General features: G+C 36.9%; 1 protein-coding gene across 2 annotated transcripts; it reads right to left on the reverse strand.

The window, feature by feature from the left end:
* Window positions 1-1,297: 1,297 nt before the first annotated feature.
* Window positions 1,298-66,693, reverse strand: LOC131077488 (dolichol kinase EVAN). Of its 2 annotated transcripts, XR_009113590.2 has the most exons (16): window positions 66,114-66,693; window positions 60,985-61,097; window positions 41,683-41,892; window positions 41,365-41,469; window positions 41,110-41,180; window positions 40,924-41,004; window positions 40,572-40,801; window positions 33,359-33,548; window positions 33,137-33,202; window positions 32,216-32,304; window positions 31,973-32,087; window positions 28,970-29,021; window positions 28,685-28,785; window positions 28,453-28,567; window positions 18,404-18,606; window positions 1,298-1,731 (listed from the first exon to the last, which is right to left on the reverse strand). XR_009113590.2 is itself a non-coding variant. In XM_058014984.2 (15 exons), the coding sequence occupies exons 1-14, from the start codon at window positions 66,293-66,295 to the stop codon at window positions 28,454-28,456; spliced, it is 1,719 nt and encodes a 572-aa protein (XP_057870967.1). In that variant the 5' UTR covers window positions 66,296-66,692; the 3' UTR covers window positions 1,298-1,731; window position 28,453. The 2 variants fall into 2 exon arrangements, 1 of the variants encoding a protein (XP_057870967.1); XM_058014984.2 differs by lacking the exon at window positions 18,404-18,606 and having other exon boundaries at window positions 66,114-66,692.
* Between the last annotated feature and the right edge of the window lie 77,486 nt (window positions 66,694-144,179).

Consider the following 144,179-nt stretch of genomic DNA (forward strand, 5'->3'; position numbering starts at 1 on the left):
CTCCTCACTCTTTAGTCAAGTCCTTTAGGGTTGTTACTAATTTGGCATGCCTTTAATTGTGGTTTTGACTTGTTAATGGCTTGTCTAACCTGAGTTTGTCTAGGGTAAGCACCCTTGTTTGTTGTCTTTCTTTTTTTCTACCTACAGGTTGTTTGTATATAGCGCCAACACCCTTGTTTTTCTTCTTATTTAATCAAAAAGAAAGTCATTTATCTTGGGCTAAGGGTCTTTTTTTTTGTTGTATCTTCTTGTAAGCACTCCTACTTTTGTAGCATCAAGGATGTTTTGCAAGAAACATTTATGCTTGGAGGTTTTGGGATATACTGAGTGTTTTGCTTATATGTGAGGGTAACAAAAAAAAATCTCTCATTTATCGAAAAATATAAAACTAGTTTTATTTTTAAAAAAGTAAAATTATTTTGTATAATCCTTGGAGGTCTTGGTGTGTATTAATTTTTTTCTTATGGGTGATGGTAACAAAGAAATCTCTCTGTTATTAAATAAAATAATTAAAAAACTAGTTTTCTTTCAAAAGTTGTAATGATTTTTTATTTTTATTTTTAAATGTTTTGGGCTTGACTCGTCTATAAATTGGAAAGTTCAGTATCTAAATAATCTCTTAATTGAATTAAGCCACAATATTGTTGACTTGGTGGTCAGCACCTCCTTGGGGACGCGCAACATGGCTTAACCACCTCGCGTGGATCGGGTTAAGTCTGTTGTTTGTATCAAGCATTGATGGTTCGAGCTTTTGACGCAATAGCAAACAATTCCAACAATTGGTATTAGAGCCTTGGGTCATGGGTTCAAGTCTCCCTTCACTGGGTGTTGAAGACTCGATCGATGCTGAGGGGGAGATTGTTGACTTGGTGGTCAGCGCCTCCTTGGGGGCTCGTGACATGGCTTAACTGCCTCCCGTGGGTTGGGTTAAATCTAGCGTTTGTATTGGGCATTGACAGTTCAATCTTGTGACACAACAGCAAACGATTCCAACAAATATCATGTCAATTGTATAGTATTATTTAAATAAGAATATAACTATAGATGTCAATTACACTATTTAGATCATTTTTATATTAGCATTGTGTAAACACAACTATTGTTAGCACATCGATTATAAGAAAATGTCAACAATAATAATTATTGTTATTACTTATCACAAGAGTAATGATGTAATCATAAATGAGTAAATTGATAAGTAATTTGTTATGAATTCAAATCCCCTTCAGTAATATAGCTTGAAACACAATGTTTTCAACCCCAAAACCTCATATATATAACACTTACAATATTATATTTAAAATAACATAATATAATTTATTTATTGAAAAAATGTTTATAAAAAATTAAATACTGCATAAAAATGAATAGGTGAAAGGAAAGGGTTACTAATATAAATACAAAGGCATTAAATGCAGACTCCTTATAATTTGCAGTTTTTAGGAGGTGATGCTCCTTAAGGAAACTAACATTTCTATTTCAGAATATCTTATCACAATCCAAGAGCATATAGTTACATGGTCTAACCAAAAATTCAATTTGTTTGAGCTTTCCAGATTGGAACTTCTTGTATATAGTTACACGGTCATCTAGCAAAAAATTCAACTTGTTTGAACTGTCCAAATCGGAAGTTAATCCACATGGACCATAACAATGTAGAGTGCAAACTCCTTAAATAAACTCTTCTAAGTTACACTGGTGGTTGTCCCGAACAGTCAATATGATAAAATTCTGTCACAAAAATTCAATCATCAATAAAAATATACAAACATACAAACAGAAAGACGTGCCAGCAAATGCTATTCAATAAGCATGGAAAGATTTACACAACAATTTGTCGTAATATAATTAGTAAAGCATGATTAGACTATTGCAAAAAAACTTGCATTAAAGACCTTCTTAATCATTTCTAATTGTGTTGTTCCTTTACAGTAAAGAAGATTAGTTGTGAAGAGGTTGAGCTACTAAAAGACAATTCTTTACAGAACAAATTTGAAAAGTTCAAATTTCTTTTAATACAGAAGTTAACAATGAGTGTAGAAAGTGCATTAAGGTAATTATCATAAATGAATATTAAAATTGAAGGTTTTGTATCCAATCTTGATCAGAAATATCATTTATAAAACTCAAAACATATTTAGTGTGTTATGCATGATCATATAAGATCATTGTCATAATATAACCCAGTTAACTATCTAGTATATTATGTCTTTCGATTTAATAAACATATTTAAATTATATAATATGTTTTTAAAATGGCGCTCAAGTTATCCCTCTGGTCAATATTTAAATAAATTTAAAAATTAAAAATTGACCTTTTTCCTCTAAGGCCTTCTAATCTGAACTTTCTCTAACGATAATGTAAGTTTAATATGACATGCTTTCTACTTTTTAGGCCTAGTAATTTATAGTAATTTATCTGTCATATTATCAAAAGAGACTTTGAAAGGATATGAGAATTGTAGTATTTAATGCAATGTTATTCAACAAGGGTCTTCATTTATGTGCTCTAATAGCGGTGTAGGAATTATTAGTAGTAATGTAATTTTTTTATTATCATAGTAGATACTTTGTCAGTGTATTTCTTTAAATTGTATATCTAAGATTTTATCATGCGCCGTGTGTTCAAATTCTTAGGAGATATGCTATTTAAAACAGGTAACTAACACATCCAATTCTAGATGTGTCATACCCAATGGACAGGAAAGTGTAAACCTTGCATAAATTTGATGGAAGGGGTATTGGCATGTAACTCTCCATAAGAGGAATATACTAAGAAAAAAAGATGTACACCAACTAAAACTCTAAGTAGCAAGAATCACAGAACTATTTTCATTTCATTTTCTGAAATTTTGAATTTGAAAAACTGCTTTAGGGTCTACTTATTGCAAATGCTCATCAATCCTGATGTCCAAAGCTCAAAAGGCTTGTTCAAGTCATAAGGGCACATGATCGGCTTACAAACTAAGTGCTTTCTTCATTTTCAAAGAATTAAACATCTCCACTTCTAGATCTCTCTTTTTTCTAATAGAATATTCTTGTACATGTGCACTTTCTGCTCATTTGTTGCAGGTGCAAGCATTATTTTGATTGTTAAAATCCTTGCAATTGGACCAAATTTCTCTATATAGTTTATGCCAGCAATAAATTTTTTATCCTCTGTTACTGATCTTGTATTGTGCTTATCTACCATTACATCAACCTTAAATTTGCTGCATAATACCCACTTGCTACCTAAGGTACCAGTTCAGGTCCAGGTTTTGATCTAGGTAGGAGTTTAAAGTTTCAGTATGTAATATAACAGATTTTTTCCAAAGTTACGGTACAGTTTTGTATATATATAATCACAATATAAATATACTAAATAAAGCATAATAAGTTAGCCAGCCTGTCATGGGTTTCATTATTTAGCCATGTTTTAACAAATGAAAAAAATTTACCAACTTGGAAAGAATGTTCTTTACAATTTTATCATTTAAGTTTTTAACACTATAGGTTAAAACTGAATACTTGAGAATGCAAAGAGTAAAATAAGCAAGCCATGAACCCAAGTGCTATGATGGGTCATGATTATGTCTGGTTTCAAAAGGTTAAAAAATGAATAAATATATAGCAGAACTGATACTAATACTAAAATCACTTTTGGTAGGGCAAAAATGTGATCGGAGGACAAATTGTTATAAAAAGTCTTTGGGTTGCCAATATGATTTTGGGCTTGATAGAATTTATGAAATGAAATTTAAACACTTACCAAGACAAAAATTGGCTAAAGCCGGGAATACATAAAGTTTAAGCCATGCTGGTTCACAATCTAATGGGATCCCCTGCAAAGAGGAGTCAGTTGTGAATGCATTCATGTTTCAAAAAACTAACAATTAACAAGAAGAAAGAGTCATTAATAGTAAATACTATGGATCTAAGAGATACAAAATCTGGTAGGCCATGTCATTGGTCAAGCAAAGGAGAACAATATAGAGGTTCTTAAGACATTGACTTATGCATTGCACACAAACTTGTGTATTGTACATAAAGTTAAAATATGTCCATTCACTTAATGTTTAGAAAATTTTATAGTGGAATTTTTTTCTAGATGAGTCAAAAGGAGCATTGGAGGCTTTTACTTGTGATACATATTTTTCTTGTTAAATTCCTTTGATCAAACCACCTCCCAATAGTGCAGCAAGATTTTAACTCTTGCACTTAATGCAGAGGACTTTTTACTTTTTAGTTTTTCTCACCCTTCAGACATTATAGCCCTACTTAATGACACCCATTCCTCCTATTTTAGTCATTAATGCTGAAAAGGCTGATCTTGGAGCAAGCATAATCACACCACCCACAAAAAACCCAAGAAATTTGTTCCAAATCGTTCTAAAACTTCCCAAGATGTTATGCTTCCTATTATTGATTTTGATAATGCATGTAAATGGCTAGAACAATTTATGTTGATAGGGTGCTTTGTAGAAAGAATCCCTTCTAAAGGGATGCTCAAAAGTTGCATCAACAGTAATGGTGAGTCGGATCTATTGAAAATAGTAGAGCAACAAAACTAAAATTGCACAGAAACCCTCTTTGCCAAAGACTAAAAATTGTCTTTACATTGACATAACATGGTTGCGGAGCGGCAAGGAGAGCGGCGAGTGGGAATCCCAAATTTCAAATCTGGGAATGGCGGATTTCCTGGGGAAGGCAGTCTTTCTGGGGGTAGAACTGGCAATCAAGCTGGTTTCCAAGCATCCCAAGGTACAGAAGAGGACAAGGAGACAGTCAAATCGATGGAAGACAAAGATTCCAAAACTGGGGACCCACACAATAGAGGTAAGAAAATAAAATGGTCTTAGATTTTTGAAGTAAAGCCGCTGGTAAAATCAGGACTTCTAGAAGTTACAAACATCTCTGATCCAGTCTCAGGGTTGGTTGCTATTTCTGTTCCAGATAGCTGGTGGATCTCACTGTTGCTGGTTTGGCCATGACATTAATCGGTCGATTTGCTGGTTTTAGGCCTAACATTGATGTTGTTAGGAATTTTATGAGGAAATGGGCTCTCAAGGGTCAAGTGGATGTGGCGGTGTTGCCTAGGGGATTTTTTTCCTTTGCTTTTAACTCTGAAGAAGATATGAATAAGGCTCTATGTAAAGGCCCAAGGATGTTCGGCAAGTCAACTTTGGCTCTACAAAAATGGGCTCCTAACCTCTCTCTTGATGAGTCTTTTTTTGTATCGGCCCCTGTTTGGACGTGCCTCCCGGGCCTTCCTCTGAAATTCTGGAATGAAGAAGTCTTTAAGGGGATAGTGAGCTCTTTTGGAGAACTTCTCTCGATCGACCCAATGACTACAGCTAAATCAAGGTTAGTCTTTGCTTGCATCTGTATAAATCTTAATCAAATGACGGACATGCTCCAATCTATTGAGATTATTTCTAAATTAGGGAAATGGACCCAAGCGATTGAATATGAATCGCTCTCGTTTGCTTGTTTCCATTGCAAAAAATAGGGCCATTGGGCAAAATCTTGTCCGCTTAAGAAGGGTAAGGAAAGCAAGACTGATAGCAGTGTGCAGCATAAGCAGAAATAGCAAACTAAAGAGAAAAAAGGAGACCCATCAGTAGGGTGTGATCCTGATAAGGAAGTGATGGAGCCCGAAAAGGAGGCGAAGAAGGATGTGAATAGTAATAATGAAAAACTTGCTTGTGCTTATGTATGTTCTAATAATCAAATAGAAAGTACTAAAGAAGATGAGCAAAGAAGGGAGTTAAATAATATAAATGATCCAATGGACCAGGAGGTTGGATCAGTCAGTCAGGAGAAAGTAGAGGAAAGTCCCAATGATGATGTGTCTGCATCATCTTACGCAAAAGCAATTGAGGAAGACTTTAATGAAGCGCAGGATTTTAACCTTTCTGATGTTGAGCCTCCGTTGCTTCTAACCAATGGAAGTCCAAAGCCGTCCCAATGCAAAACCCCATCTCATAGTTTGGAAATGGAAATCTTGGAAGGAAATCTTAGGATTCTTGGCACAAAAGAGGGAAAATCGAATAAAGAGGGACCCAATGGAGGTATTGCAACTAGAAGCAAGAATAAGAAAAGGGTAGATGTTGGAAGCCAAAACAAAAAGCAGGGGAGACCATCTCTAAAACATCAGAGGGAACAAGAAAGTTGGAAGAACCGTGCTAATGGAACACAGTGTTCATTGAGTCAGCTCTATCTCCGGTTAAAGTATGAAGATAATTTCCTGGAATATAAGAGGGTTGAATGCCCCTCACAAGCAGGATGTGTTACGTAACATTATAAGAGATCATAAACCGTATGTGGTCCTTGTTCAAGAAACCAAGATGTGTAAGGATAAAATTGAAAAGATCAGAATATTCAAAAATAATGGAGTAATAGGATCTAGCTCGAAGTGGGCCTCTGGAGGAACTGCGATTTTTTGGAACCAAAAAACTATAAAAGGGAAGGAAATCATCTCTGAATTTAATAGGATCTCTGTGCAGTTTGAGCATATCAAGGATAACTGTCTGGGTTTAATCCAATGTCTATGCGCCTAATACCAAAACTGGGAGAGCTAAATATTGGAGAAGCCTTGCTGAAAACAGACTTAATTTTGCTGATCAAAGCTGGATTATAATGGGAGATTTCAATACTCCGCTTAAAGAGGATGAGAAGATGGGAGGCCTTCCCTTGCAGCTTGATGGTAAACAAGATCTTATTGATTTCATTAACGATCAAGCTCTTATGGATGTGGATCTCCAAGGGATTAACTATACCTGGACTAATAGAAGAACTGGAGTTGATCTTATTCAAGTTAAGTTAGATAGAACTTTGATTTCTCCTGAGTGGTTATCTAAGTATAGTTGTTCTCTTGCGTCTGTTATCAAGATTGGTTCTGATCATTATCATATTTCTTTTACTGCCAATTCTTTTTCTGCCAAGAGAAACTTCCCTTTTAGATTTGAAAAAGCTTCGTTATCCCATCCTTCCCTGGAAGCTTGTGTTGCTGATTGGTGGAATTCTGAGGTTGAGGGAATGGCTCTTTTCAGAATAGCTAAAAAGCTCAATATTATAAAGGCTAAAATCAAAATCTAGAACAAAGAGATTTTTGGGGACATCTTCAAGAGTAAAATTCAAATAAACTATGAAATAAAGGAAGTTCAAGATAAAATCCAAGAGGAGGGGCTTTCTGAAGAGATGAGATCTGTGGAAAATGGTTTGTTATCTAAATACCACACTATTATTTCCAATGAAGAGACATTCTGGAGACAAAGATCAAGAGCCTTGTACTTGAAGGAAGGTGATAAAAATACTTGGTTTTTCCACCTAACTGCTCTTAAGCATAGGGCAGCTAACAGGATATCCAGGTTATCCTGTAATAAAGGGATTTTAACGAAGGATAATGATATTAGAAAGGAAGCTCTGGATTATTTTGGTACCCTTTAAGGAGAAGTGGATAACCTTGATGCCAGTAACCAAAACCTCATGTTGCAAGCTATTCCTCCTACCTTGACTGAGGAAGACAATAAACATCTATCCGGAATTCCTAATAATCAGGAAATCAAAAAGGCGGTGTTCTCTTTTAAAGGAGATAAGTCTCCTGGTCCGGATGGTTTCCCTATGTTCTTTCTCCAATCTTTTTCCCATATTGTGGAAACTGATATTTGTAAAGGTGTTAAAGAATTCTTTGGCTCTAAAAGGCTTCTCAAAGAACTGAATGCTACCTTCATTGTCCTTATTCCGAAGATCCCTGGAGTTGATTCTCTTAATAAGTTTAGACCCATTAGTCTCTGCAACTCTGTTTACAAGATTTTGTCTAAGGTTCTTACCTCCAGACTGCTGGATATTCTTCCAAGAATTATCTCTGCCTAGCAGAATGGTTTTGTCCCCGGTAGAAAGATTCTGGATTCCATTATTTCAATTCATGAAAATATTCATTCTCTAAAGGCAGCTAACAATCAGGGTTTCTTTCTGAAGTTAGATATGGCAAAAGCTTATGATAGAGTGAACTGGCAATTTCTCTTAAGGATTATGAAAGCGTTTGGATTTGGAGAAAAAGTTATTCAGCTTTGCTCTCAATTGATGGAAACTTCCTCTTCTGCTATTATTGTCAATGGATCCCCTTCTAGTTTTTTCAAAAGTACCAGAGGTCTTAGACAGGGGGATCCCATTTCCCCTATCTTGTTTACCATTTTAGCTGAAAGTTTGGGTAGATTCATCTTAAAAAATGTGGAAGAAGGCAATCTCAGAGGACTGAAACCTTCCTCTGCCAATTTTCCCTGTACCCATGAACAATTTGTTGATGATTCAATTACTATGGGGGAAGCTTCCATTAGGGAAGCTAAAAATATGAAGAACGTTTTGAATATTTATGAATCTGCCTCTGGTCAAAAAATTAATTGGGATAAGAGCTCTTTGTTCTTCATCAATACCCTTGTTCAAAGACAATTAAGGATTGAAAGAATTCTTGGATGTAAAATTGATGAGCTTCCCTCTACTTATTTGGGGCTTCCCCTTTGTATCAAGCCTATGGATAATTTTTGGATTAAGTTGGTTGAAAGATTCAACTCCAAACTGGCTGGTTGGAAAGGGGTTGTCCTTAGCCAAGCGGACAAAGTTACTTTGCTCAAAGCTTCTCTCCAAAACCTGCCTGTTTATGGCCTCAGTTTGTTTAAAATTCCTAGAAAGTTTGCGGAAGCAATTGAAAGAATCCAAAAAAAAGTTTCTTTGGTCGGGAGTGGAAGTGAAGAACAGAATTCCCCTTATTGCCTGGAATAAATTATGTTCTCCTAAGGCCTCTGGAGGGCTGGGTTTAAGGAATATTAGTTCTATGAACAATGCCCTATTAGCTAAACAAATTTGGAGAATGAAAGGGGAGGAAAGAGAGTGGAATATAATCTGGAGAAATAAATATCTTCACATGCAACCCTCTGAGGAAGAATTCTTAGATAAGTCTTTTATTATTGAAGGCTCTGCAATATGAAATGCAGTTCAATCAGCAAAAAGTTTGGCTGTTGCTGGTAGAATGTGGAATCTGGGAAATGGTAGAAGTATAAGATTTTGGGAAGACAGATGGATAATGGATAAACCTCTGGAGGAAATTTCAATCCGTTATGATTGGAAAGATTGGTTCAAAAGCAGGTTTGGGGGTATGGTCAGAGATTACTAGAGAAATGGGAAATGGATTGATTTTAGCCAGCAGAGTCCGGAGTTAAAGTTTCTCGAGGTTGTGCTTTCTTCTAAAATTCTTAGAGACAACAAAGAGGATAGTTTGATATGGAAGGAAACCCTAGATGGGAAGTATTTTGTGTCCTCGGCCATGGCTATCCAAAATAAAATGGAAGAAACTCCTATTTGGGCTAAAGTGTGGAACAAAAAGTTAGTTCCTAAAGTTAATATTTTTTTTTGGATCTTTATCCAAAACAAGGTATTAACTTTGGACAACCTTCAAAAGCGAGGATTTGTTTTTCTTAACAGGTGTTCTCTTTGTTGCAGGGAAGAAGAGTATGCTTGCCATATCCTCCATCAATGTACCTTCAACCAGGAAATTTGGAAAATTATTTTAAGCAGGTGGAAGCTGAGTTGGGTCTTTCCAAACTCTCTTGGGGAATCTTGGCAACAATGGCAATGCCCTAATTCCAACCCAAAGATAGTTGAGCTTTGAAAACTTATCTTTCCGAATGTTATCTGGAATATCTGGAAAGAGCGTAATAACAGGATCTTTAAGGATAAAAGTGCCATCCCTGAAGTGGTGGTGGATAAAATTTACAGGAGTATCTTTGAATGCATCAATGGTACTGATGATGGACCAGTTGCTAAAGAAGACTTCAATGATAGGTGGAACCTCTCAATTACCAAACCTAGTAAGGAGAAGGGCAGAGAAGGTCTTGTTTGGTGTTTTCCTCCTCAGGGATGGCTAAAGGCCAACTTTGATGGGGCTTCTAAGGGGAATCCGAGTAAAACTGGTTATGGGGGCATTGTCAAGAATTTTGCTGGAAGTTGCCTAGTGGTGGTTGCTGGTCCTTTGGGGAGTCAAACCAGTCATTTTGCTGAAGCCTCAGCGGAGCTGAACACTCTTATTATAGCTAAGGACCTAAATCATGATAAATTATGGCTTGAGGGAGACTCACTTAATATCATTAAGTGTTTGAAGGGGGAAACTGAGCCATCGTGGTCTATTGAAAATGTTATTTTTAAAGCTAGGGAAATCATTGCTAGTTTTAAAGCTATTATCATTGAACATGCCTTTAGAGAGAAAAATATGGTGGCGGATTGTCTGGCGAACCTAGGCGTTAACTCCGATTCTCAACTTATTTGGCACGGGGAAGATACTAATATGAGTATTAAAGAGCTCCTCAAAAAGGATAGATTTATGGGGAAAGAAGGACCGCATAATCATAATAGCTTATATGAGTAATTTATGCTTTGATGGAAAGGTTATGATTACCTGGCAAAGTGGTAGAATCCCAATCAAATATAATATCACTTCGCACACTTTGTGGGTCATCTTTTTCAAAATCTTGAGCGACAACGGGAAGAAAGTTTTGAGTTTGCAGAAGAACAAAGGTGAAAGTCTGAAATTGAATATGGGTGGAGATTTAAGGAGGGAGGAACCGGACAACACATCCAGATGGAAGGACATGCCGAAAGTTTGGGCGAAGCTGGAAAAGGTTCCCTTACTAGTTTCATGGAGAAGCTAGTTGATTACGACAAAGGTAGGGTTAACCTCGTTGTCTCCAAAATCTCTGAAAATTGGTGTAATGGGTCCTTTAAAATCTATGGTGTTAGGTTCAAATTGGACGCGGGCCTCATCGCCACTGTGACAGGTATGCCCCACTCCGGGCTTAATTTCTTTAGAGATCTCAAGGTTTCCAATAATGCGGTGAATTTTTTCCCGCATAAGGAAAAGGAGAGGGCTAAAATTGGAAAAGCCACAGGGGGTTATTAAGGAGCCTCTAACATCAAGAAAATTTGGGGTTGAGTTTTGAATGCCATTATGGAATATATAACTGTTGAGGTCCGCTTTTCCAGGGCCCACACTTATCACTTTGTGTTACTAAACCACTTTAGACATGAGAAACGGGTATCCCTGCCCTACTATCTCTTCAGGTCCCTTTCTAGGTCTCTCAATAAACACAGTAAAAATCCCTCGAATCCGGTTCTCCATTGTGGGCTTTTGCTGCTCATTTATGAGCACTGTAAAACCCTTGCCATGCTGGAAAACAATAGGTTATCCGCTTCTCCAGGGAAAGGTAAGAGAATGCTGAAGGAAGGGGAACCTAGCAAGGAGGAGGCTACCTCCAGGAAAAAAAGCAAGAGTGCCATTGGGATGAAAGCCCATGAAGATAAGAATGACATAGAGGAAATTGGAAAAGAGGGCAGTGAAATGGAAACGGACGAGTCAGAGGGTGAGGAAAACTGAAAGGATGAGGAAACTGGAGCTGACCATGAAGAAGGTGAGAACGAGTCCGACAATGACAGCCCTATTCACAGTGCTAGCCCTGGCAATGACAACAGCCAACCCATGGTGGATGTGGATGACAAGGATAATGAGGAAAAAGATTTGAATTATGCGAGGGAGAAGAACAAGGAACCTGAGAAGGATATGGCAAAGGATAGTTTGAGTGAGGAAAAGGAAAGCGCTGGAGAAGGGTTATTCTTGGATAACCTTAAGAAACTTACTGAGGCCAGATTGGGTTATGACAGATGGACTTATGAACTATTGAAGAACCTGGAGAAAAATGGGAAACAGATGGATGACAAAGGAAGGAAGATGACAGGGATCAGAAGCAGTGGAAGAAGGAAATGGAGGAGAAAGTTAATAAAATGGCTACTCAGATTAACTTGCTGGAAGAAGGGAAAGTGGCGATAAAAAAACTGTTGGGTATTATCCCGAATATCTTGTCTGTTGTCACTAAAAACCTTGAGGATATCTCGAAGGTCCTTGATAATTCCAATTCTCCCAAACCGGTGGTGGACCTTGACATGGATGAAGATGCCATCGAGATTGGAAGTGATGAAGCTACTCCAAGTGGAGCTGGAAAGAGAACCAGAGCGAGTGTTAAAAAAGCTGCTGCTGCGTCTACTAAGGAGATCCCTAATCTTAGGGAAAATATCAAAGACCTGTATGGGATTAGAAATAACTTGGCTAATGTCCTGAAAAATATTAATTAGTTTCTTCTGTCGGGTCTGGCCGGATTTTGCTGGTTTTTTGGGGCTTTAGCTGGTTGTCACTAGTTTTTTCGCTGGCTTTTCTTGGGTTTGTTCCTCCTGTTGCTTAATGATTTTATCTTGTAAGGTTCTTTTGTAAAGGGTTTCGGGGTCCCTTCAAAAACAGTTTTTACCTTAATCAAAAACAGCTATAAAGGTGGTCACAATGGACCCAATAGAGTGTCCCATGCAGGTTCCAATAATGGAGTATTCAGGCCATAAGAGTGCTTGCTAAAAAATTAGCAAATGTCACAGATGCATGTCCATTTGAAAACAAAGGCCAAGCAAGTGGCTATGAGTCTGCCAAAACCCACTCAAGGACCCTCAAGGAGGTTGGTAAGCCTCAGCACTCTCAAACGCCACTCCTTACTAGTGTGTTGTCTACATAGGCTTTAAGTAATTTGTCTATTTTTAATTCCTCTTATCCCAAGAGTAATGGGTGCTTCCACAACCCTACTAATTTGGTGAGTTTTCTTCAAAAACTACAGTAGATTTTCAAGTAATAGTTATTCTACTTTTAAGGGTTGGACTCTAAGCAGAAATCCTTAGATTTAATGTCCCCAGCCAAAACAATGATGCGAATCTAACTCTTAACCTTCCACAAACACTTATTAGTTGAATAAGAAAACTATCAAGCCCTATTATGTAATCAAATCTTATATTAATCAGATTTAAATTACTATTAATACATCAACAATTTCATTAGACTCCAATCAAGAATGAGAACATAACTCTAGATCTTCTTAGTATAATGAACAGCAAATAGAAATGTAATTCAACTCTCTATCCTATTACAATAAAGAATGTATTACATTCAAATGATTGAACAACAACAGCAATTCATACCAACAGTAATGGTGAGTCGGATCTATTGAAAATAGTAGAGCAACAAAACTAAAATTGCACAGAAACTAAACCATGATTGTTGGAAATAATAAAGTGAAATAGAGTATTATGATTTCTGAGTTATTTTACAACGTAGGCTACAAATGCTAATAAAGCATTGAATCCCCATGTTCAACCATCCACAACTTCCTTATGGAAATAACTTCCCTACTAACTATTATTTGATTTACTAATAATTAACTAACCTTTATTTATAATCTACTAACATTCTAAGTTATTTATTTATTTAATTTAAACTACAAACTAATGATGTAATACTAACTGCAACATTCCCCCCCTTATTACATCAATCTGAACAAAGGGTGGAACATTGCAAATTTGCAAGTGTTGAACACAACCACCTTTTTGGAGACTTTGATGGAGCTCCTTCATCAAATCTCCTCGCTCACCCAAGAAACACCAAACTAACTCCATCAATGGATCTTCTGACTGTAAAACCGACAAAACATTTGAAAACATGAGAGAACATAAAATGTCCCCATCCTCCTTGCACAATGAGAGAACAACATTCCTCTAAAAGTTCACATCCCCTCCAAGTGCATCAAAATCCCTCCTCAAATGTTGCACATGAGAGAACAACTCTCCTCCAAGTGTGTCAATATCCCTCCACTGTTGTGTAAACCAATCCCTCCTCTACTATACAAAAGAACCTCAACCTATGTATAGATACATTAATTGCACCCACAAGATCTTCCAAGATGCATTCCCATGTTCAACCATCCACAACTTCCTTACAGAAATAACTTCCCAACTAACCATTATTTTATTTACTGATTATTAACCAACCTTTATTTATAAATTTACTACTAACATTCTAATTTCTTTGTTTATTTTATATTCAATCTAAACTACAAACTAATGATGTAACACTAACTCCAACAAGATCAATATAATGTGGCTGGAATATATGTCCAATGAAGATCAAATGCAAACGCTGTATGAGATCACCCTTCAAAACCACTAGGTTTTTACTTTTTCGTCCTAGGATTCCCACACTCGAACCTAAGTGTTCCAAATGGATTCTAAAATGAATTTGGTTAAGTATAGATGATGGCCCCTCAATGCACATGTTCACCCCTTTATATCTGTCACAACCAAACTTGCATGGACATAGATATGGATACAAATATATATACAGTATCGGATATGGATATGGTCATTTTTGAAGAACCCTAATACGGATGACTGGATATGACATTCATAAAAAACAAATACACATATTTAACACAATTTTCTAAGTAAATAGAGGAGATTTTCATTACTTAAAAAGCAACATAGACACATAATTGCTGCATAAATAATTATACGTTGATTTAACAATTTGCAATATACAAACTGTGAGGCCTCACCTCGACTCAGTCTGACATTCAGTGGATTTTATATTTAGACTATTATGGATACTTTATTTTGATGCATTTTGAGACTTAGAACTTATATGATTTCAGGATTTGGATAACATTGCTATGTTTTGATGATTTACTTATATGCTTTATGAGATAGAACACTGCATGATTGTTAGATAGGATGATATTGCAATGATAGATGTCGTTATTTAATTTGCAAGACTTTGCTATGATAATAGAACTATGATGTATGGTTAAGTTTATGTGAATTGGGATGAAATTGTTTATGAGAATTTTACTTGATAAAAGATGTATTTAATCTGTGCTGATGAAAATTGTATGCAAGTGATTATGTGTATTGTTATTCCTTTGAATTATATTATATGTGGATATTTGAAAGTACTAATGTGTTAAATGAGATGCGCAGGAAATTTACCATGTGACCATGGAAAATTACGGAGAACCAAACCTAGACTTATGTATGTTCGTAAGTCAGGGTTTGTCTATTTGGAGAGACAACACCCCGTTTGTGTTGTATTTTATTCATAATAGTATATGCTGCATGAGTGTTAAGTGTTATTTAAATTTAATGTGTAAAAAAACCACAAGAGACAATTCCATGTTTTAATTTGTAAAAGTGTTTTATTTGTGTCACTTGACACATGTGTGGATTTAAATTTAAATGTTTTATTTGTGTCTCTTGGTGGGAAAGTGTTTAACTATAGTTTTTCTTAAATAATATAATGTGTTGTCATAAATACTTTGGGAATATAATCTTTGGAGTGGTCAACATATGTTTGACCCGAAAATAAACTTCAGAGGGGTTTAAAATGGGTTAAATGAACACCTAGGGGTAGTTTAATAGGGTTTCCTAAAGCCCATAAGGTATACCTAGGGGTTAGGGGTAATTTTAGGCAAGTTTCTACTTTTTAATGATCTTTTTAACGCTTTAAAAATTGTTTTTTTTGAGTTGTGCGAAAATTGAAAATTAGAAGTTTTAATCTAGTTGAGATTTTTCCTTTTGGAATGAGAGTCTTTTTGCATTCTGCTTTTCTTTCCTTTTTGGTTTTTAGAAACTTGTGAGAACTCAGAGAATGAGCTTCTTAAGCAAGATTTTTGAGAATTGGAGGGTAATCACCCACTCTCCATTTTTGGAGACAAGAGAAATTTTGAAAAAGAAAATAATAGTTTGGAATAGAAAAATTGACTAAGGGTAGAAGAAAGAAGAATTGTGGATTGGGCAGCTCTTCCTCAAATTTCAAAACTACCATTGGGCAGATTAAGGTTGGTTTGATCATTCTTTAAAATGGTTATTTTCTTGCATGTGTTTGAGTGTATGATTTGGTGAAAGAAATCTGTGTTTTTTTATATGTCTTGTTTTAAAATTTCATTTGAAAATCTTGCATTATGCTTTGTTGTGTTTTGGGAGTTTTCTCAAGACCTCTTACTCTTGGGAGAGAAGAGGATCTTGTGGGTGGTAGCAGTGACAACCCTCGAGTGAGAGACTCTCGTTTGAGAGCGATCACAAGGGATCTTTGTGTGACCCTTGCTGCATGGCCTGTTTGTGCAATGGGGGTCATAAGGAGGGATATAAGGCTAGAATGCCTTTGGGGGGCATAAGGAATAAGGGGTTGAGATTCTTGATATATTTATTGTGCCATGAGGTGGCTACTTGTTTATTTCATACTTGCAGTTCTCCTCAGGGTATTGGTCCACTACCACCCTTAAAAAAAAATCATCACCAAAGTGTGGTGCTGTGAAGCCAAGTTGGGAGTGTGTCTGAAAATCTGTATATATTTTGCCTTCTATGTGTTTGACCGTTTGTTACCCGTCTTGGAATTGGTTCTCCGAGCTCGGGGGTGGCTACCGGTTAGCCTAGGCTGGGAGGTGAGCACTCCGTGGTCATATTGTGTTTTATTATGCAGGAAAAGTCAGGAGAAGAGAATAGGAACAGTGAAAAGATGCAGAAGACTACTGTTGAAGATACTTAAATCCATTTGCAGTTATTTGTTTAAATTTGTTAGTAGAAAAATACCTCGTTCATTGAATGAGAGGCAAGTTGTAATTCTGAGATAGGACATGTGATTTAATATTGTAGTTAAATAAAGAAGTATCTTGTAATATTTGCAGAATATTGAAAGAGTTGTAAAAAGCCAGATATGTTTCTATTTCTATTTTGAAAAGTAAAGGGATTGCTTTGATTTGCATGCAAAAGCTTCTTTTGTAATATAAAAAAAAAAAAAAACAGTTTTATTTAAATCTGAGTTCTTCTTTTTAGCTGAGAATCTCTCTTCATTTTAATTGCAGAAAATCATGATTTGTATTAGCTGTTAACATGTAAATAAATTAGTTGTTTAAATAATTGAGAAATCAATAAATGTATTTGCTTCAAAAAAGTATAAAGTTTTCCTAAAATAGTATTTCTTAAGTATTTTCTTTTAAAAAAAAAACATAAGTCTTAGAAATTTTGTTTCCTACATACCCATAGATTTCAATATTTAGTTTTCGATATAGTTCTGGAAACAAATATTTATCCATTAAAACAAGCAAAATCCATATACCTTTTCCTACAATGGTTTATCAAAATCTTTCATGATTATGATGTTAGTTTAAGAAAAAAAAGAAATTAAATCTATTAGTCATAAATATATATTTATATATATCAATATACATGTAAAAATTCATATATATAAATATATATATGTTTTTATACAAGCATGCCATATAAAGACCCTGCAAAAAGAATGAAAATGGAAGCCTAAGTTCAATCACCATATATATATATATATATATAATATATATATATATAATATATATATATATATATATATATATATATTTAGCATAATGAGATTACTTTGTTATTTCTTTTGTTCCTGTTTATAAAAAAAATTAGCCTTGAGAAATATATTTAAATGTATTTATTTAAATATATATATTTATATTTATATATATATATATATATATATATATATATTATAAAAAAAAAAAAAAAAAAATTTAGCAAAAGAATAAGGGGGCCGAAGCCACTGTGCATCGCACAGTGAACGGCGGAGCCGCGCACTGTGCAAGGCACAGTGGGCGGCGATGCCGCACACTGTGCAGTGCACAGTGAATGGCAGGGCCGCGCACTGCACAGTGCGCGGCACGGGCCGAACACTGTGCAGTGCACAGTGGGCGGCCATGGCCGTGCCGCCACCGGTTACCCCCGCTCTTCCATGCGTTCACCCTTCGCCGCGCTATCTCTCCCTCAGTTCGGCCCTGCAATGCGGGGTTCAAACAAAACAAAAAATATATATATATCAAACCCTAGCCCGGGTAGGGCTAGGGTAATAAAAATAATAATAATAAAATAGACTGTTAAATTCTTGTTTATCAATAAAAAAAATAAAAATAAAAAGATCCTAAATAAGAATTACATGAAAATTTGTTTTTAAGTTGAGGAAAAATCCAAATTTTAGATTAGATAGGGATTTCAATTTAGTTGGACTTGGGAATTTAAATCCCAATTAATTATTTTATCCAAATTAACTATTTGTGAAGCCTTGAATTATAAAACAAAAAAAAAAGGAAAGAATATTAATTCCTTGGAAACTAAATTGATTATTGGAAAGACAATTTTTCCTCAGCGTATAATGTCATTTAGGAAATTAATTTGACACTTTAACCCATTTATTTAATTAATGATTTCAAAAGAAATTTAGTCAATTTGTTTTTATGGGGGATCGATTCTTATCTTCATCCACCCATTTAAATGAATTTTAATAAATTAGACTATCGACTTTAATTGATGAGGAAACAAATTAAAACATTTAGTTCCCGCAAATGATTTGTAATTAAGTTTCGATACGTAGTTAGTATCAAGAAATTGTTTGAACTTTATTAATTAACTAGTTGTTTTTAAAAAAAAAAATCGTTCCGTTTTTGCCCTAAATTTTGGGCATGACACAAACCAGGACCTATAATTAAATTAACAATAATGTTGGGCTGGGGGCCTAGCTCAATAAGCGAGAGCTTCTTGTGGTAGGCACGAGGTCGCAAGGTCCAATTCCCTCCTAGCCCATGGGATACTGGAGGGCATGTCGCCCCGTCATCACTGGTCACGTTAAAAAGTTTACCCAATGCATTGCAATTTATAAGAGGGATACCCAAAACCTGTAGTCTAAAAAAGAAATTAACAATAATGTCATTTAAATCTAAATTAAGATAATCTGATAATATATAGTAAAACTTAAATATTAATTAAAAAATAATGTAAACTCAATATTTAAAAAAAAAATTATATAAAAAACTAGATAAACAATTATAATCTAAACTTCAAAAATAAAATTTCACAAAATAAAATTTGCATGAAGTTTTTAAAATTAAGTTTAGGAAGTTTCATGTCAAACTTTTTAAAAAACAAATCACATAGTATACGACAAGGTTGGAAAATTAGTGTTTTTTGGGCATGTGTGGATATGGTATCCGACGCAAACTTGTGAGAAGTGTCATCTACATGGGAACCTCATACATGCTCCAGCAAGGGATCTAATACCTTTTATCACACATTGGCCTTTTCTGCAATGGGCATTTGACCTCATTGGCCAAATCTATCCTGCATCATCTAACGGACACAAGTTTATCATAACTGCTTCTAGAAATCTACTATGGGATTAAGAGCAGGCTCAACTGTGTTAACTGCTCTAGATCTCGATTTAGTTCTAGTAATGTTGGATCTCGAGGAACTAGGTTGATTAGTTTTACTAGATGCGGTCATGTTATCTGAAATCCTAATTGGCAGTCTTATATGTGCAAACGTATGTGGCGTCTGGACGACAACAGTGGCAGCTCATTGACAACAACTGTGGCGGGATCATTCGATTGGCCTTGCTTGGGTGTTTGCCTCCCAACCTCGTATAGCTAGTTTGAACCTTGCCTAGCCAGAGTTGTATTTGTATCAAATTGAGGAGGGGCATGGGTGTATCCGACTACTTTGGTCACAACAATAATGGTTAGGCCACAATGTAAATCCACAACTCCAAGTTTGAACACTAATTATGGGTAGAAAAAAGTCCCTTTTTTTAAAGTTATAGCACCAAAACCAACCATTGATGGCATTACAACACGTGTTGGGTCCTTGTGCAGTGACTAGAAACAAGTTAAAAATATTAAGGATTGGGGGTCAGATACACCACATGATGGAATTGGGGTCAAGCAACAAGCATGCCAATAAAGACAAGTTTGAGAGTCCGACAAATACAAAGCAAGAGTGAAGGAAGGTTGGAAGGCATGACAAAATGAAGAAATCTGAAAGTTTAACAAGGACCAATGAAAGGTTGAACTAAGATGAGAAACCATGCTTGGACAAGGAACTTCAAAACTCCAATTACTACAAACTCTTAGAAGACTGAGCCTTCCTTCAAACTCAAAGACTTTGGGGACCTTATACAAAGACTCGAGGATAGAAGAGGAAAAACACACACACAAAATGGGACCATATATAAAATAGGAAATGGGTGATTTGGTCCATAAAGTAGATTAATACAAAAAGGGGGCATGACATTAGACCTATGTTTTGTTTTTTCTATTTTGTCATGCCACTTGGCTAGATTTTTTGGCATCAATCAAGAGCAATGGGATGGGAATGTGGTGATATCTATGTCTACCAAGTGGCAGCCCCATCATATTGTGCATGGTAGTTTTGTGGGTCAATTTCAACCTTGACAACAAAAGCTTTTGCAATTGTTAATATTTAGGCCTCCAATGATGTGGTTGGAAGGACCATCTAGTGTTGGCTTTGATGAGTTACTCAAGGATTAGTGGGTGGTCTTTAATATGATTGAGATGGTGTCTAACAAACAAGGCCTCTCCTAATGAGATGGACATTAGGAGGATGGATAATTGGCAAGTAGAAAGTGTGGTGCTACATGCATAATAATTTGATCTTTATACCTCTAATCTTGGTTGCCAAACCCTCCTATTTTGTTTGTCTTCCAATTTGCATAGTGGATTAAAAGACATCTTATGCCATTATTTCATCACAATTGTACTTTTCCATTGCCAACCGCTTCACACTCCTAGTTCAATCGCTATCAAATATTGTACTTTCTAACTATTCTCAATTCATTCTGAGTTGAATGGGTTATTCATAAAACCCAAAATTGAAAAAATTTAATTTTTCTTGCACATGACACTTCTGCATCATACAACCACTATTTCATGTATCCAACATGTCTAGAATCTAGTGCCACATTTGAGAGGTGACACTAGTAGGATCTCTTAGTGGGTTGATGAAATGATGTGATAACACATATTGCTTTCTTTTTGTGTATCTTCCACTGCCAACTAGCATGCATCCAACACAAATCCTAGGTGACCATGACCTTAGAGCTAACTAATGCCTCCACTTATCTCAAGGTGATGCCATAACACAGATATTTGCGACTCCAAGTGGCCAAGTTTCTCCACCAAGTGCAAGTGTCTAATGCCTACCTACCAAAGGGGCCCAAATTCATTGGTTGGAGGTTGTTAACAATGCCCTCCAAAGTGTTTTCAAGCTCTTAAGGTCATCATGTTGTCCACAAATTTAAGGTAATTCAAGTGAATTCTTGCCTTTAAGAACTTTTTAAGGTGAGATATCAGTGCTTCTGGATAAGATTGTGTGAAATTTTTTTGCATCAAAAGAACTTCACACAATCTTATCCAGAAGCACTAATATCTCAACATATGGATTTTGAGGTCCCCTCATCTCCTGAGGTCCCCTCTTCTGCTTCTCCAGTTTTGCAGCCACGATCCCCTACTACTAGATCTGCTTCTGTTGTTGTTGTTTCGTCACAGCTTGTTGCCGCTCTACAACAGCCCTCTGCTGTTATGTTGCAGCACTCTATTGACACCTCTGTTTGTAACCCTGCGGGGTCCCTTCCAGTTGATCTCTCTTTTGATGGACCTATTGACCGCATTGCCTGGACTGTGGTTGCTCGCAGGCGGAAGGAGAAGTCTTCACCCCTACCCCTAACCCCCCCTTGTTGGGGTTCAGGTGGCTCTCCCCCCCCCCCCTGAGTGGGGTCCTTTTGTCCTCCGATTGGATAGGATTCCTTGCCTGTCTGACTGTGTTTGTTTGTCACCACCTTTGGGTTGTTGTTCTTTTTGCCAACATCATCTCTCTTGATGTTGCTTGTTTTCTTTTGACATTTTTTTACTATGTTAAGGGTCAGCGCCCTAGTTAACGCTGCTTTACTAATCAAAAACATATGGTTTTTGAAAACTTAATGTCTGTTAACTTTTTAAGGTTTCAAATGCTTTCCTCCAACATTATAAAAATGTTACCAAAGTTCAAGAACCATCTCGAGGTCATAATTCATATCTTCAACAATGCCTAGATGTCATCTTGGTGCCTTTCTGCTACCCAAACTATGGCTTGCAACAAGCTTCTCACCCAAGATCTCCATGCAATTGTTGCTAGCATGGCCAATGACAAAGGTCCAAGATATGATGGATTCGCTTGCAAATTTTATAATCCTTTGGGATATAGTTGGACCTGACTTGCATTGAGTTTATCTTGATACATTTCGATTGACTTAGGGAATATCATAAGCAAAGGCAACATTAAATTCACACCTACGGCTATGCATCTAGAGCTAATTTACAACTAGAGACCCATCACTTTGAACAATGTATCCTACAAGATAAGGTCCCTTCTCTTTAAATTCACCACCTTCCACTACTTGTCTACTCTAAGAAAACCAAGTTTATCAAGAGTAAATTTATTCTCAATAATATTATTATAGTTTGGGATGGCATGGAAGGGTATCAAAATTCCAACATTTTGAGAAGCTTTATGACTAAAATGAATGGCCTTTCATTCTTGTCATGCTTCATACCTTTGATGTTTCCAAAGAACTCCTTTAGTTAGTGTACATGTCGTTCATCTATGCTTCTAGTTTCCTCATTATCAATAGCATCCAACTTAAGCAGTTTAAGGTTTATAGAACCATCTAACTGAAATGGTAATTGCTTTATTCAATTATGAAAACGATAGTGGACATATAGGCAATTACAAGACGATGTTTATAAATGAAACCATCATAAAATGACAGTAAAATAAAAACTAACTAAATAAACTAAACTGTTCTAAATGACCATTAAATAATATAATATTACCTTTGTACCCACACTTAATAGTCATTCTATCAGCTACACAAATTTGTCCCCTAAATTTTACAAACTTGTCCAAGCTCAAATACTTGGTGAGGATCTCTACAATCTAATCCTCAATTGGAACGTACTGCAACTAAACAAATCCATCTTCTACAAGTTGTCGAATAAAGTGACAATGAAGCTCAACATGTTTGGTGCGCTCGTGGAAGACTGGATTATTGGCAAGTTTCAACACCCCTTAATTGTCACAAAACAAGGGAAAAGGACTTACTTGAGACATTTGCATGTCAAAAAGCATTCTTCGAAGCCAAATTGCCTCACATGTTGCTTTGATAATTCCTCGATATTCACTTCAGTCAAGAAAATAGCTACCGCCTGCTATTTATTACTGGACCATGTGACTACACCCATGCCCAAACTGAAGACATACCCACAAGTAGACTTCTAGTCATCAACAAAACCTGCCCAATCTAAGTCTATAAAACCAATCAGCCAAGGATCTTTGCTTTTTCTATATAGAATGCCAAAGTCAGGAATACCCTACACATATCTCAATACACACTTCACTGCAACCCAATGTTTCTGCCTTAGGTGTTGTCATGAAGTGAGATATGTAGCTCACAACATAACTAAGATCAAGTCTAGTGGGGGTTAGGTAGATGAGACTACCAACTAGTTGCCTGAAAGCTTATTCATTCACCACAAGTGAGTTGATTTGGCTGATAGTTTCACCCCTTTCTCCATAGGTGTAAATGAAGGTTTGCAATCATTCATCCTCAACTTATCCAGCAAACTCCAGGCATACTTCAACTGAGAAATAAAGATACTACCACTAGTCTACCAAACCTCTACCTCCACTAGTCCCAAATCTGTCATATCAAAAGACTAGTACAAATTTTGTTTGATTTGCTCAATCAAATGTGTCACACTACCAATAATGATCAGGCCATCGACATAGATGACAAGAAGGATCTCACTACCAGTATTCTTGACATACAAGTTGGGATCCGAAGGATTCCTCTGAAAGCCTTGTCCAACCAAATACTGATCAATTTTTATGTACCATGCCTGAAGAGCCTGTTTGAGGCCATTTTGTGATTTAACCAATCTGCATACCTAGTGTTCTTTATCGGCAACCTTGAAACCTTGAGGCTGCATCATGTAGACTTCTTCCTCCAAATCACCATTGAGGAAGGCACTCTTGACGTCCATTTGATGGACCTTCCAACCACTCTATGCTGCAATGGCTAGAACAAGCCGGATGGTGCTCATCTTGGCTATGGGAGCAAATGTCTCCTCCTAGTCGATGCCCTCTCTCTGTGAAAACCCTTTGGCCACCAACCAAGCCTTGAACTTATCAAGAGTTCAATCAGCCTTATACTTGACTTTATAGAACCATTTGCAACCAATGGGATTCTTTCCAGGTGGAAGATTAGATAGAACCCATGTGTTATTTTTTAGAAGACTATGATGTTCAGCTTCCATGACCTTCTCCAATTTAGGCTTTCCCTGTGCTTCGGACTAAGCCAAAGGCTCATAAATACTCTAAAAATTTGCCATGAGAAAAAAAATTCACTATGTTCTTTTTGCTCTTGCCTCTAGAAGATCTCCCCTCAACAAGTTCATCATCACGAACAGCACCAACGGTCTTTTCCCACCATTTAGGTCAATGAGTAGAAGCACATGTATCTAACTCAAGATGCTCAACATGTGGAGTGTCTAGAATAAACTCATCTAGATGCTAATCTAGGTTTTCCTAGGGAAAATTTGGTGGAACAAGATCCTGTCGAGGAGAATCAACAATCTCTGTGTCAAAATCAGCAAAATCCCTCCCTTCAAGTGGAGCTAAGGGAAGTCAAACACCCAAATCCTTAGCCTTCAGAGGCTGATCTTGAGAATTGAAAACAAGAGAAGAGAGTTGAAAAAGCCCTCCTTCAAACACAACATCTCGACTAAATATGAGACGATCAGTGTCTACATCAATCAGCCAATAAGCCTTGTGATTATCATTGTAGCTCATGAACATCAATTACTGGCTCTTTGAATCTAGTTTTGATCTCTTTGCATCTGGAATCCAAACATAAGCAGTAGAGCCAAAAACCTTCAAGTGGCTGATTTTGGGCTTCCTCTTAGACCAAGCTTCTTCTAGTATCATCTTCATAACAGCCTGTGTGGGAGACGAGTTCATAAGATACACAGGAGCATAGACTGCTTCAATCCAAAATTTCTTAGGAACATTCATATGTTCCACCATAGACCGGGCCATTTCGATCATTGTGCAGTTTCTCTGCTCAACAACACCGTTCTATTGAGGGGTGTAGGGTGTGGTAAGTTGGGGCTTGATACCGTGTTTTGCACAAAAGTTGGAGAAATCAATAGAACAAAATTCTCCCCCATTATCTAACATAAGAGTTTTAATGGGACATCCTAACTCTTTTTTAACTAAGGCCTTAAACTTCTAAAATTCAGCAAACACTTATAATTTGTTTTTATGAACACCCACATTTTTCTAATGAAGTCATCAACAAATAACAAAAAAAACCTAGCGCTAGTGACTGATACAGTGTTCATTAGTCCACAAACATCTACAACACCTTGGAGGCTCTCCAAGCGTCACCATCTGAGAAAGGAATTTGATGCTATTTTCCTGCCTGGCAAGCTCCACAAACACAATGACTCTGTGACGGAATCTCAAATAACCCAACAACCAGACCCTCCAGAGCGAACCAAGAGAGAGATAATGCTTATGGAAGAACTCTTTGTTGCCATGACATGCTCCTGAGAATCACCAGTGTCAACAAGTCTGTAAAGACCATGATCCTCAAGGCCAACAACAACTCTAGTGCAATGGCGCAAAATCTAACAAAGAGAAGATTCAGTTCAATGCCTAGAACATAGTATAAATTGAGAAATAACAATTCTCTCCCTCTAGATTGAATCTGAACATTGCCCTTGCCGACAACACTAAACTCTTCTCCTCCAAAAATCACAAAATCATTGAAAGCAATGTACTCTGCAAACCAATCCTGTTGATTCGTGAAATGTCAAGAAGCTCTGGAATCTATATACCAAGCAAATGATCTAACATGATCTGTTGGTCATTTGTCTATAAAAGCATAAAAGGCAGATTCCTTCTACTCAGTATGATCTGCAACATGGGCTTTCTGCTGAGACCCTTCCTGTTTCGATTGCTCAAATGCCTATCATTTCCTGCAATCCTTCTTCATATGACAAACTTGTGACAAAAGTTACATGAATATTCTTCTTGGAGTTCTGAGATTTGCCTTGTCCTTTCTACTGGAAGGACTTGCCTTTCCCTTTGTCCTTATCCAAGGCTTTCGCAGTGAACACCTGTTTAGTGGAGGGTGTGCTAGTGCTACTGCCAAATTGTTGTTTCCATCTATCCTGCTGCAAAAGCTTGTTGCAAAGGTCTGGAAACTTGAGATCAACACTAGTGGAAATAATATTGATTGTCTCAATAAAATGCTCATACGAGCAGGGCAACCTTTTCAGCATAATCACCACATCTTCTTCGTCCATTTTGCAACCAATAGCTTCCAACTAGTCACATACATCCTTGAAGATGCTCTTGCAGAGGCATCTTACTGTCCATCATTAAGGAAAACATGTTCTTCAAAAAGAGCACTCAGCTATTGTTGGACGTTTCATGAAGGTCCTTCAAATGTTGCCAAGTCTTCAAAGCGGTCTTACCAGACAAGACTTGAGGGAGCTAATCATCAGTGACAAATAATTTGAGGAGCATGATTGCTTCCCGATTGCACTCATCATACTTATCTTGATCTTTTCCTACTGTTGAAGGTCGAGTCACAATACCCAGAATGACCTCATCAAGACACCAATATTTGGAGATAGTTAGCATGCATTGTTTGCACGAGTTATAATTGTGGCCATTGAACTTCTTACTACTCTCCAGTATGATGTTCATCAAAGACGCCATGTCGCCAATTGTCCAATGCACAAAAAACAAAAAGTTGCTGCAAAAGACTGATTGAAAGGTCAAAAAACAAGCAACCAAATAGCACTTGCACAAATCCCAAGGTGCATGAACCCCAAGGACCAATGAAGAAAATAAAACACTGATTGTTCAAAATTACTCAAACTTTGTGGTACAGATCCCAAGGCTCTAATGGTTGCATAAAATATCCCTGATTTTATTTGCAGAAAAAAAAAACCAGTCAAAAAACTGTCAACAAAACCCTAGGCGAAGAAAACCCTAGGTGGCAACTGATAAAAAACAGTGTTTTGTAAAACTGAACTATGAACTGTGAAAACCCTAGCTGCAGGAAAAGATCACAACCAGATCGTGGTTCTCAACCAAAGACGAATGTAGCAGAGATAGATCACGAACTCAAACACAGACCCACGAAAATGCTATCATGAGCAAATAGAAGCCCGCCGTAAAAAATACAGACCACACGTGCAACAAAAAACCAAAAATACTCGTGTCGTAGAAGATTTGGAAAACAAACGACGCGAGGGCAAAATGGTCATCATGAAAAGGAAACCCTCTCACGTCGCAGAGAACACGAGCCCAACGAGAAAAATTGAAGAACCATCGCAAAAAAAAAGAATAGGTCGCGTTGAACACAGCAAAAAATGCATAGCACAAACCCAGGCACGATTTTTAGAAAGAAAAAATGCGCACTCAGAAATCTAACGCGATTAAATTTGTTGATCACGACCTAAAAAAAATCGAAAATACTGCAATTTCAGCTATAGAAAAACCCTCGAAATTCCAAGAAAAAATATACAAAACTTTTGAAAACTACGTTTCAGTATACCCACGAATTTTTTTTTGTTAAAAAATTCACCAAAAAATTCTAAATGGCTCTGATACATGAGATACAGACCACTCGGAAGTTTAAATTTTGTTTGTGTGGCTTTGGTATGCGATCCCACTCTGTCCACCTTATTGTGTGGATAGGCTGTAGTTATTATTTATAAGTAACTAATAGATCCATTTCATCAAAGTAAAAAATACATCCATTCCAAGCTTACTTTTAGAGTGGAGCTCCTATATATTCAACACATGCATTTTCAGTTTGGTTGTTCTAGATTAGGACCTGGAAGCAAAATTGGGGATGTAAACAAGTCCCTGCCAAACAGTAGATCTGACTGTAAAGGCTATGATTGGGTGTGCATCTCACAAGAGTATCCTATGCACCAGGTGGATAAATTACAAACCTTCAAGCTGGCAAGACCATTCTTGTGCATTGAAGGCATGTTGCAGGTTGAATTGTTAATTAGGGTTCAGAAATAGGAAACAAATAAATTGTATTATATGAATATTTGTGTTATGTGCATGTGAATGGAAAAACTCCATTAATTTGGAGAATCAAGTTCAACCAAGGCATTAGGATGGAAGATATTCTCTGTAGTTGCATTTTAAAGCAATATATTTGGTTGGTTAATTAAGCAACAAATTTGAACAAAAAAATTGAGTTGATATTTTGGCAGTCTAAAGTTTAAACATTGGGATAGTCATGGAAAATCTTCAATCACCATAAGAAGCATAGCTGTCTCTAGGCACATTAAACACATAAGACAAGCAACTAAAAGCCTTAACCAAGCTATAATGAATCTAAATAGAATCAAAGAGGATATGAATTTAGTTATAACTCTTCAATAGCCTAGTTTGAATTTATAGACGAAATCATGTTTCATGATTTGAAAATCTGAACTGTGATACCAGCGCATACTACATATGACATTTTGATGTGCTCTATTGCAAATTTTATTCAAGAGATTCATGAAGCCTGAAATTTTCACAACAAACAAAAGGAAGAGCTCTAGAGCCTTTTTTCTGAGTCATAAAAATTACTCTAAAGAACTTGAGTTGCATGTTTACCTTATAAACAGAGAAGACTGTAGAAAATAAGTGGAATGAATGCATTGTCTAATTGTGTTGTGTATGCCTCCAGTAAACCAGCAAAAATCACTGCAATAAGCAATGATAACCAATCCTGAAAAGGGGAATCAATACACAAATCTTAGTCAAACTCCCATGCAAAGTAGATAAATCACAAACATAGACAACATCAATAGCAACTGAATGCAGATATCATTTTTTTTAATATCACCTGAGATGAAGAAAAGCTTGTCCATGTTAGCCAAGGAATAAGCACCAAACATGCAAACAGAACAGACGTTATACCAGCTGCTGTTCCTTCTATTGTTTTCTCTGCAAAGCAATAAACACACAACAAAGCTTTAAGGTAATACATAGAATCTAATTGTTTGCCAGTAGAAATTAAATTTGTATGTATAAGCATGAAGCTTGAAATACACACAATAAATATTTAAGCTCATCAAGAATCTTGTTGGTTGAATCACATATCAAATTGATAGCAAAAATATTCACATACTTCCAGACTTGCTCCATCTCAAAACTCCATATTTATGCCCAACCATCGATGCCTATTAGAATACCAAAATCAATTATTAGATAGAATGAAAAACAGGCAAAGCAACACAATAGAGCTGAAGTATCTGTAAGAGCTATCCACATAAAATAATATAAAAAAGACCAAAAGGTTACTAAATATTATCCAAGCAGGAAAGAAATATGCAAAACAAGAACTTCTTTAGGAGGAAAGTATTGAATTGCTACTTCTCCAGCAGAGCGTCCCTGTCAAGGCAATACTATCTACAAGTTTCAGATGTTGCTTATGTTGTATTAGCAAGAAGCTACAGTGTTATATATCTTTTGCAATGTAAAACAGAGTTTTTTTCTGCAGTGCATTCCTGCAGAATACGTCACATGTTTTGTATGCCTCGCTGCCAGCGAGCGTCCATAGCCCCGGTGAGGTTATCTCTATAATCTCATGGAGATTTCTCTACTTCCGGCGATTTATTTTCTTTCTTATTGAGGGTACACCTGTAGAGATTTCCACACTCCCAAAGCCAAGTGTTCTGATTTTTTTTCTTTATTCTCATTTTTGATATTCCTTTCTTTTCACATATTTCCACACTTTGGCTCGTAAGCAATGAAGCTCACATGGGCTTGAGCATTATAGTGGCGCTGAAGTAAGACCTTTGATGATTTTATGTTTTTAGCCATTACTTCACCTAAGAGACCACAATGACTCAGAGAATTTTTTAGTGTTTAAAATATAATAATTGCAAGACTCAGTGTCAAGATACAATAGATGATTCCCTTTCTAGTCAAGTACTAATCTTAACCTTTAAGATACTTTAGAGACAATTAATTTAGAACTATCAGAGGAATATTTCGGACATAATATAGTAGTGTACACCAAAGTTTAGCGTGTAATCAACATTGCCTTTCTCACAAATGGGAATCCCTTTTATTCAAAACTAACCTAGAGCAAACAAAAGAAAGAGCAAATGAATCTAAGAAAGAAAACGAAAAAAAAACTAAACTAAAGCAAAAGCGAGCGAAATAAGCAAAACTACTCTAACTATGTACAATCCAGTCCTATCAAGGAATTCAGGGCAATGGGATGTCTTCTCCTGTCAAAGTCTTTAACTTAAAAGCATTTTCTCTGACTATCTCAGAAATCTAGTATGATCCTGTCCACAGGTTATCAAATTCATCATCATCTCCTCTTCTCTCGTGAGCTTTGTACCAAAAAAGGACTAAATCAGAGATCCTGAAGGACTTCACTGTAGCACGTCTGTCAAACCATCGTTTGACAACCCCTTGTAGTTTGGCAAAAATTTTGAGAGCTTGATCTCTTTGTTCTTCTAAAAGTAACACTTGTGACAAACGGATTTGAACCCTCACTTCTGGATCCAAGTATTCTTGCATGAATTTCAATGTCGAGATCCTCAGTTGAATAGGAAAGACCGGATCTTATCCTTAAACTAAGTGATATTGGGAGGTTCCCAGTGACTTCTTAGCTCTTGTTCTGTCTGCCCATAGTGCAAACCTAAGATGAGTATGCCAATCTCTTGGATTCTTTTCTAACAACTTCTTGATCACATTGAGTAGATTTTTATTTGTTGACTCTGCCAATCCATTACCCTGGGGGTAATAATTTGATGAAAGCTTCTAAGTGGTCCCATAGTCAAATGCCCAGTTGGAAAATTTAAAAGAAGTGAAAGCAGAACCATTATCACACACTAGAGCATTAGGACAACTGAACCTAGTGATAATGTGCTCCTCTAAGAACTTGATCACTGAATCTGTCGTGCAATTCTTTAATGCCTGGGCTTCGGACCATCGAGTGCAGTAGTCAGTTGAGGTCAAAATGTATTTATGTTGTACTGATGATGGTGGATTTATCATACCGATGAAATCAAGTCCCCATATTGCAAATGGCTTCACTTCCGTGATTGGTTGGAGTGGCATGGCAGGATTCTTTTCATGAATTGCAGTAACTTGGCAGGTGTGGCTAGTTTTAACATATTCATATGCATCTTTAAAAACCCCATGTCCTGTTCCAAATTTGGTAAGTTGTTGCTTGACTACCTCCATGTCCTGTTCCAAATTTGGTAAGTTGTTGCTTGACTACCCCCATGTCCTGTTCCAAATTTGGAGTGGAAATGTTCCATAATTCTTTTAGCTTCATCATTACCAACACACCTTAGGTAGATCCCTTCATGATTCTTTCTGTAGAGTACTGACCCTTGGAGCATATAATGTTGGCATTTGAACCTGAAGGCTCGCTTCTGTGTTGGGTTCATCTGTGTAGGATACTTGTGATTTATCAAATATGAGGTAATGTCATAATACCACTCCTCTGGGGAGGTGTCGATCAATACATATGTCTATTGTACTAGGCTTAGCCCTTCAATGGTCATAGTCTGAGTTAAAGCTTGCCCACGAACTAGCTTCATTGGCTGTAAAATTCCCTCCGAGTATTTAAAAAATATTTTAATTAATTTTTATTTTATTTTACTTATTTAAAAATATTTAAATTTTATAGTGTTTAAAACCACCTTTTCATTTTAACTAATAATAGTATTATTAAGTTACCCTTAAATTAGAAATTATCAGGCCCAGCTTAAATAAAATTATTAATTTAGTTTAATCAAAAAAAGGGGACATGACATTGCCAACGAATTCTCATTCCAATTGAGGTTGTGGAAAGGTCACTATATGCTACCCTTGAGTATGATTGATGTCATTGGTCGTTCATGAAAACTCCAATGCAGGCTAAGCAAGAGTTAGCTGACAAACAAAAGCAGAGATAGCTGACAACTGCAATAAAGTTGACTGGATTTGAAAAGCTAACCGATTAATAAGATGAAAAGCAGATAATAATTAAGGAAGAGCATTACAAAAATCTCTCAACAAATAACTCATACAAACAAACATTACATGAATAGAAATTGAAAAACTGAATTCTGGATATTTTACCTTACACCATGTAAATTCCCCATATTCAGACAGTATAACATACCATTGTATCTCCAATGCCTAAACTCAAAATTCCAGCAAAGGGAGCTAAAGGACGATCGTTGAAGTGAGCAGACATCCATATAGGAATTGCACAACCAAGAAGAAGAGAAAAATGGCTGTCATAGAAAAAAGCTTGGTGTTAGCTTAGCCAGCACCCTATAATGAAGAGACAAAACTTGCATCATGTCACAGTATCATGTCTCAAAATCATCAGCCATATATGCATGCTATATAAGAGTCACACCTTATAATAATGATTTCTGAATCCCGATGATCTGTAAAAGCATTCATGAATTGATTAACGAGATCTCCCAATGGTAAAATTTGCCATACCTGTCCACGGTGACAATGTCCCCATTAGTTGAATTAGGGAGATAAACTAGACAACTTAAGATCTTTTTTGCTAGATATGCACTTCCATGTCAAAACATGGTCATCAAAGAAGTAGAGGATATGATAACTCAGAAATAAAAGGTTTCTATCAAGAAGAAAATGACTACCAATACAAGATAATGTATAAATATATTTATTACAGCATAGTCAATTTTAAAAGTTTACATTGGGCTTTTGCTTATCATGTTAAACTAACCACAGAAAATTGAACATGCAATATTTTAGGAACTTCTTAAGCTAGACAAGTGTAGCAAGCATATTAAAAATGAAACAACACTCATCTTTCACATAAATGTGGAATTGGAAAATGAGGTTATGCAACACAGAACAAAATAGAATACCAAAGCACACATACAGTAACATTTAACTCACACAGTCCTCATCACATCATGTAAGAACACAAAAGAATAGATAAAATGGAATGTCTTATTAACTGAAATAATCATAATGTAAATGGTCTTGAATATGTAAGTTTGAATCTCATTAGATATGACAACATTTCCAGTTTCTGAAAGTCAATGGATCATTGGGTCAAGCTCATTCAAGTGTAATATTCTAAGCCCTTACCTGTGTCATGAAATCCATGCCTAGATGCCCAAGATGTCACCAAGGTATGTACTTGACAATTGAATACAATTAAAATATCCTATTGGTTGCTTGTGAAATATAATTATAAAACAAACTAAAACATTTCCATTCATCCAACATTTGGTGATACCCTAATTATCCATTTATAAGGACAGGCTTTTAATAGAGAGAAAAACAGACATACTCTAATCATTTCCAAGATCAAAAACATTGCCAAAGCTGCTCCAAATGCAAGTTTCAAGAAGTCTGCCTGCAGGAATCATAAAATTGTTCAGTAATATATATATATAGACACACACACACACACAAGTAACCAACACCTACAGGTACAAGAAACTTACTCTTTGAAGATTTTTAGTATAACATACTTCAAAACATTAAAATAAATGGAATGTAATTAACTCACATCAAAGAGAAGAGCTGGAACAAACATTATGACAGCCAGCAAATGGTAATATTTTCGAAGAAGTATCCGCTCAATCTTACTGTCCTTTGAAATATTGTAAAAGCGCAGAACAGACACACAAATAACAGCCAACCAGTATATGCAGACTGCTAACCTTTCCATTGGTTTCTCCAATATAAAATCAATAACCCTGCCAATGGCAGCAAAAGAATTCAAAAATATGATAACAATGCATCTTTCATATTAAGTACCTCCAAGTAAAGGAAGGCAAGGTCTCACATAACTTCAGCGTACTTGCACAATCTAATAGAGACATCTGATTTATCCCATGAAAATAGTATTGTTTGAGAACCAACAAATTCAATTCTCTCGAATTTGGTCAAAATATCCTAGCTTCATAATTTACTAGCATCTAAAGGATTTAAGCAAAAAAATTGGGCATAATATGTACTGCAATATGATCCATTCTAAGAGATTTTTGGAGCTTAATGACTTCCCATCAACCACCACAGAATTCAAACGTAGAATTCTATCAATATCTGAGAGACTAAGTGTTTTGAGATGGTGGAAGAGATATTTGCATGTCTTAATTTTTTACATTAGTTCTCGGGGATTGGAAATAATTTTGGCTAGTTTTTTATTTTGGAACAGTTCGATCATTTTGTCACTTACAATTTTGCTGCATGCCGCGTCCTTTCTATGTAGTCAATGACTAAGACAACAAAAATTCAGTGGATGAAATGACCTTTTGTACATATCACTTTTCAAGTATTAATAAAACTCCATGATTGGATCTCTTTACTTTGAGAATAATTAGTGGTTGGCCAATTGGTATGGTTCCATCAGATTCAGATATTGGATCATAGTGGGGGGGGGGGGAAGAATCCCAATGCCTTTTGTGCTTCTAAGCCTCTATAGCTTTCCCACTATATCAATCACCACCTTTCACAATTTCCTACAAGAAGAATGGCTAAATTGGAAGAGACATGTAACATGAGAAAACAAGTCAAAAGAAGACTTTGGTTGTTTCCAAGAGAGCAACTGGAAATAAGGAGACAAATTCAAGGAAATAGGAAAAATCCAGTGTCATATGACCTTTTGTCTTTAGATCCTGCAAGGAACAATCAAAAGATGTCACAAAGCAAGAATAGTAAACAAGCAAAAACAAAATGATTGCTAACTAAGGTTGTAAGCCAATTGATCAATGAAGAAGATAAAAAAGCAGTTTTGTGCCCTCATGCCAATAAGGACTAGAAAACTTACTCAGACAAATAAGAGTTAAACCCACCACTGTATCACAGACTACTAAGTTTATGGTTATCCCAAGGCTTTGAAAACAAAGATGCAAGCACCACTAAGAGCTTTCTCGAATGTGGAGAGGATGATGTGGCTAGTCTTGACAAGAGGATTTCAATAATCACATATTATCAATGACCTTACAGGTGCGAAAAATAACTGCAGCCTGTTGACTGAAGAGAGGGAAGATTGATTCAATTGATGTTTAGAATGAAACTAAGATTTATCAAAAGGATAAGAAAAAGTTCTAATAAAATAGTGGGTAATAAGATGACAGCTGTCGTCTGCTGAGAGGGAAAAACAAGTGTGCACATTTAGGAGTAAACAGCAATATTGAATCATACAGACATTGTAGAATATTCTTAATGATCCTGGTTAAGGGGAAAACACTGCAGAATGTCACTCAAGGAGAAAGATGGTTTATTCAGATGATTTTTTTCCAGAGATAACTCAAATACTCTAATAAAATATTGAGTAATAAGATGACAAGCACTAGTTTGCTGAGAGAGGGAAAACACGTGTGCTTATTAGTGCAAAAGGAGATGACCCATACAATCATTACAGAAAATGGTCAATTAGAGGGGACATATTTAATCCAAATATTACCTGCTATTTTATGAGTCCTTGAGCAACTTACATGTACTAACCAATGTAGGAATTGGAAGGACCTTCAGAGCACTCAAGAATAAATTTGGATATATGAGAGATGATACTCAGATTATATATAAGATTTACAATTTGCAACAAGAATGAGGAGAAACAATATGTTTAATCAACAGAAGATCAAAGTCATATGGAATTTGAAGGTTTGGCTAGGAGATGCTTTCAAAAAGAGATGATTTTTTAAGGCATCTTGCCAATGGCCTAACTCACTACTTATAAAGAAGCAGTCACAAAGCTGTTAAGAACATAACATAGCATAGCATCAAGAAATAAGCCCACTTAACCTGATGATGATGATGATGATGATGGTGATGATGAACTGCATTCATATGTGAAAATATGATAATGATAAACATGTTCAAGGAGGATGTCAATAATACACAAAAGCATGTATAATGCATGAAAGCAGCAGACAATGACATATAAAGAAAAATTGGTCAATGAATGTCCTAAGCAAATTGTAGCTACATGGATGTTTATTGAGGTGTGCACATTTAATAGAGACGCCTTAAAAAAAAAGCATCACTAAACTGTTGCATGCAGGATTCAGGAAAAAACATTACAATTAACAGTGGATTCTAGGATGCCAGATCCGGGTTTGGTTTTGCTGCAGGTTCCAATCAGCAGTCAACAAAGCATATGCACATCAATTGCTTTTGCAATTGTGTGATACACAGCATGTGGGTGTGGCTCTTAACGTTCCAGATCGCATGATTTGAAGTCCTCATGGAAATATCAGTTTAAGTGGGAGCATTTTGTTGTGTGTCCTGTGAGTGGTCAAAGAAGGAGTTTTGCACATGCTTAAAACAATAACGATTGTGTTATATGCATGCTCTCAAAACTACAGATAGACCCCAATGTTTTAAATTTTAAAGTTTATTGATAACATATTGAAGTGAGCATTCGGTTTATTAATTTTAAAGTTTTTGTATAAATTCATTGATACATGTATATATTATAAAAATTATATTTTAATATTGATATAATGGTCATCTTAGTCATTTAGTTAGTATTTAGAAACGTTAGTTTATGCCTTTTGTCTTTAGTTAGTTTTAGGAAGTTTCCTTTCTGTCTTTCATGTTTCTATTCTCAATCGTTTCCTTTATGGAAAGATCGTTTTGTAATTTTATATATAAGGAGTATTCCTCTCCTTAATTAATTACAACATCAAATTAGCATGTCATGGTATCAAAGTGGTAAAAGTCTTTTTGATGAATATAAAAAAAAATATTGTGGGTACTTGCGTGGAATTTATTTCTATATGTTTTTACAATTTTTTATGAAAATTTGTGTTGGTGTTGTTACTTGAAAAGTTTTTCAAAAGTTTTAACAATTTTTTAAATAAAATCATGGTTTTTTCCTGAATTCTTCGTGAGATTTTCAAAAGGGTTTTTGATCGATTTTTTTCTAGAAAAAGAATTGAGGGTTTTGTTGAAGATTTTCGAAGGCGTTTCTTAAAGGATTTTTCCAAGTAAAAAAGTGGGTGATTTGTTTGCAAGGGTTGCAGCTAGTATTCTTTCGATTGCAAAATTGTGGGGCTCACACTGGGACGTTTCTATCTATTCTGTGCAAGGGTTTTTCCCGTATTTTGCGAGGTTTATGTTTTATTCTGTGATAGGCTGCAACATATCTGCAAATCTTTGTGGGTTTTAGCTCACGACAGCCCCATTTTTTTCTAGTTTTTTCAATGCCAACGAGTGTAGGTTTGATTCTGCTCAGGATTTGAGTTTTCCGCACTGATTCTTTTGTTTTTTTCCGCATCAGATCGTGTTTTTCCCACACGGTATTTTATCACACCAGGGTTTGTTCCGTGCAACATGTTTGTGTTTTACCGCGCAATGAAGGGTTTTTTGGCCATCTTTCTGTTCATGGATTCTTTCTCTGTCAGAGGGTTTTTTTTTTTTTTCCACAAAAAATCATTAAGGGTGGTGTAGTTTTTTGGGTTTTCTAATTTTTTCTCCACAAAAAATCATGGAAAGGTTTTTCATGATATTTTCCATAAAAATTAGGGAGGGTTTTGGATGATTTTTTCCTAAAAAATCATGGTCATGGATTTTTATCGGTTTTTTTACAAAATGAAGGTTTTTGCCGATTTTTTCATAAAATCGTATGTGATTTCAACATCGCATCAAGGTTTTGATGATTTTTTCCACAAAAACGTGGTTTCTTACAACTTGTTATGGTCACATCTAGGGTTTCTAGAGAGAATGGTGTTCTTCTATAAAAGATTTTGACAATTTTTTTTACAAAGTTGTGGGTGTTCCTTCTTTTGACGATTTTTGGAAAAATCATGTTCTTTTAGACCTGTGAAGTTTTTGAGCAACTAATCTCAATTTCCGTATCTCTAAATAGAAAGAGGGATAGCTTTGTTTCCCAACATTATGTTGGATGGATTGTGGTAAACTTGGTCATATCCAGAAATTCTGTAGAACCAGGAAGGGTCTCAGCAGCAGGCTCATGTCGCAAAGCATAATAAGGAGAAGGGGGCAGCCTTCTATGCATTTGTAGGCCAAATGACCTACAGATTATGTCACATCTTCTATAGGGCAGTTAGTAGGATGGCCATTAAGGGAGGGTATTAAAATAATATTGTAATATTGATATAATGGTCATCTTAGTCATTTAGTTAGTATTTACAAACTTTCGTTTATGCCTTTTGTCTTTCGTTACTTTTAGGAAGTTTCCTTTCTACCTTTCATGATTCTATTCTCGATCCTTTCCGTTATAGAAAGATTGTCTTGTAATTTTCTATATAAGGAGTATTCCTCTCCTTAATTAATTACAACATCAAATTATCATTTCAAATATATGTACATGTATACAATGTACATACATATACCATATCATATCATATCATATATATATATATATATATATATATATATGAAGCATGTTTTTTTTACAAAGCCAAACCCAAAAAAAATTTAGCCACACTGGTGAACCAGATCACCGAACCCGAACCCGAACCCAAACCAGCAACTTCAATAAAAACCAGACATGATCTTATTAAGATGAACCCAAATATGAGATCTGGGGACTAATTCACCTGTGAGTTCAGTATCAGCACTTTAAATCTGTGGAATGATGCTAAAAAATGCAGGAAGAGGATTATAAATTTCCTTGAATATGAGAATTACAAGATATATATTGTTGATGCCATGATTATTGTGGTTCTGTTTGGTGTGTGATGAAGACAATAATCAAGCAATGTAAGGTGTAAGTATGCCATGAGCGGACAAATTCTGCTGAGGATATCTAGATCAGAAGTATTAACAATCTCCAGTCTAAGACCCCAACATGTTCATGATAGATCAAAGGTCATTGTCTATGGTTGGAAAGATATCATTACCAGGCAGCAGATTTGTCAAAGTCCTAGACCTAGTTTATATTTTTGAAATTCAAAATTTTGAATTTATTGCTATTAATATAACAAGGCCCTGTAAAAACTATTGAAAGCGAAACATAAAATATTTGGTGAATGCCTGTTTATCAATGTAAATAACAGCTTATATTGTTTGGTTGATGTACAGGAGTTCTTTCCTTTTTTCACAGTGCATATTGTATAGTGGATGGTGAAGATAAAGGGACCATGTTTGTATTTTGCAGGTGCTTGTTTCTCTATTTGCGGAGCACAAAGAGAAGATGAGTTACAATTCCCTTGTTCCAGGGCCTGGGATGGTTCCCACTGTATAGACACACCTAGCAAGCTAAATGTGCCATGGCAAGAGCATAAACATGAATGACAGAGGCTGAAAATTATATCAGAGTGTAACATACCGGGGAAAGACAAAAAACAAACAAGTTAGACACTTCAATAAGAATTGTAATGCAGGATTTCACCATGCAATAGTCATGTACATGATCTGCGAGGTTGGATTTATTGAATACCTCAGCCATCCACCTATCTACTAGCCTAAACTGTGTGTTCATTATCCTGTGTTGTGTCTACAAAGATTGTTAGCATACAGTATATTACATAAGCAAGGTGAAGGAGCAATTAAATAATTGATTACAAGACAACCTCCAATGCTAATGAACATTGGCCTTCACTGATGAGATTCTTTGTGTCCCAATTATCCAAGAATGGCACTTCAATTGCCTGCCTGGAACTGAGTATGTCAGGACAGCCGCCACCATCTGTTTGTGGTATGATAGAAGAGGAGTTAGACTACAGTGTTACCACCACATGTTTTGCAAGTGATGATAAGGTTGATTAGAAAACCTCAAAAGCCACATGTAAGCTTTGACAAACATATGCACTCCTAAGTTGATCCAAAACCTCCTGAATAAATCAACCCTCTGTGAAAATCAATGGACCCATCCCAAGGCCACACAATCAACGGGATAGGAACACACAATGGGTTAAATTGTTTTTTGTCCTAATCCTTTGCTATCGTACCCATTGTGTGTTCCTGTCCCGTTGATTTATTTTTGGTTATTTGTGGACATTAATATATTTTATTTCTACAGTGTTGGTTGAGCATAACAAAGGTGGACAGTAGTGTTGTGGGAGTTCTGTGTTCAAAACAAGGTGCAGACCAAGGTAAGCTGGAGGATTGAGCTCAAAAGTGTAACTCCTACTTACTTGGTGGTGATGTACAGCCCATACAAAAGTAGACAAAAGATATGACAAGGTCAGTTTCCTTTTTACAAATGTAGCCAAACCCAATCAAAACCCTAAAATGTGTGAAGAAAGTGGTGTTTGTCATGACACTTGTACTTAGTTTCTACATACTAAAGGATGGATTGCACTTTTTTCTGTATGTGTTGAATCTAACCTAACGTAATGCATTGAATGTTGACAAATATTAGAAAATATGTGTCACCCTTTGGTCACAACAACCCTAATTTCATTTCAATGATTTTAAAATTGAACAGGAAGGTTAATGTCTCTGTGTCTAGCTATTCCAAAACATAGGTCCAAAAAATTGTGAACTGTTTCATTTCATTACAAAGTGAACCATTTAGACAATAAAAAGTTCATTGTCAAGGGTACACCGACCCCACAAGAAAGGAACTCCAGTCCCTGATTGAGAGGATTGATGTTTGCAGATTCACAAGAAGAAGAACTCCACAGGTAATCAGATAACTAGCAATAACTTCTCAATAAACAATATAACTCCCAAGTAAACAAGTTAATAAAAAACTGATACCCAATTACATACAGTTCAACAAATGCATGTTCATTCTCTCAAAATGCTTACTTCTCTGGAAAACTTTGAAATCTTAAAACCAGTAATGAGTTTTAGCTTACCACAACAAAGGGTGTGTTTCAAAATCTTTGATATAATATAACCACTGCGGTGTAAGCCCAATCAATGTTATCCCAAGAGCCACATAGAACATAATGGAAGTTTGAAATTTTTCTGAAGTTCTTTCATCATTTCTTGAAGCTAGAGCCTTGATTAGTTTTATGCAACAGATCCAAATATGGAGGAAAGAGTTGTAGGTCACTGACATCAGTAGAAGACTACCAAGAAATGCCTGCATATAGAAGAAACCTTGAAATTCATTCGCTGGCTTTAATAAGAAAATGAGTGACAAATTAAAAAATTAATAATTAAACCCAGATTCTTCCAGTTATTTAAAGAGTTATGGATGAAAACCTGTACGATCATACCAATCTCATCTCCTTTTACATTAAGTCCTCCAACAAATTGATTTGATAATGGAGCATACATCTTAACCTGTAAAAGGAATAGACTGCTTTCTTTTAGTCATTTTCAGAGTTTAGACTCCAACAAATATGCCATTGAGGAATACAACAAGCATCATATTACTGAAACACAAACCTTAGATAGGATACAAGCTAACACATCAGACAAATAAAGAACTAGCCCACTAGTAACCAGCAGGGTTTCACCTGGAAACAATGAGAATTCCATTTCACAATTGCATTTGATATATGAGTTTTAAAGCAAAAAATATATAAACTAAAAATGAGAATCATGATAGTCCTTTTATGCAGATCAAAGCCTCAGCATACATCTGACCTCCAAAAACCGAGATAAACATTAAAATTCATAAAAGTTAGCCACATTACAAACCTATGGAAGAACAGGAAGGGAATTTATGAATTATGTACTGCAGTACGATTCCAGACATCAATGCATGTAGCAGGAGCCATACCATTCCCATGGATATGAAAAGCCCTGAAAGGCAAATCTCATCCAGACCTCATTGTTAATTTATTGGCCCGACCAAAAGTATCAGGTCATCAAATTAAAAATAACATTTTCAAATTTGATTTCCCATGTATTATAAACTTAAAAAACACGGACAATTGAGTGAAGTCTTCAATGTGAAGAACAAGTAAACATTTAATATTTTTTCCCTAGCCAACGAGAGTTTACCAAGCTACTAACCTGATTCTGTGTTTCCCATCAATGAAAAGGAACATTGTATACCAAAAGCAACCATAAAAGCTATGCCAATAGCAGAAACTTGCATCCTCTTGGCTGAAGAATGGTGATTTCCTCCTTCCCTGGAATACCATAGAACAAACACAAGGAAAGAAAGCACACCCAAGCTGCATGCACAGGAAGCCCAAAAACACAGCCTCAAAGTTTCCAGTGCTGTCATAAACCAGAAAATTGTCAGTACTGCAAAATATAATTATGCAGTTAGATACTAACATCTTAGCTAGCATATCTCAGACTGTCCACTACAATAAAATTGGTCCCTTTTTAATTTTGATCAGATAAATCTCATAATTATCTTTAAGAACAATAAGCATATCCAGAGAATGCTTTTTGATAAAAAGATTAGATCCCTTTTTTAACTTTGACTAGTTAAAGCTCAGAGATTATCTTCGAGAAGAGCAAAAAGCATGCCCAGGAGGAAAAGCTGGAATGCAATAAACAATTATTTTCTGCAATGCAAAAAAGAGGTACTTGAAAAATAAAACCTAATAATTATTTCAGTGCTCTCGTTTTTGTGTGAATCTGCAGTATATAATTACGGTAGAATGCACTCATGTTTCACAATGAACATCTGAATAACTTCAAAGAAAGTGCACACAAAAAAGAAAGCAAATAGTGCATGCTATATGTGATTACTGATCATTATTCCCAAAATCCAGTAAAAGGAGAAATTGAAAATGAGAATGACAAACCATTTTAATGCTCTTCTTTGTCTAGATTTACAGTACATGAACAGAAGATGTTCTGAAGCTTCAGAAAAAATTCCACGTGAAAAATTGCTGTTGACCATCTATTTTAGAAATATTTCTGCTATCTCATTTCTTAGCACTGTCATCATCAGGACTACAATTAAGATTTCCTTTTAATAAACATGATTGAAGCCAAGAAGCCTTGGAAGTTTTATATGAAACAAAGTATAAATGTTGTTTCCATAAAAAAGCTAAGAACTTGTACAATCATTAAGAAATTGAGAGTACTAAAAAAGAGGATTACTGACATAAAAACATTCAAGTACGGAACAGGCATGATCTTAAAAATATATATATTAAAAAACATCCATAATATTTCATTTTTATTTCCATAATTTATCAAAGCCAAAGTCCAAGTGGAATTCAGTGTCATATCCCCCTTGTTCAAGAATATGCCTTATATTATGGGGCTAAAGCAAATAGCATAAGAGGCTTCCGAAACAATTTTAAATAATTTTGCCAAAAGGATGTATCTAAACATTAATCTATCTAGGTCAATGATCACTATTAATAACCAGTTTGTAGTTAATTTATTTTTCACGGATACTTAAGTATTCTTTGGCCCCAAAATGTTGCGAATGATAACTCAAAATAATTTTAAATTTAGCAAAGTTGGCAATATTCTTTTCTCCTGTGAAAACCTATTATGCAGTCATCCAAAATTAAGAATTTCCCAGCAAGTTTTTAGAGTTTTTTTCTGAGGGATATTCATTCAAAACTTAATCAAAAGATAAGTGTAAGAACCCTGCTGGTTCTAACTCTTCTACTGATGCAAATGCTCTCTTGTTTTTGTAATTTCAAAGGTTTTGAAGAATTTTAAGCAAAAAATAACAAGTGTGCCAGGCAAGAAATGCACATAAAACTGAATTGATAAGAAGTATAGAGCAACTGCAACTATATTAAGTATCAGGTAACTACTACAATTGAAACTAATACATAAAACATACCCAGAGGTTCTCAGATTATTAAAATAAGAAAATTTTGGAACTTGCCAGCCAAGACTGGGAAATTGACCAAAATAGGTGTACAAGTCCAGAATACAATTTCTCCAAGCCAGAAATGAGATGAAACCACCTGAATATGCTGGGCATTGGGAATGGTGCAACCAGATTACAAAATAGGAAGGCGTTTCAACCTCCCAAACAAAACATCCCTTTTCTGGACCCCATGTGCCAAGCAAGAATTGTACAGTCGGATCTTGTACGGCTGCTTATTGAAATGAAAGATGCTGCTAATTGGGGCAACTAAACCTGAATGCCTTTTTCTTATTGAAAAATCTGCAAATAACTAAAGAAAATAACCTCTGATGAAGCACAATAAGACTCCTGAATGAAGCCCTCACAGTTGCAATAATTCAGCTAATCTTTCACAGCCTCAAAATCACAGAACCATGAAGAATTATTGTTCTTCAATAGCAAACCCTCTGAAACCCTTGTCTCAGAAAATTCAAAGCACAAAACCAAGCAATTTCAAATCATTAATAATCAATTGAGGTTGAATTGCTTTTTTCCTCTTATAACCCCAAATGGCACGAATTCCCAAAAAGGTACACCCAATGTCATTTAAATACATTTAAATGTATTTAGTTCACTATTAATAGTCTAATTTGCTTTTGGGCGTCCAAATTCACTTTTTTAATATTTAAGTGGCTTTTAATTTTAATAAAGTCACTTTATGACTTTATAATATCCATATAAGTTAATTAAATAACTTAACCACTAAAATATTAATATCTCCCTCAATATTCAGTCTTTTGACTTGACGTCAGAAGTTGGGATCAACACTATATAACCCCCATGTGTCCAGGTGCCCTGACTAAAAATAGCTTCACTGTCAGATTAAATTACTATAAATAGTAAGTTCCTCAACTAAGCTCAAGCACTTATATACAAAGGTTGGGGTCAACACTGTATAACCCCCATGTGTCCAGGTGCCCTGACTAAAAATAGCTTCACTGCCAGATTGAATTACTATAAATAGTAAGTCCTCAACTAAGCTCAAGCACTAATATACAAAGGCCAGGAACTGAAACTAAGATTGAACTGAAGACAATGGAGTTACAACAATCTCCATTAACTGCCACTGAGACTCTCTATCCAAACATATTAGCTTACGAGAGTCCAAATAATAGGCTAATCCCTCGAACTCTGATGCTCACGAAAATGGGGACATTACAATAAGTAATTTTCTTGCACTCTCAAAGTAAAATTGGTACCAAGAATAATAAGGTTTATAGTTCTTCCCCTGAGATTAAGCGTGTCCAGCCACAGCAACATACAAAACTTCATTTTCTTGAGTGTTTTTCTCTTTCTTTGGCACTTATTAGGAGTAAAATCTAGTTTATGTCTACATCAGCATTTGGTCATCAACATCCATTGAAATATTTCAGCCTAGCATGTATGTTGAATGTTAATGTTGACTTACTTCTAATATCATCCAAATCATACAAATATTACATCAAGATATTAACGCTTATTGACATACTAGTGATATGATTATCTCAAGGTTGTGGATGTAGTTGAGTATCTAGGTGGTTCGACCACAGACACCCTTCTATACTATGTATGAGGCATATGATGAGATCGTCATTAAGAGTATCCAATTCTAAGCATACAGTGCAAGCTGTGATCTAGCCAAGCTAAACAATTACATTATTGCAGACTCACAATATTGAAGCTTGCAACAACATACCTAGATCTAACTAATCACAACTTTTAACTCAGTTACAGATCCACATTTGTCTCCCACTTATCAACATTACTTGTTTCTTGGCAATTTTTAATTAGTCAGCTAAACATTATATTCAAGTGTTCCATAAACTTTGGACCAAACCATGTATGAAGGGCAATGGAACATATATGATCCTAAAGTTTCACAGTATTTCTACAGGAAACTCATTCCGAAATAAAACACCTTCAGGCATACTAATCTCAGCTGTTCGAAGAGATGCTTCAATAGTCCACGGCCCAAGCAATAATGGAGATACAGCAACAAAGCCAGTTCATGTACAAGTAACTGTTAAACATTGCTACAGTACAATCAACTTATTATTCTTTCTCAACTTCTTCAACAGAATTTAAATTTTATGTCATCAAATCTTCAAAATTTCATACAAAGTCGGCATGATCCCAATGATTATTTTTCACATAAGAAGAATATTCAAGACAACCCTCAAATTCTAAGTGGTACAAGGCTAACATGACACTAATTTCTCAAAACAGGATCATTTTATCCATGGAGATGCAGGTGTCTAGGAATAATTCATGACACAATGATGTGGCCTCATGAAATGCCAAACAAGATAATTTTAAATTGGTGGGTGCTAATATTTAAATAAAGATATGCTTTATTTTTTCATGCTTCTTCCCTTTAGGTTACTTGGAAGAGACATACACCTTGAATTGGACATCCAAGTGTGCCAACCATATGAGATGTAAACTTGTGAAGCACTGTTTAAGCTACCTAAATGACCTCCTTTGTTACAAGTAATTCAAATTTGATTGATCTTTGGCCCGCCACTCCAAGTTCATCTAGGTACTATAAACTACAGCTTCCATCAGTTCCAAGATGCTCTAGACATTCTAATTCCTCTATGTAAATATCTAGCCCACTGAAATCATCAACCAAGTCTACAGCAGGTAATCCTACTTGGATGCCTCCCCTAACATAACTAGGTTGCCCTAGCCTGGCATCCACTTATGCCTCACTAAAACATCTTGTTGAAGCCCTTTCTAAGGTGTTACAATTATGTCTCAAAATTTATACTTATCAGCCTTCAATGGACATTCTGGCAAGATATATCCCTCTCTTCTACTTGGATTATCCAAGAAAAAAAATTCCTCTTCTAAATGATCCATATGGATGTCCTCACAAACAGCTCCAATTCCTTTAGCTTTCCTGCATGTACAACAATTGCTGAAAGTATCCTTATTTGTTGAGGTGACTATTTTATACTTAGAATCATCCACAGAAGGATGTATCTCTCTTAATCAATAAGTCACCCTAAGTAGACAACTTCATTACCCTAGGAAAAAGAAATTTTTAATAGGCTCTCTTCCATACATCCAGCACATCTCATGAAACCCTTTTCTCTGCTCTATGTAGCACAATGTTGATCAAAGTCCAGATTGGCCCCAATTGCAGTAGGAAATTATTGTGATTGTTAGTTTGAAAAAGTAAAAATTGTCTTATACTGATTCACCACCCCCCCCCCAAATATAAGCTTGTGCTCATCAATTGGCATTAGTGCATGACGAATATCCTAAAGCTAATCAAACTCTGTACATGTCCATGATTGGAAGTTTATTATATGTGACTACTACAAAACCTAATATTATGCAAATAGATGGTTTGGTAGCATAGTTTCAGGTAACACAAAAGGAAACTCGTGCAAGCAATCAAAAGAATATTAAATATCAGAAGAATATTCAAATATCTAAAGGGCACTATAGATTATGGATTGTGGTATCCAAGAAGTGAAGATTTCACCCTTACAACATATATGGATGCAGATCGGGCTGACAGTATTGATGACAAAAAAAAGTATTAGTAGAGGAGCATTCTTCCTTGCTAACAATCTTGTATCTTGTTTGAGTAAGAAACAAGCTTCAGTTTCTTTATCTACAGCAGAGGTAGAATACATCGCACAAGCAACTTTTTGCACACAAGTTCTCTACATGAAACAAACATTGAAGGACATTAAGGTTGAGTATGAGCGTCCCATCTCCATATTCTATGATGATACAAGTACAATCAACATCTCAAAGAATCCAATTATGCACTCCAAGACAAAGCACATTCCAATCAAATATCTTAAGCTTAAGAGCAGATGGTTGATCAGCAAGTGAAGTTGGAGTGCATTGCTATATAGGAACAGATTGCAGACATTTTCACGAAGCTCCCTTCGAAAAGAGAGTTGAGTACTGTTGGTGTCTGTTTTATCATCTACCAAACATTAGGATAGGATACCCGAAGGCATTCAATCCTCTCCTGAAAAATCACTACTGATTCCAAGGTCTATATGGGCGAACAAGCGACTTTAGTGGAATAGTTTCTTGGGTAGTGTATGCTGAAATTTCAAGGGGGACTTACGTTTAACAAGTATCTTGAACTGCTGGACTTAGATGGATTTAGCATTTTTAGGCTCTTCTTTTTTTCTTTTTTTTTCTGGGGATTTAGACTTTCAAAAGAAAGGGAAAAAGGGACAGGGTTTGAGAAGGCTAATCTAATCCTACAATTTTGGAGACGGTATCAACTGGGTGCTATCGAAAAACCAAACCTTGCTTCGCCACACTAGGGACAACTACACAAAGTCGGTGCAATCTTCGATGGGTTGTGCTTATGATCGTGATGTTGGGATGCACAGAGGACGGGCTCAGACTAACTTTGCACGATAAGATGGAAATCATCCATTTACCAAAAGTATGAGCGGAGATACACCATCAATTGACACTTATCAAATCCTTCATTCAAATTAACAACAATGAAAGCAAATCTAAATTAACTCTAACTAAGTGTTGAGGCAATTGAAACCATGCAAATCATTCAAATAATAGAGATTACAAAGCAGCGCACATGCAATATATTATCTGGAAATGACCTTAAGCAACAATACATCAAAAACCTCACACTCTCCAAATGAGAGGAGGCAACCTTATATAGTTTTTCAAAATGAATGAATGGCCGAGATCAAACAGCAATCAAGGACCACTTTAACCCTAATTAGGGTTTCCCAAAATACTATCAGCTCAAACAAATGAATGAGTGACATGTGGCGCAGTTGCCAATTTCACTGAGGTGAGTGGCCACTTTCTTCTTTCAAAGATTCAACGTATCTGGACGCAATGAGCTTGACCTCCTCCATGGTGACACTTGGCAAACCGCTAATCTAGAAGTCGATGAGGTCCACATCATCGATATATGTGGCAAGGATGCCTTCCCATTTGACTGCTTGGGTGAGGAAGTTCTCATCGATGGAGAGGAAGTTTGCAATCTTTGAAAGATTGCCTTTGTCAATCATCCTTGAATCCCGGAAGAAACTTGCCTAAATCCTGGCTCTCAGGTTCTCTGCTTGTAAATGCTTTTCCCTTAGGCTTTCTTTCTTCCAGATCTCTGACGCCACACGGAATACCTTGCCCAAGATCTTTCTAATACTTGCCTCTGTCTCAAAGCACTTGGTCTCGGATTTCTTCAAAACCTCAATCCAAGTGACTAGAATATAGTACCACGTGCTGAAGTCATACCTGTCTCCTATCTGTATGATGCCTATCCACTAAGCTTCTCTTCGACATGCCTCGGATAACCTTCAAATGAGGGAGTATTTCATTCTGAATTTTGTCCACCTCTTCCCAATTAGAGGCTAGATCCTGGATACGATCAATCAATAAAGAAGTTGCCTCGTGTGTCGATACTAAGTTTTCTACCAGTGTGTCAGCACGCACTGAAGCGTCTGAAATCCATTCCTTTTCTTGAGTGTACGAGCCCTTCATATCATCATAGTCCTTCATCGATCCCTGCTGAAGAGGCTGTGGTGGAGTAGCCGGGACTTCAAGGTTGAGTGGGCTGGTAAGATGGAGAACATACTTCTTCCACTGTTGGTTCTCTTCTTCAACCTTCTTCCTCTTTTCCTTTTCATGAGCCAGCCTCGTCTTTAGAACGTTGCAGGAATCATCAAAATATTGGATCTCTTGGTCCTAGGTGGGCTTACCCAGCTCTATGGCAGTAACCTTGTAATCATCTGCGGTGACATTGTCTCTAGTCTTCCCTTCTTTGGGCACCGCTATCTGGACTGTCCTGAATCCGGCACTGTCTCTCTGAATTAGGGAAAACTTCCTAGCGGGTTTGGGTGGTTTAGCTATAGCGGGTTCATTCACCTTCTCCAGGAATGTTGCGGTGACCTCCTCAGTTGAGTGGGCCTCTTTGGGAACCTTGGCCTTTATCCTTGCTCTCAGCCAATCCGGAATGGTTGATTGTTCTACATCTGCCTCTCCTGGGTTTGTTGGTATGCCATCCAAGAAGATTATAGGTGCTTCAATTTGCTCTCTATCTGGACTTTGGAAGACCTTTTCCACTACTTCCTCAACTGGCTGGGAAAGCACTCTTACTTCATCATCAATCACACAGATGTTCATCTCTTGCTCCCCAGTTGCACTCTGATCGGGCGCAATGGAAGCAGCACTGAGGATGGAGTGACTCTCGCTGGATTCTCTTCTCTCACCTACAACCCTTTCCCTGTGACCTTTGTGGAGCTTCCAACCAACTCCTTCCTCTTTTGAGACCCAACACTTTCTAGATTTCGAGCATCACCGACGGAGGTACAAGGATTGACGGATAGAGTATCATCTACTCCCATTAATTCATAAGTCAAGGTCACACCTTTGGCCTTCAACTGTTTTGTCTTTTCAAACGCCCACCACCTTGAATACTCAACCACCGACCTCATGAGGTCTGCTAGATCTGATTTCTCTCCCTCTGTCCAATCTATTAAGACTAAGGGTCCATTTTTCATCTTCTCAAAGCCCTGCTGCTGAAGTTCTAGGCTTTCTTCTACCTGATCGGCAACCCTGAATACTTCTGTTGCTCTCACCATACCCAATGGGATTCTTGACCAGAATCTCTGCCTGATCTCGAAGCTATCGACTGCATTAGCCCAGTAGTCTTCTAGATCCAGTCTGTGCTCAAACGTTGTTCCTTCAATCTTCTTTATCCTATGGAATGGATCGAAATCTTTTCTTGCCTTGTATTGATAGAAGGGATACCAGGCCTATGATGATGGACATGTTTCCAGCCCATTACCGATTGTAAGTGAGGACGTCCCTGCCTTCTTTTGCTTATCCCTTTGAATCACTATATACTCCTCCAATTGTCTCACAACCTCGAGCAACACCACTCGGTTGGTAGGGTAAGCTAGAAGCTTGTATGGAGGCCCGGAGAATCCCTGAATTCGGAGGTAAGTGAATTTTGGATATTGGATGTACCAACACCCGAACCGATCGATGAAGTCCATAGACTCTTGAGAGAGCCTCTGGTGCAGGCCACCTTGAAGTGTCCGGGTAATGTGCATCAGGAAGGTATCATTCACCCTTTTGAAATGGAATTTCTCCTCCATGTGGAGCTGGGGATAGCAATCGTATACTGGAAACTGGTTCTCCTTGTTCCCAACTTCTCCTCTACAAGTGAGACCTCTGTACCTGTAGGTCCTAGCCAAAGAATAAAACAAGTAAGAACTCATGAAGAAAGTCCTATTCGTCTCCAGGTTCCTTAGCTGGCTGTCTAGGTTGTCGCTGATCATCCAAGCCCAGTCTATCATTTTTACTCCATTGATTATTTCATTAATGAAATAATACATCCAAGGTTCGAATGGAGCTCCCTGAGGATTTCCTATTATTCTATTGAGCAGGACAATCATGTCCCCAATGTCCTCCTTGAAGTATGCTCGCACTAGGTTCTTTCTCTAGAGTTTAGAGGCGCCCTTCCTTGGCTTGTCTAGCCAGGAATGGTTAACTATGGCATCGTATTCCTCTAGGTGGTCATGGTACAGACTATCAGCTACGTCCTTTGTCATATACACTGTGTTGTGGTACTCTGGGATCCTGAAGGCCTCTCTGATGGCCTCATCGCTGACATTCACCAGCACTCTTCCATCAGGTGCAACAATGTCCTTACTGATGGGGTTGTAGTGTTTGGCACATTCGACTACTAGTTCATTGCACTGCATGGTGGGGAGGAAGCCAGCGGCATGCACGATACCACTCTTCATCATCTTTCGCGCAATGGTGGTAGGCACAAGGTTGTCCAAACCAAACATTCGCTTCTTAAATTCCCTCAGGTTGATGTGTCTGAGGTTGGTGTCGCTGATGTTCTTCCACTTTGAAGTCATTCTCGACTCTGGAGGAGCATCTTTGTCTACCTGGAATTTCATAATGTCTGGGGCCTGCAAGCAAATAATGAAATTTTAAAGTTAGAAAATGATTTGCAAAGTTTTGAAAATAACGGGGCTGCAAAATGGCTAAGTGTTGGAAAATTTTCCATTTTATTCTCATACTTAGCCATAAAAATCGAATTTCCACCTAAAAACCCTCAGTCTTAAGGCTGGTTGTGGTTACCACCAAGTGTCAAAACTTTCAAAAAAAAAATTCGTACTTAGCAAAAAAAAAAATGATTTTCTTCCTCCAAAATTTTCGAGAAAATCATTTATTAAATTCTGGAAAATATTCAGAAAATTCATAATTTTAATTTCACCTCTGACTTGGATAGAAGTAAGGCTAGAATTTTCTCCAGAATACTCAGAAAATTCAGAAAAGTTTAGATAATTCTTCCTCGTGCTAGTTGCCTTTCTCCAAAAATCTGTAAAACTTTTGCCAAAAAATATTATCCAACTTCCAGCAATATCTAGAATTTTCTCCAGATGATCTTCAAACTGACATACTTTACTAAGCTCTCCTTAGTAACTTTGAACTTCTTGGTGTAATATTGAAGTTGATAATGAAGTATTTGTAGACAAGGTTAAATCTTCAAGTAGAAACCCTTAAAATCATCCAACTCATACTTCTAATTTGAACTTCATGTTTCCCAGTTTTAAGACAATATCTCATAAAAAACATTCCATTTTGATTTAAGTTTGAAGATATTTATCAATTCTCCAATATTCCCTTTCAAAAAAACTTTCCATTTTGATTTAATATCTCAATAATCTTTCAATATTCTTCTCCTCCAAAAAAAACTTTCCATTTTGGATTTTTTTTGAAGATATTTTCTTCATTTTGGATTTTGAAATTTCTGTGGATTTTTTGACATCACGTTGACTTGGTTTGACCTTCCATGTCTAGGCGGACTCTTGGAAGTTTATCTTCATCTTCTCCAAGTTTTGGCGGACTTTGGAAGGTCTTCCCATGTGTATGGCGGACTTTGGAAGGTGTTGGTGGCATCACACACATGGCGGAGTTTAGACATAGCTATCTCCCATGGCTTAGGGCGGAGTTTAGAACACATCCCCTAGGGCAAACTTTAGACCTTACCCCTGGGCACCCTACACACATGGCGGACTTTGAGGGCCCTCTAGCTTAGGCGGACTTTGAAGACTCCTTCATGACCTCCCAACCTATGGCGGAGTTTAGACTTGGTGCTCTTGGGCGGACTTTGGTGGCTTCTCCACCTTGGGCGGACTTTGTAGGCTCTCCCTACCTTGGGCGGACTTTGGAGACCTCTCCTCATGACCCTCCTAGCCTATGGCGGACTTCAGGCTAGGCTCCTCATAGCTCTCTTACCTTGGGCGGACTTTGGAGGTTGCTCTTGGGCGGACTTTGTAGGCTCTCCCTACCTTGGGCGGACTTTGGAGACCTCTCCTCATGACCCTCCTAGCCTATGGCGGACTTCGGGCTAGGTTCCTCCATCACTTTGGGTTGTACCCCTATGCACCTTACACACATGGCGGACTTTGAAGGTGCCTCCTACATGGCCTCCAAGACAGTGGCGGACTTTGGGGAGTGCTCCCACATGACCTCCCAATGCATACATGGCGGACTTTGGTGGTTGCTCCATGCAAGGCGGTCTTCAACACATCCTCTCATGGGCGGACTTTAGAGTGTTGGCCATCATGGCCTCTTCAACACATGGCGGACTTCTGGATGGCCTCATTTGTACCTGCAAAAAAACCCTTTGTTAGCCAGACTTAGAGGATTTTTAGAAAAATTTCAAAATTTAACTGGATTAACTTGAAATTTGAAATCCATGCCTAGGTGGATCGTCTGAAGCAACAAAAGCCTAAAATCTAGGGATTTAGCTTTTTAGGTCGAAACTTGGAGTTTTCGAGTTCCAGTCGAAGCTGGTCAGTGGTGAAAGTGTAAACCCTAGGTTTGCATCCCAAAAAAGCAAAAAGCCTAAAATCTAGGGATTTAGCTTTTTTAGTTCAAAACTTGAAATTTTCGAGTTCCGGTCGAAGCTGGTCAGTGGTGAAAGTGTAAACCCTAGGTTTGCATCCCGAAAAAGCAAAAAGCAGACATCCCTAAAAAATAGGGAAAACTTTCTAAAAATAGTCATACCAAGGATTGGGCTAAAAATGCCAAAAACGAAACTTCCTAAAAAAATAGGAAAAAGCAAACTTTCTAAAAATAGAAAGTTGTCCAAATTCGTCCAAATCAATTGCGATCTTTGTCCTTTGGCCTTTCTAAGCACTCTGGTGGTGTTCACACTTCGGAATCACGTAACTTGCAAAAACTAACTTTCAATCATCAGGGCCTGAAATGCTCTAAACTGGACAAGGCTTGGTGAAACTGCAGCAAAAGGTCACAGGACACTAACAAAACCCTAGAAAGCAAGAAAAGAGAGGGTCCCCATTTGCAATGGGGCGATGTGTGAAAAAGGTCACAACAAGTACACAAAAGAGAAATTGGGAGCGATATCAATCTCATCCTATCACTAAGTTTTTTAGAAGTAGCATGTGTTAAAGGGTAGCTATTCATTTTCTTATCTTTTAACCAAAAGACCCTTTGCCATTGATGTGAAAGGGGGAGGAATAGAATTAGGGGGAATATTTTAGTCAAGGGGAGAAGTTTATTCCTGTTGCATTCACAAGATTTCTTTTGAGAGGTTGCCATGAATGACAAAGGGGGAGATTGTTGAAAATATTGTTGTCATTGATGTCAAATGGGAATAAATGTGAAGACGATTTATTATTGATGTCAAAGGAGGTTTGATTAGAAAATATTTATTGAGTTCCAAAGATAAATACTTGAATTCTAAGGGCTGGCCAACCTGTGTATTAATAATAAAAGAAATTTATCTATGTGCAAAAGCTGGCTGACAACATTAGTGAAATTAAATTAAAATTATTATTTTCATATGAGGTTGACTTCTTGGGTGAAAAGGCGTGATTGGGGTATAAATAAAAAGATGAAGTTGAGGTAAGGACATCAAGCAATTAACGAAATATATTGCAGAACTAAAAGCAGATTTAAGGCAGACCTTCAAGGTGATTTAAGGCAGATATAAGGCAGACCTTCAAAGTGATTTAAGGAAGATTCATTGAAGACCTTTCTAGGAGTTATATGGCAGATTTTCTGAGGGGATTTGTAGCACATTTGGAACAGGACTAAGAGCAGATTTGGAGCAGACTTAAGAGTGGTCTTATAGCACATTTATCAAGGTAATCTGTAGCAGATTTGGAGCAGATTGAGCAGACTTAAGAGCTGATTTATATCAGATATCAAGGAATATTTGAGCAGATTTGTTAGAGCAGTTTTTGAGCAGACAAAGACTTTCTTGTGATTGAGGTTGGTGCCTCATATTGGAGAGGTCGGTGCCTCATATTGGGGAGGTTGGTGCCTCCTATCAAAAGAGATTAATGTCTCTTGTTGAGTCAGTGCTCAGTTGTGATGATTGGTGTGGCCAATGGGTTGTTGCCTACGAAGTTTGTCAAAATAGTTTATATAAGAAAATCTATTTTGCTCCACATAAATCATGTGTTTTTCTCATTTTGCATAATTTTTAGACCTTACGTGAATGATGTTGTGCAATTGATATCATTGTGGTTGTCAGTTTGAAAAAGTAAAAATTGTCTTATACTGATTCACCCCTCCCCCCAACCTTAGTATAATCTTGTGCTCATCAAACTAGGGGAACTAGATATCCTAACGTATCCCTTAAACCTTCCAAAGTTCATTTATTTACACATACTGATATCAGTCCCTCTAAATGATATTCAAATCAATCCAATTGCCTACTAACTATACTTAAAGGACCAAATGTAGGATATAATATTCCTCAATTTTCAATACATCTCACCGAAGAAGCTTTTTCCCTTTTCATTAAATAAAAAAATGTGCTGAAAAGCTGACTTTGAGAGAATCGCATTCATCCTCCCTTGCCAAATCAAACTTTGTGGGGTTCTATCTAAATTTCTTGTCCCATTGTTTTCTTAAGTTGAATCTTAAGGACTTGTTTCATTTATTTATTTTAAGATTTTATTTTATCTAGCATCTGGCATTAATTATGCAAATATGAATTGTTTCCAACTTAATAAAATATGTTAATCATTAGACTTTCCTTTTTAACAGTGGGATCTTTCTCCATCTTCCTTCTGTGCTACTAATTGAATGCCAAACTGTGAAACTTCATGACATAGAAAGCATTATCTACCGGATGAAATGTCCAAGCGTTCATGGAGGGGAGGATGCTCTTCCATCCTGCTTGGAAAAAGTGCTTGTCTGATTCCTTTTAGGCTTCTTTGCTTCACCTCTTTTTACTGCTTAAACACTTGATCATAATTTTCAGGAACTCCTCTGCATTATCAATCATTATTAATTCTAAGGGTTCCATATCAATTATATGCTCATCAGTCTCCAGACACTCATGCAATCACTTTCGTACAGAGGTTGCATCTCACTTGACATGCTTGATTTTCTGCACCTAACATCATCATCATTTCATTAAGCATCCTGACATGTCCAGAATGTGTAAAATGTTTTCAGTTTCACCATCTTCTCTATTTGCAAACTTTCCTGATCAAGTGTCATCAGGGACCTTGTCCTTCACTTCTTTTTGAATACTTTTAATGCTCATCCTCTAGATGGCCTTTCTAAAAACCTCTTATGTATCTTTCTTCCCACTCATTACCTTCACTGGACTTCTTTGTTGGTGTGTTGAACCTTTTTCACTCAGCTTTCTTAGTTACAAGATCAGGAAATATGACCACCTACCTGCAGTTCTACTCTCACAAAATTCACTGATCTGTGGCAGGGTCCTCTTTATTATCGTGGTCCCCAGGACCACACCACCAGAATATTTTCTCAATATTTGATTCTTACTCCAACAATTCCTGCTAAAATGTCCCCCTTTTCACACTTGAAACATTTCGTCATAGGCCAACCCTGGCAATCACTCAGTAAGCCCAAATTTAATTCCTACTTTAAGGTTTTACCCTCACCTTCTTATTCTTTGCCAATTTACCCACAATTATAATTTCTTTTTCCATCTTATTCTTAATTCTGCCGCTATACCCCCACTTGAACATGTCATTATATAAAACTTTAAGATGCATAAGTAGTTTCTATCTCAGTTTCTTTAGCTACAGTGAGTGTGTCCTTGTCCACAATTACTGCACAACTCCATCATTTAACTTTATTAATCTGGCCATCTTTGACAAAGAACTCCACAACTACAAAGGGCTCATCATGATTTTCCCTATGCTGTATGGGCAATCTCACATGAATCCATGATAAATCTTGTTTGTATTGAACCTATATTACTGCTTCCAAATATATGGTCAGTCCAAAATGTGTTTAGTGTTGGCAATTTCATAATCATCTCTATTTGCAAAGTTTCCCAATCAAGTATCACGAGGAATCTTGTCCCTTCACTTCTTTTTAAGTACTTTTGATGTTCATCCTGTGGATACCCTTTTCTAAAGACTTGTCATATTTCCTTCTTCTCACTCATTCCCTTACTTAGAATTCCTTGGTGTGTTATATCCCTCTCAGCTTTCATAGTTTCCAGGTCAAGATTTATGACTTTCACTTAGCTGCAGTTCTCTCACAAAACTCATTGATGTGTGATGGAGACATCTTTATCCTCATGATCACGATGACCACAGCACTAGCATATTTCCTTCATGTTTAATTCTTGTTCCAACCATTCATGCTAAAATGTCCACCATTTTCCACACTTGAACCATTTCATCGTAGGCCAACCTTGGTGATCATTCTGTTAGCCTCTGATTTTAATTCCTAATTTTGATTTTTGTCCTATTCTTATTTTTGGCAATTTTACCCCCATTTATAATTTCATTTCCTATATTGTTCTTAATTGAACCATCATACCCACATTCTAATGTGCCATTAAATAAAACCTGAAAATGGAGAAGTAATTTCTATCTCAATTTAGTCAACTATAATAAATGTGTTTTTTGCCTACAAATACCACAAAATAACTCATTCCTCTCCCCTCATACACTGACTTCATTTTCTGGCCATTTTTGACAAAGTGCTCCAACCATTAAGGACTTGTCACAATTTTCCCTATGATGTATAGGAAATCTCACATAATCAATCTTGTTTGTATTAAACTTATATTTACCGAGTCCAAGTACATGATGTCAGTCCAGAATGTGTAAAGTGTTTCCAGTTTCACCATCACCTCTATTTGCAAACTTTCCTGATCATATATCATTAGGGATCTTGTCTCTTGACTTCTTAAATTGAATACTAACACATTTTCAAAGGTCATTCTCTCGATGGCCTTGCTGAAAACCTCTTATGTATCTTTCTTCTTACTCATACTTCCCTGGGCTTCCTCAAGGGTACGTTGACCCTCTTTCACCCTGCTTTCTTAGTTACTGGGTCGGGATCTACGATGACCTTACCTTCACTACACTTCTATTCTCACAAAATTCACCAGTATTTAGTGGGGAATCTTCATCATTATGATCCCAAAACTAAACCACTAGCATATTTTATTCAAGTTTGATTCTTGCTCCGACAAGTCATGCTAAAATGTCCCCCTTTTCCATGCTTAAACATTTTGGATCATTTAATTCCTAATCTTGACTTTTGCCCTTACTATTTAATTCTTTGCCACTTTACTTGCATTTTTTATTTCTCTTCGTATAGTATTCTTAATTCTGCTATCAATCTCACATTCTTAGATGTCGAGATATAAAACCTTTATGTAGAAGTAATTTCCATTTCAATGTGTGCATCCTTGTCTTCAACCATGGCACAAATTCCTCCCCTCCCATTCATTGATTCCATTAATCTGGCCATATTTGACAACATGCTCTAACCACTAAGGGCACATAATAATTTTCCTTATTTTATGTATAGGCAATCTCAGTAATCAATCTTGTCTGAATTAACAGCTAGAGCTTTATTTACTGCTTCCAAGTATATGGTGTGAGTCCAGAATGTGCAGAGTGTTTTCAATTTCACTGTCATCTCTATTGATCAAGTGGCTTCAAGAATCTTGTCCCTTAAGTTCTTTTTTGAATACTTTGAAAGTTTGTACCCTGGATGGCCTTGATAAAGACCTCTTCCATGATCTTTCCTCTCAATTATTCCCTTCCCTGGGCTTCTTCGATGGTGCATACAACCTCTTTCACTCGACTTTCTTACTTACCAGGTAATACTTTATGACTTTCTTCACTTAGTTGCAGTTCTACTCTCACAAAAGTCACTAGTGTATAGTGGGGCCCTTGTTATCATCATGATCCCCAGGACAACACCACTGTCATATTTTCTTCATGTTCAATTCTTGCTCCAACCATTTATGCCAACCTTTGATTCATGTTTTCAAGACATTCCTCGATTTGCCTAGGGAAGCCAACAGTCAGTAACTTTACAGTTTTACAGAATATTAAAAAACATTCAATTTTTTTTAAAAAGAATTTTTTAAAACAAAATAAACCCTAAAAGGATGCCACCAAGGCCCCCACCTCAAAATACTCTTAAATCCAATGCCTATAATTATTTTTGCATTCACCAAAAGCAGAGGAGGAAATTAGTTAAAGAGGAAGAGGACGTAGAAAGTCTTCTTGCAATCACAGGAAAAGACAAAACTAGGCATGTGCATGACTCAAAGCTTTTTTTTTCATTTTTTTGTAATTTCAAAGTTGTTTTTTGATTCAAGCATTCAAACACATTGACCCATTGGACAATGATTTTTTTCATTGTTCATTGGTTAATATGTTGAAAAATAAAAGGTTTTCTTTGTTGTTTAAATTTTAAATAAGAAGGAATCAAAGAAGTTATTTTTTGGTTTCTCTAATTTGCATCGTGTTTAAAATTGTTATTTTGTTTCTGGCACTTGCCCCAAGTGCTGTTCTTTTTTCTTTTGCAATTGAGGTTTGAAATGCATTTTAAAAGGGCTAAAAATATCGTTGCAATGTTATTGGCACTTGCCATAAGTATTGTTTTTTTCTTATTCTTTTTTTGCAATTGGACTTCAAAAATGCACTTTAAATGGGCCATGGTGCTGCTTTTGATTATATATTGATTTCTTGAGGTTTAGATTACTATTTTGTTTTTGTCACTGCAACATGAATTACAATAATGAGGATTACAACATAATCGAGAAATGGGCAGTGCAAATGAGGACTGGAAAAGAAAGAGGAGGCAATACAAACTAAATTCAGTTGCAGGCACAATGAAATGTAAATGCCCTTCTATGATGTTGGCTCAATGGACCAAGGTGTCATTTAGCAAGAAGAATCCTTTGTGACAGTTTCTCACCATCCGTGATACAAAGAAAGTACAAAAATTCAGTGAGGAATCGGCATTGGAAGTGCAATATTTGCTTTCTTAATTGGAAAGTGAATTTTCATATCACCGAGAAAGAGGTTTGGGTTTGTGGAAAGCTCATACTTGAGTGGAGGGCTAAATTTATGAGATCGTTTCATACGGATTTCTCCATTCCATCGACACAAACAACTTCCTCTAGGACTTCCAGGTTCATTCCTAGTCCTGCAACTCCTAGAGTTCAAGCTGCAACATAGAGATTGTTTTATCTTCCACAAAAGCATGCTATAAAGCAGCCATCAATACAGATTGTGAGGCAATGTGGTTGCATGAATATTGGTCAATTCAACTTGACCAGACAACACTAACCTCACTTTTGCTCAAGATGCTGAAGAATCCAAGCTAGCATGCCAAAACAAAGCATATTATAATTTATCAATTATCAACATTATTCTTGCCAGCTGATCAATAATGAAAACATGTCTGTATTATTGTTCTAAGAGAAGCAAATTGCTGACATAATAACTAAACCTCTAGAAAGAAATAAATTTACCAAATTTAGACATAAACTTGGGATTGTATCTGGTTTAGTCATTAAGAGAGGGTATTAGATATATTATTAGAATAGGCACAATGATTGTTTGAGGATTTTGTAATTAACAGACAGTGTGTGATGCCTACTAGAAGCTTCAAGATTGTTACAATCTTGTTACACAGGGGTTTGTCTGTATTAAGTGTCTGCAAGTTTGTATATTGTAGCATCATACAAAGTAATTTTACCTGCTTGTGCTCCATTTTCTATAGAAACAAGCAACATTCTTGAATACATAAATTTTGTGTCAATAACAAAACTACTAGAAAAAAAAATTGAATACATGATATGCACAAAGAACTAAATCTAATTTCTCCATTATCCATTACCCAGAGATATGTGGCCTAGCAGCAAGATTCTGAACTTATCAGCACAATGGCCTCAGTTCATATTCCAGCAGAGATTGGTAATGCAGCTCATTCTGAAAACGACAGTTGGCTTTTGGCAATTCCCCAATAAATAAGATAATTAAAAACAGACATAATTGGCACACAAGTTACAATCAATTCCATTCCCATAAGGAATTTTAGGCTTTTATGATAATAACATAAATTCATAGTCTAATAACTAAGTGGCTACTTTATGCATCAAAAGAATTTAAGCCACATCAATTAAGTCATTATTACAATTAATACCCATTTCCAATACATATGCTTATTCCATTACAAAAAAAACCTACCTGGACTCTCACTCCCGTATGCAAGAAGGCTCCGCTGTAGCTGAATCAATCGTGACAACATAACAGTAGGCAGTGTCACTGCTCCCAAGAAAATTCCTGATGAAGAACCTGGCCTGGAACAAGAGACACACAAAAAAAACATCAAGTCCAGAGACAGGAAAGAACTATGGATTACTTTTCTGGAAAGTGGATAAGTTGTTCACGGAAAATTTTAAAAATTAGATGCACCAACATGGTAAATGCTAAATAACAGAACTTTTTAGAAAATGAAGAACAACAGGAAAATCTTTCAATTTTAAAAAATTAAGTATACAAGCATTTTTGGGCTAATATTTCAGGAAAATCTCAGGTTTTTCAAATACAGCTTGTAAATTTTGGCTAATCTATTAGCTTTGTGGACATTTTAATAAAAACTTAGCTGATATTTTTTTAAACTCTTACAATGGCAAAATATAATTTTTGAAAACACGGATATTTTTGCTAATGGGCATAATATCTCCTATTTTCAAGTGGCAAATTTTTCAAAAATAAAAACATAACTCAACTTTTTGACACGTAAATTAACATATTAAAACTCTACCAAAATTTACAACCATTAGTAGTCAGGCTTTCATCCCATGGTTCAGAAACTAGCAAAATCTAGTTGTCTCCTATCAGGTTTTACCACTCGTTCTGAGATACCACAATTGTAATCTCACCTCCAACTCTTTCATAAATTGGTGCCTTGGATTAGTGGTATTACAGTTTTTTTTGCAAGTTCAAGAAGTAATGAAGTGCTACCTGAATATTGTCAAACAGAGATGTTGTATTGATGCATACTCATTTTAAGGATTTTTTTTTCCGCAAGGGTTTCTCCACATGAATACTGTCACTTGTATTTACTGCTCTTTGTTCTTTTGCAATCACATACTTAATAATATTGGGTAATCTTAGATTTCAGATATGCATACATATTGTGAAAGTTAATATTGCAATAGTTTCACCTTGATTTCCAACATTTGGTATCAAAGCCAATAGTTCTTTTGAAAACGGAACTTTCTCTTAAGTATTGGAGGCTTTTTGGTTGCAGTAGGAGTTTTTGCATTGTGTGGGTTTTGGAAATCAATGAGAAAGGATTGCATACCATGGCCTCTACCTCTCATCAGGATATTGAGAAGTTCAATATTTCTAGTTAACAGATGTGGAAGTTAAAGTGAAAGAAAGAGATCATTCTTTGTCAAATTCATAAGAATCGAAGCCAGCTACTATGTCTGATGAAGACTGGAAAAAGTTTGACAAGAAGGCATGAGGAATCATGCAGTTGTGTCTTGTAGATTTTGCCCTCTTGATGTTTCAAAGGAGACAACCACATATAAGTTTGAAAGATGATAGGTGATATTCACCAGACTAAAATATTTTGTAACAAGTTATAATCTATGTTACACCAAGTTTCTAGGACACAAGGACGAGGGGACACATTTCGGGGGATGGGATTTTTTGAGGCCATTTTTGGGGACAGCATGGGATGGCACAGGATGGCAGGGGATGGCTATATAAAAATATATATACATTACAAAATCATTCATCATATTGAAATATACATTATAGAATCCTTAAAACACAACAATCTTCATGTTTTCAAACGTTGGAGTGCATTCTTGTGGATAGTTAGTCTATAATATATATACTTTCATTGAAACCCCAATAATTTGTTCAAAGCATGTACTGTTTACAGTGGCAGACCTAAGGAAACTTCCCCGGGCTGTCCCCGTCCTCAAAATGTCCCAGTACGGGGACACCGGCAAAATCCTGGGGACACATCCCCATGTGTCATAGGTTAAAAACCGTTTATATTCTTTAAAATAAAGGATGGTGATTCTATTGCAGATAATATGAATGCTTTTAATTTGATTTTAAGTCGGCTTGCATCAGTAGATGTTAAGATAGAGGGAGAAAATTTATGCACCTTGTTGATCTCAATCTTGGAAAAATCTAATCTTTGCCATTACTGGTAGTGGAGCAGCTCCAAATATGGATAATCTCATTGTCACTCTTATCTCAAAAGAAATGAAAAGAAAATCGATGACTATTGGCTCCCAAGATGCTCTGCATGTCTAGAAAAGATCCAAAGTGAAAGAAGGGCCAAAAGGAGATAAGAATAATGACAAATCTAAGTCATAAGGGCACTCCAAAACCCCAGGGAAGAGCAACATGTTGGAATTGTGGTAAAAGAGGGCAAGTGAAGAATGAATATAAGAATAACTAAAAGAGTGCAGATTGCTCTAGAGAAGTCCTCTGATGATGCTGAAAATGATTCTTTATTCATTTTTGCTAACACTATTCCTGATGATGCTTTGTCTTATTGACTCAAGTTACTCCTACCAGATAACTCCTCATAAGGAGTGGTTCTCTACATACTCAAAATATGATGGAGAAGTTTTTCTTGGTGATAACAGCACTAAGCGGATTGTCAGTAAGGGAAATGTAAAGTTGTGTTTCGGTGATGAAAGAATTCAAACTCTTAATAATGTTTTGCATATTCCAAGACTTGCAAGAAACTTACTTTCCGTATACAAGTTGAATGATTCTAGAATGCATGTTACCTTTGAGAAGTCTAGTTGCAGGTTGGTAAAAAAGAATTTGGTGGTTACTAAAGGATCTCAGATAGGGAATTGTTTAGGCTTAACCCAAATGATTCTAGAATGCATGTGACCTTCAAGAAGTCAGAAAGTGAGCCTAACCCGAATCTTTCTGCTCTTGTATGCTCATTGATGTGTCGTAAGATTTCTCCAATACGCTTCAAACATTTGCTTAAAATGTCCCATAGATCTTGGGGATGGAAGGGTGCCATAATTACTAGATTGGCTCCTCCACAAAGATCCATTTGTTTATTCTCCCTTCTTCTCCTGCTTGGATGCTTTTAAGATCTTCCTCATCATGCCTCGTTTACCTACTTGGATTTCCTTTTGTTTCCCTGTCGAACATTGCCTCTAATTGGCTTTCTTCCTTTCTCTTTTGATAGCCCTTAAAGCTTGTTGACTTAATTCCATTAACTAATTTCCCTCAAGCTAGCAGGAACATGCTCTGATACCACTTGTAATGTCCCTTTTTGGGAGGACACTAAATCTTGCCCAATATACTTGTAGAATTATAGCAGGTTATGTATTTTCAGTCTGTTGTGGTAATTTGGACAGATTCAATTCGATGTTGTTTCCCTCTTTAAATGCACAAGTTTGCTGTTTATATTAATCTGATCTGCTGCCTATACTCCGATATATATATATAAGTGTGTATGAGAATCCTTTCTATTCCATCAAGTCTGATTCTCTGAATATTGATTTAATGTTTCCTCTTCTTTTCCTTCAATGCCTGCTTTATTATTGTTTGCAGATTTGTATTTGTGTTCTGATCTCTTTGAGAAATGTTCATATCATTCTTCCAGATTTTCTTATAATTCTGATTTAGGTCTGCTCCTAAATATACTTTTAATGCTTCAGATATTTTGTTCTATTCCATGGATCCTTCCTTCTCAAATGAAAACTTTTCTACTTTATATCCTCCAATGTGAGGGAGAGTCACACCTCTTCTTAATGGTCATAACCTTTCACAAAAACCACCCTTTGAAAGGGTCACAACCTTTCATCATTGCTGCTCCTTGGAAAGAGTTGCTTCCTTATCTTCTTCCCATTAATGCTTCCTTGATAACTTTGCTCCCCTCTTTCTTCCTTTTTTTTCCTTTTCCCCCAAATGGAGTTCTCTTTCCCTTTTATATCTCATGTTTGAGGGAGTCACAACTTTTCATTTCATGCCTTTTGACCATTCATTAAACTTAACTAAATTTTAATTATATTTTTTATTTTTATTCTGTTATATTTTAATTTATTATTATTATTTATTAATAAATCCTATTTCAACAAAGGGACATTACAATATTATGGGCTATTTTGAGCCAAACTGCTAGCTTTTCACAAGGTTTCCAAAGATTGCATTTACCAAATAGAAAATTTTCAATTTTTATATAAAATGTTAAAAAAGTTATTAAATTCACCCAAAAATTACAATATTTATTAAAATTGCCAAACAAGGCAACTTTATTTTAAAAAAACATCAGACAGGTTTTAATCTAAAATGTAAATAAAATTATTTAGATTTGCAAAAATTTACAAATTATGGACAGTACATTTGTCCATCCCCTATATATTCCCACCTGCAAAGAAATTTGTAGAAGGTTAGAGCTATAACATGTACAATGCCAACACAGCTCACGAACTTAATCATGTCCTAAAAGTACAATGTTACAATCACCTGTTTTTTAATTGAATTGCTTCGAAGCTTGAAAATTGAATTCAACATTTTGGGTTAAAAACACACCCAAAAACCACAGCAAAGCAAGGTAAATATTGTGGGCTATTTTGAGTAATATCGCTTGTTTTTCACAAAATTTTCAATGATTGTATTTGCCAATTATCAAATTTAAATTTTTATATAAAATGTAAATAAGATTATTAAATTCACCCAAAGTTACAAACTACTGAAAACAAATTTTTCATTACTTGTGGTCATTAGATAAACCTTGTTCAGAGATCTAACATAAATAAGGGAAACGCCGGGACTTCACCAATCTAATATACCCTGAAATTGCCAATTAAAACACCTAAAATGCAAATAAGGTTATTAGATTCGCCATAATATAGAAGTAATAATAATAAAAAAATCCACTTTCCAGAAAACAATTAAAAGTTTTGGGAACTTCCAGCATAAATATGGCCTACACAGGTCAAAAAAAGATTGGTAATGTTCGGCTTACTCCCAAACTCTATTAATGAGGTCAAAACCTAGAGCTACAGATTTTGAATAATATATAAGGCAAATAGAATGAAATTCCCTTTTGGAATGGTGTCTGGCTTGGCTGCAAGACCTTAACCTTTACCTCTTACATAGAGATCACCAACCAAATTATGTCTAATTTAGATCGTCAATTGCAAAAACTCTGTCTTGGCATGAATTGAATTGCATCCGGTGCTGAAGGGAGTCGAACTGGGTATGCTGGCATTGCAATTCTAACATAATTTGACATGTTGTGGATAAATTTTTGCAGTCAGCAATAAACCCGAAGAGAATTTTACTGTAATTGTTATAGATATTGTTACCTGGGGTTAAGGCGCTGGATTTTAAATTGGTGGGCAGCGTGTTCTGCTTTGAGCTGGACGAATAAAGCAGCGGCACATAAAGAGAGGAGTCCTCCACACTCCCATGAGAGAAGACGAGGCACCACCGAAACCACCCTGGTAATGACCATTGCCACCACAATTGACTCCCCTCGGCTTCCCATCTTTGATTTGTTTTCCTGTTTGAATTTTTCAGCAGATCGATCTGATTTTTATGTAATTACGCGTAAATTGGCCGTGTTTAGAGCAGACAATGGACAGTATATTTGAGGATGTTACGCGGAAGGAAACTGGAAACTCGATTGGGATTACTATTGGGAGCGGATTTTAAAAATTCTGATGTTGGTCGCTCTTAGTTTTGCTGACAAACGGTGGGCATCCTCAAATAGTGGGGATCGTTAGGCCATCACGCAGGTATATCCTCGGAAGAGGTCAGATCATTTTGACCAAAAAATAGCGTATGACCACGGGAATCCGCAGCATACCTGTTATTTTTTATCAGTAATTTAAGTCACATTCAAATTCCAAAATTTGTAACTTAACAAGAGTCGTATAGCCTAAGCTTCCTCTCGATAAGATAGTAGTTGTTTTGTAGTGTTTCCCGATACGAGTTGACATATGTCAATGGGGATTAGATTATAATATGCATATGGGTAATAGAGTAGTGGGTCTTTATAATTTGATTTATAGGTCTGCTTTATATAAGGCAGAGATTAATGTTTTCAGCGTCATTATTCTGAATTAAATTGTTTGTTATTATTGATTTTTTAGTTCCTAGAGAGATTAATGTTTTCAGCATCATTAATTTAAATTAAATTGTTCTTTCACAAATTATTGAGACATTTTAAGTTATAGTTAAACTATAGTCTTATGTTTTTTAATTATTATAGTAATTTTTTAAAAAATATTGAGCATTTTATGATTGGTTGCTTAGATTTCATTAGGGTTTTTTTTTTAAATTGGATTAAAAAAATGGTGAACAAATGATCTACAAAAATTAAAACCTATATTATAATGTTTATTACATGCACAACTTCTTAAAGGCAACAATAACACTACAACTTGCTAGCAACACTCTTAGTGTTTGTGGCATTCACTCTTAATATTTTGGCCAAAGGTAAAATCTTATCTTTGACATTTGTCTAGATAGGGCTTTTAATTTGTTTTAGTTTCAAAATTTTCTAATCCTTTGATTTTTGTGGAGTAGTTTTTCTCGTTGTTGAATGCACAGGTGCAAAGAGAGCATGGTAAAATATTAATAGCAGAACTAACTAGTCTTGAATCTGAGAACATAACTACGTAAGTATCAAAACTCTAGCATGCTCTATCAAAACCCTAATATATTTCTTTACCAACAAGAGAACTGGTTGTAGCACTTGTCACATCTATGCTCCTAGGTTTAGAAAGTACAAAGCACTTGCACAAATCTTGGGCAAAACATCACTTCTACCATTTGATTTTTCTTGCCCTAAATCACCATTTTCGACACTCCTATTATTTTCAGGAGGCTACCTTCGCCAAAAATAGCCGGTATACTCTCAAGTGCATTGTATGCTCTCTTTTTGTTGTTGTGGTTTTTCCTCTGCCATCGCTTTGAGTTAAGTTGTGAGCCAATCCCAAAGAAAATCAAGAGAAAATGAAATCTAAGGGTCTAGTCACGTGAGTAAACAAGGGTGTTAATTGGTGACTAAACAAGGTTGTTAATTGCTTCGCTATTATTTTTGTCCACAATCACAATGTCATTCTTGTACCCTTCCCTGTGCCCACAAATGATTTCACCCTTCTCATCAGCAACTGTTATAACAAAAACCACAAGGTAGCTTCAAGTCCTACAATTGCATATATTCTTGATCGAAATTTATATAAACATTGATTCATTTTAGTGTATCTCAATTCTCATGACATTAGAACTTATTAAAACTTCCTTAGATGTAGGGTTTCTGATGGGGCAACTGTATGGATTCATAATTCACAGTAGAGAACCCTATAGAACTGTCTTGGTTGTTCAACTCGACTACCTCATTTTTTTCCCTTATACACTAAGGAAACACTATTTACATGAAAATTTCTAAAGCTTTCTAATATTTTATAGATTATGATCTATTAAAATTATGCTTATGCTAAGCAATTTGATTGGTTGTTGAAATTTTACTGGGTTTTAAAAAAAATGGATAAAAAAATGGTGAACGAATGACCTGCAAAAATTAAAACCCATCTTATAATGTTAATTCCATGTACAATTTCTCAAAGGCAGCATTAACATTGCAGTTGGCATTTACGAATGCCAGTTGCACCCTTAATGTTTGTGGCATTCACTCTTAACATTTGTGATGTTCATTAATTTCAGCCTAGTGTTTCTTCATTCTCATTTGATAGGCTTGTGGATTTGCTCGAGGTTTTCATGTTATTTGTCTTGGTTTTGCTTTCAACTGTTACAGAGATTTAAAATTGGCCAAAGATAAAATCTTATCTTTGACATTTTTCTAGATAGGGCTTTTAATTTGTTTCGATTTCAAGATTTTCTAATCCTTTGATTTTTGTGAAGTAGTTTTTCTCAAGTTGTTGAATGCATAGGTGCATAGAGAGCATGGGAAAATATTAATAGCAGAACTAACTTGTCTCAAGTCTAAGAACATAACTGCATAAGTATCAAAACTCTAGCATGCTCTATCAAAACCCTAATATATTTCTTTACCAGCAGCAAAACCAACTGTAGCACCTGTCGCATATATGCTCCTAGTTTTAGAAAGTACAAAACACTTGCACAAATCTTGGGCAGAACTGTCACTTCTGCCATTTAATTTTTTTGCCCTAAATCGCCTTTTTTGACACTCTTATTGTTTTCAGGAGGCTTTTGTAGAGGACAAAATTTGTCACCCTCAAGGTGATGAACCTCAAGGGACAAACCTACCTTCACTCTACCTCACTTATATTGGCGCTAAAGGTGAGCCAGGGGATGAAAATGCAAAACGAAGTTAACAAGCTATAAATGAAACTTCTGAACAACTCTACTTACTATGTCTCTGTCTTCAGGATGAGCACGCAAAACTGGGACACCAATATGGCACATTATCATCTTGTACTGATGGAGTATAGAAGTTGTATGAGAGTGACTTGAATGCGATTAAACTACTAGGAAAACGATGCAATGATAAAATAAACAAACAATACATAATGCAAAACAATAGAAAAGATAGGAGAAAGGCAAGAGGAGCTTACAACCGGTCCATAATTGAAGCCTCCCACAAAATAAATACCTCCCTCTCAATTACAAACCTACACACAAACAAGAAAAGAAAATGTCGGGGATTGTGTTTAGAGGCTTGCCTCAGTCAAACCCCCGTTTCAGTGTTTTCACCTTCACAGACAACCCAGATGATGGCAATGATAGAAATATAAAAGATAAAGAAAAAGAACAAGATCAAAGATAACAAGATAATGAGATAATGAGAACTTTGATGGTATTCAATGAAAGAATAAGTATCTGGTCAATTACTGCTCGAGGGTGGGGTGAATCAGTAAATAGAAAAACTGATACAAACTTCACCAATCTCAAAAATCACTCTCTCAAAGTAAACTTAGAACTATCAATGTAATATCACTGTCAAGATAAAAACTCATAAGATAAACCAGTTGATTGTTACAACAATTTAACAGTAAACAACTTCAAACTCATAAACATCCAAATGCTATTTCATATGTCAACAGACTTCATTTCTCAATGTTTCTGGTTATCGTGACTTATCAAAGTAGTTAAGTAGTTAAGTAAATCAACCATAAGAACATAACCACAAAAACATTCACCACTTGACACAAATATTTTTGACGTGGAAACCCAAATGGGAAAAACCACGGTGAGATGAGACTCACAAGATAACTATCTGAACTCTTCTAAAGTTTGCCCTATTAGGAGCCTAGCCTGTTAAAGCTTTACAAAAGTCTTGTTAAGAACTGATCCTATTAGGAACCACCCAGTTAAGGGATTGACTACAATGTCTTGTTAGAAGCAATACCCTGTAAGGAGTAACCTCAGTAGAGGATTTGAAAATCCAAGCTAATGGATCACCTTGTTAGAGGATTTGACTAGCACCAAGCTTGTTAGAGCTTACTCGATTAGGGGATTTCAATTCTGTTGTAATTGTTAGAAAACAATAGGAGTTTGTTGATCTGTCTGAATAGCACTACACTTTCTTGATCAAATCCTTTTCATGCTCCTATCTACCTTTACTCAAACTGCAGATACATCATCCGGTTCAGAAGCGACACACTCACCTGATCTTTGCCAACACTTGCTAGCTCTTAAACTAAACAACTTCTTCAACCTTATAAACAAATCAATTAGGTCGGTAACACAACAAAAACAATCCTCATAGAGATTACAAAAAAATCAGTTCAAGTATGACCATTGGATTACATAGCAATCTCTGCACATCAATCAAGAAAACCTTGATCGCTCCTTGATCACCACTTCATCGAGCTTAGTAATTCATAACGCACTTTGCATTATATGCAATATACTTGCTCATTCCCTAGACAAAAACCGTTACAACAACTCGCCAAAATCACTTGAAATTGTCTTCATACAATAGTCATGTGTATCATAATCATTATCGCTCATCATCAGATCATAAACCAATATAACCAATTCACCAAACTTAATCGTTTAGGGTTTATCAAAAATAATAGGTAGGGTTTACCGATTACCGGTTCAACTTTCCAATATATAGTAATAACGGTTCACTCCACAAATTCTTCCTACCGGTTACAAAACATCATAACAATAATATCAACAATATCATTACCGATTAATTGACATCAATGACAACATAACATATCATTGATACAATATTCATGCAAATGCCAACAAATTCCCCTTCAACACCCGAGGAGTTGATGTTTGAAGCATTGAAGATGGACATCCAAAAGTGTTGGATCTGGTTGTTCATCGTTGCTGCTAGGGTATGTTGTTGCCATTGATGTCCACATATTCCTGTGAGTTATTTCGGTGAGTTTGGAAAAGATTTTTGATCCGGTTTTATAGTTTGGTTTTGTTGATCACTGTTTTGCAGAATCTGGTATTCCCTCCAATATATTCTGATGTGATCAAATCTTGTGTTGAGATTTTGGATTATTGTTTGGGATGATCTTGTGTATCTTCATTTCAGATGGTTCATGATTTGGTGCTCTGCAAGTTATCTTTCCTTGTGACAATTGCTGATTGGTTGTGTTCTTGAGCTTTGAGACATTGATCGATGAAGATTTGAAAAGAGGTGTTGGTGCAACTATTCTGAATGATTCTAACATGCTTTCTGGTGTTTCCTATTTGTTTTGGCGATCTGCATTGATCATTGTGCGAGTTTGTGGTGATTTCTATGAACTGGTGATAATTTGCATGTTATGCGGTATTTCTGGTGGTGTAGCGTGTTGCATTTGATCTTGGCAAGATTTTTGGTGGAGTAATCATTTGGGAATTTGAATTAGGCTCATGCTATGTAATGTAAATCTTAATATTGGTCCAGTGGTCGATCTTTGTATCGTGTAATTTAATTTTTGTAATTATGAGTTGAGGGTTGAGGGTTTAGCCGACCTTGTTATCAAGGTTGATGATTTGTATATGTAGGTGATATAATGTAATTTAGGTGTTGGTATTGTGTCTACATTATCAGAGAGAGGTAAATGTGTGAACAAGGATATATCATTCAACGAAGTGTTGTGGTGAGATTGGTGTTGAAGAGTAGACAACTATGCTTAACCGAAACCGTCATCAAGCATTTGTCGATGTTATTATTGCAGTTCATTACTTCCGGATTGTAGTCCAAATTATATTGTAAGTTAGTGAGACTTCCATAAGGGTTGTAGCCTTCAAGGCATATATGTTTGGAGCAGTGAGCTCTAGGCAGTGTGCCTGAATGCATGTGCGTTCCCCATTTTAATATTTTCACATACTATTGCAGAGTATCATCTTATTGTGGGTAGGTTCCCACCATGGTTTTTCCCTTAATCGGGTTTTCCATGTTAAAATCTTGGTGTTGTGTGTTGTGTTGTTAATTTTATTATCTTTTATTGATGTGGTTTATCAGTTAATGTCTTGAAGTAGTTTAATTTGTTGAGATTCGGTGAAGACTGATGAACCCCCCCCCTCAGTCTTCCTGCCTGACTGTTGCTAACAAGAAGCTCCAAAAGCTGCAACAATGAGGGATGATAATCATTGGATAATCCTATAAAAGATGCAGAAAGATATGCCTATAACTTGGGAACTTGCTAAATAATCAAGAAGTTCTTAAAAAGTGTCAAAATGCAAGTGATATAGGCACCAGAAGGAATCCCAACATCGATGGCCGCAAGAAAAGGTGTTATAGACTCTTTTGGGAATAGGTGTAACGCTCAAACAACCACTTGCGGATTGACAAATTCACGGGATGCTAGCGCGGCGTGCAGATGTCTCTGCAGCGTGCTAGAGTTCATAAGTCAACCAATCAATATGGTTGATAAAAGACAAGTTCCAAGCTAACAAGGCGAACCATGTGGACAGAAGGACAAACAAGCAATGAATGTTCTCAATTAGCTTGTAGTGAAGATGTTTATGTGATGTGGAATTGCACGAGGTGCAATTTACAACGTTATAGCTTTCTTCACCAAAAACAGTCGGTATACACCTGAGTGCATTGTATGCTCTTCTTTTGTTTGTTGTGGATTTTCCTTCGCTTTCACTGTCATCACTCCGAGTTAAGTTTTGAACCAACCCAAAAGAAAATCAAGGGAAATAAAAAGCTTAGGGTCTGGACACATGGGTAAATAAGGGTGTTAACTAGTGACTAAACAAGGTTGTTAATTGCTATGCTATTATTTTTGTCCACAATTGCAAAGTAATCCTCATCCCCTTCCTTGCACCCACATATGATTTCACCCTTCTCATCAATGACTACTATAACAAAAACTATGAGGTAGAATCAAGTCCTGCAATTACATCTTTTCTTGATCGAAATTTATATAGACATTGATACATTTGAGTGTATCTCAATTCTCGTGACATTATAACTTATTAGAACTTCCTTGGATGCAGGGTTTTTGATGGGGCAATCGTATGGAATCATAATTCACAATAAAGAACCCTATAGAACTGTCTTGGTTGTTCAACCTGACTACCTCAATTGTTTCCCTTATACACTAAGGAAACACTATTTACATGAAAAATTCTAAAGCTTTCTAATATTGTATAGATTCTGATCCATTAAACCTATGGTTATGCTAAGCAATTTGAACATTATGGTTTAAGGCAGCACCTACAAGCTCCATATCTCCAATGTGAGCACGTAAATGACCCTTAATTTCATAATCCAGAAGGTAGTACAGAATAATAATAATTTACACACCATGTTTTTGTGTTCGTAGTCTCATGGTGCATCAAACTTTGGTCGCATAACACAAGGCCCCTTTATTGCTACAAGATATGATTATGATGCTCCTATTGATGAATACAGTAAATACTTAAATATGATAAATGGGTAAAAAATATAATAAATTATAATAAATGATTTGAAATCTCTTGTGGCTCCTTAAATCCAATGTAACAAAACTGACCCACATAGAAAATGAAATGTGCACTAGGAGATTGTTTTTACAATCACTTCAAATAAGACCATTTGTTGCTCTATCTTTCAACAATTATTTGAAATATTCATGGATTGACGAGCTGCTACGTAGTAAGAAAGAATAACAGGGATACCACTAAAATAGTAATATATTTAAGTATTTATTGTATTCATCAATAGGAACGTCATAATCATAGCTTGTAGCAATAAAGGGGCCTCGTGTTGTGGGACCAAAGTTTGTTGCACAATGAGACCGAACACAAAAACATGGCATGTAAATTATTTTTGTTCTATACTACCTTCCATGTCTAGAATATATTATTTTACAAAGAATATATCTATATTTTAAAAGAATTAATAATTAGAGCCACTGTCTTAAAGCATATAAATTCACTATATTGAACAAGCATACTATATAATAATTCTGAAATCTACCCTCTTTGGTAGAATCGTGCAATAGAAAATGCAAGGTCCTTTGTAGGCCTGTAATTAACATGACCCCCAAATGATAGAAACATGTCAATAAATTCATAAACAAATTTGCATATGTAGTGTATGTTACGATTTTCAATACCAACAAGATGGCACAATTTGTTAATCCATTCCTTCTAAAAATACAGGTCCTAACAAGATAAGAATGCTACTAGCCAGTCCAGTTTTTTTGTTATAAAACAATAGTGCTATACTCTTTTCTTCTTGTTTCTTGAGCCACATTTTCTGTGAAATTTATTTATGAGCTTTTGTTGGAGTACCTATTGGTTTGCAATTATCTATCATGAATTTTTTTTAGAATGTTCTTAATGTACTACTCTAGATTAAGATGATTTTATTTTTCTTCTTCCCATTTGCCAAAATTGAATGTCTAAATAATATTGAATTTCATCAGAGCTCCTCATCTCAAATTCAACTACTAATTTAGAATAAAAATGATAGTTTAGATGATTTAAAAATAATATCTTATTCACCATTTACATTATGAAATATGGTCTCCTTATAAAGGGAAACAAGTGTTAGAGTCCTACTAAAAGGTTCAACTTAATCTGCTTCTAGCTATTCTATTTTAACTAACTCAACAATATATAAATTATGGCTAAACATATGTCTTATGTGTGCACACAGTTTGCATGTGTTTTCTTATTAAAAATAGAATAATTAAATATTTGGCTATCTTCTTACATGCAACATTCATATATGTATTGAAACTAAAAGTCATCACTATTAACTGATATTTAAATCCTTCCAATGAATTTCTATTTTATTGAGTTATATGTTGATCAGAATACATCTAAAAGCAAGAGTTTTTAACTAGCATTGCACTTGTCCACTGGCCATATATGTAAGACTTCAAGAATTTTTTTTGTCTATTTTAATTGAGCATGAGATAGCTATGGTTTCATAAATAATTATTTTCTTGGAAAAAGCCTTATATATGTAATCTCCTAAATTACGTCCAGTGCATTTATGACACTTATGCATGGTGCCTGGTGCATTTATGACGAACTCATGATCGAAATTACATTATTTTGGCATCATGGGTTCGAATGACAAAGCGCCCCGAAATGCCTAGAAAACCCCTTTGGGCCTATTTTGGATGGATGACAACGAAATGAGGGGATGTCCTCACGTTGCGCTAATGCCCTAATTTCCTAAAAAGATGAAGGAATCTCGAATTTGGCAGAGTCGGACATTGGCTGACATGTGTCCTTTGGCTTGTGTTTCGCTATAATGGTTATTTGCGCCTCTTCCGAGTTTAAGAACCCTTCCTAGCTCATTTAGAAGGGTTCTTACTTTGGGTTCTTGGATCTTGGCTCTTGTTATGATCTTGATATCACATTTCTCTCTTCATGCTTTTGGATACACACTCTATCAACATCAAGCTACAAATATCTTGTGGTGGCTCTTACCAACAAACACTATTGCAAGCTTCATCACACTCATATCTTCAACAAAGAAGGGTTTGGATTCATACCTTGTCTTCTCTTTTACCTATTTTCATTACATGCAATGATTCCTTTGAATTATTGATTGTATCTATCATCTAGGTGCATTCATTATTTCCAATATTTAACGTATGTAATAGGGGTTTGCTTTCATTAAGCGAAGCATAGTTTCTATTAGTATCTATTTCCAATTTATCAAGTTTCCAAGTTCCTTTAACTCTTTCCAATTTATCTATCTGGTTGTCTGTGGTGGTGGAAACACCTAAGTGAGGGTCTGACTGAGGTAGGCCCCTATACAACCCCAACAATTTTGGAACTTCTCTATCTGCAGGTCGTACAGGACGCTCTGCATAAAATCGGATTTTGGAACTTCTCTGTCCGCGGGTCGTACAGACGAAAGCAAAATGTGCTGATGTCTACACCTTGCGTTGGAGTCCAAAACCTGATAGCTCCTTGGTTGGAAGGTATAATCTACTTTTGATATTGCATCATTCTGTAAATTTAGTTTCTATAAACTTATTGTTTCTGCATTATAATTATGATGTTTATCTTTTATAACATAATTAGTTTAGTTATTTGTTATCCCTTGGCTCATCTTAGCATCAGTTCGAAGAGGTAGCAGCAAACTAATTTTCCTCCTAAGATTCATCATTTTGAAGGGGGGAAATCTCCTCCCCTACATTTTGGTGAACCCGACGTGAATGCCTAATGTCAAATCTTTTCCTTTTAGAGTTTGATGCCTTTGATAAGGCATTCTCGAAGGATGAAGTATTAGATGACTTCCTTGAAGAACCTCCTCCTAAAAGAGGTGTAAAGGGTGAGTCATCCTCCACGACATCCTCATGCAAGAATGAAGAGTCCGTGAAAATTATTGTTGTCTATGTGGCCCCATAAAGGCCTAAGAGACCATACATCCATGTGACGGTGGCAAGTCCTTCTCCTAAGAAAGTCAAGGCCATTAATGAAAAACCTTTCAAAGGGGGAGTTTCTGATTTACATACTAGATTTATGCAATCCAAACAATCATCTTACAATACTATTGCTCATACGTATAACACTCAAAAAAAAAAACAAGTTCCTGAACCACCTCAAACTTCTTTACCTCCTTCCCAACCTGTTCTTCCTAAGGCACCTTTGCCAATGGATAAATGACCAGGTGATTATGATCTTATCGAGCAACTTAAGGTTACTTCGGCTAAGATCTCACTTTGGGATTTTCTTCAAACTGCCCCAATGTATCAAGGTATGCTACATGAAGCTTTATAAAATATTTTTCTACCTTCCTCTATGAGACTGGCTGACGTGAATGCGTTGATGGATCATATTCATGCGGATTCACTGAATATTACCTTCTATCTGCATGAACTCCCACCTCTCGAAGTGAGGAAATTAGTGGATCCATTGATAATCATTATTCATGTGAATGGTGTTGGTATTAGACAAACGCTTGTTGATACAAGTTCGACACTGAACATTTATGGTTTAGACTTGTTACCAAAGATCAAGGTGGACCCAAATTCTTTGGTAGCCTCCTCCTTGTTCATTTGAGGTTTCGATAAAAATGGTAAGACCACTGTGGGGACTGTCATACTATCCTTGAAGGTTGGACCAGTCACTATTCCAACCCTTGTGCATGTTATGCCAGACCCTTTATCATACAATCTTCTTTTAGGCAGACCATGGCTACATGCTTTAGGAGTTGTTTCATCTACACTTCATGGATCCGTGAAGTTTGTGGCTAATAATCTGGTTGTCACAGTTAAGTTTGATCCTGAGGCTATGCGGCTATGTCAAATAGCTACAGTCGGTCAGGCTTTTGTTACACCTTCATCCCAAAATTATATACCCACTTTGTCTTCTTCGGTTGTAACTTATGCTTCTATCTCATCCCCTAAAAACGAAGAGCACGGGAAGGAAGAAGTCACTAAGGAAGTCGTTAAAAAGGATAAATCACTTGAGAAGAAGGATTCTTCAAAATAAAAATCCCCAAAGGTAGATACTCCTAAGGTGAAAACGTTGGATTCTAAACCTATAAAACCTTCCCCAGCTAAATCACCTTATCTATCAAAAGTGAATGCATGTTTGGGTGATGATTGGGGTTCTTTGGATTTTATTGACTCTCATGTTGGTGAGTAAAAAGTAGACCCCATCCATTTAAGCTTTCACAAGATCTCATTCACCTCGCTTACGAAATATGATTATGCATCTATAAAGCTAGGTGATACTTATCATGTCGATCACCTCTTCTATACGAAACCACCATCATTCAAGGAATTACAAAACATCTATGGTCTCGTATACAAGCTTGTATCTCAGCTTGGATATGATGGAAAGGGTTGTGGACCTAATGAGCAAGGCATCTGAATTCCTTTAGAGGTCGAACCTCATCACCACAACACCAGACTAGGATACTGTCATGCAGGTCAAAAGGCGAAACCATGGTTAACTATTAACATGATTTTGACTAATCCCCTTCCTTTAAATCTTGTTCATCCAGAACTCATTGATGTTGGTGTATCACCTAATGAAATTCCCTTGGATATTTTCCCTTCAGAAGAATCCTTGAAGGAATTTTTGCGTGCATATGATGGGCTGCCCTCTTATCATCATAAATGTCAATTCCCATATTGCTTGAATACCCAAACATACTTTGGGGAATCCATTTCACAGGGGGTGCCTCTATCTCATAATGAAAAACAAATATCTATCCCTCATCCAAAAGACCGTAGTGCACTCCTTAGTGGAGAAACTACTGACGTCATCACAAGCGATATGACTCTCGACTAGGTCATTAAAGTGGGGAAATGCTTATCCTCTGAATAATTCAAAAAACATTCCCACTTGCTGCATCAATTCCCTGACATCTTTGCTTGGTCTTACAAAGAGATGCTTGGCATTGATGAGTCCATTGTGCTTAGTCCTGATCCTAAGCCGGTGAAGCAAAAGATTTGAAAGATGAATCCTAAGGTGGCTTTATTAGTCAAGGTCATGATAGAGAAGCTCCTAAAGGCTGGCTTTATCTAGCTCATTTACTATTCACCTTGGATCTCAAACATTGTCCCGGTAAGCAAACCCGATGGTCAAATCTGCATTTGCATTGATTTTTGGGATGTGAACAAAGCCTCCCTCAAGGATGACTTTCCTCTCCCGAATATTGATATGATCGTGGATTCAACCACAGGGTATGCTTTGCTCTCATTCATGGATGACTTCTCGAGTTATAACCAGATCCATATTAACCCAGAAGATCAATATAAAACTGCTTTCACAACCCCTTGGGGGACCTTTTGCTATATCGTCATGTCGTTTAGGTTGAAGAATGTGAGAGCAACCTATCAACGAGCCATGACCTTGATATTCCATGATTTCATCCATAAGGTCTTAGAAGACTATGTTGATGATATCTTGGTAAAGTCCTTAGAACGTGGAACACATATTGAAAATCTTTGTCTGGTCTTTGAAAGACTTAAGTTGTATAAGATGAGATTGAATCCTCTCAAGTGTGTCTTTGGTGTTGACATCGGGAAGTTCCTAGGATTCATCATCTCCTATCAAGGAATCAAACTAGATACAGATAAGATCGACGTTATTTTAAACATGCCTCCACCTAAAAATATCTCTCAGATTCATAGCCTACAGGGGAAGATCCAGACCATTCGTCAGTTTGTGGCACAATTGGCTGATAGAACCCTCCCCTTTACGTGACTGTTGAAGAAAGATACCCATTCCAAATGGAATGAAGAATGTCAAAAGGTATTTAATTCCATCAAGGATTACCTAGCTAATCCTCCTATTCTAATGCCAGCTATGTCTGATAAACCTTTCTTCCTATATATTTCTGCCTCATCTCACACTTTAGCAGCATTATTAGCCCAGCACGATGATGAAGATTAGGAAAGAGAAGTCTATTACATCAGCTGTACTTTGATAGAGTATGAAACCCAATGTTCTGCTGTGGAAAAATAGTGCTTAGCCCTTGTCTTCACGACTCAGAATCTGAGACATTACATCATATAAAAACATGGGTCATTGCTAAAAATGATATCCTCAAGAACCTCTTTGCAAAGTCTGACCTCTTAGGGAGGCTGGCCAAGTGGGTAATGTTGATCTCTAAGATTGACTTGCAATTCATAACTCAGAAGTCAATCAAAGCGCAGGTCATCGTTGATTAGTTGGCTGACGCTCCCTCAAACAAATATTTTCCCACCTTAGATCTGTTTCCCTGGCGAGGATAAATTGATCATTGACTAGGACTCCATGTGGTACATGTATTTTGATGGTTTGAGGTGTCAAATTAGCTCAGGCGTAGGTGTGGTTTTTGTCTCACCCGAAGGAAAGCCAGTTCCTATCTCTTTCCATTTGGAATTTCACTGTACCAATAACATTGCCGAGTATGAGGCCCTGATTGCAAGACTTCATGTTGCAATTGCCATGGGTGTGAAGAACATCCACATCCATGGAGATTCTGAGCTTATTGTAAACCAAGTGACGAGTTCCTATCGTGTTAAGAAAATGAAGTTATCTCAGTATAAGGATTTGGTATTAACCATACTGAAGTAATTTGCTACTGACACGATTGATAGCATCTCATAGAGGGAAAATCGTCATGTGAATGCAATGGCAAACGTTGCTTCCCTTGTAGGCCCAACCTTTGGTCAGGACAAATGCCGCTTTGTGGTACAATTCCTCCGCTCTCTAGACGTATCTGATCAAACTCAATTAGGTAGCCTCATATGTGCCCATGTCGATTCGGGGGAATGGTTCACACACATCTTCAATTATCTAAAGACCAGAAGTTTTCCCAATGACGCCAACAAAATCTAACATGTGCGGATTTGGAAGCTGGTCACTTGATATATTCTCTTATCTAACCTACTTTATAGGAGGTCATACAATGATCTTCTTTTGCATTGTCTAACAAAAGCCGAGATCTCCCTTGCCCTTTAGGAAGCCCATTCGGGCTCTGGAGGTGGGTATTTTAGAGGAAAATCTGTGATACACAAGAAATCCACATGGGGTACTATTGGAAAACAACAGAACAAGATTCCTTTGCCTTTGTCAAAAAGTGCCCCTAATTTCAACAACATAGCAACCTGATTCGAGCCACTGCATAGGAGTTTCATAGTCAGGTCTCTTTCTGGCATTTTCAGACTTGGGGATTGGACATCATTAGCAAGATATCTCCCCATTTGTCTAACGGCCACGTCTTCATTATCACCACTACATATTACTTCATGAAGTGGGTCGTGGCGGTTTTGTTGAGATCGACTACCACTGATATAATTTATGGCTTCATCATGGATAATATCACTTCTTGATTTGGCTTTCTTGCTACCCTTGTTTCTAATAATGGTGTGCCTTTTAAGAACAAGGAGGTTAAGCAGTTCTTGAAAAATTTCACATTTAACACCATTTCTCTACACCTTACTATCCATAATCTAATGGTCAAGTGGAAGCATCTAACAAGACTATTGAATAGATCTTATGTAAAACAGTTACTAAACATGGTAAATATTGGCATGTATAGTTAGTATACATGTTATGGGCCTATCGCATGAGTGTTCTTATGACTACATGAATGACACCCTGTAACCTCATGTATGGTGTTGACGCTGTTATGCCTCTTGAATTGGAGATCCCCTCTTTGCGGGTCTCCTTAAAAGGGGTTATTGATGATTATTCCTATCGCACTCTTCATTTGAATCAACTTGAGTTGTTAGATGAGCTCCACTTAAAGGCCCTTCAACATCTTCAATCTTATCAAAAATCTCTATCTAAATAGTATAACCAAAGTGTGCTACCCTGGACCTTTAAGATAGGTGACCTGGTTCTTTATGAGAACCAGAGAAACGTTAACATGCCACCTGACCAAAGAGGGAAATTTAGCCCGAATTGGTTAGGTACGTACATTGTCACACCCACTTATGGTTCTAGTGCCCATGGTTTATCCTCCATGGATGGCACTCCTCTCAAAGAACCTATCAATGTCATACACCTACATAGATACTATGCGTAGAAAATGTGCAGTATGTATCTTACGCGTGATACATAGATACCTATGGGGGGTTATGTCCTGACACATATCCTTTATCGACACACCATTCATCTATGTGTTATGCAGTGAGTATGCATTGTTACATCCACGTATGTGTGTGTGCGCATGTACATGTGTTATATCTCTACATAGATCATCATAAGATTTAATCATGCATATGAACATATGTAAATTAAATCATGATAAGCATCTAAATCTAAATCATCCATCACACGAGCATATAAAATAACAACAACATCCATCCATGAGGACACAAGATAGAATAACAATGTCGAATCTCATATGTGTGTGTGTGTGTGTGTGTGTGTGTGTAATGTATCGTATCAATGCACATGTATCGCATCACTACAAAAATGCGTGATGTTGTCATATGTGTCTCTGATATATATCAATACATCCGTGTATATCCCAAACAAAAATTGTACATGAAATGAATCAAAAATGTCTCATGACTGCTCTGGTGGGCGAGTCCTTGAGGTCACTAGCGTTGGAGGATCCTGGTCCTGGTGAGGAGCTTGTCTGACTGAGGTTGACCGTGATCTCACGACATAGTGTTTCGTGATCGCATGCCCATCATCTCTCCTCGTAACTCAACGATAATCTCCCACTGTGTCATCAACTCCTCTCATGCCGCCATCTCTCATTGGAACGATGCCTCGAGGTCTTCCATCAACTCACACACTCGGGGGTGGTCTAAGTGACCTGTGACACCTTGTTGAGCGGCATCAACCTGTCGTTGGAGGTCATCAACTTGGCTCTATAGAGTGTCATGTGCCATCTCGACACTCTTGGCTCACGTCACTGCCTGATCTCTCTCTCCGAGGATAGTGTGGTCCACCTGCAAGGCTTGATCCTAATGCCCCATCACAGTGGTCAATTGCACTGCTCCCTGCACTAGCTCCACTCGACCTTCCTCATATGTTGTCCGTAATTATGATACAGGCTCGAACAACTGCACGTGTGTTCCTGCTGATTGGATGGGTTAGTAGGTGTCCAACACAAGACTCTGGGTCTGCACATTGGGGATGACCTCTGCGAGCACTTGGTGCATGAAGCTCTACCACTTGGCCACACCCTCTGCAAACACAAAACATTTCACATCAGTATCTAGCATATCCAAAATCTCTACATCTATACATATGCAAGAAAGACTAAAGTACATCAACTGAAATCACAAGTACATATCAAGATCACCCCTCTACCAGTCTGGATCCCGCGGAGGCACACTGCTAGAGGACCCCTCCGTGGTCATCGCTGCTTCTGCTGTTGGTCACACCCATGGCATAGACGACTGTGCAACTGGTGATGATGGAAGAGCCCTAGAAACTAGTATAGGTTTGTCTGGACTCAGGCTCCTCGTTTGTCGTCTCTTCCCTGGTCTCCGGCCCTCATCGCTCGAGGAGGCCTGCTCATTTCTATCACCTCCTACTGCATATGGTGGGAAAATCGGTGTTGGAACCACCTTGCTCCACCAACCTATGAAACCTAGAGTGACTCTGATATCATCTATATCAAGATGTAGTGCGGTGTCGTCATCATCACTCTCCTACGGACTACCTTGTACATCTCCCAGGGTGGGATGAGGTAGGTCCTACGGTCGCAACGCACTCTTGGTCGATCGTGCATAGGTAAGTGCCATAGGTGGGATCGTCTGCACCTATCCAAACTTCTGCATGCATCGCCGTTAGTACTACGACATCAGCACATGGTCATGGCGACTAAGTAGGAAGTGGTCTCTTTGCATCCATGGGAATAGTGTGCAGTTTGTGGTCCAGACCCCCATATCTCGGTACGATTGCCAAATAACATCTTTGATCATGAGCTAGTCGAAGGTGATCCTCTTGTATGTCAAGTCTCTTATCTGCCATCCTTTGTTTTGTAATGGATATGCCTATGCTTTTGGCATGTCCAAGGGCATGGGCATTGGAAATCCAAATGGCCGCATGCAAGTAATGTGCTTGAAGGCCCATACTTATAGAAGTGTGCATGCAGTCAGGATCTAATACTCATGGTGCACATATCACAATAGCTCATAGTATAGGTGGGCCATCATGCGACCCCATGCATATACTATCTATCTCTCCCCCATCTCTTGAATCAAGGGGACAAACCCTGCAGTCAGCTCTGAGCCATGACCGCCTGTTAGTACTCATCATGCGACATTCATGATCATGATGCATCGTACCAAGGGAATCAAACTCATCCCTGGACCAGCGCTCATAGGTATACATGTCCTATGGCATCTATCCTCCACCCTAGGGTCCACCTCCTGCTATTTGACCAACTTCGTTGCGGATAGGATAGTTGGTGACACTTGCTCCCCCTAGATGGGAAGTCATAGAATACGGTAGACATCGATCCATGTGACAATCATCTCTCTTGTGGGCAACTTGAAGGACATGGTGTCTGCATCCCACCTCTCCATCAACGCTCGTATCATCGGGCCATGAAACTGAAACTCAAGCAAGGTGAACATCCACCACAGACCTACTCTGCGGAGAAGTCGTTTGTCGGTCACCACAACTCCTCTGCTCAATTGTGCAATGCCTGCAACAAGTGCCTTGATGTATGCTCATGCATCTCAAGCAATGTCTACACACATAGTTTTTCATCAGTTCAGATTCATCTTTCCCAACCGACGCTTGCACGCCCAGAAGATGACATCACATCTTCTGGACGACAAAGCCCATTCAGGATGACAACGCGTCATCCTAACAAACACGCCCATTGGAGATGACAGTGTGCTGCCCAGACACGAGCGCGTCCCATCGAAGCCTGTGTAGTCATCCCAACTAAAATGCTCCAAAAATGGTATAAAAGACAAAACAAAGTGTGTTTCGAGCCATATCTGGTCGGGTTCATCACCCTGCTCGACCGCGGTCCGCATCTCCTTAATCCCGCTAGCTCAGTGCTCTCATCTACATGGCATTTTTGCTCAGATTCTATTCAAATCTCTGCTTGAATGTCCACAGTGAATAATAAAAATTGACCCTTCTTGGGACCCAATTTGGAGTATATAGCCTAGTTTTTGCCCGAGATGGCTTCTGCCCATTTTTGGACAATTTTGGCTCATTTTCCTTTTTGTTTTCCCCACCTCGTTAGGGAAAAAATATGAGGGGGCATATACTCACTTTCATCTGATTTTTCTTTTCTATCCGTACTAACACTCCTTGAGCATTCTTCTTGTTGAAGCAGCTTCCTTCGTTTTTCGTGCTAACAAATTTTCTAGTTTTGCAGTATGGAATTCGTCACACCAAATACTAGGTTTTCTCATGGATACTTGGGGGCATCGCTCATGATCGCTGACTTGACCTTTGTAGTTTCTATAGTATCCATTTAGGCTAAGCATTTACTGCATTCACTACATTTATTACACTACATGGGCTTAATGAACATATCTTTCCAAACTACTTTAGTGCGACTGATCCCTACAGCTGATCAGTCCACTAAAGTGGGGGAAAAATGTAGTGTCCTTAATTGTGCCTACTGCATTTATGACACTTACAAATGGTGCTTGGTGCATTTATGATGTACTCATGATCAAAATTATTTTATTTTGGCATCATGGGCTCGAATGACAAAGCGCCCCAAAATGCCTAGAAAACCCCTTTGCTCCTATTTTGGATGGACAATAGCGCAACGTGAGGATGTCCTCGCACCGTGATAATGTCTTGAAAAGTTGGTAGAATCTCAAGTCTAGTAGAGAGTCAAACACTAGTCAATGTGTGTCCTTTGGCTCACATTTCACTGTAACGGCTCTTCGCGCCTCTTCCAAGTTTAAGAACCCTTCCTAGCTCATTTTGAAGGGTTCCCACTTTGGGTTCTTGGCTCTTGGCTCTTTTTATGCTCTTGATATTACATTACTCTCTTCATGCTCTTGGATACACACTCTATCAACATCAAGCTACAACTATCTTGTGGTGACTCTTACCAATGAACACTATTGTGGGCTTTGTCACGCTTGTATCTTCAACAAAGAGGGGTTTGGCTTCACACCTTGTCTTCTCTTTTACCTATTTTTATTACATGCAATGAGTCCTTTGCATTATTGATTGTATCTATTATATAGGTGCATTCATTATTTCCGATATTTCCAATATTTAATGCATGCAATAAGGGTTTGCTTTCATTAAGTGAAGCATAGTTTTTATTAGCATCTATTTCCAATTTATCAAGTTTCCAAGTTCCTTTATCTCTTTCCAATTTATCTATCTAGCTATCTGTGGCAGTAGAAATACCTAAGCGGGGGTTTGATTGAGGCAAACCCCTATACAACCCCAACAATTTTCCCCATTCTAGTGTGTGTAGGTGATGAACAAATTTCGCATGCAGGACACTCTGCACAAAATCGGATTTCAAGCCATACAAATGAAAGCGCAACGTGCTGACATCCACACCCCGCGTTGGAGTCCAAAACTCGAGAGCTCCTTGGTTGGAAGGTATAATCTTCTTTTGACATTGCATCATTTTATAAATTAAGTTTATGTATACTTATTGTTTCTGCATTATAATTCTATTGTTTATCTTTTATAGCATAGTTAGTTTAGTTATTTGTTATCCTCTGGCTCATCTTAGCGCTAGTTCGAAGAGGTAGCTATGGACTGATTTGCCTCCTAAGATTCATCATTTTGGAGGGGGCAAATCTCCCCCCCTACAATTTATAATATAATATAAAAGTTAAAATGGTTGATCTAAAGAAGTCTAGTCCGTGGAATTCCTAAGTTTTGTGCATTTTCTTTGTGGGTTGATCTAAAATGATGTGAAATGTACTCATAGTTCCAAGAATGGTGTATAGATTTGAATTTGTGATTTTTTCATCATCACTTATATTAGAATAATACCCATCCTTAACTATAATGTACTATAATGTAAATTGTGTTACGAGCCTTTGCTTTGTGTCTAAGGACCCTTTTGCCCTAGCCCTTTGCTATTATAGTCGTTATGAGTTCTAGTCCCTTTGATCTATTATGTGTCATTTGTGGACGTTAATATAATTTCTGAGAGCTTTTCTTTATTTCGTTACTAGTATTGAACAAATTACTAGTATCACTTACTACACAGAGTAACTGTCTCATAATCAAATATTGAACCAAATTTTTATTATTCCATCTCCATTTATAATAGGTTTCCAGATTGGAATATCCAATACAGTATTAACAAGCATTGTCAAGTTTCCCTTTTTAGCAAAAGAAAATAGTGTCATGTGAATTGACAATGTAATTGTGTTTTTGTCTTGCAGGCTATCCTTTGCACGAGACAATCTTTCAATTTTCACACGCTTATTGGTCAAGGTGAGTAATGAATCCTTAAAGTTGTTCCTCGTTCAATTTTTGAAACATATTTGCTTGCCTTTTGTATATTCCATATTTATAGGTTGGCACACAATTAAAATATATTCCAGAATGCTAGTCACAAGAGCTATAAGATTTTACCATTTCAGCAATGTGTGAATAGGGTCATATACATTTACAATGTAATGTTGGTTTTTCCCCTCAAGGTCTTCATTGTGTAGCAGAGTAAATGAATTGTCACATGTTTCCTATTCAAAGTCAGTTATAAATTGTTAAAGTTGACTCCAATTAATGTTTGGAAAGATATGTGCTATCTTTTTTCTTCAAGTTTGAAATATGCATGTCAATGGTAATTAAAATTAGTTTCTACTAGCTATTTGCTCTATTTATATTTTGTATTTCTCAATTAGTACATTCTCAAACTACTTCAAATACAAAGTTTCTTAAACTGATTAACTAATTCAACAAAATGCTCATGAACACTACTTGAAACAAACAAAATGTGTTACAAAGCCCAATTATAGTAGAAATATACAAAGCACATGACCAACCACAAATGATGTCAATCGATGAGGCTTTGGACAATGTACATTGTTTCCAAATTGACTCATTTAACTACAATGTCGGCGATTGATTATTTGACACAATCCATGTTTTACTTCATTGTAGATATACACCTAATGAACTACACAATGGTCTTGTGGATCATTTCTTGGATTGTTTTCACAATGGCTATTTCCTACTATAGCCTCTTTTGAACATGAATTACATCCAACAATGCTTTATGATTTGCATGATATACGTAACAAAAACATATATCTATGTAGAATGAGGCTTTCAGTAGCAAAGACCAATGCCAACGGTGAAGTTGGACTTTGGGGTGACACATTTTGTCTACAATAGTCAGCACACTAGTTAAATATACCCATATGCATGTGGTCTTTCACGTGCAAAAAATCATATTTTGCATTTCAATAAAGATGCATATCATTCTAAAATATTAATTATATTCCATGATGTAAATTCAACTCCTTGATATTATGAACCTATCTTTTCAAGGAAAAGTACATGCAATTGCCTTCAAAACACGCAACCACAATTATCAATTGCATATTGTAATTTTGACTATGTCTGGAATACAATTTCAAATGCATTTGATACACTTGGACTTTTTCAACTTGCTACATGTGCTACTCCATGTGGTGAAAGCATGTTTGTTGATGTGGCTTTACTAGTTGATGAACGGTTTGATGCAATATCAAGTTATGATTATTTATGGCTCAGTCTTTGGCCAATGCATTTAGAGTGCAAAACAAATTTGCATTAGCATGTTTCAAGTTTAAGAAACCTACTATAACAAACAACAATTGTGTATTGCAATTGCAATCTCTCGTTTCTAAGATTTGAATACCATATTTAGAAAGCAAACGTGAAGGTTCTAAATTTTGCTATTATGGATTTCATACACATTTAATGCAACTATATACGTATGGCAAGCATCTCCACAACCTAGAGACAAGGTACATTGCAATTGCATAGAATCAAAAAATACAATTTAACTTAATTGGCTTTGAACAAAATGCTAGTCACTTTCATTACAAACCACTTCATGAAAAACCAACGGTTGATGGATAATATGCATACAAAGCAACCTATTTTGGTACAAGTTAATGCAACTACACCTGCATTTGCATCACCTCCTATGCTTCAACAAAATCTAAAATTGTCGTTGAATATACAGACTATTGAATCAAATAATTGTAATCAATCGGATTCAAATTTATTCACAAAATATTGCAACAAAGAATATAGTTACTTCACCCATCACAAGCATGCTAGCTCAAACAATTATAAATTTCCCAAGCACAAATTTGAAAGTTCCTCGCTCATTGCGATGTTTAAAAGCTGCAACATGTGATGTAGATAACCAAGAAAAATACATAGCCAACAAATGAATGGCTAAAACAATGAGCATTGCAAATCAGCCAAGCACAAAGGCTAAAAAAATTACAACTTTTCCTAGCACAAATCCGAAAAGACTCTCACTCGTTGCAATGTCTAAAAGCTGCAATCCATAATAAAGATAAGCAAAAAAAATATATAGCCAATGAACAAATGCATAAAACAATGAACATTGTGAATCAACCAAATGTTAAATCTACACTAGCCAAGCGTTTATTGGCTCGCAAGACAAGGGCTAGCCATTTGTAGAGGAGGAAATTTTGTCACCTCAAGGATGATAAACCCAAAAGGACAAATTGATCCTCCAGTACCTCACTTACACTAGAGCTAAGGATGAGCCAGGGAATGAAAATGACAAATTAAACTAATAGATCGCAAATTGAGACTCTCAAGTGGTTCTACTAAGCCTATGTCCCAAGGATGAGCATGCAGGTATGGGACACAAGCATGGCATGTTGTTGTCCTAAATGGATGAGGTATAAAGACCGTACAAAAAGTTCCAGAAAGTGACTAAACTATTAAATATACAAAGAAGGAAATGAAATAAATAGAATATTGTAGAATATGAGGTAAAATAAGATGAACGTGAGTGAATGAGAATAAAAGGAAATTTTACAGTTGTTCCACTATAGAAGCCTCCTGCAAGAAGATAATTCTTTCTCTATTGCCAACCTACACAAGCAAAAAAAGGGAAAGTGTTGGGGTTGTGTTTTGGAGTATGCCTAAGTTAGACCCCTGTTTTGGTGTTTCCACTGCCATGAACAACCTAGAGAGATAGCCACAAGAAGGATAAAATGGTGAAGATAATAGAAAATTGGAAATGGACGAATATAAATATGTAAATAAATCAAAGAAAGAGGTGAGAAAACTACCCTTGTAGGACCTGTGAAGATGGCACTACGAGTTGTTCAAAATATTGCAATAATGATGGACTGTGAAGTGCTAAAAAATCTATAAATGATGCTCAAAAAGATCGCCAAAAGCTCCAACCTACAAGAAGTGATCTCAAAATGCCAAAAAAAATCCCAAAAATGCCTTCAAATGAGAGAGATATAAGTTGTAGACAAAAAACCAACATTGGTGGGCGCATGCAGGGGAGTTACGATTCCTTCCAAGCATAGGCGTAACACTCAAATGACCATCTACAGACTGTTAGTTTCATGGGATACTAGCGCGTCATGTGGATGCCTTCACACCGCGCGCTAGTCCCGAAGGTGACAAGTCGACTGAGTTGGTGAAATACCAATTTGAAGTTGACAAAGCGATCTTGAGTGGACAAAAGGACAAAGAGGTGGTACACGACCTTCGATGACATGGAGGAAAGCGCCATTTGTTGTGATGAATTAAACAAGATGCGGTTTTTGATATTACAATCTTCCCCCACTTTAGTGAGCATGTCTTTGTTGAGAGATGTGAAAACAAAGTAGAGGAATATAAAGAAGAGAGTCACGACAGGGAGACATAATCTTATTGATCAGATGAGGTTGCCCCCGACAAGATGAAGTTGAAGTTTGAAATAGATATCACCAATAGACATACTAGTTGTGAAATAACATGTCAGATGATAAGATAAAAGATGGATTTCAGATAGATGATAGATAAGCTAGCATAACAGAAATGAGCCTTGCTTTAGAGGAAAGCCCCTTGTTATGAAAAGATATAAGATAAGCGGCCACCATGATAGGATATAAGATTTGCCAGTATGGGTACCAAAGTGTGGTATGCTAGATAGCCATACGATTAGGTGATGATATATGCCAATATGTATAATGATATGATAGCGCAATATTTTTTGTTGGCATGGGTAGCGATATGCTAGATAGCCATACAATAAGACGAGCAAAGATAGATTCATCGTCATGGGTAGCGATATGCTAGATAGCCATACGATTGGGTGATCGAAGATAGATTTCAGAAGTAGTAGATTGGCCCCTACAAAGGCAAACATGAAAAAGAAAAAGATCAAATGGTTTATCCCTCATCTAGGCAAAAAGATCAAGTGGTTTGGCCACCACTTAGGCAAACATGATAAAGAAAAAGATCAAGTGGTTTGGCCCCTACCTAGACAAAACATGAAAAAGAGATCGGTAAGAAATATAAATGTAAGAAGCTAAAAGACAAATGCAGATCATACAAAAATGCAAATATGATGGCCCCCCCTTAGAATGATATGCATGAAAGGCATGCCATTCTAAGGAGAAGAGAAATTGTGGCACTTCAACATAGAAAAATGTTTTCATGGAATGCCACCATTAGCAGGTGACACAAAGATATCCACAACATCAACAATGAATGCAAGAGGATAGGGGGTTCTGATTGTTTGGCATCAAAACCTACAGTAGTGAGAAAAAATATGTAATATAATTGCGAGATGGGTATATCATCATAGCACCAAGGTTCTTGGATCTGAAGAAGAGTGCATAAAGACAAAGATAAAAGAAAAATTCAGGTCAAAATGGAAGAAGGCAAAAAAATGCTCCCAATTTTTTGTATCATTCCTAAATGTTGAAAATCAAGATACAATAGATAAAAGAAGTAGAGAGTCAAAGAGAAGAAGATTTTTGACAAAAATCTCCTATATCCGAGTACCTACAAAGTAACTCGGGTCCTCTAGAAGATCACAATAGACAAAGACAATCAACCTCTCGTATATAAGCACCTACAAAATAACTCGGGTCCTTCGGGAGGGAACAAAGATATAAAGCAAGCATGGAGGAACACAATCAAGATCACATGCAAACATATGGAGATAAAAGATAAATATCCTAGAGGTCATCCCTTAGGATATCACCGTCCTCCCAATATAGATAATAGGGAGAAGGGGGATGAGCTTAGAGGGGGACAACAATAAGAGTGGCACAAGGTGCCTCACCAGCACGGAGGGCGACAGATGAAGCAACATCAACATATGCATCCACAAGCTTGGAGGAGGTAAGGATCAATGATTGCAAAAAGACCGTAGACAATGTTGGGATGTCCTCTAAGGAGTTGAACATGCAAGCGTCTGTAGAGGAAGCAGGTGACTCACTCAGAGAAGATGAAACAAGGCTAGGACTACCATCCTCCAGAAAAGGGGCAGTGATGAACTCAGGAGAAGATGGAACTATCTTAATCACACACACAAAAATAGGTGAAGGATCAAGCATTGAAATAGGCAGAGATGGGGATGAGAAACATACATGTGAAGATTTGTGTTGTCGGTACTCCAGAGCGAGGCCCTGCTCAAACTTGCGTTTGGGTTGAGTAGGAGGAACGAGTCATTTGTCAACCATAGAAGGATAAACGACCCCAAGAAAGCTCTAATGTAGAGACTACGAAATAGGAGGAGAAGATAGAGTTGCATTGGACACCACCCGTGTATGCAACGTATCAATAGGCTAAGACAACAAAGGTATGTCTGACAAAGAGGTGATAAAGGGTGGATCCAAAGGAGTGATGAAGGCCTACACCCGTTTAAGGGGAGGCTCATCAACAGACCCTTAAATGATATGGAACAAAACCAAAGAACATACAGAGTCAGGAGCAGCCAAAGAAACATGCTCCAAGATAATAGAGTTGGGTGTTGAAGATGCACTAGCAGACTACAAAGCAGCATCATTCTCTCGAGCCATGGCCCGTCAGAAGCATTTACACTCATGTGCATGTTGATTATGACAAGGATGAGGGCCAAAAACTAAATCCTGAGAGGATTTAGGAGCATCATTCTCCCTAGGAGAGGCCTCTGAAACCATGCCAAGGATAAGAGAAGGCCTAACCAATGAAACATGAGGTGCATTCAGAATAGGCACTACATTCATAGCAATGAGCACCCTACTTCACTTCACTAAGGAGTTGTCAGAGTGATAGAGGATGCCAACATAGGTTGTGAAGTAGGAGCAAGCAACGACGAATGAACATGAGAGGAGCACTTCCCTTTCTCATAGCGAGAGGACCAAGGGATATCGACCATGATCGGGAGCTTGAAGGGAGGGCAGGCCACAGACTTGAACAACATAGGTGCCTTTCCCTTGTTTGTACTAGGTGTATACATAGGAATAGAAGACAAAACTGGACGTTGTGCAATTCTAGGTGGATGCAGAGGTCTATTCGGAGGAGCAAGCTTAGTCTCGACCTCCAACAATGAGGGGACATGAGGCACCACCCACTCTAAAGCCAAAATAGATGGAGTAGAGGTTGGTGCAGGGAGATACAACGAAAAGTTAGGCTGGGCTAATTTAGGAGCCAACTCCCCTGTCTTATACTGATAATACATATGATACATCAAATCACCATGGGGAAGCATGGGTCCCATAGCAGCAAGCCGAAATGATGTAACAAAAACTCCCCACAGGCTACTAGGGGTCGATATCCAATATTCTGGATGACATGCAATGAATCCTCATGGGGAAACTTGAGACATTTATGAATTACTAAAGGGACCACCTCCACAACAATCAGCCATGAAATGCCTAGTTTAGCTCAAAATAGGTCTGATTTAGGAACGATCACAAATGTAGAAGATACAACTTTGGGTCCCACAAGGACTGTCAAGGTGATACTACCCAAAGGAGAGATAGAGAAACCATCATGCATCCTTAGGGTTGCTCGACACTCATCAAATGTAGGCCTATGCCAACCATTTATGAATAGTGTCTCCTCTGTAATGACATCGACTATGCATGATGGCTTAACCATCACACCCATGACAGTTTGACCATTCAACCTAGCAGGGATGTGTAGAGGAGAAGGCTCTCCACAATATGAGGCATCTAGAGGGGTGAATGATAAGGACACGACAAACAACTTCCCCTTCTAGCTGGGAAGTGAACTAATAGGAGTGATGGTGACCATGTTCACAAATGGACCATCATATGAAGAAAGATCTAATGCAAAGATAAAATTTGTCAAATATAGGGGAAATGGATCGATATAGATCTGCAAGTCACTGTTGGTCTTGTCAACGGACTTGTTTGACTTATTTTTTCGCACGTCAACTTTGATTGTACCGTTGTCGATGTAGTCCTAGACAATGTGTCAAAGACGATAACATTGCTCAGTGTCATGGCCAAGTACACTATGGTAATGACAAAATTTTGATCCATCGTACCAACGCGGATAGGATCTCTATCAAACAATGGTCTAACCTTAGGAAGGTTGATTAGATTGTCTTTCAACAATCTATACATTATACTCAAATAAGAGTCATTCAATTTAGTGAAGTTTTGTGGACGTGCCTACAAAGGACCCATCGCGAGGGTTTGAAGTAGAATCTTTGAACCACGAAAAGGTACGCTGGTAGTCCATAAGTGTGGAACACATATTAGCAAAGTTCTGATATCAATTGAGAGATAACTTCTCCCTTGGTGTCGGTTTTAGATTGTGAATAAACATCCTCTACAAATCACTATCTGACAAGGCAAAGGGGATCATGGTGGAGATTGATTGATACCTCAAGATAAAATCTATGACCTTTTCATTGGGCTTTTTCTTATAGTGAACAAGGTTAATGATGGTGACCCTATTTCTAATGTTAGCCTGAAACCGCTTAAGGAAAAGATCCATGACCTAATCAAAAGTATGGATGGAATGATCTAGTAAGGAGCTATACCATTCTAGTGTGGTTCCCTTAGGGACTGTGAGAATAGTTTGAGCAACATGAAGTCCAAGCTATGGTAGTCACTACACATGGTCATGAAAGAATCAATGTATAAATTAGGGTCCCCATCACCATTAAAAATATCAAACTTCAATGATTCAACCACATTAGGAAGGATAGGGTTTAGGATAGTGATATCAAGGGGACTCTTCTTATAATATGCAGGCATAGACGATTGACCAAAAGCAAAGGCCAAGTTCATTAGCTACAATTAGAATTTCCCCATATTTTACAAGATGGTGTTCAAGTTGGATTAGCAGGCAAAGGAGGCAGAGGTGGGCCAGATGCGACACCCCTTTCACTGGCACCACAAAGAGAACCAGTGCCATTGGTAGAGGTTGTACTAGCACTGATTGTAGAGACCTAAGCTTTAGCCAAGGTAGATGTCGAACTACTAGACATACCCGTATACCCAAAGGGAGTGGGTAAAGCATAAATACTAGGAATAGTGGGTCTAGGGTCAACCATGTGTACCATTGAATCAGGCATGGCGACACCAAGCTGAGAATCACAAGTGTCAGATTGGCCATCATGAGGAGAGGCACCAACTAAGGACACATGATTCTTGACAATCATATACAATTCTCTCAACATCTCCAAGCCTCTTTTATCTAAGATCAATATGTATCTCATAGTGCTCACAACATTTCCAGCCTGGGGGAGGACATTCTCTCGATTCAGGAAACCCTTGAAGTCTCTCAGATTCTACTCAAGCATGTCAATTTATTCAAAATCAACAGTGAGGTCAGAGTCATGATCAACAATAGGAGGGGAAGAAGGAGTAGAATTCCTTAGAGAATTGTTTTGAGAATTAGATTGCAAATTAGGTGAAGGATCCCCTATCAAAATAGTCTTAAGGGGATGAGAAGCCAGGAACTCATTCGGGTTGGGAAGTGGATTGTTAAACATGGTGCTGGGTAGAGGAGAACTATAATGGTTTGGAGGGAAACTCTGTCTAGATAACCTCTTGACTACGACTCCTATGGCAGTTTGGGTTGTAAAGCTCATAGACAAGCCTCAAAAAATCGAGACCACACTACAGGGATACAAAGCATTTGATTCTTTTGATAAAGTTGGCTAAGAAGAAGGACAAAGGAAAAAAAATGCCAGTGCTAAATGGAAATGTAAGCTACGTTATTTGTTTATTTTTAAATTATATTTTAGATCTTAAATGTACGCAATGAACTTAATGATACAAAAAGAAAAGTAGTTTCACATCAAGTTCACCAAAATGTAGTGGAGGAAATTTTGTCACTTCAAGGATGATAAACCCAAAAGGACAAATTGATGCTCCAATACCTCACTTACACTAGCACAAGGATGAGCTAGCGGATGAAAATGACAAATTAAACTAATAGACCACAAATTGAGACTCTCAGGTGGTTTTTCTAAGCCTCTATCCTAAGGATGAGCGCAGGTTTGGGACACAAGCACGATGCACTATCGTCATGTACGGACAACGTACAAAGATGATATGAAAAGTTCTAGAAATCAATTAAACTATTAAATAAATAAAGCTGGAAATGAAATAAATAGAATATTGTAAAATACGAGGTAGTAAACTAAGATGAACATGAGTGAATAAGAATAAAAGGAAATTTTACTATTGGTCCATGATAGAAGCCTCCCTTCAAGAAGATAATTCTTTCTCCACTACCAACCTATACATAAGAAACAAAGGGAAAGTGTTGGGGTTGTATTTTGGAGTCTACCTAAGTCAAAACCTTATTTTGGTGTTTCCACTACCACTAACAACCCAAAGAGATAGCCACAAGAAGGATAAAATGGTAAAGATAATAGAGGATTGCAAATGGACAAATATGAATATGTAAATGAATCAAAAAAAGAGGTGAGTAAACTCCCCTTCATTGACCTGTGAAGATGGCACTATGAGTTGTTCGAAATATTGCAATAATGGTGAACAGTGAAATGTTGGAAAATCTATAAATGATGCTAAAAAAGATCACCTAAAGCTCCAACTTGAAAGAAGTGATATCAAAATGCCAAAAAAGATCCTTAAAATGCCTTAAAATGGGAGAGATATAGGCCCTGGACAAAAAAATGATGTCGATGGGCACATGAAAGGGTGTTACGAGTCCTTCCAGGTGTAGGCGTAACATTCAAATGACCACCTACGGACTATCAGATTCATGGGACACTAGCACATCTCGTAGACATCTCTACACTATGTTATAGTCATGAACGTGACAAGGCGACAAAGTTGGTGAAACACTAGTTTGAAGCTAACAAAGCTATCCCGAGTGGACAAAAGGACAAAGATGGTGGTACACAACCTTCGATGACGTGGAGGAAGGCGCCACTTGTTGTAATGAATTAAACAAGATGTGATTTTTGATATTACACCATCAAGCAATAAAGAATAGACATCGACCTACAACAAACAATGCGATCCAACAATTTATCAACTCATGCCTGCTACGCATCAGTGACACACCCACTCAATCATGTACTCTTTGTGAAATGTTGCATTTTCATTAAAAAAATTGCAAATCTAACAGTGTACTTGTTGATGCTTTCTCTTTTCTTCCCATTGCAACCATCAAAAAGAGAATTGCAATAGGGCAACAATTTGCAAACAATATATAAAAGTTATTTCTCTTGGAAAAGTCCCGTGTTTTGTTGCACCATGGAATATAAGATGCAATGCATAAATAAACATTGTCCATAAATTGACTTCTCTAGAAGAAAGGCTTGTCTCCTTGTGTATTACTTTTGCACAAATAAGACAATTAGGATATAAAAGAGCACAATATGGCTTAAATGGCACAATCATCAATGTCCCTATAGATTTTGATAAGGTGCAACAAGCATTGCCTAGACAAATAGATGAAACTAGTGTTGAAATCAAGGAACACTAAGAGGGGGGGTGAATTAGTGTTCTGCAATCTTTAATATTATTAATCTAATTCTTTAACCATCTAATACAAATCAACAAAAGAAAGATGCAAATACATAAAGCAAATATCTAAAACACCATAGCACTAGGATTTTTACGTGGAAACCCAGTTACGGGAAAAACCACGGTGGGATTGAGACCCACAATATTAATATAGTCTATTAGAAGTATAGAAATATTACACGAGGAATGTACATGCATGTAGGCACACTACCTAGAGCTCACTGCTCAATTTACAATAAGGGCTACAACCTCGGAAGGCTCACTGCCTTACAATCATTTACAATGATTACAAGAATTAATGACCTAATGAATAGCATCTACAAATTCCTGGAAATAGTTCTGGTTAAGCTCAAAATATGCAATCTTACTCTGCTCTGCTACACTACTCTGTTTTGTTATTCTGCTATATTTTGAAGCACAAATCCTTTAATTGCATACATGAAACTATGCACAATCGCTCACAAATACTTTCCACACAACCACCGATATAAAAATGATCATATCAATTGCTCTTTTTATCCACAACATCAAATTAGATCTTCTACATGTCGTCTCAAAAATGCATAACACACAAATGAAACGTGTTCTCCAAGTTCGCTTAATCCGAACCAAAAAAATCATGGGGACAAAAAAGAATTTTCAACACGCTACCCATATATCGGCTGACCATCCTTGAATACAAAAACAACTGCCAAAATTGATTCATATAATCTGCACAATGATTATTCACACGAGACTACTGATGAACAATGTTCTACCCAAAAACCTGTACACCAGACATTCTAACTCAAAAAAGAATCATCATCAATGGCGATAAACCTGGAATAAGGTAAATAACACTTCTATAAAGCTTCCCAAGGATTTGCAACCAAAAATATTCAATAGAAGTGAAACGCCAACCAAATTACCACATACTACTAGATGTCATGTTCTATCTCACCAGACCTAACCAAACTTCAATCTATCTTCCAGTATGAACAAATCATGAACTGCAAATCAGTGAATTAGCATTAGTTTCCATCAATGCCAATATTTGACTACCTAAGTAGTGTCTCTTGCCAACAATCTCCCCCTTTGGCTTTTCTGGCAACACTTAGTGAAAAATGATTAAGTGTCGAAACCAAAACCAAAACACTATACATTGCAACCCAAAATCCAAAATTGTAAAACTCCAAAGGACTCCCCCTAAGCTTATTAGAACATTTTTCACTCTTCTACACTCCCCCTTTGACAACAATGACAAACATGGGGTTCCAGATGACAAAATTTATGTCAAAATTATATAAACATATATGCACACACACTCCTTACAAAAACTTGAAGATATATACATAAGTATTCTTCATTGAATCCAAGCGGTTGTCCTAGCCCTTCTTGAGGTATTCTAAAACCGTTATAAGCCCACTAAACATATATGCTTGTGTCTCTGCTATTTTTAAATCTGAAGGTTCACTGTTGGCTTGAGCATCCTTATCATCCTTAAGAGCACTGAGCAATGTGTCTAACTTGGGAGTGATGTGACTCATAAGTTCTCCAACTCTACCAACAATCTTCTCCTGGTCATGGCTCAAACTTCTAATTTTGTCAAGTAAAGATATTATTTGATCTTCATGACTACTCAAAGATGTTGGCAATGGATCAACTGACTGAGATATCTGAGCTAGTTCATCCTCATGCTCCTTTGACTTCTCCTCAATATCCCTAGTGAACTTAGACAGTGATAGGCATGATTTGTAAATGTTTCCTTCTTTTGATAATGCATCCTGCATACTCTTAACACAAGTGTCCAATGTAGCTCTGTCATTTGTAATCATTCTTTTCAATATCTGGAGTCTTTTGGCATTGAATTTACTGCGTACCTTTTCTTCAACATATTTCTCTAAAGACTCAAAATGAGTGTCTACAGAGTTGATTAAGCCTTCCAGCTATCCAAGTGGTGTATCTGATTTGTTCTCGACATGTGAAGGCATTATCTTCTCAAGAATATTGGATGCCAAGGTAAGCGATTCACTATCTTTAGTGTGAGACTTTAGCAGGTCCTCACTTGCCTTGGCCTGAGTGAAAGAATCTAGTTGAAGCTTCTGAATGGGGGACAAAGAGACAAGATTGACTGGACCTTGTATAAATTTTAGATCATCAATACCTTGATTTCCCTTTTACTGCCTTTGCAGTGTCTTATGCTTTAGTTTCAACTTCAACCTTAACCTCCACTTTCTCCATCTCTGCTACTTTCTCTGTATCAGCTTCAACTAGAGGATTATGAGTATCTTTAGTCTCATCTTCTTGTCCTACTTCCCCTTCACCCTTATATACATCATCCTCTACATCCTCATCTCTGGCCACTTTCAGAACATTTACCTCTACCTGCTCAAATGTTTGCACTTCCAGAGTATCATCCTTAGTCTACTCAGATTCCAGATCGTCCGGAGTTTTCTCAAGGATAACCTCATATTGATTTTGAAGCAAAACTTTTCTCAAAATTTTATCAGTGCCCTTTATGACTTCATCAGTTTTCCCAATCATGATCTTATTTACTCTAGTTTTTCTCTGGAACTCGTTCTTTGCTAACTTAAGAATTATTGCAATTTTCTCCTTAGATATTATGAAGCATAAATTAACTAGAAAATATTCTCTTAGTCTCTCTTCTTCTTCTTCTTTTGCAATTACTCTCCTCATATCCAATACATCATATAGACTCTTGGGTATTTCAGACACTGTTTCTATTAAAGCTTTACTGTATACATTCAAATATTCAGCAGTAGCTTCCTCTAATGTCCTTTTCCCATTCACATCAAAATTGTCATACCATTCTGACAATGGTTTCAAATTCCCATTCTTTACCACCTCATTCACTATTTCATTTAGAGACATAGGAGGTTTAATAGTAAATATTACCTATTTAATCACATCATCAATTTTGAATGTCTTTGATTTCTTACTTGGCTTTGCTCGACTAGATGGTTTCTCCTTGGCAAATTAGAGGCATTAACTGCTTTGGCCTTTACCTCCACCATGGCTTCATCGGACTCTGTTTCTTCATCGTCCTTCATAGTCTCAAATATTATTTTCTTCTTTCTCTTCTCATCACCACTAGATGACTTCACTGATGATTTTGATGGTTTTGCAAGACAGGAGGAGGGAGCAGTGCTTCTTGATTGCTTAGGCTTCAGAGCAGTGACTTCCAGTTTAGCTTTCTTTTCCTTAACAGTCTACTCTTCAGAGAGTATGTTCCTCTTCCCTGCCTCCCAAACCACCTCCTTAGTGATCTCTATGGTCTCAGCATAAGCCTCTACTTCCTTCATGACTTCCCTTTGAATTTATGGTTTCTTGAACTGCTGATGCAACTTCAAGCTCTTCTCTTCATATGTACCAAACCTTTCCTTTGAGGGATCTACCGACTTGCTTAATAAGTGTTGTGCATATAGTTCCAAAATTTGCACATCAACTTCATACCCTATGGGCATGATCCATATGGTTCTAGGTTCAACAACTTCCATCAAGAATTGATCAATGTCCACCATGAAACAAATGGTATCTTGATACTTTTCTACTCTTGTCTTAGGAATTCTTTCCCTCTCATACATTTCCTTCTGAAAATTCTTAAAGTATCCCCAAAGATTTGCATTCTAGACCTTAGAATCACTGAAGTTATATAAGTACTCTCAGATTTGTACTCCCACAAGTCTGTCAAAAGCCCATTGAACCTATCCTACTCTTGAAACTTCATTTATGAAGTAGAAAAATAGACACAAGATCAAGGTTTCATAATTGAACAAATATTTCTTGTTCTCCTTAATCTTCTTCAAATTCTTGAACAACTCACTCCAGAGTAGTTCACACAGGTCATACTTCTTATTTTCCTTTATCATCTCATATGCAACATAGATGGTTGTTCCAAAAATAAAATTCTCCTTGTTGGAGTAATATATCTTATATCCAATCATCATTGAGGTAAACTTAACATCAAACTCCAAAATGTCATTAATATTCATTGCCCTACAGTCAAATTTTCATCTGGTTGCATTTGTAAGAATCTCGTTCTTCACAGCCTTCAATGAGGGTAGCTCACTGGATGAACATAACCCTGTAACAACCCTAATATAATTCTTCATGGTCTTGAATGGTTTATTCAACCACATGAATTCATCATGCATTCTTCTCATTACGTACTGAACCCATTTGGGCTCATAAAACATCAGAAACCTAACATATTGTGCAAAACCCTTCTCCTCCAATACTTGACATTCTAGTTTAAGCAATTAATTTCCATCAGTTAGTTGTTTGTTGTAGAGATTTAACAAGATAGAGATTCCCAACTCCTTAATGTTACAATGAGTGTAAACCCTAATGTCTTTGATATGCATGACACCATGTGGAACCAATGAAAATGCACTATTTAGTTCATCTTCCATGAAAATAAATGGACATTTCTTGAAATTTGACTGGGCTTGATCAATGATATCTATGACTAATGGGGTAGCAGTTCCAGAGGCATCCATTCCAAAAAAAAATTAAACTTCAAACTTGAAAAAAAAATTCCGAGAAATACCTTGTTCACTGGATTAGGGTTTCTTGTCGAATATCCTGAGAAATCTTCTTTCACACTTTGGTCTTTGAAAATTCTGCTCGCAAATCTCTCTTCTCTTGTTTTCTTCAAATGCAAAGTGAGAAATGAAGTGATTAAATCACTTTTTATCTTCTGCATACCTAACTTTTCACTGTAATAAATGCACTTTACCCTAACACTTCTGGATACTCTTTATCGCACAAAAATCTTTTGTGGATCTTCAAATATGCTCATACTCTTTCGGAACTCCTTCCAATAGATCAATAATCATCCAATACAACTTCTGCAACCTACCAAAATCAGGCACAGATCTGAAACAAGGGGTTTATAAGATTTTCATGAAAACTCCCCCAAGTTCGGATGCCTTAGCTTAGTTACTAGATGTAGTTCTAGCACCAGAATAAGGTATGGGTCCACTTCTTGCTTCTGAATCACTCTTCTTAACCCATGTCTTATTCATCTGATCTTTGATCACTTCAACTTTTGCTTTGCCCTTATCATCTGCCTTTGCATTCTTGTTCTTGTCTTCCAAACCCTTCCTATTCACTTTTTTGCTTCTGCAATATCTTGCAATGTGACCAGATTTGTTGCAAGCATAGAAAACAACATTTTCTTACATAGGCCTGAAGTTCATCTGATTTGCTCTTGATCTGCATTTATTAGCAACATGTCCAAATCTTCCACATGCATAGTATCTAACATTTATTCTATTTTGAAATTTGTTCATCACACTTCTACATTCATTTGACTTATGCCCATAGTTGTTGCATTTAAAACATTGACTGGAGAAGGATGAACCATTATTATTCATCCTATTTCTAAATCGACTAGCCATATGACCAAATTTATTGTAAATAAAATAGTTACCATTGAACTTATGAGCATTAGGTTGCCTTACCAGAGGCCTTCTAGAATTGTTTTTCTGGTATGCTGATTTGGAGCTTTCATCTTTCTCAAATCCAAGACCTCTTGTGTCATTAGAATTCTTCTGGCTTTCAAGATCTCATTAAGTATGCTTGAGCTGATCTTGAACTTCTCCTTGTACTCATTTGCTACTTCAAGATCAAATTTAAGAAGAAGGATCTTCTTTCCAAGTTCTTCCTCATGTTCTCTTGATTCTTGCAAGTCAATCTTCAATTGGCCGTTCTCACAGTCAAGTCTACAACATTCTTCAAATTTATCTTTTAGGGACTGAACAAGATTCTCCTCATTCTTCTTTCTTTCCTCAATCTCCTTTGTCAATCTCATCACTATAGATTCCATCTTATTCTTTTGAAATGCATTATTTCTAGCAAGCTTCTCACATTCCTTTGTCTTCTCCTTTAGGGCTTGGACATCAATGCTTTGGTTTTCTTTCTCCTTTAGCTTATCAACAAGTCCCTTTCTCTTCTCTCTTGACTTGTTCAACTGATCTTTCAAAGACTGGATGAAGTTCTCAGCATCCTTAAGATTTGCTTTCATTTGTCAGACCTCTGCTTGGGATTGATCAAGATCCTCAAGTGCTAAAATAAGTTGATATTGAATACTACCAGAATCCATTGATTCAACTTCTCGAATCTACCTCAAGCTTTTAGGCTTCTTCCGAGGAACTAGGCTCTGATACCAACTGTTGGAATCAAGGAACACTGAGAGGGGGGGGGGGGGGGGTGAATCAATGTTCTACAATCTTTAACATTATTAATCTTATTCTTCAACTATCTAATACAAATCAACAAAAGAAAGATGCAAACACATAAAGAAAGTATCCACAACACCATAACACCAGGAATTTTATGTGGAAACCCAGTTAAGGGAAAAACCATGGTAGGATTGAGACCCACAATGTTAATATACTCTGTTAGAAGTATAGAAATATTACAGAAGAGGAATGCACATATATTTGGGCACACCGCCTAGAGCTCACTCCTCAATTTACAATAAGGGATACAACCCAGAAGGCTCACTGCCTTACAATCACTTACAATGATTACAAGAAGTAATGAACTAATTAATAGCATCTACAAATACCTGAAAAATAGTTTCGATTAAGCTCAAAATACCCAATCTTACTCTGCTCTACTACACTGCTTTATTCAGTTGTTCTATTATATTCCCAAGCACAAATCCTTTACTTGTGCATGTGAAACTGTGCATAATCGCTCACAAATACTTTCCACACAACCATCGATATAAAAAATGATCATATCAATTGCTCTTTTATATTCGCAAGATCAAATTAGATCTTCTACATGTCGACTCAAAAATGCATCACACACAAATAAAATGTGTTCTCAAAGTTGGCTAAATCCAAACCAAAAAAATCATGTGGACCAAAAATAATTATCCACATTCCACCCATATGTTGGTTGACCATCCTCGAACACAAAAACAACCACCAAAATCGATCCACATAATCTGCACAATGATTATTCACACGAGACTGTTGATGAACACTGCTCTACCCAAAAACTTGTACACTAGACCTTCTAACTCACTCAAGAATCATCACCAGAGGCCACAAATCTAGAATAAGGTAAATAACACTTCCATAAAGCTTCCCACATATCCACAACCCAAAATATTCAATAGAAGTGAAACGCCAACCAAATTACTGCATACTACGAGATGTCATGTTCTATCTCACCGAACCTAACCAATATTCAATCTGTCTTCTGGTATGAACAAATCATGAACTGTGGATGGGTGTATTAGCATTAGTTTTCATCAATGACAACATATGACTACCTAAGTAGTGTCTCTTGCCAAGTAGAACCATAGTAGTTAAATTGAAACAGAAGCTACAATATGAAAAAGCATATGCGCAAGACAATGTTAGGCTTGCTTGTGTAATAAATGCTTTACAAGTTTATCATAAACCCTATTGTATACAAAAGAGAATATATTAATAAATAAATACTGGGAAGCTCTACTTGCAAGCAAAAAAGCACATGCATGCAAATATTGAAACATAGATAGATATGCACGATGACATGATTGAATATGATGACAAACCCATAACTGAATCACTTATTCATTGGTTGAATGAGCCATATTTAATCAAGGACCTTGATACAACTATTATTGAATTTTCACCATCAAAAGGTTTTAATCCTCTTGGTATTTTCCAAGACACCTGCTTAGAAGAAATGAATTTCGTAACTCTGTTCTATGGATTTCCTCGACCAATTGACATTATGAAAAATCTATCATTTCAAAAGATAGAAAAATGGGAACTTATGCATAAAGACAATGACTTTACAAAACACATAACAAATATTTTCTTCAAAGCCATTAAAATTATTATCCAACAAATATCTTCATTAGCATGGGCGTGCATAAGAAAATATGAATTAAAAGGTAAAAATTTGCTTGCAAAAGATGTGCGCAGTCCAACAAATTTGGAGAAAATATTGAGATCTCCATTAGGGTTTAGATCATTAAGGAGCATTCGTACATCTCTAAACTAGTTAGAAAATATGAGGAAAAATATATTTTCAATGATAAGGCAATTATTAGCTCTACCTTTCTTCCTAACATTGACAAGTGCAGAGAATTTTTGGGAGCCATTATGTAAAGCATTGCAAGATATGTCTACTAAGAAAGAGACTAAGTACAATGAAATTATAGAAGGTGGGGACTTAGACTTTGAAATCAGAAAAAATCCAGTACATTGCAGTAGCTACTTCAATGATAGGGTCAATGCATTTTGCAAAATGATGCTAAAAATCCATCAACTATTTGGCAAAGTGTTGGACTATTTTTTTGCTACAAAGTTCTAGAACCAAGGAAATGAACATGTGCATTTCATGCTATGGGTAAGAGGTGCACCTATATATGGAAATTGCAAAACACTAAAATATAAAAAGTTGTAGACAAGTATATATCATGTGATTCTTCATTGCTTGATGCAAACCTTGTCAAGATGCAAATACATCATCATATAAGAACTTGTAAAGGATACAAAACCTCCAGCTACCAGTTTAGTTTTTCATTGCCTCCCATGAGAAGAACAAAAATACTATAACCCTTGTCGACTGAAAATACCACAATGAAAGATAAAGCAAGAAATTTATTCAAGGAATCCGAAAAGCACTATATAAAAGAAACTACATTTGATAGTTTTTTGCACAAATTCGAAATGGATAAAGTAGATTACATCACAATGATACAATCAACATTATCAAAGAAAATTGTCATGCTAAAAAGACATCCAACTAATATTTGGATAAACTCATTTGCAAAACAAGTTCCAACATTATGGTATGCAAATACTCTACACACAATTCATATTAGATGCATATGCAACTGCATCTTATTGTAGTTCATATATGACAAAACAAGATAGAACATTGTCTGTTGCATTTCACCAGTAGTGACAATAATTCACTTATGCTTATGATGAAAAGATTCACTTCATACAAAAACTAGGCAATACATTGCTTAACTATCAACAAATATCCAGTAGCCAAGCTTTCCACATTGTTTTGTCATTGCCATTGTGTAAAATTTCAAGGAAAAATGTTTTCATTAATACTGCACCATTAGAGATTATAATTTTCATGTTAAAAGGACCTAAGCTATTAGAAAAAGATCAAGATAATTTTGAAAACATAATGTATGCATCTACAATAGAAAAATACACACAACAAGCAAAAGCTTTTGACAAACTATCACTAGCTACGTATACATCTTCCTACAGCAGCAACCCAACAAAGATAAAAAAAAAAAGAGAGAGAGAGAAAATCCATAGATCATATGCTATGAAAAATACAATCTACATATTCATCATGAGGATTATTGCAGACAAAAACTTATGTTTTATGTACCTTTTAGATTTAGTGAACACACATTGTTGATTGGTCTTAAACATGGAGTGCAACATAGAATGCAAACAAAGCACAAATTGAAAATGTCGAAAAAAATGTTCACTGCACATATTGATAATAGATGGGGAGATATTGAAGAAGTGCCACAAAATTTGACATTGACAAGTATCCAATAACAGACTTTGAAAATGAAACTAACCAAACAAAGAGAAAAATGAATTAGAGAAATATGACATCATAACTAACCTAAAGCATGCAAACAATCCAAAATCCATACATCCTACTTGGAAATTATTGTTCTATGAAACTGCTCATCCATTTTTGCTTAGAAATCATGAATACTTCAATCTACGAAGACAGATGAACAAGGAACACTAATCAATAGTCAAAGATGTTATAATGACAAAGAGACTTGCACCCCAAAAACCATTATACTTATTCTTGACGGGTAGAATTGGCACAGGAAAAACCTTTATGGCTAAATTTCTCTTTTAAACAATGATTCGATTCTATGATAAGCAACTAGAGAGTGACCCACTCAATCCTAAAGGAATTATTGTTGCTTCCATAGGAAAAGTTGCATATAATGTAAGTGGCAACACTGCACATTCCATATTCCATTTACCATGCAATTCTTCAAAAATTCTATCGTTGGACTCAAACACACTTCATAGTTTAAGCAAAAAACTTGTTTGGTTACAAATTCTACATATTGACAAATCCTCATTGATTGGCTCTACAATGCTATACAATATTGATTGAAGACTTGGTCAAATCAAACACACACCAACAAGACCTTTTGGCAATATTGATATCATATTTTGTGGCGACTTCTACCAGGAACAATTTGTATGTGATGCTTGGATGTTTGAAGAACCAAAAATAAATAATGAAAAAAATTCATACACTTTTTGGATTAATACTCTGAGATGCTTTGAATTGAACCCTGTAGTCAGACAAACAAATGAACATTTCATTTTCATACTCAATCATGTTAGGAATTCACACTAAAATGATCAAGACATCTTCTACTTGAATACAACATGTTACAAGCCTCCTCCCAATGATCCAAAATTCCCATACTTGTTCCAAAAAATTCTATCGACAAGCACAATAAGAAAATGTTAAACTACTTGCCTACTAAACTCTATGCATTAGATGTCATGGATAAAACAAACACACCCATTGATAATATTAATTATCAAACTGAAAACACCATCACTACCTAACCCAATCTTTGTAAAGCCAAGAATTTTGGTTGAGCTAATTGTTAGAAATCTTGATACACAAGTTGGTCTAGTCAATGGTGTTGATGGCATTTTCTAATTGCACACAATTGAGTAAGAAGACGTTGTTTGGATTCAATTCAATGACCCTACAATTGTAAGGTTGCATCGACAAAGAATGCAAATTCTATACACAAGTTGTATTTTTCCTTCCTCGACACCAATAATGAGAATTTCTAGAAAGGTCAAAATGGCTACAAAAATAGTCACTCAAACACAATTTGCTTTCCAACTAGCATGTACAAGAACCATCCACAGAGCACAAGGTTTGACAATCGATGCACTTGCTTTAGACCCTTGTCAAGTCTATCAAAATGGTCTTGTTTACACTACTCTATCACGTGTAAGAAACATTGAATCATTGTAATTATGCACAAATTACAACACCAAACTTTCAAAGTATCAAAAAAGTGGACAATGAGATGAAATGCCTTCGAGCATTAGCACAATGGAAACTACTATACAACCTATCTTTTGCATCATCAAACCATTTCAGTATATGTTCTTTGAATACATGTAGCCTTACATTGCATGCACAATAAATAACCTATGACCATGATTTACTTGGTGCAACTATACTTTGCTTCTAGGAAATAAGAAACAAGACTCTTGAACACTTTACATTCCTCAATGAAAAATTCAATTGCTATCCTTCACTAGCTATTCATGGCCTATTAACATGTTGCACACAAACAACCGCATTGCAAAAAAATTAAAATTTTGCAACAAAGCACTTGAAATCAATAACATTTGACTTACTGCATCTTGACACTACTCTATGCATCACAAATTTGTATTTGACACCAGATGCAACAAATTCTGAGCTATGGAATCTAATACAAAACATCATCAACTCACAGCCACCTAATTGCAAATTGATTATTGCAGGAGACTTCAATATTGATATGCTAAACTCAACAAAAACAAAAACAATGTTCCTTGAATTCATGCAACAACACAAACTAGCATTTATTGTTGACAAGCCAACAACACGTGCATGCAGTTTATCATATCACTTTTGGATAGGAATATCAATATTTCTCTCATGAAGTTCACTATACTAGATACATATTGGACAAAGCACTTTGTAATAACTCTACAACTCCAGTTGTATTCCACAAAATTTCAATATTCTACTACATCGAACATATTGTCTTTAGCAACTGATAGCAGTTGCTTATACAATGTACAAGTTTACTCAAAAAAGTCACTGTTGCTTAAATAATTGTTCAGTGTTTACAACCACACAATGACTGGCTACTATTAGCAAATTCATAGTCATACTGTTTATAAACATCCTGTAAAAGACATTGATTGCCTAAGCAATCACCTAAGTACTATCTCTAACATGCATTTTGTTAGTGTTCACTAGCTAAGTGAAAGATCTTATTATGATATTTTGCAACCTACCTATTCTAATATTAATCTAAATCTTGTTTATCTAATGCCAAGCTTTTCAACCACATAGGAAACTAAACTGACTATTATGAAGAAATGAACCTATCTTACTACATCGTTTGCTAAACATGTTCATTATAATAATAAGTCTCCATCACACTCTTGACTTCGAAAACATTTCTTGAACATCAAATTTCTAGAATTGGTGCTTACTACATCAATAAGATAATGTGGGAATAAAAGAAAATATAATTTATCAGTAACATACACTTACATCATTATAAAAGAGAACATAGAAATTTTGAAAGATTACTTTAGGAAAGCAAATTTACTTACTATGGATTTTTAATTCAACATAGAATCAGGTTGCTATAAGACCAGGGAAGCAACATTTAACAACATTTTCCATTCAATATGAAATTATTGCCACTGCACAATGTCCCTTACACTAGAGAATGTAAGCAGGTGCTTAATAATCTGAATTTCATTTTTTTACAACTTTCTAAAGTGCATAAATTGGTTAGGTTATGTTGTTGGACAAATGAAATTTTACAACAATAGACAAGGAAAGACAAGTGCTACTTGACATAGTAAGCATAATGCACATTGAAACCAAGTTTATGTAGCCAAATAATAGAAAAGGTACTTAATAATCTGAATTTCAAAATTTTACAACTTTCTAAAGTGCATGAACTAGTTATGTTATGTTGTTGGACACATGAAATTTTACAACGATAGACAAGTAAAGATAACTGCTATGTGACACAGTAAGCATGTATATTATAATGCACATTGAAACCAAGCTTATGCAGCTAAATCATGGAAAATTATGTGTTTCTTCAAGGAAGTTGTATGATTTGAAAAGAAAGCATGCTGAATATAAGCCTCCTCCAAAACTATCCACATCCCTAGTTTATCCTCCCAAAGCATTTATGGATTTTGTATGTCCTTAATTACTTCATCCTCTTGAAGCACTTGCAGGGTTTTCTATTTGTCAAAAAAGAAAAAAACTTTTATATAATTTTCGAATAGTATGTTTTGGGTCCCAATTCTACGAAATAAAGAACATAGATCAAAGCAAGATTCTATGGTGGGTTTTGGTTAGACTCTACTGCTTGGTTTTCTACTAGTACACTTCATAGATTCTTTCTTTCTCACCTAATTTTCAACTTCACTTGTCTTTTCCTTTAATAAAATGTAGTTTCTACTGCTCATTGTCTTGCTTGTAATCACTTTTGATATCAAACAATGAAGTTAGAAATCTAAGCATTTGCAGTCCACAACTTTTTTTTATAGAGTAGCCGACCTTTGGCCCTCTTCGAGATGAACATGCACCTGTCTTAGATGTGTTACGACCATCTATCAAATAATGGAATAGTGTTTTAATTAATATTTATGTTTATTCGTACTAATCTATTGCTCTTCCAATATTTGAAGTCTTCCTATTTAAATTCACATTCTACATTAACCACATATTACTTTTTCCTATCAACACAAACACTTTTCTTTTGATTAATACACGATACAAGCTTGAAAATTTGGTAGACAATCTTCTTCAGTACACATTTAATGTCTTTAAGAACAAAAAAACATGCCAACTACATTTGGAATTTCCTTCCACATGTACATTTTGGATAGGATTTGTTACTTGGTTTTCTACTGGTACACTTCACATAATCATTCCTTACCACTTGTTTTTCGGCTCTTCTTATTTTTGCTTTTCAACACAATATAGTTTCTATTTGTTGTTGTCATGTTTGTAATCATTATAAGTTTGAGGAAGGTTTTTGAACATTTCTTGGGCTCTGAACTAGCTTTCAAGGAAGGTAATTTAGGCTTTCCTTTCTAGTAAGTTTGGCAATGCTACATTAGATTTTATGGTACTTTCCCCATTGTCTACAAATTGAAACAATTTCCTTGATTAGAAGTTGTTAGAGTGATTGGGTCTTTACTTGATTAATTAAACATTATTTGTTTAATTCTTTAAGTTTCCAATTATCTTTTTACACTTAAGCTAACATTAGGTGCATATAATTAATTATTTTAATTAATTATTATGTGCAAACCTAGGGTTTTCTATTTTTAGGGTTTCTTGACCTATTAGAGGTTACTTTTTCTTTTCATTGTATTATCTTTTTTCAATACATTTCTGGTGAATTGGAGCTCTCTTTTGGAGAATATTTTTCCTGTGTTTTTCTTGTTCTTCAGATTTTGCTTCATTGCTTCTCCTTGTAACAGGTTATTCGGCTTGCAGAAGATCTTCAGGCTACTGTGGGGTTGTATTTCTCAACTCCTATAGAAGTCAAAGTTGGAAACACCTCATACATCAAAGGTGATATACTAGTTGCATATGACCCTACTTGCAGAAAGAACTCAACAAGCGAACTAACAACACCAATCATGCATGTTGATATGATCGATAGTAATAAGCAAATGATTATAACAACAAATATTAGCAATAAATTAATTGATACATTTTTGCCCCGCCTATTGCTTGGTCCAAGTGTCCATTTAAAAAAATTAATGGTAAAGAAAAAGACACAACATGAAAGAGGAGATGTTGATTACTGTCTACTGTATGGTGGGTTTTGGTTAGACTCTACTACTCGGTTTTCTACTAGTACACTTCATAGAATCTTTCTTTCCCACCTGATTTTCAACTTCACTTGTTTTTTCCTTTAATAATATGTAGTTTTCACTATTCATTGTCTTGCTTGTAATCACTTTTGATATCAAATGGTGAAGTTAGAAATCTAAGCATTTGCAGTCCACAACTTTTTTTTATAGAGTAGCCAACCTGTCACCCTCTTCCAGATGAACATGCACCTATCGTAGATGTGTTACAACTATCTATCAAATGATGGAATAACGTTTTCATTAATATTTATGTCTATTAGTACTAATATATCACTCTTCCAATCTTTGAAGTCTTCCTATTTAAATTCCCATTCTACATAAACCAAATATTACTTTTTTCTATCAACACAAACACTTTTCTTTTGAATATTACACGCTACAAGCTTGAAAATCTAGTAGACAATATTCTTCAGTAGACATTTAATGTCTTTAATAACAAAGAAACATGCCAACTACATTTGAAATTGCCTTCCACGTCATTTGTTGTCTAATAAAATAAATAATCAAGTGTAGTGACATCCATTTATAACATAGATGGTATGGTGTTTATATTAATATTTAAGTCTATTCACACTAATTTCTCACTCTGTTAGGCGTTGTCAAAACTTATTAATCTGGAAATTATTTTCACATTAACTATTAGTTGAAGTCAAACCCTCTTGTAACTACAATATTGCCATTTTCATCTATATCCAATCTCATGGAGAGAGAAATTTAAATCCTTATGATAAACCTTATATTGCTTAACTTTCTACATTCTAATTACTAATTTCATGAGAGTAGGTTTCGAGTCACTATTTTATGAAATAAATTACACAAATCTCAATAGGCTTCTATAGTGCATTTTGGTTAGGATTTGTTACTTGGTTTTCTACTGGTACATTTCATAGAATCATTCCTTACCACTTGTTTTTCGGCTCTTCTTATTTTTGCTTTTCAACACAATATAGTTTCTATTTTTTGTTGTCATGTTTGTAATCATTATAAGTTTGAGGAAGGTTTTTGAACATTTCATGGGCTCTGAACTAGCTTTCAAGGAAGGTAATTTAGGCTTTCATTTCTAGTAATTTTGGCAATGCTACATTAGAGTTTATGGTACTTTCCCAATAGTGTACAAATGGAAACAATTTCCTTTATTAGAAGTCAAAGTTGGAAACACCTCATACATCAAAGGTGATATACTGGTTGCATATGGCCCTACTTGCAAAAAGAACTCAACAAGTGAACTAACAACACCAATCGTGCACGTTGATATGATCGATAGTAATAGGCAAATGACTATAACAACAAATATTAGCAATAAATTAATCGATACATTTTTGCCTTGCCTATTTATTGGTCCAAGTGTTCACTTTAAAAAAATCACGGTAAAGAAAAAAACACAATATGAAAGAGGAGATGTTGATTACTATCTACTGTATGGTGGGTTTTGGTTAGACTCTACTGCTTGGTTTTCTACTAGTACACTTCATAGAATCTTTCTTTCCCACTTGATTTTCAACTTCACTTGTTTTTTCCTTTAATAATATGTAGTTTCCACTGCTCATTGTCTTGCTTGTAATCACTTTTGATATCAAATGGTGAAGTTAGAAATCTAAGCATTTGCAGTCCACAACTTTTTTTTATAGAGTAGCCGACCTTTCGCCCTCTTCCAGATGAACATGCACCTATCTTAGATGTGTTACAACCATCTATCAAATGATGGAATAGTGTTTTCATTAATATTTATGTCTATTCGTACTAATCCATCACCCTTCCAATCTTTGAAGTCTTCCTATTTAAATTCCCATTTTATATAAACCACATATTACTTTTTTCTATCAACACAAACACTTTTCTTTTGAATAATACACACTACAAGCTCGAAAATCTGGTAGACAATCTTCTTCAGTACACATTTAATGTCTTTAAGAACAAAGAAACGTGCCAACTAGATTTGGAATTTTCTTCCACATCATTTGTTGTCTAATAACACAAATAATCAAGTGTAGTGACATCCATTTATAACACAGATGGTATGGTGTTTATATTAATATTTAAGTCCATTCACACTAATTTCTCACTCTGTTAGTGTTGTTAAAACTTATTAATCTTGAAATTATTTTCACATTAACTCTTAGCTGAAGTCAAACCCTCTTGCAATTACAATATTTCCATATTCATCTATATTTCCAATCTCATAGAGAAAGAAATTTAAATCCTTATGATAAACCTTACATTGCTTAACTTTCTACATTCTAATTACTAATTTCCTGAGAGTAGGTTTCAAGTCACTATTTTATGAAATAAATTACACAAATCTGAATAGGCTTCTATAGTGCGTTTTGGTTAGGATTTGTTACTTGGTTTTCTCCTGGTACACTTCACAGAATCATTCCTTACCACTTGTTTTTCGGCTCTTCTTATTTTTTCTTTTCAACACAATATAGTTTCTATTTGTTGTTGTCATGTTTGTAATCATTATAAGTTTGAGGAAGGTTTTTGAACATTTCATGGGCTCTGAACTAGCTTTCAAGGAAGGTAATTTAGGCTTTCCTTTCTAGTAATTTTGGCAATGCTACATTAGATTTTATGGTACTTTCCCAATAGTGTACAAATTGAAACAATTTCCTTGATTAGAAGTCAAAGTTGGAAATACCTCATACATCAAAGGTGATATACTAGCTTCATATGACCCTACTTGCTGAAAGAACTCAACAAGTGAAATAACAAGACCAATCGTGCACGTTGATATTATTGATAGTAATAGGCAAATGACTATAACAATAAATATTAGCAATAAATTAATTGATACATTTTTGCCCCGCCTATTGCTTGGTCTAAGTGTCCACTTAAAAAAATTCACTGTAAAGAAAAAAACACAATATGAAAGAGGAGATGTTGATTACTGTCTACTGTATGGTGGGTTTTGGTTAGACTCTACTGCTTGGTTTTCTACTAGTACACTTCATAGAATCTTTCTTTCCCACCTGTTTTTTAACTTCACTTGTTTTTTCCTTTAATAATATGTAGTTTCCACTACTCATTGTCTTGCTTGTAATCACTTTTGATATCAAATGGTGAAGTTAGAAATCTAAGCATTTGCAGTCCACAACTTTTTTTTATAGAGTAGCTAACCTTTCGCCCTCTTCCAGATGAACATGCACCTGTCTTAGATGTGTTACAACCATCTATCAAATGATGGAATGGTGTTTTCATTAATATTTATGTGTATTCGTACTAATCCATCACCCTTCCAATCTTTGAAGTCTTCCTATTTAAATTCCCATTTTACATAAACCATATATTACTTTTTTCTATCAACACAAACACTTTTCTTTTGAATAATACACACTACAAGCTTGAAAATTTGGTAGACAATCTTCTTCAGTACACATTTAATGTCTTTAAGAACAAAGAAGCATGCCAACTAGATTTGGAATTTTCTTCCACATCATTTGTTGTCTAATAACACAAATAATCAAGTGTAGTGACGTCCATTTATAACACAAATGGTATGGTGTTTATATTAATATTGAAGTCCATTCACACTAATTTCTCACTTTGTTAGTGTTGTTAAAACTTATTAATCTTGAAATTATTTTCACATTAACTCTTAGCTGAAGTTAAACCCTCTTGCAATTACAATATTTCCATATTCATCTATATTTCCAATCTCACAGAGAAAGAAATTTAAATCCTTATGATAAACCTTCTATTGCTTAACTTTCTACATTCTAATTACTAATTTCATGAGAGTAGGTTTCAAGTCACTATTTTATGAAATAAATTACACAAATCTGAATAGGCTTCTATAGTGCGTTTTGGTTAGGATTTGTTACTTGGTTTTCTCCTGGTACACTTCACAGAATCATTCCTTACCACTTGTTTTTCGGCTCTTCTTATTTTTTCTTTTCAACACAATATAGTTTCTATTTGTTGTTGTCATGTTTGTAATCATTATAAGTTTGAGGAAGGTTTTTGAACATTTCATGGGCTCTGAACTAGCTTTCAAGGAAGGTAATTTAGGCTTTCCTTTCTAGTAATTTTGGCAATGCTACATTAGATTTTATGGTACTTTCCCAATAGTGTACAAATTGAAACAATTTCCTTGATTAGAAGTCAAAGTTGGAAATACCTCATACATCAAAGGTGATATACTAGCTTCATATGACCCTACTTGCTGAAAGAACTCAACAAGTGAAATAACAAGACCAATCGTGCACGTTGATATTATTGATAGTAATAGGCAAATGACTATAACAATAAATATTAGCAATAAATTAATTGATACATTTTTGCCCCGCCTATTGCTTGGTCTAAGTGTCCACTTAAAAAAATTCACTGTAAAGAAAAAAACACAATATGAAAGAGGAGATGTTGATTACTGTCTACTGTATGGTGGGTTTTGGTTAGACTCTACTGCTTGGTTTTCTACTAGTACACTTCATAGAATCTTTCTTTCCCACCTGTTTTTTAACTTCACTTGTTTTTTCTTTTAATAATATGTAGTTTCCACTACTCATTGTCTTGCTTGTAATCACTTTTGATATCAAATGGTGAAGTTAGAAATCTAAGCATTTGCAGTCCACAACTTTTTTTTATAGAGTAGCTAACCTTTCGCCCTCTTCCAGATGAACATGCACCTGTCTTAGATGTGTTACAACCATCTATCAAATGATGGAATAGTATTTTCATTAATATTTATGTCTATCTGTACTAATCTATCACTCTTCCAATCTTTGAAGTCTTCCTATTTAAATTCCCATTCTACATAAACCACATATTACTTTTTTCTATCAACACAAACACTTTTCTTTTGAATAATACACGCTACAAGCTTGAAAATTCAGTAGACAATCTTCTTCAGTACACATTTAATGTCTTTAAGAACAAAGAAACATGCCAACTAGATTTGGAATTTCCTTCCACATCATTTGTTGTCTAATAACATAAATAATCAAGTGTAGTGACGTCCATTTATAACATAGATGGTATGGTGTTTATATTAATATTTAAGTCTATTCACACTAATTTCTCACTCTGTTAGTGTTGTTAAAACTTATTGATCTTGAAATTATTTTCACATTAACTCTTAGCTGAATTCAAACCCTCTTGCAATTACAATATTGCCATTTTCATCTATATTTCGAATCTCACAGAGAAAGAAATTTGAATCCTTATGATAAACCTTAAATTGCTTAACTTTCTACATTCTAATTACTAATTTCATGAGAGAAGGTTTCGAGTCACTATTTTATGAAATAAATTACACAAATCTGAATAGGCTTCTATAGTGCATTTTGGTTATGATTTTTTACTTGGTTTTCTACTGGTACACTTCACAGAATCATTCCTTACCACTTGTTTTTCGGCTCTTCTTGTTTTTGCTTTTCAACACAATATAGTTTCTATTTGTTGTTGTCATGTTTGTAATCATTATAAGTTTGAGGAAGGTTTTTGAACATTTCTTGGGCTCTGAACTAGCTTTCAAGGAAGGTAATTTAGGCTTTCCTTTCTAGTAATTTTGGCAATGCTACATTATATTTTATGGTACTTTCCCAATAGTGTACAAATTGAAACAATTTCCTTGATTAGAAGTCAAAGTTGGAAACACCTCATACATCAAAGGTGATATACTAGCTGCATATGACCCTACTTACAGAAAGAACTCAACAAGCAAACTAACAACACCAATCGTGCACATTGATATGATCGATAGAAATAGGCAAATGACTATAATAACAAATATTAGCAATAAATTAATTGATACATTTTTGCCCCGCCTATTGCTTGGTCCAAGTGTCCACTTAAAAAAATTCATGGTAAGTAAAAAAACACAATATGAAAGAGGAGATGTTGATTACTGTCTCCAGCTAACTACTAAAACAATAATTAAAAATATTGATAGAGTTTGCAAGAAACAAACGCTAACACATAATATGACCATTTCACAATTGATCCACTCGCCAATTAACTATTCAATTGGAACACTAGGCGTCCTTGTAGTAGCGCACATTCAAGAACCAACCCGATTTGAACTACAAGTTAAAGATGGAGAATAGCCATATGATATAGCTACCGTAAGATATTTTCAATCAATATCAACCCAATTTATATGCCTCACATTATATAATTCATTAACTATACCGCCTAGCATATTTCTTTATTTTGTAGCTAATAGTTTCGAAAGTCCATAACAATGTCTATACTACCTTGAAAAGAATACTTAGTTCAGCAAGAACACCACTTCTCTTGTTGAAAAATGTTATACGTAGCGGCACAAGGGGTACAAGTACCATTAAATCAATTCTATCTATTGAACAATATATTTGAACTTAAAAATCTTCCCAAAGGCGTGAAAGCTAAAAGATCATCGGCAAAAAATATCATGTCAAGCATCTCAAAATGAGTTTCACCGAAAGAATACTTTCATCGAAATAAAACATAAAGTGTAAAATACTAAGTTAAGATGTCTTCGGCAGAATATCTCTTTCGGTAAATGAAGGAAGCCGCTCATCGATATTCCAGTTTCATCGAAAAGTGAAAGGCCAACAAAGGGTGAAGTCGAGGAAATAAAATTGCCGAGGAAACTCAAAAAACATTCATCGAAAAGCAAATCTTATCGATAACAATATGTCGATAAAAGCAAAGGGATTTCATCGATAAAAGAAGGACATCGAAGAAGAAAGGATTTCGGAGGACTCGCATGAACTTTCACCGAAGTATAAAACTCATCGAAATATGATTTCGATGAGATTCACAGATAACTCATCGAAAAGGATTTCATCGAGGAGAGGATGATTTTGGGGAGACTAGAAGATAGTTTTTTGACAAAGGCCATTCACCGATGAGTTGATATCAAGGAAAATGAACTTTCAATGAAAGATTAAAGCATTCAACCGAAGACAGGGGTTTCATCAAAATCTTGATTCACAATCTTTTCAGCTGAACAGTACTTCCCGCGAAGGAATTAAAAGCTCAGGTTGAGGATGTCACATCTGCAATTAAGTTTAAAAATTTGAGTAGCCATTATAAACACAGAGACATTAACTATTGCACAAGTTGCCCACACAGTTACAGCTGAATTGATCGGATTTTCATAAGAACCAGATTGTGGCCAAAAGACGGAAAGTTACAAGGAGTTAGCTGAAGTTCGTAAACAACAGTCAGAAGAGCTCGACAATTCTCCAAGTAAGTGTGATATCTCACATTGATTGAAATTATGGAACCATCTTCTTCTTCTAAAAAGAGTAGGAAAGGAAAGGAATTGAACCCTGAAGAGAAACCCAAACGACAAAAAAAGGAGGGTAGAGCTTTAGCTCAGGATCTGTTAGACCAGTGCCCGGCATCCAGTGTGAGGTCCAAAAAAATCAAAAGTGAAGAGGAAGGGTTGGAAGATAGATTTGAACATTTAGGAGACATATGGACTGAAATTAGAGGACATGAGTTGTTCTTATTTGGTTACAAGAGAAGGTATGCTCCTGAGCCCGTGAGTAACCTGTGGAAGAAAAATTTGGGGAAATTGGCAGTTCCGAATGTATTTGTGGATGTCGAATTAATGAAAGCCCTAGTAGATTGTTATGATCCAAAAACCAAAACCATATGTGACTACCGAGGGAATCCTATGGTGGTAATTAACAAATAGACCATTGATATGGTGTTTGATCTAGACTGGGATGTAGAAGAGAAAATTGACATACAAAAACTGTCACAAGAGTTCTTCAATTTAGAGGACATCTATAGGACATGGAGACTACCCATTCACCGACCAAAAGTGGGAAAGTCCTTAGTTCCTTTCAGTAAAGATGACAAGGTGCCTTTTGATGTCAACCAATTCCATCCATATTTCAAGTATACATACTATGCTGCAACCCAAGTATTAGGCTTAGAGACTCATCCTCTCATGGATATTGGAGTTATGGTTCTATGTGCTGATCTACAGTCAAAAGACCCTAGGCCGTTTGACTATGCCACTTATGTTACAGAAGCCCTAAATCATGGGTTGGAAAAATTAAAAGGAGACCTTGTAAACGTTCATTTCTCATTGTATTCCTTATTAATGCACATTATTCTTTATTGTGGACAAGAATTCAATTTCTGGTTAGACGATTTTAGCATAAGAGCATATGATAAAAATGGTTTAAAGAAACCAGTCCAGTTGTGGGTTTCTGCATGGGATCAAAGATTTATAAACAACCAGTATTGGCACTTTCAGGAATATTTTGTAAAACCACTCAGTGCAGCCTTCGGACAACATATAAATTATGCTTTGTCTCCTGAAATCAAAAGATTCCTCAGGCCAAAAGACTTCTCTTCAGAGTCTCAGATTGATCACAACTGGGGTGATTGCTATTGCCACCCTAATCATACAGAAATCAGGGTTTTCGGGTATGAAGGAAAACCATACATGCTTCCAATTACAGTGCCAAACAAGGTGGCTAGTCTAGAGATTATAAGACAACTATCTGCTATCAGTGCCAAACATCTCACAGATTTTGGTAAACAATCTATTGTGCCAGGGTTACTGGTGTTTTCTGATTTCATTGTTAAAAGTTCTAAAAGTTATCATTTACTTCAAAATAAGTTAAATTATTATGGCATGACTCTGGGTGATCCTAGAGAGAACTTTGATCCTGAGGGATATATAAAAGCTGCAAGGGCATCACAGAAGCTAAAGGCTGGAACACATGTGGCTCAAATGCCAGACGATTTAATAAGGAACCTTGAAAGGGAAGAGGCCAAGGTTTTGAGAGAAAGAAGCGAGATGACTTGGGAAGCTTTCAAGTGGAAAAGAGCAAGGGGGATGGTGGATGGAGACCTACTTGGAAACCTCCAAGATCCTTTGGAGATAGCCAAAAAACTACTTCAGCATGAGGAAGAGATTATGCATAGAGTACCCCCACAGTTCCTCCATTTTGTCAACACTGGAAGAGAGAGTAAGCCATTGGCTCACATGTCACCAAAATCAACTGCTAGTAGCATCCCTGCTGACTCCCCTAGAGAAGATTATCCACCTGGTTTTGAAGCAGAGGTAGATGTGGAAACTGGTGATTTTAATATTAGGGATATAGTTGATATAAGGATGACAGAGCATGAAGACTTTGTTGCAGATGATGGATTTACTTCCTCAGGAGAATTCCTTTCATTCTTATACCAGTACAAGGGGGCTCATGTGAGATGAAGTATGGATGGGAGATCAGAAGAAGAGCAGATGAGAAGGTTGCAAGATGAGATAGATGCTCTCATGAAAGATATGACCCCTGAGAAGGGGAGGAAAATATTAAAGGAGGCTGGAATTATCATATTTTCAGGTTGGGATATAAATTCAGCACTTCTGTTTGATGGATTCTTGAAGAAGCAAGACACAAATCAACATGTATTGCCTCAAGAGATAGATAAATTGTTCATGGGCTTGGGGTATGATCCTGATCAAAAAGCTCTCCTACAATGGGCACTATATCCGAGAGGAAAAAGACCAATTATTGTGGATGTTGAAGAAACCTTTGGACACCTTATGGTCCATCAGGTAGGAAAGACTGACCCTAGGGTCACTGCAAAATTAAACTTGGATGTAGCCAAATTAAATTTGGATCAGACAGAGTTTTTGGTTAGGGAAAACATTACCTATAAGGGTTTATATGAAATAACTAAAGAGGAGAATCAGAGGCTACAAACAAGGATATTGCAATTTGAGATAGGGACTCCTTTAAATGAATATGCTGCATATCCCACAGGACGAAGCTTGGATGATGTCTCTGATGTTCTGTATTGGAAATATCAAGCAGAGAAGGCTGCCAAACGGGTGAGTAATATTCAACAGAAGATGGATAAAATGGTTAATGATATCATTGAACACAGGTTCAATACCATGTTCATCCATGTTGAACATTATTGGAGGGTGTACACTGGAACCATAAAGGCATTAAGAGAGTATGAAAGGTTAAAAACACGATTGCATGAAGTGATAAACAGTGTTGATGTGATAACGCTAGAGGAGAAAACAGAAGGGACTTCGTATATGGAAAATCATGTTAAATTCGAAGATGTGCTAAAAGGAGATCTTAAAGAATTGGATGATGGGAATCCTATTGGAATGCCCTCGATTTATAAAGAGGGAGAATTAATATCTATGGATGAATGGCGAAATGAACTTCTGAGCGTCAAGGATCGGGCTCTGTCAAGATTGGATCGAAGCAAAGACATGGCCCCTACCGTCAACTAGATGATATTCGAATACCTTTCACAGGGAGAAGAATTAAAGAAACAGAGCATCAAGATCAAGACTTTTAAAGAAGATGATTACATTCATCATTTAGGAATGCTTAATCTCTTTTTACTTAAGTTTGTTAGGAATGTTCAAATTGACAATTAGTATTTCGAAAAGACATGTCTTTTCATAGATGGCATTTGCTCTCATATATATCTGAGAAAGGTTTCTTGTAATTGGAGAAATAGAACATGATAGGAAGAATACAGTGATATATGACAGCTTGTAAGTTTCCTGTTACACAAATTTTGACGGATACATAATATAATCAGTTGTCTTTTCTTTGCATATGTGCTGTGGATTATTTCATTCATTGTTGGCAATTGCTTGTGATATTGTCTAAAGGAGATAAGGTTATTCATATTCTTTGAGTGAAATTTATGTTGTATGTTATAAGGTTGAAATAAAAGTTCTACTTGTGAATTATAATTGTTCTTTGCAGTGCTTACTTGGATGGTCCCTTAAAGGTAGGGTTAAATTCATTCAAACAACTTATGATATAGGCATTCAATTGATCTCATAAGAAATAGTAACTGACAGATCCATAAAAGGGGTGGGTTTAAAAACTGTCTCACAAGTTCACACAATAAGTCCTAAGGCAATATAAAGACTCTGTAGCCCAGATAGCAAAGAAGGCACTGGCCATTTGTAAATTACAACTTATCACCATATTCATCATATTTTATTTCACAATAGGAGTAAATTGAGTAGGAAGCATAGAGTAAGTTGGCAATAGTGTATACATATAAAATTCTAAGCACAAAGATCAAATAGCTTCTACAACAACAATCTTGAACTCATCTGCTATATCTCCATCCTAGGAATTTATGCCATTCTGTGATAAGAGGAAGCCGGATCAAGATACTTAATCTGCTATAAAAGGCACTAGTCTTTGAAAACAACTAGTGAATAGGTATACCCGCCTAGGTCTTGCAGAGCCTAAAGTGAGAGAGTCAGTAACCAAAGAGGTTCACTCTATAAGTTGGCCAAGTCAATTGGAGGGTTTGATCATAGGAGTTGGCATTTTCTTAGAACCTATCCAATCTGTTGATTTGAGACCCAACACTATCCACTTTCATTAATGAACTCAATGACGAGTGTACCAAAGACTTTCTCCAAGCACTTGTTTCAATCAATATCTAGGTAACTAAAAGAGACACTCAATACTAAAAGCATTACAATTATTGCCATCTATTGAATTTCAAATCTTTCTTCCACTAGTAGGTATATGGAACACTGAAAACAAAGAATGTGCACCTGTCGCCATATCAGCCACTTTTTAACTTATGCCACAACACAATTTCCATTTCTCACACTTCAACCAACAACATCACTCACTGCACCACCTGTGCAATAACCACAACTTTCGAATACCAACCCTTCTTGTACTATACCATTGAAACTAAAGATGGAATTGTTGACTGCAACTTGCACACCAAACTCTTGCAAGAAAACTTCCCCGAACTTACAAAAATACCATTTGAAAATGATAAGAAAGACATGTATGCAATTGTCTATCTCATGTAGAAGTTGGAAATACAAGGAACATTCACACTTACCATGCATAATTCCATCATTGTAGTCGCAAAAGAAGCTAGAAATGTAATTTTCTAAAAACCACTCTTTTGCTTTGCTACAAGTTAACAACATCATTATTTACAACTGCTATTGATATTGAATTTATTGTTGTGTGTTAATTGCAAAGTACATAAAAGTAGGTTGCTATTTGCAAGAAGATTTTGCTTGACTACATGCTATTCCTTAAGGTAATGCCAACTTTGCCAAACACGTTAAGAAACATTGCATGCAGTCTATAATGTTCATTTTTTTTACATTTTTTTGCCTTAATTCATTCTCATAGTCAACATGCACTATCATTGGAAATGTGAAAGCTTGTCCTTTACTAGAGTTATAAAACTCTACAATCACAAACTTTTGTGTTCCTATTGCACACACTCTACAAACAAAGCCATCTTACACATTCTGTTACAATGTGCCTTAAACATGATTATTGGTTACTTATGTCTCCTTATTTACCTTCATTCATCATGATGATATTGTAATGGAGTTGCATGTCTAGATGTAATTTTTCACTGTTAAAACCGTAGAGGACTACATGTTTGTAAATAGGTAAGTCCTACAATTTTTCTAATGCCTGAAACAATAACTCCCTTATGCTTCTATGCTACTAATGGATTTCGTAGTTTGATATCAAAGGTGTCATTCCTAGATTTAACAATATGGTATAAAAGTCTATATTTGTACATTCCTACTGCTCTCTGATTTTTATTATTAATGTCAAATTATTTATGAAAAATATAGACAAAATACCATATTCTTTCATCAATTTGGTGTGTTTGGGGAATAAGTATTTTGAGAAGCAAGTTCACGAGCCCTAGAACGACGTCTCTATTGGTGTTCTCTCACACAATGATTTCTTTTAGTTTTAGCTGAAGGATGTGAAGGTTTAGGTTCATCAGTTTTAGAATTCTTTTCTTCTTTGAAGGATGGATGCATAGGAGAAGTTATTTTAGGTTGAACAATAGGAGATGTCAGGTGCTTCCCTTTGTAAGATGTAGGAGGCAAAACCACACCATATAAAGATGGAATAGAAGGTGTAGGAAGGAGACCAGGTCCATCATGAGGAGAATGAATAGGTCTATCCTTAGAAGGAATAATATGTTTATCCTTAGAAGGAATAATAGATTGACGCTTAGGAGGAGGATATTTCTATCCTTGGGAGGATGATAATGTTGGCTTTGAGTTGTCATTGATGTCAACCGGTATTGCAGGCTACTGGTAGGGTATGTCAACCTGATATAAAGAAGATTGAACCGACATAAGGAAGATTAACATGAAGGCTTGTTAACCGGTATGGTGGAAGACAAGTAGGTATTGAGACTGTCAGTGACATCACTGGTAAGAGGTAATATGAAGTTGTGTGTTGGCATGACCAGTTGTAACTGGTATAAAGGTTGGTTGTTTGTTTGTGATAATGTTTGTTATAAATAGGGAGAGTGACAAAGAGATCACAAACCTGGAGGTGAAGTTGTGCTACCATTGTAGTGTACACTACCGGTTAGCAGAAGGAGAAGGTCTCACTAGTAAGGGCTTGTGTCGGTATGAGTTTGATGAATGATCAATTTTAAACTAACCTTGTGTTGGTGAGCTGAGTGTATTTCGATGTGATACAACATGGAGCTGAGGTAGCGAGCATGTAGAAGTTGGTGAAGTTTTCATTGACATGGTTGTTGGAGTAGTTAGTCAACATCAAATGAAACAACCACAAATCATGAGTCAATAACAAATTGACGCGGCTCGAGGAAGAATGAACGACAAAGAATGATCAAGGAATTGTTGGTGCCTGGATCGAAGCAAGGAAATCAGATTGCAAGAGGACCTTGAGAAAGAAACATTTGGGTTATAAATGAGTCGACAGATTCAAGGCCGAAATCATGGTTGGGTTTGCTATTTTTGGTAAACATTTTATGGACAAATGGAAAACGCGTGATGGCTTATTCCTCCAATGCAGGTGTGTGATCCAAGGCGGATCGGATAAGATTGGATGCAGATTTGGTCAGAAGAACTAAACCCTAACCACCCTTTGTTTGAATCATTTTTTGGTGGGAAAGTTTAAGATTAAATATGACAACCTAAGACAGATAGAGTTGTTGCTGCTAAAAGGTAAAGAAGTGAGTGAAATTGTTGTTTGAGAGCTGAAGAGAAAAACACTTGAAGTGTTTGTGAGTAAAGATTGTACCGGTAAGGAGAAGAAGGGTAAACCGATGTGAGGAACAAACTGGCAGAGTGAGCATAGAATGCAGAGGTGACAAAGTAAAAGAAGCAGTACCTGATAGAGAGTGACCAAGTGTAATTTGATTTCACCATAACAAAGGGAGAGAAGATTAAGGAGAGTTAGAACTAGCAAGAAGGCTAAGTTGTTGTGTGTGTTGAGTTGATATAAACCGGTAATATAGAAACTGATAGTGCAAAGCTTTGAAAGGTTGCAAAACTTCATTTGTAGCAAGGATTCCAATTGTTTATCTAAGTTTTTCATATTGTTTACATTGAGTAGATGCTTAGTGTAGGGGTTGTAGCTCCTTTAGATTACAGCCTATAAATTGTGTAGGTGTTGGTGCTCCTTTGAGTTGGTTCTTATAAATCAGGGGTTGGTGCTCCTTGGGTTGGTGCCCTAAAATTTGTAATCAGATCTTTTTCATTGTGAGGTGGGATTGGAGCAGAAGAACTCCAACAACTATTCTCACCGAGGTTTTTCCCACATTGGGTTTTCCTCATACATCTGGTGTTATGTGTTGCATCTTCATGTATGTGAATTATTAATCCTTTAGTTATTTCTCCTACACACATTGTTTGAATTGCGTTGGTAACCGGTCTGCATCTTGTGTATTTCATATTGAACCGGTATAGCTCTGATTAAAGAAAAATTGTTTAAATCACTGATTCACCCCCCCCCCCTCTAAGTGATCCATTGTTTCCAAACAGAAAATACTCATCCTTAAGAGAAGGAATTGACTCTTCCTTGGGAGAAATAATATCTCTTTCCTTAGGAGGAAGGATTGACTTATCCATAAGAAGAGGCATATGATCATTAGTTGGAGGAAGAGTAACTGTTGGGATTTCTAGGTTTACTCAAAGATAAGATCATCTCATTCTTCCATTTTTTATAAGATTGAAAAAGAGGATCACTTCTAGGTTTAAGAGGTTGGAATTGCTCGAACCAAAAGTAATCAATACAAACATCTATTTCCCTAATTATGGGTTGGTACATGCTATGATTAACAATTATGATCTTGTTATCAAGAGGGAATTTCAATCATTTATGAATAGTAGAGGGGACCACTTTCATGGAAGAGAGCCAAGGATGTCCCAAATTCACATGAAATTGTTTCAATGTAGGAATTATAGCAAAGTTAACATCTAAAAATTTATTACCAACTTCAATAGGAAGAGAAATAGAACCAATGGCGGGACAAGAGAAACCATCAAAGATATTAACCACCACATCAAATTTATCAAATGTCACTTGATGCAATTGTAAAGCATAAATAAATTCTTCAGTTATCACATTAACCATAAAAGTTGGATCAATGAGCACCCCCCGAGAGGGTATGCCTTTGATTCCCGCAGTGATATATAATGGGTCATCGGGTGCTTCAACAGTCTCACTAGGATCAAATGTAATGCACAAGTCCTTAGGAGGATCATTTTTATCAATAAGGTTCACCACATTATTAGACTCAAGGCCAACATCACTGGGAGAGAAAGCAAGATGATCAGTCTCAATCACATTAGTGGAATGGGAAGGTAAAAGATCAGTGAAAATTTAAAGATTTTGATTAGGAGGAGCTACTGATTTATTTCCTCTATCATTAACACTAGCCACAAATATGGTATTGTTATAAATCAAGTCTTGAATATTACTTCTCAAGGAATAACACTTTTCAGTATCATGACCGGGTTGACTTTCATATTGGAAAAAAGCTTTGGAATCAAAGGCGGGTGACAAAGGCTTAGTTGTGTCAACTGGTTTAATAGGGGAAAGTTTCAACACATTCCTTTGTAACAATTGTGATATAATACTATGCAAAGATTCATTAAGAGTTGTGAATTCTTTTTTAAAGTATTTGGACAAAGGAGGCACACCTATTGTTGTGGCTACTACTTGAGTGTCGTTGTTGTCATTGAACTTGATGAATCCCTTATTCAGTTTGAACTTTGCAAAAGGTTGTCGAGAACTTCCAGTTTTATCATTCAAAGCCATTGAAGAGGATTGTTCCAATTGACTCACGGTAAGGTGATAATTGTGAATTATTGTACACGACTGCGTAAAGGAAGTAAACGCAAAAAATAGAAGTTTATCTCTGATGTCTTTTTGAAAATTATAAATAAAAACTCTTTGAATATCTTGATCAGACAGAGGAAAATAAATTTGAGAATACAAAACCAATAAAATCAGTCACTTTTTCTTTAACACCTTGCTTGCAATGCATCAAATCGATCAAAGTAATCTTAGGACCAATATTATTGTGAAATTGTTGAATGAAAGCATTAGCCAATTATTGAAAAGAAGTAATAGAATATGGAGGCAAAGAATAATATCATTGAAAAGCTTTATCCCTTAGTGTTCTAGTAACTAATTTAGCCAACAATCTTTGGTCATGAGTAAAGTCACTACACAAAGTTTGAAATGTTTTTACATGAGTCAAGGGATCACCTTTTCCATTATAACCTCTAATTGAGGGACTTATACATGTTTAGGAGGGACAACTCAGACAATGTCATTGGATAATGGGCTCGCTACATCAAATTTGGGCACATTATACTGAGATTGGTTCATAGAAGTGATTTGTTGTTACAAGGAAGACACTATTTGGGCTAGATTATTGATGGTAGCTTTGGTGGAACGATTGAAATTAGACATGTTGGATTGAGGAGGGGTAACATTATTGAAGGAGGAGCTTGAGAATAAGGGGGGATATTTTTATATGAAGGCGAGGGTTGAGAGTAAGGGGGTGGAACATTATGATAGGTAGGTATTGGAGAAGATTGGGTAACAAATGGAAGACTCGTAGGAGGAGGTATGAGGAAATTATGATTAGAGGAGTTGCCCCCTTGACTAACATTTGTAGGTATGGAATTTTATGTAGAGGTAGCCATAAAGTTGGATGTAAACGTGGGAAAACTAGCCATAGAAGTAATCAAAGGAATGGAATGATTAACTTGACTAGGAGGTTGTGTATAACCAAGGACTTTAGCACAACTCTTCATAGGCATAATATTAGTATCAACAATATGAGCAATACCACACAAGACATCAACATCGAGTTTATCAGTTTGAACCATTCTTTTTAATCTTTCAATCAATGAGAGAGCTTCACTTTCTGAGTATTGTTGGCTCATCCATTGTTGAAGATTTTCAAAATGATTGTCAATCTTCTCTAATTGGTTAATGAAAACCCTAGTTATTGATTCATCCACATCATGAGAATTATGTAAAGAATGAGGATAAATGACATCATTTGTAGGATTGGAAGAACCACAAATATCCTCATGGAACACATTATCCAGATTAGGCTTCATCTCCTTGGTAATTAATCCTTGGGAATCCTTAATCTACAACTTCTTTGTTGATATGTGGTGACTGATCATGCAAAGTAGTGATCATGGGAAAAATAAATTTCCATTTTTTGTTGAAAACAAAAAACCGACATTGAAAAACCCTAAAAAATAGCCGACTTTGTATGGCACCCTAAAAATTGTATGTTATAAGTAGTTGGAATGTAAAAAGGCATTGTAATGGTGTTTTATTGATTTACTGGATAATAAGAAAAGATTGGACGACTATATTCTGTGGATGTAACCTATCTTGGGTGAACCACGTTAAATCTCCGTGTTATCTGTGTTATTTATTTTTCTTCATCTTTTGTGTTTGTATCTGCACATAATAGTTAATTTGTATTAGCTTTGGATTTGCCTAAACCCTAACATTCCTCTCACAGGGATATTACAGGTTGGACTAATAGTAGTAAAACTCATGCACTAAGGGAGGGAAATTGGAAATTTGAAACTTGCAAAAAAATACTAAATAATACAAAAATTTAGAAAAATGATTATTCAATTAAATAAGCAAACTAATTGAAAAGATAAAGAATAATTGTGAAAAATTATGCAATCTACTAATAAATTTAAATTTAAAAAATTAGGGCCTTGTGAAAAGAACCTCTTAATTTTAAAATTTGAATTTAAAATTAGATCTAAAGTTGAAATTGAAATGATCAATCCAAAATTGGGCAACCCACAACGTTAATTTAAATATAAAAATTAGGGCTCTTTTAATTAACCACTTAATTTTAAAATTTAAATTTGAAATTTCATCCAAGATTGCAATTTTGAATTTGAGGAAGCTCTAAAATGATAAATTCAACACAAGCTGAATTTAAAAAAAATAAAAAATTAGGGTTTTTGAAATTAACCACTTAATTTTAAAATTAAAATTTGAATTTAAACTTGCAAGTTAAAATTAAAATTTTGAAATTGAAAAGCATCTATATCTGAAATAATTAATCCATATTAAGCAATTCACAAGGTCAAATTTGAATTTTAAAATTAGAGCTTTAACGAAATTAACCTCTAAATTTTTAAAATTTGCAAGGACATCAAACTTGTAAATGAAAACTTAAATTTTAGTTTGCATACATAGTTAGTGTGTATGGTGAAAATGGATAACAAATAACAACAATATTGAAAGACTAAAATGGATTCAACCACCAAACCCTAGCCTAACAATGAACAAAGATCCACCATAACATATGAAGATAACCTAAGACAATGCAAAATAACTCAAAATCATAAAGATTATACCATCACATGTCCAATAGGGTTTTGATCTCCATTCTTCTTATCTCCATTGATCTTGTTTGATATGCTTGCTCTCAGATTTTTGTATGCACAAGAGCTCAACAAAGAACGGAATGTGGTTGCAAGTGGAATTGTAGTGTAGCCAAGTACTCCAAAATCAGTCATTAGGATGAGTGATTAGGCATTAGGATATGTCATTAGGACATGTCATTAGGGTTTGACAATGAAGAAAGCATCTCCTTAAATAGAAGACACAATGAGAAATGGAGGGTTAAGATTGAGAGGTGTAAAAAGAGAGGTCGGCTAGGATTAGAGGGTAGGTAAAAGAAATAATAAAATAATGAAAGAGGTAGGTAGTGTATGAATTAAGAGATGAATGACACGTGTCATGTGTAGAAAAAGATAATGAATTAATTAAATAAATAAAGATTTATTTAATTAATAGAAGAAGTAGGACAATTAAATAAATAAAATATTTATTTAATTTAGGAAAGGGATAATTTAAATAAATAAATGTATTTATTTAAATGAGAAATAAGGCTAGAAGAGGATAAATGAATTAATTAAATAAATAAAAATTTATTTAATTAATAGAAGAATTAGGCTTAGATAATTAAATAAATAAAATATTTATTTAATTAGACTGGACAATTTTAGGTGTCTACATTTTGCCCCTCTTTGAGACAATGCGGCTTGTCGCGTTGTTTCAAAGAAAATAAGATGAACTGATACAAAGTTGCCCCAGAATAAGGAATTATATGCCCCCTCGAGAGATTGGATGAAAAAGTCTGGAAAGAGTGCAGACAATCTCTCGATAAGAAAGACGAGATAGAATGGACTGATTGGATAAAGTGACAAAGTCACAAGATGAAGAATACTGACTCGGGAAATGAAGGCCAGGGCGAGGGTAGGCTATAAGATAGACCACGGGCAAAAGACATCCTCATTGTCATCCACACCCTTAGAAGATCACAGTGCAGAGCGAGAAAAGAGCAGCAGCAGTCAGCAGCGATGGCATTCATTCATAGATTTGACCGTGTCCGCCGATTCCAGCGACCAGCCAATGCAGGAGAGCCGGTAAGTACCCGAAAACCTCCTCGTACTTTCACGCATTTCGAGTTTTGTCATAAATGCATGTTTAGGAGCAATAAATGCGCTAGGAATAGGATATTTAAAAAGTGCAAAAACGCACAACCGCGTCTGTGTCAGCGCCAGGCACGTCTGTGTCCAACAGGCGCGTCTGTGTCGGGTCCAGGCGCGTCTGTGCCTGGAACCGTGTTTGTGTTGAATGCGGACGCATTTGTGAAATGTAGCAACGTCTATGCTTTATAGGAACGTTTATGTCATGTAGGGACGTCTGTGTTCCCTGGTCGCGTTTGTGTCTGGCATAGGCACGTTTGTGTTCATAAAACGCGTTTGTGTTTCAAAAGCGCGTTTGTGCAGTCTATAAGCGCGTTTATGAGTTAAAAGCGCGTGTGTGTTGTAAAAGTGCGTTTGTGTGTTTAAATGCATGGTTTTAGTCTTTTAGGTCAAATCAGCAGTTCTGTGATGAACATACGCTGTCGATTGGATAAGCTGCTGAGAGGATACACTCAAGCAGGTCCTCTAGGAAGATTAGGATAGATCCAAGCACTTTGTGATGAACAGGGAGCACCAAGATAGGCAGCACTTTGTGATGAACAGGGAGTGCGAATGTGAGTGACACTTTGTGATGAACAGGGAATGTCATACACGTAGTACTTTGTGATGAACAGGGAGCACTACTTAGGGTAGATAGCAACACTTTGTGATGAACAGTGAGTGTCACTAGGATAGATAACCAGATGCATTTAGATAGCAAGTAGCATTTTGTGATAAACAGTGAATGCCACGATAACTGACATGATTGAGTTGCTTGACTGCAGGAGTATTTGCCGATGTTAGAGTCACGGGAGAGATTCCCATCGACTCAGAGACTGCGACCAGAGTTGTCGATCCAGGACATGATTTCCATTGAGGAGATGGGTCTCACACATATGCTCTATGTGCCCGAGTTTCGGGCAAACATGGGGTTGCTGACTGCGTTGGCCGAGAGATGGCACTCAGAGACATGCACATTTCACCTGCCGATGGGTGAGATGACAGTGACATTAGAGGATGTATACAGGATACTACATGTCCCTATTGATGGAGAGTTGATTCCCTACGACCGTGACAGTGACAGGGAGGCATTGAAACGGGTTTTTCAGGATCCTGAGTTGGAGATGCGAGCAGGTCATGTAGCCTGGGACACCATGACTGTCACAGGTTTAGCATTGCCAGCAGTTGTTGGGGGAGTCATCAGTGGGTATTTATGTCCAGACAGGGCCACACGAGGATTGGCAGTGGGCTGGGGAGGGGCCTTGGAGACGCTGATGGCAAAGCACACTAGGTATGCATGGGGGCCATGTGTCCTGACACATTTGTATTATGAGCTGCATCAGTTTGTATACCACGGATCAGTGGGTTTGGGCTGCGGTGTGACTCTCTTGCAGGTGTGGGCCTATGAGCACCTTCCCATCACACGGCCCATTCATTTCAGAGGCAGAGGACAGGGACAGAGTTTCGTGCACCTGTATGACATGATCACATCCCAGCCTCGGATTGGGAGATTGGAGCATTGGAGGCGAGTCATTGATGATATTGACATGGTGATTTGGAGGCCGTACCTGGGGTGCGAGGAGTGGGAGGACGATGCCTTGGAGCTACCATATGTGTTTAGGAGCAGGTATCTGATGGGGGGGATGCCCTATATTCTAGAGAGGCAGCTGGTAGACAGGGTGTGCAGGCAGTTCGGGCGGATTCAGCGGATGCCACGAGGCTCGGGCATGTATGCCCAGACGGTCAGAGATTAGGTGCAGTTTGGCCCACTGTTATCATATGATCAGGCAGTGACACAGTTAGCTGAGATGATGCCGATGCCATGGGACATGTGGCCAGAGGTAGATGATGCAGGGATGGACGCAGAGTACTCTGCGTACTGGGCAGAGCATCCATTTCCCAGATTGACAGATCCGGTAGAGCCACTGGATGGAGAGGGTGGAGGAGATGATGATGATGGAGGAGGAGATGGAGGTAGGGGTCGGCGGAGGCGGAGGGGAGTGGTGGGAGAGAGGCGGGTGGCACCTCGGAGGGAGGGAGGACAGGAGAGAGCAGCTCCAGTGGTGAGAGGACGGGGTGGACTGCCCCTACAGGTGCCAGCAGCACAGGGTCCCAGAGAGGGACAGAGACAGGTGCAGCCAGAGGGACAGAGACAGGTGCAGCCACAGGGACCTATACAGGCACAGGGACAGGTGCAAACAGAGGTTGAGGGACAGGCACCTGTAGAGGAGGAGCCACAGGCAGAGGCGAAGAGCGGAGACTCTGAGGAGGATGAGGTGGTGAGGCTGCGGGAGATCTGCCAGGGCCAGGCAGATGAGATTGAGGATTTGGTGCGGGAGAGGAACCACCTCAGGATCAGGGTCCGAGACACAGAGCGGGAGAGGGATCAGGCCATCCAGAGATACACAGAGGCCGAGACAGCTCTGAGGGCAGGTAGGCGGGCAGCAGAGGATGCAGGGGCAGGCTACGCATATGTTTTGCGAGCCGGAGAGGAGATCGCCTACTGGAGGGATCTATACTATGCAGCCGTGCCAGCAGATCAGCGGGCTAGGAGCTTCCATAGATCGTCGCGCACAGCGACGGCTACGGGAGGGAGCCGCAGGAGACAGGCGTCCAGCGGTGGGATCATGGGGCCTCCACCACCACCAGAGAGACAGGGGGATCCTGGGCGGGTCCATCTATAGCTCAGACTCCGTCGAGGCGAGGCGGCTCCGAGGGAGGGAGTTCCTCATAGCTATAGTGGGCTCCCATTGTATCAGTAGATGTACCATTGTTGTATTGTAGACACCTGCGGGTGATTCTTTTGTAGCCATATGATTCTTTTGACATCATTGTATCATGACACATTTTGATTATATATGAGAGATGATCCATTTTTGCGGCAGCTATATGCATGTGTACCTTATGTGATGAAATGTTCTTATGTGATACATGTTTTATGATATGGATGCTTATATGATGCAATGCAATATATTTTTGTTCTTTTATATTGTATATGTGATGCATGATGCAAATGTGAATGTATGTAATGCAAATGAATATGATAATGCAAATGAGTATTTACATAATGAAAATGTGAGATGTGCTAACATGTGTTGTATGCAGGATGTGATGCAATTGTGATATCTATATGTATGTATGAAATGCTTATATGTGGTGATGTAGGTGTAACTATATGAAATGCAAATGTTTTTGGTGTGTCATTGTACTCAGTCATGTGATAGCGGGCTACGCGGACTTGAGAAGGACGATGGAAGTCAATCAAGAAAGGGGGATGGAAGACAGAAGATATGAACGTGAAAGAGCTTCTTGTGCGTTATCATCATTGAGCTTATTATGGCAGGTAGGTTATGACAATCGAGGCATTTGTTCGGCCCAGAAAGTCATTGTACCTGTTCGCATGGAGATAAGACAGTCACAAACAAGGAATGCCCCAGTTCATACTAGACTCACAGTGTCCTCATATCCTTGGACAAGTCATAGCATTACGAAGAGACAATCCACAGACAGCAAATGCAAATAGGTGACGATACCCCATCCTCGCCTTTCTAGTCAAAGACATCCTGGAGATAGAATCTCTAGTCAAAGACATCCTGGAAAAGCTAAAAGACATGTCACCAAAAAGATAAAATCAAAAGAAAACCAAGACTCGACACCAACATCCACTGTAGTCCTCAAGTTTAGTGTCTCTTGTCACTTGTTTAAGTCTTATTCGATTGTGGTCACAATGTTTACTTTCACAAAAAGGATAGATTAATACTGAACCATATGTTGTCTGAGTCTGTTGAAAGATTTGATTTTGTTGAAGCCCATTGTTGCTGCTGTGTCTCATTTGAAACTGACTGAATCCATGAAACTGATACCTTATTGCGGAGAAGACGAAACTTTATTGCGGACTGGCGATGCAAATGCTGCTTTATTGCGGATTGTGCGCAGATAGACTGAAGAAAGCTGAAAGAAACTGTACTCCTCGAAACATGTGATGTTCTCAGTTCCACACCCATTACTAGACGTAGGAATTGGCCGTAGTCACAGATAGGATCTGATTTATTATGGATGGGAAAGGGAGTGAAAAGGGAGGGTTATGGATGGCTAACCAATCTTAGGTAGATCAATAACAAGCCATGATGGGAATGGGTAAGTTTATTGTGAGTGAATAGGTTGTGAGTGTGTGCAAAGTGAAAGGATGAAAGAGAATCCTGAAGGAGGGAGGAGAAAAGTCCCTACGCATGGCGCTGGTGACCCAGTTTTCACCATGGTACTTGCCCAGGGCACCACCGAAGTGGTTTTCACCGTTGGACGAAATTATTTCTCTTTACTTTTTTTCGATTTTTCAATTTTTTTTTTGTTGTCACAAGGCGCCTGTTTGCCAGGTTTTCACCAAGTGACGATTTTTTTGTTTTATAATTTTTTTTTTTGTATTTTTAAATTAGGATATTCCGAAGAGCTATGTGTAGAACCTGCGAAGGTGCATGCTGTTGATAGGATCCTCCAAAGGTTCACCTTCTGTAGTAGAGAGCTGATATGCCCCAGATCCATATGCTACTGTGATGATGTAAGGACCAAGCCAATTTGGTTCGAACTTGCCCTTCTTATCTCTGTCTTGCTGATTTTTGGGGTTCTCTCTGCGGACTAAGTCACCTACCTCAAATGTGCGAGGCTTGACCTTGTGATTGTAACTGCGACTCATTCGTTGTTGGTAAGCCTTGAGATGATTAAAAGTAGTGTGTCGTCGTTCCTCCAGCAGTTCTAGTTCTTGTAAGCGGGATACCCTGTAGTCTTCATCGTTGATTATGTTTCTCAAGGAGACCCGTAAAGAAGGTAGCTCGACCTCAATAGGCAAGATGGCTTTAGCGCCGTAGACAAGTGAGTAGGGTGTAGCTCCTATAGGTGTGCGGACACTGGTACGATAGGCCCAAAGTGCGGGATTGAGTTGGACATGCCAGTTACGGCCAGCGTCGTCGACTGTCTTTTTAAGTATTTTGAGAATTGTTTTGTTAGACGCCTCAGCTTGGCCATTACCTTGGGGGTAGTATGGTGTGGAGAAATGGTGAGAGATATGGAAGCGCTCACAGAGTTCACGAACATCCTGGTTCTTGAAAGGACGCCCGTTATCGGTGATAATGGAAGTAGGAATCCCGTATCGACAAATGATGTAGTTCAGGATGAAAGTAGCAATTTGTTTCCCAGTAACTTGTGTGAGAGGCACAGCTTCAATCCACTTTGTGAAATACTCTGTGGCTGTGATAATGAATTTATGTCCATTGGAAGAGGGAGGGTGAATCTTGCCTATGAGATCGAGTCCCCACTGACAAAAGGGCCAAGGAGATGCAAGTGGTTGTAGTTCTTGTGCTGGTGCATGTATAAGGTCTCCATGAATTTGACACTGCTTACACTTCTTGACAAACTGATATGCATCTTTTTCCATAGTAGGCCAGTAGTATCCAGTCCTGATGAGTTTCTTGGCCAAGGTAAGACCACTAGTATGCGGACCACATATCCCTTCGTGCACTTCTCGTAACGCAATCTGAGCTTCGTCACTCTCTAAACATCTAAGAAGGGTGCCATCTAGACCTCGTCGGTATAGGATATCAGCTAGGATAACGTATCGGGAGGATTGGTGAATGAAAGTGCGGCGTTGGTTGTTCGATAGATCGGGAGGTAAGATATTGTCGTGAAGGTATGTGAATATGGAACCATATAACGGGGATTCAGGACCAACAACACATATCATTTCCGTAGGAGTGATCTCATATGACGGAATCAGTAGGTTGTCAACCAGGAACTCATAGCAGGTCTCATTTTGCGGCAGATCAATGAGCGAAGCAATTGTAGCCATGGCATCAGCAGCACGATTCTGTTCTCTTGGTATCTGCTCAAACTCTATCTTTGCAAAGTGTTGTTTCAGATCATCTACCAGTTGTTTGTAAGGCATTAGCTTTTCATCTTTTGTTTGATAATCATCTGTTGCTTGACGGATGACAAGTTGAGAATCCCCAAAAACACGAAGGTCTTGGATCTTCCACTGAACTGCAATTCTTAGCCCAGTTGTTAATGCCTCATATTCCGCTATATTGTTGGTGCAAGGAAATGATAAGCGGTATGACTTTGGTATAGAATCGCCTTGGGGAGTTATAAAGAGTATACCCGCTCCTGCTCCATGCTGTGTGTATGAGCCATCAAAGTATAATTGCCATGGCTTTGCAGGTGATATTGTTAGAATGGACTCATCTGGAAATTCTGACTGTAGAGGAACATCATCTATCATGGGAGCATCTGCCAGTTGATCTGCGATGGCTTGTCCTTTTATGGCTTTTCTGTCCACGTATTCAATGTCGAATTCACTCAAGATCATTACCCACTTGGCCAGTCGCCCAGTAAGTGTAGCTTTGTTGAGAAGATATTTTAGTGGATCAATTCTGGCAATCAACTTAGTCTTGTGAGTGAGCATATAATGTCATAATTTTTGTGAAGCAAAGACCACAGCGAGACATGCACGCTCAATTGGAGTGTAGTTCAGCTCATATCCCACCAACGTGCGATTGATATAGTAAACTGCTTTTTCCTTGCCGTCAGGTATTTGTTGTGCTAGGAGTGCCCCCAGTGCTGTTGGAGTAGCTGATATGTAAAGTAGCAATGGTTGATCTTGAATTGGTGGCATCAAAACTGGCGGGTTCAAAAGATAGTCTTTGAGTGCCTGAAAAGCCTGTTGACAGTTCTCATCCCATTTGAACTTGATGTTTTTGTGTAGCAGGTGCTGGAAAGGATTGCACTTATCTGCAAGTTGTGCTATGAATCTTCGTATGGACTGGAGTCTCCCTTGTAAAGACCGAAGTTGACTGATATTCTTGGGTGGCGGCATGTCCAAGATAGCCTTGACTTTTGCTGGATCAGCTTCTATTCCTCTTTTAGACACAATGAATCCTAGGAGCTTCCCGGAGGTTACTCCAAAGACACATTTCTTTGGGTTTAATCTTACCTTGTATTTTTCCAGCCTATCAAAAGCAACTGAAAGTATGTCCAAGTGTGTATTTCTGTCTATTGATTTAACCAAAAGGTCGTCAACATAATCTTCCACCGTTACATGCATGAGATCATGGAAGATAGTAGTCATAGCTCGTTGATACGTGGCACCTGCATTTTTCAGCCCAAAGGGCATGACATTCCAGCAGAAGGTTCCCCATGGACAAGTAAATGATGTTTTATGTTGATCTTCAGGTGCAATCCTGATCTGATTATATCCAGAGAATCCGTCCATTAAAGATAACATCTCATGGCCTGCTGTGAGATCAACAATTAAATCAATGTTTGGTAATGGGAAATCGTCCTTTGGACAAGCCTTGTTGATATCCCTGAAGTCTGTACATATTCGGATGCTGCGATCTGGTTTGCTAATAGGTACTAAGTTGGAAATCCATTCGGGATAATCAATTGGGCGTATGAATCTGACATCCAGTAATTTCTCCAGCTCTGCCTTGACTAATAATGCCACTTGTGGGTGCATTTTCCTCAATTTCTGTTTTACTGGTTTTGCCCCCGGTTTGACTGTTAAATGATGCATTACTAAATCCGGGTCTAGTCCAGGCATATCAGCATAAGACCATGCGAAGTTGACTTGTCGTTCCTTAAAGAAGCTTATGAACCTTGCTTTCTCGGCCTCTGTCAATGATTGAGCCAAAAATATGTTATGTGGAACCTCTGTTGTACCAATGTTTGTCTTTATAGTCTCCTCTACCAACATGGATGATTTTTCCTCGTATGATGCTGGGAGAATGTCAAGCCTTCCATCTTCGGGCGCCTCAGAGAGGTTTTCACCCTCAGATACGTCCTTTCTTTTTACTTTTTTAGAGTCAGATAGCGCCACAGTGTGGTTTTCGCCATAAGACCCTTGTTTTGTTTTTATTTTCACATTTTTGCGACTAGAAGGCCCGACACCCTCACCAAAGTATGCCATGTTATTAAGATCTATGGCGTATCCTGCTTTATGGTCTCCAAGAGGAAGATCATCGCGAATGCCAAGATAATCGACTATAGCTTCGTCATTTTGAAATGTATCAAGCTGTGCTGGTCCATCCTGATCCCAGTCAATGAGTTGGGGGTGAACGAGGGGAAGGTCTTTAGTGTTTTCAGAGTTCGCAAGGCTAATAGTGAAGATGTGGTTATATTCAGGTATGTCAAGATAGTCATCGAGGTCGTCAATGGCACTCTCCTCATCAGTTTCGATCGTGAGTGAATCCAAATTATCATCACTAGTAGCACCCTCAGGGACAGGTGTCCTCATCCTATGTGATCTTGGCCTAGGGCCTTGAAACGAATCTTGTGCGGGATCCTTATGGGTCGGTTCTTGACCAACTCTGAATTTCTTGTAAAACTCCTCCTCCTCTGTAGGTTCCTCTGGCTCTCTAAATGTCTCGTTGAGCTCATAGTCGCTGGAGGATTTGTCTGAACCCCATTCCCATTCGTTGGAATCTGTAGAATAGTCATCTTCTTGTTGAACTTCAACCACTTTGACTCGCCATATCTGTTTTGTTCTTTTATTGTGAATCTTGGGATTTAGAAAACCAAGCCCCTTGGAGCGTTCCCTTCTTGTAGTTAGCTCAGGTTGTAAAGGCTCCATGACACCTTCTTTGCGTAGTCCAAGAGGGCTTTTTCCATCATACCCAAATCTTTGTAGAATTTTGAAACCTTTGCCATAGTTCTCACAGGGTATTATAATTTGATCATGTGTATCCTTTTTAGCGTCCTTATATAGCATTTTATATAAATTTTCTTCCTCTAATTCGCCCCATTTTTGAAAGATGGTAGGATCCCATTTGAGTAGCATGATGGAGATTTGCTTATTAGGATGTGGCCTCCCATATTCCTTGGGAGAGGTCATGACTTGTCGTAAGAACATTGTTTGATTCAGAGTGTATTCTCCCATGCCTTTGTCTTGAAACTTGGCTCTAAGTTCACCTTGTTTGGATGTCGAGGGCTTTAATGACTCAGGATCAATATATGTTGAAGAAGGAGTAGCTTCACGATTGCTGGGAATGATAGTCTCAGTATGTGATCTCAAGTTATTGCAATATATGAATGGATTTGGATCACCATTGACCATTACCTCGACTCCATTATGAGGAAACTTAATGCATTGGTGGTATGTTGATGGGACTGCCCTCATTTCATGAATGCACAGACGTCCTAGCAATATGTTATACGTAAGGTCTAGATCCATGACTTGACAAACCACATCCTTTGTAACTGGCCCTATTCTTAGTGGTAAGATGACCGTGCCCTTGGACGAACGCTCTTCATCATCATAAGCCTTAATAGTGATTTGGTTTGTAGAATTTACAGCTTTGTCAGAATATCCCAATTGTCTGATGGTGCTCAATGTACAAATATTAAGACCTGCTCCTCCATCTATCAAGACTCGCTTTATTCGGTGTTTATGTATGAAGGCTTCAATATGTAGAGGTGCATTATGAGGCTGACTTATGGAGGCGTCATCGGCTTCTGTGAATGTGAGGGAGTGTGGAACGGATAAATATCCCACCATGGCTTGAAACTGGTCCACGTTTAGATCAGTAGGGACAGCAGTATCTCTCAAGGTTTTGTCAAGGATAGCTTTATGTGCAGGAGATATACGTAAGAGCTCAAGAATAGAGATGAGTGCGGGTGTTTTCCCTAATTGCTCTACAAGGTCATACTCAGGCTTAGTTGACGGAAGATTGGTATTCTTAGTAGAGGTACCTGGCAATGTGATCTTACCTCGACGGGTTGTAACATGACATTCAGAGGTAGATGTGGACGAAGATCCCACACCTTTTAGGACAATTTTGGGTCTTGGAGAAGAATTCTCAGGATTTTTATTTTTGATAGTAATGGTAGAAATATGATTGTCCATTGAGATGTGATTAATAGTGGAATCATAATTGTAAGATGTTCTGGTGTAATTGGCTTGATCATCTGTGACTTTGCCTTTTCCCTTGTCATGTTTTGGGAATGGTTCCTTAAACACCTCATGCTCTTGATTAGATGAATGTCCCTCAATCTCAATATCTCCTTTGTCAATGAGATCTTGTACAATGTTTTTCAATCGATGGCAATTACTTGTCTTGTGACCCTTGCTCTTATGAAACTCGCAAAATTCATCATCATTCCACCAATTTGGTTTGACCTTTGGTTCATATGGAGGAAAATCTGGGACTGTGATCACTTTGTTTGCTACAAGATTTTTGAATACTGATTCAAGTGGTTCTCCCAATGGAGTGTATTTCCTTCATGGTTTTGAAGTTGTTTGATTGTTCACTTGATTGTCGGTAGAACTTGATCCAGAAAAGACGAACTTTGGTCTTACTGTGTTGGCATCAACAACACCATCATTAACCGTGTTCTTGTTCTTGTTCCAAAATTTTGGTTTGTCCTTTCCTTTGAAGTCCTCTTTGTTTTCTTTGAATAGCTTGATAACTCCTTGTTCAATTAAGACCTTTTCTGTTGCTAGGCCCTTTTCAATGACATCCTTGAATGTGGACAAACAAGCTTTCCTGAGATCATAGCCAATAACCTTGTTAACATTTTGTGTGAACATCTCCACCATTTGTTTTTGCGGGATCTCACAAGAGCATTTGCTAGCTAAGTTTCTCCATCTTTGTAAAAATGACGCAAAAGATTCTCCTTCCTTTTGTTTCGTATTGCACAAGGTTGTAACTGAGACATCTGTTTCAATGTTGTAAGAGAAATGTTGAATGAATGCCTCTGCCAAGTCGCCCCATGACTTAATACCGGGAGGTAATTGAGAAAACCATTCCATAGCTTGATCTCCTAAGCTCTGTGGGAACAACCTCATCAAGTATGTTTCTTCTGCCGCTACCTCAATGCAAGCTGTGAAGAATTGTCTTATGTGTGCATTGGGGTCTCCTCTCCCTCTATATTTGTCGAATTTTGGTGTTACAAAGTGCGGAGGAAACAGAGGCATTGGAATGCTCTTATCAAATGGATAAGGGCATATATCTCTCATAGTATATGTGGGTTTTGATGTGCCCATGTCTTCCACTTTCTTCTGTAGATCTCTAATTTGTTGCTCCAAATTATTTTTGGGAGGAGATTGATTTCTTGTAGCATACCCCATGTTTGAAACACCCATTTGAGGAGGAGCTTGTTGCATGTATGGATGATACTGATCGTAAACATGTCCATATGGAGGTCTATATTGTTGCGACATGTATGGAGCACTTGGCATAACTTCTTGTTGAGGGACCCCATATCTGTTTTGTGTATATAAACCATATTCAATAGGCCTTTCATTTTCCATTGTGTTGCCCCCAATTTTGGCATGAGGTCTCCTTGTGTCAAAATTTTGAGGAAGTCCTTGAGTATCCATTTGTCTTGGTTGACCCATATCTTGAGCATGTGTTTGAGCATAAGGCCTCCATGATGGTCTTTGAGTGTAAGTATCATGCATTTGAGCTTGTGTATGTGGGATTGCTGGTTTCTGAAGCAAAACTGATGGTGACTCCGGCATCATATTATTTGGTCCTCCACTATTAGGTTGAGTTTGTTGTGAAGGTCTACTTTCCATAAGTTGAGATAAGTCAAAATCATGTGGTATTTTAGCTCCACTTTGTGCCATCATATTTAGGAAATATTGACGATCTCTCCTCATTATCTCTTCAACCAATCTATTGAATTGAGGATCCATTATAGATTCTTGTATGTCTGCTGATAGTATTGAAGAATTGTCAACATTGTCATTGTGTGTAGCATTGTTGTTTATAGCGTTTGCGCTTTCCACATTTGGATTGTGTCTATAAACATTCATGTCTGGTAATGTAGTGTGCTCAGGATTGTAGAAGACATCATTGTCATACTCATAAGAACTCATGTTTACGGATTCTTGAGCTTCTTTGACTATTCTCCTAGATTTTTGAAGACGGGTTTCAACCATGAACTAGGTGTTTGGCAATATGTGAGAGACTAGACGGAAAATGGCAAGAGTATGGAAGACCAAGAGTTGTATGGAGTGTAAATGAATCTTGAGGTGTACTTGCAATGTCCAAAGTATAAGACCAAGTATGTAAGTAGTAGAGTAGGTGTGACTTCCAAAGAGAGGATAGTTTCTCTTGATGAGGTAAGCTGACCTTGACTCTAAGTAAGACCAAATGAGACCCAAAGGTAAGAAACCTTGATGAGGGACCACTTAGCAAAGTGTAGTTGTATGTAGTGTGTTGA

The sequence above is a fragment of the Cryptomeria japonica genome, chromosome 10 (assembly GCF_030272615.1).
Source record: "Cryptomeria japonica chromosome 10, Sugi_1.0, whole genome shotgun sequence".
Classification (NCBI taxonomy): Eukaryota; Viridiplantae; Streptophyta; class Pinopsida; order Cupressales; family Cupressaceae; genus Cryptomeria; species Cryptomeria japonica.

Excerpts from the sequence above, each read along its gene's own strand:
- LOC131077488 (XM_058014984.2), bottom strand. The coding sequence starts at position 66,295 with ATGGGAAGCCGAGGGGAGTCAATTGTGGTGGCAATGGTCATTACCAGG. Across the intron at positions 41,181-41,364 it reads CCCTTCCTGTTCTTCCATAG|GTGAAACCCTGCTGGTTACT; the intron begins GTTTGTAATGTG and ends CATTGTTTCCAG. Across the intron at positions 32,305-33,136 it reads TGATCTTGGAAATGATTAGA|GTATGGCAAATTTTACCATT; the intron begins GTATGTCTGTTT and ends CACCGTGGACAG.